The sequence below is a fragment of the Chlamydotis macqueenii genome, chromosome Z (genome assembly GCF_036417535.1).
Source record: "Chlamydotis macqueenii isolate bChlMac1 chromosome Z, bChlMac1.mat, whole genome shotgun sequence".
Classification (NCBI taxonomy): Eukaryota; Metazoa; Chordata; class Aves; order Otidiformes; family Otididae; genus Chlamydotis; species Chlamydotis macqueenii.
In genome coordinates, this window is record NC_141593.1 from 36,674,522 (window position 1) to 36,794,610 (window position 120,089).

The 120,089-nt window shown below is 39.9% G+C and overlaps 1 protein-coding gene across 1 annotated transcript; it reads left to right on the forward strand.

Annotated features, from left to right (window-relative positions):
* Positions 1-2,848: 2,848 nt before the first annotated feature.
* Positions 2,849-86,011, forward strand: TRPM6 (transient receptor potential cation channel subfamily M member 6). Its single transcript, XM_086769878.1, has 39 exons — positions 2,849-3,013; positions 16,998-17,077; positions 17,900-17,938; positions 22,054-22,234; positions 22,576-22,789; positions 23,513-23,637; positions 24,426-24,597; positions 25,895-26,069; positions 27,348-27,471; positions 29,887-29,959; positions 30,093-30,193; positions 36,586-36,720; positions 37,254-37,307; positions 39,395-39,535; positions 40,078-40,212; positions 41,261-41,541; positions 42,566-42,794; positions 43,382-43,537; positions 46,913-47,047; positions 48,087-48,215; positions 50,299-50,550; positions 51,514-51,688; positions 53,288-53,402; positions 55,243-55,442; positions 57,674-57,806; positions 59,550-60,694; positions 61,408-61,520; positions 62,462-62,588; positions 63,497-63,594; positions 65,895-65,953; positions 68,001-68,026; positions 69,750-69,800; positions 72,084-72,149; positions 74,492-74,778; positions 75,007-75,089; positions 75,635-75,840; positions 77,780-77,831; positions 85,350-85,456; positions 85,890-86,011. Exons 1-39 carry the CDS (start codon positions 2,849-2,851, stop codon positions 86,009-86,011), a joined length of 6,261 nt encoding a protein of 2,086 aa, XP_086626004.1.
* The last annotated feature ends 34,078 nt before the right edge of the window (positions 86,012-120,089 follow it).

A 120,089-nucleotide genomic window follows, 5' to 3' on the forward strand; every position in this document is an offset into this window, starting at 1 on the left:
ACAAAACAATGAAACTGGGAGTTCCCTCTAAAGCAGATTAGTGCATAAGATGTAGATTAGTTTTGGCTTTTTCATTCCCCAATCCAGACACTCCTTTAATAGATCCCGCCTGATTAAACACAGTCAATGGAAAAAAAAAAAGTTAATGTACTTGCTGGATAGGAGGTATGATCTGACAGAACATAGTGAACAGAGTGCGTATCTGGATGCATATGCCTTTACAGGCACCCCATGGAAACAACAGAAACAAAGCCATTCCTGTTTTGGTAAAAGTTTCTGTTAAGGGTATTATCCTCCTTTAAGATCGGGTTTTGGTAGGAGATTTTTGGACTTTGAAAACAATGGAAGGTTATGCATGAATTAATGCAGTCATACTTTTGACATGTCTGCATTTTACTCACTTAGGACATGAAAAACAGGAGGTGTGAAGAGTTGTTCCTAATGGGCATCCAAGAATTGAGCTGGCCGTGCTGCTGTTGAAGTGACAGCATAGACACTGGGAATATAGGACGTGTGAAAAAAAGACGCATAAAGAATGGACAAGCAAGATAGTGCTGATCTTAAGGTAAGTCTGTAGAAATAGGACTGATATTTTGCAGTAGGACTGCAGGAGAAAACATCTCAGCAGTTCTGATTTCTAGAGATAACAGGATAAAGAGTACATGATAGTTATGTGGACTTTGAACTACTAAAATGTCTGTTGTAAAACACACCACACGTGTTTTCATATCGGTGAAGTGCTGGGGAATTGGGTCTGAGCATTTGCAGGATAAAAATTGGTTTATATGGCTTGGCAGAACAGATTTTTAGATCTTTGTATGAGTCTCGACTCCAGGGAAGACTGAGAATTTCTCACATCTGAAAGAAGATGAGCAGAAATTGGGAATTAAGAAAATGCTCGCAGTCAGAGGAAAATCTACACCTAGCTATGTCCCAGGCAAAGTCCAGAGCACCTGCCATGCGCTGGGATACACGTGTTTCAAGTTTCTTACAGGGTTCAGATTCATAGGAAGAGTGGGCCTGGTAACAGTGACTGGTATGTCCTATTAAAAGAACATTTCTTTATTTAATTTATAAACATTGGTGAAACTAGCAAATTGAGCTGAAAGGTTCTGTGCTGACTTAGGATGACGTACCTGACAAAATCTAATTGAAAATAATTTAGTATCTTAAAAGGTGTAGCTAGGAAAAGAACGAACATGCTGTTCATCACCTGCTGAAATTTCTAGCAGTTCATTCTGTTATTGGAAGCTGTAATGCTTTTTTCAAGGCCTACTGCGTAAGAAGTGCAACCTAAAACATCTAAAAAACCAGTGTAAGAAGCAGAAACTTAGGTTAGGCAGGGGGCTGTCAGCAGTTTTCTTGTCTTGGAAAGAATAGTTTACGTGAAACCACTGCTAAGTTTAACAGCTAATGTTTCAAAGGGCCCTGAGGCGTGCCCCAGGGCTGAGCACGCTTTTCTGCTCTGGTTTTCAGGGTGCTGCTGAGTCTGGGTGCTTGACCTGACAATGGGAGTATCTTCTCCCTGGTGCTCTCGTTGGCTCTGCTCCCAGGCTGCTGTGCTGGGACAGTGTGGTGGGAAGGCAGGGAGGAGGGCGAGCTGGGCACTGTGGAGGTAGATGAGACTCGATCAGGAAAATTAGAAATGGAGAGACCAGAAAAATGGAAGAAACATCCAGAAAGAGTAAGTGGATGGGAAATAAAGATAAAATTCCAAGGCAGGTAGGCATTAGAGCTCTCAGTGGCACAACTGAAGCCAACAAAATAAAAGAAACATTAGGCAAAAAGCAGATGAGAGGGCAGGGCGAAGAAACCAAAGAACTGGAGGCTGGGATTAATTGTAGAAAGAGAGTACATTTAGGACAAAAGAAAATGGGAGATTGAAAGGTAAGTGAGGTTTGAGAGACAAGTTGGAGGGAATACAGAAGACTGGAAACACAATGAAACTCAGAATAAAGGAAGAATGGTGTGTCCCTGCTTTTAGTCCACACTGGGTGCAGCCGGCTGTAATTGCTGCCGGTGCTTGTTTTGGTCCGATGGCTGCGATCCTCGGCACCTTGAAGGGTTCCAGCCCTGCGGGAGGCAGTGACAACTGCTGAAGGAGTGTGGAGGTTTCTCCTTAGAGTTTTCTTTGTCAGTGTGGAAAAAGTGATACAAAAGGTATACGAAGAAGAATAGGAAGATCAAGAACCTGAGGATTCAGAAGTGTGGGTTTATATCCAAATTTCATCACTTTATGAAATTTAATTGTGACACACTTGTTTTCATGCATACTGGTCGAGTTGTTCATCGTCACAAGCTGTAATCCAGTTCCTGTTTCTTTTTCACCTTTTACTCTTCACTAATGTGTTTGTTCTGTACGATTCAGGTCTTCAAGAGAGAATTGTTGGTTTCCTCTTGGACCTTCCCATTATTTATGATGAATGCTACAACCTTAATTTACGCTATGAATTTATTTTCACAAGACCCTCAAATAAGGCCAGACCTTAGAGGGGGAGCCGAGAGCCAGACAAACTCGAGCCAAACCCCGTGTGCTGAGTGTGGGACCCATGCCACCCAGGTTCTCGACCTGATGGGAGAACCGGGCAGGGTGGAAAGGGGGGCCGGGAGGGGGCTGCCCGGGGATCCCTGGGAGGGAGCCGGTACGCGGCTGTCCCACGCAGGAAAACCTCGTCTGCTGCCGTGCGGCAGCTCGCACCTTCCGATACCGGGGAAAAACAAAACCAACCCGGCCAATAAGTAACTAAAAACCGGGCGGCAAAGGGACGGCGCCCCAGGAGCCGCCGCGCCCCGCCGAGGCGCCGCCCGCCCCGCAGCCGCCCCGCAGCCGCCCCGCAGACCGGCGGGCATGGCGGCCTGGCGGGACCTGCTCTTCGCGCAGCTGGGCTCCGTCTGCCGTGGCGGCCGGGACTGGCGGGGGAGGTGCTGGCGGCCCCCGCCCTGTGCGGCGGAGGGTGAGCGCCGAGCGCGGCCCCGACCCCGCCGGGGCGGCCGCGAACCCGCCGCCCCCAAGGTGAGGGCGGTGCGGGCGGGGAGGGGAGGGGAGGCGGCCGGGGGGGTCCCGGCACCCTCCGCCCTGCAAGGGAGGCTTAGGGCCGTTCCTCCTCGGCCTCCTGCGGGCCGAAGTCCCCGCGGCCCGAGGGGGAGAGAGGGGGCTGCGTGGGGGGCGGGGGGGGCGAGGCGGCCCCTCAGCGCAGCGCGGCGTCGAGGAAAGCGCTGCTCTTTCCGGTGGGAACGGGTTGCGCTCGCCCAGTGGCGAGTGGCCCCCGAGCAGATGTGTGGGGGGCGTCGGGCTTCGTCTGGAAGCCCAGGCGGTTCGGGGCGAGAACGGACCTGTTGGGCTTACAGGAGCAGACCTCAGGGCGCAGGGGGCTGTTTTGCCAATTATGTAATGTTGTGGTAGCGGTGCTGATCCAACCCCCGTCTTCCCCCCTCCGACTTGAGTGGTGTTACACATGCACCTCTGCTTGTGCTCCTTTTGCCATGAAAGGCTGGCCACCAAAACGATTGCCCACCCTATGGGCAGTGATTCTGTGCCACGAGGTTTACAGCGGTTATGTGTAACACCTAAGAAAAATGCTTCTGGCTCTACTAAATTTTCACCTCTTTTTACCATGATGCTGGCCGGAGCCTTTCTTTTTAAATTCCAAGATGAAGCGTCTGTGATTCAGATGCTGGGGTTTTAAGAACAGAGCTCTGCCACTGTTGATAAAATTGTGAGGCTGGGTGGTGTTTCACACAGATCGTGCTGTAGCAACATCTCTAATGTGTCCATTCCTGAGATTGTTGCTGATACATGAAATATGTTTACAGTGGGATATTCATTGTATTTCTGCTTGTTATTTTTCAAAATGCACAGCATCTGCTTGTCCACTAAGAAAAAAAAATGAGCTAGTGTTTTAAGTTGTGATCACCTGAGGTTAAACCACAAACTCCTTTTCTTGGTACCAAAACGGAGCAGCCAGTGTTTAGAGATGTAGGGTATTTTTCGGGGGGCTGGGGAATTCCCAGGGGAATTGCAGTGATACCTCTAAGAATAAGCTCATACTAGTATGAGACTAAAATGACTTTAAGGAACCATCATCATTGGTTTTTTTTTTTTTTTCCTATGAAAAATATGCTCTGAAGTTGTGAAATCAGCTTACAGACTTTTCTTTGATGAGTTTATATTCTACTATAACAACTTCATTTCAAGTAGTAACAGGCTTATATAGTATTATTAAAAAACATGATAAGAAGCAAACAGGTTACGTTATTTTTGAACCTAAGTTTCCTTAATCGTTTTGTGGCTTGATGAGGGACAAATGTTGAAGCCTTCTTGGCTTTTACAAGGTCAGAGGCACAGAAATTACCCAACAGTGAATGTGCTGAAGTATATTGTCCCTGAAAGTAACCAGTATCAGGGAGAAAACTTAAGAATTGTACAGAACCATACCAGAGAAAGACATTTCTCTCTGAGCTCCACCTTCAGGTTTTTTTTTTTTTAATGTTGTAGGTCAGGGAGAAGGTAAGATCATTGTTACCTTTTTTTTTTTCCTGCCCCTCAGTTGTGACCACCTAAGTGGAAGGCAAAAAGGCATGTGGTAGTTTTAAAAGATCAGAAAATTTCTACATCTCGAAAAGGAAAATAAGGTCTCAGTAAACATCTGTCTGTCTGTGCGTGCACGCAATTTTGCAGTGCGCAGGGTACTCCACTCTGGGCTGCTGGTAATGTTTTCGAAAACTTTATTTATGTGCCTAGGTTCCAGTTTTCAAAAATGTTGTTGGCACCTAAGAGTGTAGGTCCCTGTGGGACCAGTCTAACTTTGTGTAGCTTGTGGCTGCTTTATCTATGGAGAACCTCAGGGGCTGGGCAGCTGCAGCATGTCACTTTTCTGTCATGCCAAGGAGTTCTTGTTTGCCTCTGCATAACACAGTGGCAGATGCCCAGAGATAACAAAAAACAGATTTTAATGGTTGTGGGGCCAGAATCATCCATGATTTATAGCATTGTTTTAAAGTGGGGTTGTAGTGCAGGATAGCATGCCAGGGGAATGCTGCAGCAGTGAGAAGAGAAGGTCAGTCCCTTCATGTTGATACAAGCATAGCTCGGAACACGGCTGGTGTTACAAACACAATGGCAGAGACCGTGCTGGACTGCTGTATCCCATCTACAGTGTCTGCCAGTGTGTACCTAATCTGGTTACATCTGCCGATGCTGAACAAAACTTTCCCAGGAGGAAAGTCTATGTGGACTATGTGCAGTACTTTTTCTGCCTCTTTTCCTAAATAAGTCACTCCTTCATCCTACCTTTTCACAGCTCAGTTAATCTTTATTTTTCACTCAGTAGCACCGTGTCAGCTGAAGAGGTGGGTCCCCCCACATGTGACCCCTAACAAGCTGATCGGATGCTATCCAGGCAGCTGGTAGGTCCAAGCTGGGTAACCTCATTTTTTGAGAATTGTATTAATGAGTTTGAGACTCTTCAGGCAGTTCCTGGCACAACGGGAAGCTGAGATGGCCATGATTTATCAAGTTTTGATCTTCCCTCAGTGTTGTTTCCAGACTGGCTCTATCAGTTGTTGTGTTAAGTTTCCCTGATTCTTGTAATACATAAGCATATTTCTGTGTAACATGCTAGGTGAACCCTTGTGATCCACTCTCTATGCTTTGAATCACCAGTTCTTTTTCTTTATGTTCTCACCTTTAACATTTTAACTCAGGTTTTGAGAGCTGGTCATACCTTCTCCTTCCCATCCTGAAAGAAAAACAGCCCCTTTGAGGGAGCTGTGGCTCTTGGTAAAGTGCTTAACCCTCAAGAAAGGCAGGATTTATGGAGCACTTGTCTTCATCCTTTCCTTGGGGCTGATCTTGCTTTGTGTCTCTGCCATAGTGCAGTTACTGGTATGTGCTGTTCTGAGTTGTCCAGTTCCTTCTGTCTGCTGTATGGGAACAGAAGGAGGCGTCTAAAAACAGTTTTTGGGGTTTCTTGCTGTTCTTTTCACTGGGACAGAAGCTGAGTGCTGTTGTGCTGCACGTTGATAAATACAAGTCAGAAAAAGGGGTTTTTAAAACCCACTAGTGATGTGACATCTTGTTGTTGCTGTTTCTAAATCCAATGTGCTTGGGTTACTAATTAAATGAATGCTTCTGTTTTTCTCTGATTATTAAGTCTTCTTGATGAGAACTGAGTTTGGCCCTCTTCAGCGTTGTCAGTAATGATGAAGCTGCACAGGAACCATGATGGGGCAGACGCTCATCTCCCAGCCCTTGGTGGTTTCAGGTGTAATGGTCTGGAACTTGGTAAACGGCCACAGCTGCGCCTTGGTGCCAGCCCTATGGTGTCAAAAAATAACATGTTTTTATTATAAAAGTGGTTTCCTAGCTGCCGTGTTCTGCTAGGGCTTAGACAGAGGCGACAAGGGACTCAGTCATGTCCGTATCAGGTTGTGATTGTAGTGTCAGTTGGGTTAGGCTGCATTGCTGAGGTTGGACTGCAGATATAAATTTTTACCAGCCTGGCTGGGGTGGGACGATCCCAAGTTTGATCACAGCCCTACTGCTATAAACAAATGGATTTGTTTACATTTTATTGGTGCAATTTAATCCCCAAAGAGGGGTAGAGGAGCTTCTACTAGTCCATCCCAAGTGCTTTTGAAATATATCTGTCCCTCCGCCTGCCGGCTCACCAGCATTTTGGAAAGGCTGAGTGGTGGTGCTGTGCAGCCTCAGCCCTCTCTGCAGGCTCACCCTGTCCCTGCAGCTCCCTCCTTGCCCCAGCTCCGGCCCTTCCCTCACCCCTCATGCTGGCACAGCTCACGAGACCCTCCGAACACGGATGCAACTGGGCGGCTTGGTGAGCAGGAAGCACTCCCGGGAGGCTGGGTGGGCTTTGGGGTGAGAGGAGTCGGCAGCGGGATGGAGGAGAGACCGTTTCGGTTGCAGGGCAGCATTGCCTGGGGGCACAGCCTGGCGTGGTGGGGAACAGGAGTCGCAGCCCAGCTCGGTGCCAGAAGGGCAATGATGATGGCTGCCCAGTCGTCCCATTGTGCCCAGCATAAACAGCAACCAAAGCTGCTCCTTGCTTCCCGGCCCCGGGGGAACCCCAGCCTTTGGGAATCCTTTTGGCTGCTGTTTCAACCTCCAGTGCAACAAACGAGGTGATGAGGCTGGTGTCGCAGGATGCCTCTTCGGCACACGAGGCCGAAGGCGCAGAAAGGCCCAGTGAAGAGCCCGAGGCCCCGTGGCCAAGGGGCAGGAGAACGTTTCTGTTCCCGCAGTCCCTGGCGGCTGCTCCCAGGCTGTGGCTGGCTCCTCTTCCAGCTTGGTCAAGGCAGCTGTCTGTGGGTCTGTGGCATCTGGTGGGTTAATGATGTGACTTCACATTTAAAATCAAGACAGCATGGAAAAGGAAAGCTTTTTTTTTTTTTTTATGTGGTGGGCTGGGCAGAGCCAAGGAGAGTGGTAAGCCATGGCTGGGTGGGAGACGCAGAGGTGGGACCCTACCTTCAGCCTCCAGAAATCATCCGAGCTGTGCTCCCTCTCTCTTTGGAAAATGGGATTTCAGTCCTGTGTCAGTCTGCCTGCTTTGCAGAGCGTGCGAGGGCTGCTGTAGGCAGCTGTCAAGCCCATGAAGATTTTGTTGCTGTTGTGAAACAAGCAATGGAGCAAAAAGAGCAATACTGACAGGTGTGTCAGTGGACAGTCATGTGGCTGCAGAGTTGAGCTGTGTGGGCCGCTCATATCCTTTGAACGTCATAGTATTACAGTTTAATACAGATTGCTATCTTATTGGGGCCCTTCATGCTTCCTTCGACTGAATTTTGCAAGCTGCATTTGTTTTCCACTTTAGATACTTTTGATACATCTGGTCTTCAGAGAGTCACCTCTCTAGTCAATATTAATCCCTGTGCTGTGAAAATACAAAACAAAAGCAAGCCCTGAAATTTTCCAGCAGATGATTTCCTTGTCTTCCTCCTCCTGATTTAAACTGGGAAGAGCTTTGTCCCTTATAATTTTGAACCCTTTAATGGAGGAGTGCATTTGTAACAGCAGTGAGTGGTTGACCTCTGTGATTGCTCAGTGCAGGGTAGGTGAGACCCGGTTTCAAGAACAGCAAGTTGAGCACTTTGCTAACATCAAGAGCTGAAGAAAGAAGCAGCACTGACTTCCATTGATCCCAAAGTGGAAATCTGAGCAAGACTGAAAGCATTATATTGACTCGCTGAGTAACACACCTGAAGCATCACTTTCTTATGGTTGCTTGGATTTTCAGTTCTTTAAAATGACTTGCAATAAGGTCGTTTCAAAGGGGACATGTAACTTGCCTTGAAGTTGTGGGATTTTCTGTTTATATCACATTAGTTAATAAAAGACCAAATGCTTGATTTTCTTTGGGATATGAATGGTACTACTGACTACTGACTTCCAAAATATTGTCAGTGAGACAGGCAGGAGTGTCTATTAAGGAAACCCTGCAACCTTTGTCTCCCAAAGATATACAGTAAAATAAGGCCATTCTTATATTTAAGGATTTATCATAATTGGCAAATATAGTTTGGATTAATTTGCCATTTCTTTCTCTATTATTGGTGCCTGCTCTGGTTTGCCAAAAGTATTGTGTATCTTTTATAACTTATTCTGTGATTTGTACTGTTTTCTATCAATTAAAATTGTTAGATGATATCTTTCTGTATCTTTATGTATGACTAGCTTGTTGAATAATCCACATTTTATGCTGATCATTGAATTTACTTTATAAAAGGAGATGATATACAGTATTTTGTATTCTGGCAATGTAAGACAAATGTCAGCTTTTAGCAAGGTAGCCGCCCATCAGCTTTAAGCACAGATTTTTTTCTTTGCCTGTATGTGCCACAGTTCTGAAACAGCCCAATCCAAACTTTCTCAACAATCACCATGCTTCTAGAGCAGTGGGTTTTGGAGTATTTTAGACAGAAGGCCGAATTATGTTTCATGTCACAGAGACATTTTGTCATTTCCGGTTGGGAAATGGACAGAGGAAACCTGTTTTTAAGTAATTTGCAGGTGTTTAATGCCAATGTAGGATTTTTAGCAATGCTCTTACGACCTGTTTCAAGGATAGGGCTGAGAAAAATAAATTGTGATTTGAGATTTCTTATGTTTAGTTTGTTTACAAAAGCCTGGGCTGTTGTCAGGAATGTTAAGGTGAGGGCCTCTGTGGCCTTTCCCATCCAGTCCAGTGCCATGGGCTGGACAGGGGAACAGGACAGGAGGACAAGCGAGCCTGCTTGGACCTTCCAGCTGCAAACCAGGGGTCCCTCCACCCTGAGCTGGGCGTGCTGTTTGATGTCTTTTTCCAAAACACTACTTGTTCAGGGATAGCAGAAAGGCTTGATTGATTAGTTAATAAAAAACTAAATAATAATGAATTAATTAAAGACCTAGTCTTTTAGACTGGACTGAGCTTTCCATCAGTTGTCTAGCTCTGTGCTCCATGGGTCAAGCCAGAGCTGCTTTGACAGGGAGACAACTTTGTATTTAGTATTCCCTGCATTCTGTAGTCATGACCCTGCTGCTATTTGTGTTCAGAAATATTCTTCCAATTGTGTTGCGTGGTCTACTCTGAGATGAGAACCAGTATGTTGGAAAGCCCATTACAGTCAAAAGATTTTTCTTTTATTGGCTAAGTTTGGGATCAAAATATTGGAAACATTTTTACGAGCCTTTGATGTAGGGCTCCAATCCAGAACAGCACTTAGGCATACATATTTGGCTTTTGACTGCAGCTGATTAAATGTGAAAGAAAATGCCATAGGACTCTGCTGGTTGAAGGCTGAATTTATGTATTTCTGAGAAGCTGACATGCTCCATTTGTGCTAAGGAAAATAACCTAAAATCTCTCTTCAGTATGACTGAAGATTTTTTAAAAGTTCCATTATCCCTCTCTGGCTTAGGTCTGCATTTATCGTGCTAGCACAGGTGACTTCTCTTCTGTTAGTGTAAGTAGGGTATCTGTGAGTGTCTGAGAATACTTTACAGTGGGTGTGTTTGAATTAATCAGTAGGGAATAATCACAGAAATTCTGCGGTGACCTGGAATGGTATCTTGTCTTTAAAAGGGGAAACTAGAGAAACTTTTCAGTGCTTCTGAATCAGCAGTCTGGTGCAAAGGCAGTTTGAGATTAACTGATAATTGTCTTGTAGTTGGGCATGGTGAACTGGTGAACAACAATGGAAGCATTCAAATGAAATCATTTGCGCAATATGTTTGTAAGTCTTTTTGAAATGTAGTGATGAAAATTTTCTTGCCAATTCAGTTACTTACAGTGCAGTATTTCCACAGATGCGCAGAGTCCTGAACACTTGGGCAAAGGAGTAGGTCGGAAAGACTGGGAAAGCCAAAGATGCTAGTTAGTAACAGATGTACTGATAAACTGTAGTCATGGAGGTGAGGGGAACCACAGCATGTCTGTGTTACAAAGCCAGGCTGACAGCGTAGCCTGAACACAAGGAAATTCTAGAAGCCCTGAGAGTTTGTTTGAAAACTTGACATTGGGTTCATATTTTATTGCATATGACCCTGGAGTTTTACAATGCTCTTCTACCCTACGTGGATCCAGAGTGGTGTTCTGTGTTACAATCGCTTGTTATATTACTTCATACCATAAGCATGCATGTAATGGATGCTGAACCAGAAAGTTCCTGCCCTGAAAAGCTTGTACAAGACAGCCTGTTAAGTTGGAAATCTCTTTAATGCTGGCAGTAATTTACCAGTTGCCATGGGATGCAGAAATACTGCTGAAGTCCTGTTTATCACTTAAGAATTATTATGCATAAAATGATGATACCTGCAAGTCTACCTTAGCTTTTATAGCTCAGGAAGAATTCCCAGGGGTAAGAGTTCAGGAGATACCAATGTGCTTATAGGCTGAGCTCTTGTGAAATAGTCTTGAGTGTTAGCTTACAAGAGCTCTGGCTGCATTTCAGGTATCTAATGTTCTTGCAAGTGGCTTGCTCTATGTGTAGTTAATTTTTAAAAGGGTTTAAGATATTTTAGGACACTGTACTGAATGCAGAGGCTTGGTTCTTGCAGTGGCTGTAATAAGGGGAAGTTCTTCTTTTGCTCTCCTGACGGTGTATTTGAACAAGGGTTGGTCACACACTGCCCTACACTGACTTCTCACACATATGCTTTCACCTGAAAATGGTATCTCCCTCCTTTCCAGGCACTGAAAATTAGTTTTGGATCTTTTGGGTGTTTCTAATTCCTGCTATCGGCAGTAAAGGTTTTTTACAGGTACTGTATAACTATACTGGAGTCCTGAGGCAAATCCATTAGCCCCAGGGTTATCTATTGGTATTTGAAGAGTATTAGCTTTCATATAATAATTTTAGGGGTAACAAATAATTTCTTAACTGGAAAAAGAGTAATATGATGTGTAACTATACTTTTTCTTTTCCAAGGATTCTGCCAAACCTGCTCAGCAATGCAAAAATACTGACTCTGATGGTTAAGATCTTTAGGAAAACCAAAATTCTTGAGAAGTGACATAGAAAAGTGATTGTGGGTAGTGGATTCAGGACACTCAGTGTGTGCAGAGCTATGGTATGGTGCTTGGCCGCACTTTTCAGCTGATGAAGTAGTGTTTTGGCTAAGACACAAGATAGAAATTACTACTCTCTGTTACTGGTACAAATTTGTTGTGGTTTCAGTAAGCGACTTATAACTTGATTGTTCTGGCTAGTTTCCAGCACAACTGTACTTTGCCTAAATGAACTACCCTGCTATTTAAACTGACTAGTCATTATTTGATTTCTCATTATCTGCCCTTGTCTGGATCCACAATGTGTCATTAAAGACAGTGGCTGCTGTTTTGTCCAATAAATCGTTGTCGTTTCAGTAATGGATGAAATTACTCTGACACAGAGATGTGTGCCTTTTAATTTCCTTTTTCAGGGAATTGAACAGTGTCCGGAGCAGTGTGCTGTTTCATTAGAAGATGTGTGTATCTGTGCCTTTCACACCAAAGGGGACATAAGTACAGCTAATGGTACTAAAAATTTGTTGTTTAGTATTGGCAGTGTAACCTAGTTTTCCTGAGTTTGGTACTCAACCAATGAAAAGTGCTTATTGTCTGATCTTGAAGGGGCTGAATGTTTCTTGCAGATCTTGGTTTAGTAAAGCTAATTCCAGAGCAGGACAAATGCACATTAGCCTCTGCTTATCGGTGTTTAATTGGTGCAGTGCATCTAAAGGCTTTGACTCTGGCAAGTCCTTTACAAGGGGGTGGGGTGGGCTGGGGCAGAAGAAAGCAACAGCAAAAATTGAAGCATTCACCTGTTTGTGCTGGATGGGTGGGTGGTGAAACCAGTGTGGGCACCAGTACAGCAGGTGATTGCAGGGCTACGTTGCCCCATCCTCTGAGACAGGTGATCCAAACACTGTGTACCTGCTCGGTGACCCCGGCGGGACGGTGGCATGGTCACTCGCCTCACTGATGGCACCCCTGGACTCTGGAGGACAGATTACCTCTGTGCTAGGCTGCATTTTTAGGTTTTGTTGGCTGTCACTCCCCGTCAGCAAGGATTTGAAAAAAATTAGTGGTGCAGATATTTCTGTAAATTGTATGCTCTGATATCTTTCTTTACTTCTGGAAACATTAATTTTTTAACATTACTTATGTTTAACCAAATTTGACCTGACAGTGTCCCTTTAATACTGTATTATGCAAGGATCTCAGACATTAAAGATATTGGAGAAGTGATTAAAAGCAATTTTCTAAAAACTACTCATGTGCCTTAAATTTCAGAGCCAAACTCTTGCCACTCCATTGACTAAATCAGTCTAGAAATCTCCAAAGCCTCTTCTGTGGCAGGGAAGTACAAGCAGCAATCCTAATCCTCAAACTGGCGAGAAATGAGAAGGCAAAACTCCCAAACAAAGGTTTCAGCACTTTCTGGAAGGAAAATTGGAAGGAAAATTTCAATAGAAACTTGGCTTCAGGTCTTCTGTGTATCAGAACAGAAATTTTCCAGTCAGAAGGAGCACATAGGTGTATTTTTGTCTCCTTTAGGGTTTTGTGGTCGAAAGGATACAGGTTGATGCTGGCTGAGGTGTATGTTACTCACTGTAGTGATAGGAGAAATTTTAATTTGTTGTTGAAGTTTAATTAAATGATGACAGTTTTGAAATCTTAGCTAGAGTTTTATGGAAGGAGCTATACGTGTTACACAGGTCTTTTATAAAGCTAAGAACCAAGAGGAAACAAACGGCAGTTCAGAAGTCTCCTCTTTTTATTTTTACTTGCCCAGCCCTGAAGTCATGGATGACTGGAAAAAGCATGAAGGTTTAAGACCCTTTTCCTGATTATACAATTAGCTTGGAAACCTAAGTAACAGTTTAGATCAAGAAATGAATGTTATTGTTATGGTGTAAATTTTACAAACTAAGTGAAATTTTCCCTTTATATAGCATTAGGAATAATAGTAAATGTGTTGCATCTTGCAGCATTTCGGTTTTGAAATGTGTACGTCACAAGATGAAAACCAGTGATATAGTCTTTTTTTTTTTTTTTTTTTTTGCTGTGGCTGATTGGAATGTCAATATATGTATTTTTACATAGTACCATCTGTTCAGAAACTTCATTAAAGAAAAAAATGGTGGAATTTGCAAATGATATTTTTTTGCTATATTCACGTGCTTGTCATTTGAGATGAAAGTAAATGTTAAAGTTACAAACTTCGTCAGGGTCATATACTGTTGATACACTATCTAAGTACTGCTTTTTTAGGTGTAAAAATTACAGGAAGCAAGGAGGTGAAAGGGCACAGCATAGGCAATACTCCAGCAAAGGCCCTATGTAAATAAGCAAAGATTAATGTTGAAATATCTGTATGGGAAGGTATTATGTTTCTTTGCAGGGCAGGGTGAAAACTCCCAGTATTGTATCAATTGCAGTTTGAAATGTCGTTTTCAGTCCTATTTACTGAGAATCCTGAAGTGAAGTGAACTGAGATGAGTGTTGCGCTGGGGTCGTCTCTGTGCCACTGGTGAGGTGCATCCTTGGTGCTTCGCGATTCAAAGGCCAAATAAATATAATAGTGATCTTGTTCATCTGAAATAAATGGGAATTTTGTCAATGACTTCTATAGCAGCAAGGTTAGATGCAGGGCACATGAACTGAAGCTGTAGGGTTTTTTTCCATTGGCTTTGTTAGACCTTAAGCCCAACCCACTGTGACCAGAGAGGCATGATCAGCTGTGGCACGTGTTGGTTGCTGCCCATACTGCCTCAGTTGCAGAAAAACACAGGTGCTTTCAGACCAAGTTGAAAAAGGATTAGAAAAATATTCAGAATTCTAAGCTTTAATATTTTTGTCTTAATGCCCGGCTGCCCTCCAAAATCTAAAAAAAAAAGATAGTTTTTTAAAACAAGATATGTTTTTTAGGAGAGAGCTTAGATGTTCAAAAAGCTGATAGTAGAGAGGACACTTTTTCATGTCCCATATTAGGTGGTGTAACTTCAACTCACACAGTGTATTGCCATCCCTGAGTAGTGTAAGTTTCGTTTTGTTTTGTTTCGGAATAACCACACCAAAGAGCTATTGTGTGCCAGGTGACCTCTCCCCTCTATAAAATTATTGATTTGTGTTTTATCTTGTATTGTGTGGCTTTATGATAAGGAACACTGAGCTTTGGAGATAAAAACTTCTTTGACACCCCTTTTCAAGTGTATTCACACATGGAGGAGCAGAGTGCCAGTGCCTTGCTCAGCTGGCAGCGTGTTTTGCAGCTGGTGCCTAGGCTGCTGCAATGCTTCCCTGTTGCACTGGGCTGTGTCAGTGCTGGCCTTCACACCTGGAAAGATACCCAGGTAACGCTTGATCTCCAGAATATGTCATGCTGGAGGTAAAGTAGCTCAAGGGAAGCTACTTGAGACAGTGCAATGCCAACAACTTGCTCAAAATTACTTTGAACTACTAGTGCTCTTACTAAATTAAACTGACAGCAGCTGGATGTTGTTGTTCTCTGACAAGGCTGAGCATGTTGCCTCAGCAAATGCTGTGAGGCTTGTCAACCTCATGGCCACTCTGTCACACCCTTTCCTGTTAGTGACAAGTTTTAGTAAGGTTTATTCTTATCTAAGGCATCCCATAACATAAAAAGATTTTTTGTTCCCGAGTTCTGAGTGAAAACTAGTTACCATAATTAGTAACAGGTTTCAGAAAAATCAGGGTGCCAATGTATTGTAATATTAGAAACATTTCACTGTTTTGCTTGGTAGCTCAAACAACTAGAATAAAGTGGTTTAGGAAGCATGAAACAATACTTGATTGCTAATGAGAATACTACTGGAAGGTTTTCGAGAGCAGTGTGTAGCTGCCTTCAGGTAACTAAATTTATTTAACTGTTTCCAAGGTTCTTCTCTGGATTTAGTTTTTTGCACCTTGTCTTCAGTTGGTCTCTTTCTGAGAGAATGAATTTTCTTGCGTGCCCATGCTCCGTCCAGCCCTGAGGGTCTTCCATGCTGTTAGTCCTTCATTTGAAGCTCAACCAGACACAATTCAATTAGTTGCTCGCAGAAGAATATGCGTGCACACCAATACCAGCAAACTGCTTTTTAATGATCTCTTTCATCTTTGTCAGTGGGAGCCTGTTTCAGAGTACTGTAAAACCAAAGGTACAGCTCCCCATTAGTCTTGGTGGAAGCTTGGTCCCCGCCTGCAGAGGAGATGATAGTTCACTCAGGTAGCTCGTTGCCCTCCGTAACTGCGTGACTGGCTGGGAGATTATGCGGGAATGTTTCGGGATATGAAGCTGAAGTAAAAAAAACCTCTAGCAAGTCTGCTTTATTAATAATCATAATTCCATTCAGGAGATAAAAGAGAGGTATTCTCTTTTATAAGAATTATTACTGAACTCCATGCATAAAATGCTCCCAGCAGCACTCTTAATAAGTTGAATTACTGACATTCTCATGAATCGAATTCTTTTATTTTTTATTTTCTCCTTTTTTAAAAAAAAAAAACAGGACCCTACTGTGCCCTGTCCTAGAGAGCTTGCTGTCTCTTTTTAAGGTAGACAGAGAGTGAGATGAACATGAGAAACAACGAGACAATAATTTTTGGTATAATTGTATTTGCTCTTTATGATAAAATGTCTGTCCCTTGCATGTTTCATTGTGGGTGTAGTTCCCTTTCATCACAAGAAAAAATAATTTCCTTCCAGTATTTCCTAAATTCAGTCCTAGAGATTTCAAGGTTCAGCATCCAAAAGTTGAAATTCCTTTCAGGGAATTTGATCCTGATAGACCTGAAGAGAAAGAGATTCAAGGACTCCCAGTAAGATTCTTTGAAAAAAAAATCTGTGTACCACAATGACTGTTCAGTTTACTCAGCTGCAACAGGCTTTGCTGAGACAGTTTCCACTATCCCAGGAGGCTGGTGGAAAAAACTCACCTGACATACACTCCATATGCTAGGTCTAGGCTTTAGTCCTGGTTTTGCATTTCATTGTAGTCCTAGTTTAGCAAACATGCAACCAGGATCAATCTAGTCTTAACTTTTTTAAGTGTCATAGAAGAAGGAATCAACTGATTCTTTCAGGTAAAAATAAAATCTTGCCTTTTTTAACACTTACAGTTTTAGTAAGATTGCTATTTGCTGGTCTTCTGGCAGAAGGGAAGTGCAGTCCTTTGAGCAGTTCTGATTCATCCTTACCACTTCCTCTATTGTACATGTGTTTGACAGATCCTTTAAGTAATTTCCATGTTTTTTAGTGAAGGGTGGGAGTGAGTTTTAATATTGATCTTTCTGTGGAGGTGTGTAAATCCTGAGGGTGAGGGGCTAGTCCTAGGGCTAGGACTGTTCAGAGCTGTAGCTTCAGCTTACAGTGTTTGGGTTCAGCTGACATCATGATGTCAGTCATTCTGAGTTGTGTGTTATGTGTATACAGCCATGTAGACGTTATAGTGCAGTTCTTGGCATTATGTTCTTAAGTTCAGGAATACGATTACATTTGAAATGTCTTTTCAGTCCCCCAAATCTTGGATTGAAGAGGTCTTCAGTAAAAGAGAATGTGCACACATCATTCCCAGTTCAAAAGACCCTCACAGGTAAAACAATGAGTTTCACTTTCTTTCTGTAAGACATTTAGAAAGAATTAGAATATTTTTTTTTTATGGGCGTTGTGTGTAGTTTGGATGAAGTTCTTTGCAGTTTTGCAATGCCCCAGTTGGGGATTGCTGATGTTTATTGGTTTTCATAGATCCTGTCACCAGTACATTTTAAATGAGACTGTTCGTTTGAAATAGAAATTCTCAACAATTGACCTTCCTAGGTTTCTTGGATGTGTAGCTCTCAGTTCAGTAATCAACTGAGATTAAGTTACATGGAGTTATGGCTGCACAGGAATTCTTAATCCTGTATCACCATTTTCTCCCTTCCTCAGAATAATGCCTGCTGCTGATCACAGTCTTCTGAGACAGAGGTTTCTGCTCAGGCTGGTGTAGACTGTGAAAAGAGTAAGGAAAATATAAAATCCTCAACCTGTGTTTTAGGACATGAGAAAGCACACATAATTTGGCATTCCAGATTGCATATCTGGTGGATGATGTTGCCTAAATAAACTACATGAGATCACATTCTGAGGATGTAAGCTTGCAATTTTGATCATGTTGTTTTGAACACATGCATAGTGTAAAGCAGGTAAGACAGATAACTCATCCATGAAATGCAGATTCGACACACAGTCTGAGATGTAAAGTGCCAAACAAATCACTGAAGTTACCCGGTACATCTTCCAGGGGTGAGTGCAGAAGAGCATAGCTTTTAATGCTGTTGAGAATTTTTTCACAGGTGAATTAATGTTTTATGGATGCCATTGCTGATGTTTTCTTTTATACAACCATATGTTTATTATCTGTCTTCTATCACAGGTGTCCTGCAGGATGCCAGGTGTGCCAGAATTTAATCAGGTAGGAGTGCATGTATATCTATTATTTTTATAATCACCTAAAGTTAGTGATGGGCGTTCCTACTCAAGGAACTAATGACAACAAAAATAATCTTCCTCTTATAGTGTCAGAGCAGCATATTGTGGGGTTTTGCTGGAGAATGTTCAGCATAAATCTGGGTAAAATAAACTGGCTTTTAATTTGTTTTCAATAGAAAATTTTATCCAAATACTTTGTTTGGATGAGCTTGTCTTAATCTTCTCCTGAGGAATGAAAGGCAGAAATGTGCCTTTAAATGGGAGACAATTCCAGCTATATCCTGGGTGATGTGAAGGAGAGTGAGATGAAAGCAATGGACAACAGTAAGAATTATAGAAAGAGGGAGAACAAAATAAAAGGAGAAGAAAGAGGGTAATAGAAACATCCCTGATGATCTTAAGATTTTTTAATCTTCTTTACAGTGAGTGTGCTGATACTGTACATTTATGATAAAAAATTATCAGTTGTTGGAACAAAATTGTTAACTTTTCTTAGCATTTGTTTTGTGTTAAAGGCCTCTGAAGGCTGAAGCAACAGAAAAAAAAAGGAGTTTTGGATAATTAACAATTAGGAAGCTGGTGCTAACTAGTCCTGCCACCTGCATGAGCATGATTATTTGCTTTTTCATTATATTTCACATTTTATTTTGCTTCTAAGATTTAAGTGAAACAAGAGTCATGTTTTCCAAATCGCAAGTAAGTTACTCCTTGAAATCAGATCACTGTAAATGGCAGATACACAGAATGGTGTTGGCCTTGTAAGGCAAATGATCTGTGTGGTGTCTGTTCAAAAAGGGACAACTCCCTCAGAGGGAATGGTCTTGTGTTTCTTTTACTTTAGAGCAGAAGAATAGAGATTCAAAGATTTTTGCAGCTGTTCTGGAATTAGAAATGCAGGGAGGATTTTAATGCTTCCTGCTAACCTGTGGGTACCCAGGTGGGTATCTAAGCTGAAGTTAACTTGTGCCTCAAAATATGGTGGTTCAATCCCATCTAAATAGAGACTGCAGTGGTTCTGCAGTGTTCCCCTTTCCCCCTACAGAGTGACCATGTTGTTACTTGGTCTGGGAAGCTCATTGGTATGAAAATTGACCTGGAGGAGTGGAAAACCAACCAAGATTAGCTTTCTGCAATATCAGTCTCCTAATCAAACCCAGTTTAGCGGCATGCATGTGAATACTACAGTGGGAGAGGGAGGAAGAGAAACTGGAAATGTGAAACCCACAGAATGGGTTTGTTTTTTTCTTTCACCTTTCTCTGTAAAGACATCCTGTAACTTTGTGGATTTTTTATCTTGTAGTTGTTTCTTTCACTTTTCATTGAGCATTTTCATACTGTTTAAATTCATATGAATCCTATTTATTGGTCTGTCTATATATGCAGAATGTGTGTGGCTGTCTGATGTTCATTTCAGTCAACCATTATCTTGCAAGTACCTTTTCCCAAATGTTAACTGCTAAGGTGTACCCGGAGCTTTGTTCTAGGAGAATTTTTCTATTCCTAACACGGGGAAATAGTTTTCACATGAGTATTATGACTGGTTATATTGTATTTATTAGATCAGCGATTAAACATGTTTTGGGCCTCCTGAGATCTGTAATTTTCCACAGTAGTCCAAAAGTGATGTGAGTGTACTTGATGCCTGCTATAATTTGACCTAATATCGCAGGCAAATGAAATCTGTTAATGATTTCTTACTTGCAGAGAAATGCCAAAGTTTGCAAACAGTTTATGCATAGGTTATGCAACTATTTGCTAATACTAAGTGGAATAACTTCATTTAGTAGTTCCTAATCAAATTTTTTTTTTTCCTGACATTTACTCCTCTTAACCTGGAGTCCCCCCAAAAAGCAAGCAGAAAAAAACTGGAGCAAGGAGGCTGATAGCTCAGCTGTAGAGAAATGTGTCCTCTGAAGACAATAATAAAAGCAAAACTATTTCTTTCTTCTGGTCCTTCCTTTGAGGTGTGCAGGAAGAGTCTTAAAAAGTATAATCGTTGGTCTCATGCTCTTTGTGGGCAGATCTTATTCAAATCTGCTTCCCTTGTGCTTTCTGCTTTGCAGCTATGTTGCTCTGAAACACTTTAGTTTAGATATGTCTCTCTAGCAAGTCTAAATGTGGATTCCAAGTCCACATGTTATTTGACAACATGATGTCAGCAATGATCTTCCATTTGTGTTGATACCTCACAGTCTTCTGAAGCAGTCATGTAATTGTATCTCTGTAAGTGATTCAGGGTGACTGGCTTATTCTTCAAGTTGCAGCTTGAATACTTCTTGTTTAGTTCATGAGCCTTAACCTATCTTGGTTTGCCTATGAGGAGGTGAAATTATAACGGGTTTTGCTTCTGGGGTTATCAAAAAGAGGTCCCTAGATCAATAGTTTGTTTCAGCAGCTCCTGTGGCCCCTCTGCCAATCCCTGTTTTTTTTTTTTTTTTTCCTGCCACCACCACAGTGCAAATCGTTGTGGAGCCATGCAGTGAGCCAGGCCAGGCAATACTTCTGGTTAGAGTATAAAAACCCCTCTGTGAGGCTTTCCCCCCCCCAGGCTAGATCACTTCCTCATCATTTTTCCAGGATTCAGTTGTGAGCATGTCTGACTTCTTTCTGAGAAGTCACTGTATTTCTGTAATATCCTACTATTTGTCTCGGTTAGGGAACAGATATAGGTGGTCCAGGTTAGCTAATCCATGCTGAATTAGCATTACAAGAATTTGGGTATTTTCAGTAGTCCTTATTGCCTTCTGACTTCTGGCTAACCATCATTGTACATGTGACAATAGAGCTCAAGTCTTTTCTACAGTACTAGGCTTCTACAACTCTTTGGTTCTCCACTGAATAAGATTGTTTAATAGAGTTATTCATTCCTCAAGAGTGTGGGAGGCTTCCTTCTCCAGTCTGCTTTTGCAGAGCATTGAATCAGTCAAATGTAATTTGCCTGTGTTGAAAAACTGGAGTGCAAACATAATTTCGTGGTTTCTTGGTACCAAAAAGTGCCTTTCTAAAGCAGTTCACTTCCTTAATTTGCTTAGGGTTATTTTGGAGTTTATTTTTGTTTGTTTGGTTTTGTTTTTGTTATTTTTACTCTGTTTCTCTCACCAGTTAGTTCTCAGTTGCCTTCACAGAAAACTCTCTCCCTTTCTGAATGTACCTGGGTTTTGCAGATGTTATTTACATCTAACCTGCCCCTAGATCCACAGGTACGTCAGAGTCCCAAGGCAGTAATTGAGTTTGGGTTGTTGGAGGTTGTTTGGTATCTTAAGAGACTAAAAAGGAAGAATTTATCTCCATTTACCAGGATATATTAACTTCTGAAATGTCTAAACGAAAACTGGACTGTCAGGTGTCACTGTGAGTTAGGCTGAAGTTAATCCTGTAGAAGAGACTGGAGCCTGTCAGAGCCTGTATGACAGTACTACTGGTTGAGTTTGGAATCTGGGTTATTCGTGCAGTTGCAAACCTTTAATGCTAATTGAGCTTCTGCTAGATTTTCCTTAACATTGCATTTCAGTCCATTTATTTTGTATATTCACTTTGCTGGCATCCAAGGGTTAGTATAAAGATCACCCTGAAGTTCTATCTAGACTAAGGATTGCTCCTTTCCTCCTGATTAATGATAGAAAGATCCTCCTGATCTTTCTTCAGTACCTAGAATAACCTGGGGTAATAACCATAGCAAATTTTCGTGTCCGAAGATACTCCTCAGAAATTTCACATAGGAGACCAGTAAATCTGAGCTGCATTGCTTGGGTCAGAATTGCTCTATGGGACTCTGAAACTGTTACAGTCACTCAGAATCACAGCATGGCTGGTGTTGAAAGGGACCTTTGAAGATCATCTAGTCCAACCCCTCAGCTGGTATTAGTGTTCCTCAGGTAGAGAACAAACTCTGTATCCAACAAAATGTATTTTTGATTTAATTCAATGTCATTTTGTCATTTGGGAGTTTTTTTTTCAGATGACTTAATTTTTATTATATTCCTTGTCAGCAAGCTACGATATCCTTCTTTGTAGAAAAACTGGGCTATTCTGATGAACATTCTAGAATTACATGCAAGTGTGTTTGATATAAAATAATATTTTTATTTTTAATGTGAGATGTTGCTGTGGACGGCTGATCGGAGATCACCCAGGAGTAGACTGTAGCTGGTCTGTTTGTCAGGCTCCCCCACAGAGAGATGATGGAGAATGGTCTGTGCAAAACCACACAAAGACAAGTCCAACAGATGCATTTGGTACAATCAATTTTCAAGATGGAGATCACACTTACCATGCGAAGGTAATAGATACTGGCTTTATAATTTCGGCATAAGTAAGACAAAAAGTGGTTTTGGGTGAATATCGTTTGTCTTAAGAGAGCAAGGGAATCTAAAAGTAAGTCAGATTAGAGTGTGTGTATGATATTTTTATGTTGAACCTCACTGTGATTAAGCATAATCCCTCTTGCTGTCTGTATTTCTCATTGATTTATTTTTGTGCTGTTGTGTTAGCAGCATTGTGAAAGTTCTAATCCTACACAAAATCTTTAAGATATTAATGCTGAGAACTTTGTAAGATCTTACAGTTTCTTCTCTTGGAGTATGTAAAGGATGTTTATTTACCCAATATTATTTCTTCCAGTATATTAGACTCTCTTATGATAGCAGTTTGGATCAGCTGTTGCACCTGATGGTTAAAGAATGGCAGATGGAGTTGCCAAAGCTAGTGATCTCTGTTCATGGAGGCATTCAAAATTTCAAGCTTCCCTCAAAGGTCAAGCAGGTTTTCAGCAAAGGATTGGTGAAGGCTGCTGAGACTACAGGAGCATGGATAATTACAGAAGGCATCAACAGTGGTACTGCAATTATTTTTTCTTTCTTCAGTCTTCCTCTCGTGTTCTTCATTTAGGGCAAACACAATGAAATTGTTTGATAATTTCTAATATTTTAGCACAAAATGGAGCTTTTTTTTTTTTAAGAAACAATACACAATTCAAAGGGTGACATTACCTTCCTGAGCTGTTGACAGGCATTCTGAGTATTTTTAATATTTTTTTTAGTTAAAGAACAGAATATTCTGCATGTAGTAAGAAACATTTATAGCAGATAACCAGAACTTACTTAGTTAATTTTATCTGCTTCATTCAAATATATAGGTTCTGACTGTGACTGATGTTTTTGAAACAGTTTTTACATCTAAATTTAACTTGTGTTTTATAATTAAGAACATTTTGAATTATGATAATCCATTAATTAGCCTGTTTTGTCTGAAACACCCTGTAGACTATTCTCAAAAACTGAGATGGTCAGTAAGCCATGGAACTGAAACAGTTTTACCATTAGCAACATATATGAGTGTTATTACTTACAAATACATGTTGAGTTTGAAGCATTGGTGCATTGCGTCTGTACCTTACAATTCCTGCAGTGTACATCAAATATACAAGTAGAGTGAGATGATTTGTTTCTGGTTAAAACATAACCATAGAATACATTAAATGATGAGAAGCCCTTTAATTGGTGTCCTGAGGCAGGTCTCTGAATGTAGAAGAAAAATGATGATTTAATTATCTGTTTAGGAGTGTCCAGGCATGTGGGGGATGCACTGAAAGGCCGCACCTCACCGCACCTCAGAAAGATCTGTGCTGTTGGGATCCCTCCCTGGGGTATCATTGAGAACCAGAGGGATCTCATTGGAAAAGATGTGAGTTGGACACATTTTAATAATGAAAGCCTATATGTTTGGGGGATGTTATAGCTTTCTTGCATACTTTCTTTTCTACTTGCTTCATTTCACTAGTTTGATATTTTTTCTCAGTAATAGAGGCTTAGATTTTGCTCAGCAGTAGATTTGTGTGGCATGTTGAGGCATTGTATTTTGCTTTTTGTATGTAAATTAATAGTTTAAAACTATTTCTTTTCTTACAGGAAATTGCCATTCCTTTTTGAAATTTTGTAATTAATTAAGCAATTATTTTGTGATTGCAAATGATCTATTTCTATATTCATGTGATTCAGGATGAACAATCAGGTTAAATGGTATACACAAATAGGCTATTAATATGTGTAATTTTTATTCATAAACTAGAACTTTATGTGAGTGCCAGTGTGAGGGCACAATCTGCATAACTGTCTAAAAACACTTGACAAGTAAGGTAAAGCTGTTCCTGTTAAATGATAGCTCATGTATTTTTAATGGGAATACACCCAGGAAAAATACGCCATATTGTGTTTCAGCTGTTGCAAAGAAAGGCAGGCGATGACTCTGCCTAAGGACTGAAAGCCCAATCAGAAATGCTTTCTATGATAGTAATTGTGGTTTTATTGCTGTTAAGAATCAAATGAAACCCCATGTTTGAGTGGAGCAGCAAAAAGTGTGATGGAGACTTTCAGAGGATCATGATACATTGAAGAAATATATATAAGCGAAGCAACAGAAACGGTAATATTTTGTTGGTCTCTTTGAAGATCTTTTTGTTTTGGTTTTCTTAGGTAGTTTGCCTGTACCAGACTCTCGGTAATCCACTCAGCAAGCTAAGTACCCTCAACAGCATGCATTCTCATTTTCTAATGGCAGATGATGGGACAGTAGGCAAATATGGGAATGAAATGATGCTCAGGAGGAATTTGGAGAAATACCTATCACTTCAGAAAATACACACAAGTGAGTACTGCTGTGCTCAGCTTTATCTCAGAAAAAAAAACTGTCCTAAAAGTCATGGAGGTACTTGACGTTTCTTACTGCATGTTGTACATCTTCATTTGCCATAGATTTCACTGAGGTTGAAAGTTGTTAATTGCATGTGTCTTGAACTCTGATTATCATGAAAATGAAAAGGACAGCATTTTTATAAAGCATTATGCATTTGGGCTAACTCACATTTTGGTTTCTCAGTTGTAGAGACATCTAAATAACTCAGATTATTTAGTAAGTATTGAAAGTTTGATCACCTTGCAATTTTGCTTAGTCTCTATATCAGCACTAGACAGTTTCCCAGAATTTTGTTAGGTGGAAAAATTGTCAATCAGTGGAATTTGAATCCTTCTTCTCCTGTTCATTATGTTTATCATCTTTCTTCTATATTGCAAGCCTGTGACCTCCTCATGTGCAAAAACTAAGACTGGTTTACCTTCAGCCAATGTTTGTTTATCAGATTGCATAACTTCCATTGTTTGCCTATACAGTAACTGAGTCATGGTACAGAATTCATGAATGAAATATTTATTACATAGAAATGTTTGGTTTTTTTTTAATACACTAGAGTATCTAAATTATTTGTGGAAATTCACTCTTATCTAGTGATTTAAATCTTGATGTATGTTAAAAAGACATTAGCAGAGTTATGATGTTGTATCCTTGTTTCGTTTATCTGCTCACATTGTAGTATTTACAAACTTTGAAACTTACGCTATTTTTAATGTGTTCGTATTTAGAGATTATTACTCAGCCTCTTACATCTTTTCTTACCATGAGTTTTTGCAAGTCAGACATACTCTTGTTTATCCATTTCTATTGGATCTTATTTGAAATTTATTTCTGGTTGTTAAAAAAACCCTCCCTGCTACCGTAAGACTTGAGAAAGTCTGTAAAGACGTGCTGATTACTTTTCTATGTGTGTAGGTAAATAAATGGATATTCACAAAATTTCAAATGCTGTCAACGTCCTTCTCTGTGAGAGTTGTTGTAAAAGGCAGAGGGATATTCTGAAGGATGTTTTTTCTTTCCAATGCTAGGGCTGCTTACAATTATATCAGGAGTTTTTAATGGTCTTTTTGGTCTGATTGCAGTAGTTCTGTGAAAATCTTAAAAAGTGTAAGTCAAATTAGAGGTGATGAAGGCGTGATTTCTTCTCCATTGAGCAAAGCATCAGGCTCCTTCATGAGTATTTATTTACCAGGTGTTCTGATTTTTTTGTGTGACTGAGATCTGTTTGTAACTGGTTAGGTGTGTTTTGAAACAGGAATGGGCCAAGGTGTACCTGTAGTTGTGTTGGTGGTGGAAGGAGGCCCCAATGTGATCCTAATGGTGTGGGAGTACGTGAGGGCCAGCCCAGCTGTCCCTGTGGTGGTCTATGAGGGCACTGGCAGAGCTGCAGATATCCTGGCTTTTACCCACAAACACACGGGTGATACGGGGTGAGTATTGACATAATGCCCCTCCTGCTTGGTCTGTCATATTGGGAGGGACCTGAAAATGCCTGTCTCAAAACCGCTGAGATAATTTTTAATGCTTCTAGTAATTACCCTGCCATCGTCTTTTGCTGGCTTTTACTTCTGTGAATTGAGAGCAGTTTCTTACTTCCCTGCCTCAAACTAGTGCTGAAAGAATTACTTTGCCAAATTTACTAAGGCTTTTTGGAAGAGGAAAAAGGAACTACATCTATCTATTTTGAGTTACTATAATAGTAACTTTTGGTGAGGGACACTGCTGGATGACTTCAAAGTGCCTGCTGGGTGTTAAGTCAATCCTTTCTCCTTCCATCAGTATTCTGTAAGAGGGCTTGGATTTGGGTTGCACAAAGCTCTTGAGGCTATGGCTGGGGTTAGTTGGTGTAGGAGCCTCAGGCTAGGGTAGAAGGAGGAGTAAGATTCCTTGGCTTTGGCTTTGTTTTACCCAGTGCTAACCCAGATTTGTCATCCTCATCTAGCTGTAACTGCTTATGTTACCTCCAGTGCAGCCTCAGCTGCAGACTCTATTAAACCTACCTTGATGAAGATTTTATGTCTAAAATGGAAATAAATATATAATAAATATATAATTAATATTTTTCTGAAAGTTTTTCAAAGTCAAAAGAGCTTTTTAAACAAAAAAAAAATCAAATTTTAAAAAGGTGGATGATTACTCTGATTAAAAAAATGAACAATTTAATAAACTTTATATCCTAATTGTTTATTATATTTTCTAGATATTCTTTTGAGGAGTGGTGTTTTTCCCTAGTGTGTTGTATTGAGAACTTTAAAAAAAAATTCCTGCCATTTCAAAAGAAAAGGGAAATATGGATGGAAAGATTAACAGAAGGATAACTGAGGAAAAAAAATGGGAGAGTTATGAAGCCTAGTGAACAAATAATGAGGAACTGAATTTTATCCCTTTATGATTATTGAAAGGAAGAAAAAGTTTTCTGAACTTTTAGTGATTTTTAGCTCTGTATTCACAGACTGTCCTTTGAACATTGTTGACTTTTTCATTTGTCCTATTTTCAGTCATATATATATATGGTCAGAACTAATGCTTGTGTTAATAATTAATGTTTTGTTGAAAGAAGGCAGAAATAAGTCAATAGAGAAGTAGAAATAAGAAATTTCTCATATTTCTCTGCTTAGCACAAGTTTTGTCTTTTGCTCAGGTGCCATTTGAACTGGTAAGAAGTAGCTAAAAATATGCTTATTCTTGCCTGTATACCTGTTTTTCAGGGAGCTGCGCCCTCAAGTCAAGGAGGAGGTCGTAGTGATGATTCAAAACACTTTTTGCTTGGGACAGAAGCAGTCTAGTCATCTATTTCACATATTGATGGAATGCATGAAGCATAGAGAGTCCGTGAGTGAGGTTCACACTCTGAGTTTATGATGTTTTCATTTGCTGTTATCCTTTTTGCTCTTTCTGTGGTGGGTTGGTGTGGGCACAGCAGTTGTAGAAATAATAGTGTTTTCTCTAGTAAAAGATAACAGAAAGGTGTCTGTGCTAATTTATATATCGTTTAGCTTCACAGAACTTGTTTGTTTAACTCAGGCATCAGTGGTTGCTTATGAAATTACAGCCTTGCTGATTTTAGTGAAAGGCCAGACTTTTTTTTTTTGAGTAATTAAAATAATTCCTACTTTTTTTTTCTTCTCTAGTGGTGTCTTATTTGTAATTTAGAAATGTTTCCATTCATTCTTCTACTCATAACAAAATTGTGCTAGAAATTGTTTCTGAGTATTGAAATATATTTTCAAAATGTACTGGGCATGTTTAGTGCCTCAGGTGCTGGTTTATGCGTAGAATCATAGAGTGATTTGAGTTGGAAGAGACCTTAAAGATCATCCTTCCTGTCATTGTCTGGGATGCCTTCCAGCCTTCCAGTAGACCAAGTCACTCAAAACCCTGTCGAACCTGGACTTGAGTACTTCCAGGGATGGGGCTTCCACAACTTCTCTGCGCAACCTGTTCCAGTGCCTCACCACCCTCAGAGTAAAGAATTTCTTCCTTATATCTAATCTAAATCTACCCTCTTTCAGTTTGAAGCCCCTCATCCTGTCACTATGCTCCCTGTTAAAAGAGTCTGTCCCCATCTTTCCTATAGACCCCCTTTAAGTACTGGAAGACCGCTATAAGATCTTGCTGGAGCCTTCTTTGCTCCAGGCTAAACAACCTCAGGTCTCTCAGCCTGTCTTCACAGGGGAGGTGCTCCAGCCCCCTGATCATCCTCATGGCCCTCCTCTGGACACGCTTGAGCAGGTTCATGTTTTTGTTAGGCTGGGGGCCCCAGAGCTGGACACAGTACTCCAGATGAGGTCTTGTGAGAGTGGAGTAGATGGGGAGAATCACCTCCTTCAACCTTCTGGCCACACTTTGATGCAGCCCAAGATGTACTTGGATTTCTGGGCTGCAAGGGCACATTGCCAGCTTACGTCCATTTTTTCATCAGACAACACCCTCAAGTCGTTCTCCACAGGTCTGCTCTCAGTCCACTAATCACACAGCCCGTCTCTGTGTTTGGGATTGGCCTGACCCATGTGCAGGACCTTACACTTGGCCTTGTTGAACTTCATTAATTTTACATGACCCCATCTCTCCAGCTGGTCAAGGTCCCTCTGGATGGCATCCCTTCCCTCTAGAGTATTAGCCACGCTACTCGACTTGGTGTCATCTGCAGACTTCGTGAGGGTGCACTCAATCCCACTGTCCATGTCGCTAACAAAGATGTTAAATAATCCTGATCCCAATACTGACCCTTGAGGAATGCCACTCATCACCCATCTCCACCAGGCTGTTAAGCCATTGATCACAAGTCTCTGAGTGTGACCGTCCAACCAATTCCTTATCTAACAAGTGGTCCTGTCCTGGTTCTGACTAGCATAGAGTTAACATTCACCTCAGCTGGGAGGGGAGCTGGAGCTGGTGGTCCCTATGGCTTCCACCAGCCATACTTCCCCTTACTAAATAAAACCAGGACAGGTCCATTCCTCAAGTCCATGTCTCTCCATTTTAGAGACAAGGAGGTTTTGTGGGACAGAGTCAGATGCTTTGCATAAGTCCAGGTAGATGATGTCGATTGCTCTTCCCTTATCCACCGAAGATGCAACCCTGTCATAGAAGGCCACCAAATTTGTCAGGCACAATTTGTGCTTAGTGAAGCCATGTTGGTTGTCATCAGTCACCTCTCTGTTTTCCATGTGCCTTAGCATGGTTTCCAGGAGGATCTGCTCCATGATCTTGCCATGCACAGAGATGAGACTGGCTGGCCTGTAGTTCCCCAGGTCTCCCTTTTTAGACTTTTTAAAAATGAAGAGTATGTTTCTCCTTTTATAGTAAACGGGAACATCACCATTCTGCCACGACTTCTCAAGTATGATGGAGTAGCAAGTGTTTGTTATGGGGGTAATTATGATTGTAGCAATGACCACTAAAATGAAAACTACCTAATATGTTTTACTTTATTTGAGTGTCTGTTTTCAAGTTGAAAACTGAGTAGATATCAACCTTGTTGCATTTTTACATTTCTCAATTTTAAAGGCTAATCAAAAGGCAATAGATTATGTAGTAGGTTGATGTCAGTTTGCCTGAGATGCCTGTGCATTAAAAAGCTAAATGATACATTTTCTGTCTGAAAAGAAGGAAAGTGATGTCTGGGCTTTTGCCATTGTTTGTGTTGAAATGTGTATAATTTAATCTACACAGCCTTTAGCAAGAAGAAATAACTAGAGACTTCTTTACCTCACCTCAAATAGTGTACTTCTGCAATTCTAACAGATAACCATATTTGATGCGGAGTCAGAAGATCAGCAGGACATTGATTTGGCAATTCTGACTGCACTCTTGAAAGGTACTTGTCTAAAAATATGACCTATTTTCATCTGACGTATGATGTGACGTGCAAGTCCCAATGGCTTACCTTTTCAAAGCAAAGGAGTAACATCACTGTATGAGAACTGGTAGGTCCTTTGCTTTTTTTCTAGGTACAAATATGTCCGCTTCAGATCAACTAGATTTGGCGTTGGCCTGGAACCAGCTAGACATTGCCAAGAAACACATATTGGTTTATGGACAACACTGGAAGGTATTATCTTTTAATTTTCACAGTGTCTTCACACTTTAGTATGATGACTAATTTTCTGTGATTTGCATTTGTCAGGCTTTAATAAGGAATAGTTTGATGCTTGGAGTCAGTCTTCTGGACTTTGATTTTGGACTGACAGTCTTTGATTTTGCAGGGGCATTATTCTCAAAATTGTGGAGTATTCAACTACAGAGTGCATGAGATGAAAAATCAAACACATTTATTTCCCCAGAGAAGCGGTGGTATCTAAAATGCCTGTAGTTTTTGCTGCTAGCTTTTCCAAATAATATCAGTGATCCCCCTGGATATGTATACCTCAAGCCTGTGTTGACAGTCATTGTGATCAAGGATATGTCATTGTAGGCCAGAGTACTTTCTCCAAAGGAGTAAACTCCAGAGGAGTGTTGCCTCTATTTTCCTGGCTCTAGACAGAAACACAGAAATCATGGACCTTTATGATGTTATCAGGTAAAAAAAAAAAGGTAGAATTAACTATGCTAACATGGTATAATGACATTATTTCAGATACTGTTTCTTAGGAATAGCTGCAGTGAAGGCAAGCTGTGATTTAGACGTTACCTACCTGTGTGTGAAAGGACATACAGTAGCAACTGAATCAGTCATTTAAATTGTGTTTTTCAAATTTTCAGGTATTATCCAGTATTTAAGTATAACCCTCCTTAAGTGAGTATTTATATGCATAGTACAATTTTTATAGATGCTAAACATAAAATTGTATGTACCTCAACACATTCTATTCACATTTGTTATAAAAGTAAATATTTTATTCAAGAGTTGATATCTGATCCTTCCAGAAGTGCTTTTTAAGTTTTCCCTTCCATATATTAGAAGGTTGATTTTTCCAGTCAAGAGTGCCTTTTCTTCTTTACAACATAAATTTTGGAAAATTAACAGCGGGTATTTGTTTTTTGAGTTATGGTAGCTGGTTGTTTGACACAAGAGAGTTTAAGTTATATATCAAGAGTCTGTATTTTCCTGCGGTGTATAAGGCTGAGTACATGGAGGACTAAGCCTGAAATGTCTACAACTGGGAATCCATGAATGAAAGGATTTGTTGTTATTGTTGTTACCTCTTTGGGCTCAGTTCACTGTATGTGAAGTGGAGATGATCTTGTCATGTTCTTGCACAAAAATAAATGGTATCGAGTGCCCACTGAAGGGCAAAGAAGGAAATTGCTGGTTTCATTTTCAGGATTTGAATGGTGTGTGAATAATACGGGATGTGCCAAGCCTGGGACAATAAAGTTAGAAAAAAATGTTGAATAGCTCCCTGCTAAGAGAGCATCATTTACTGTGTGAGCTAAATAAGACTAAACCCTCTGGGAAAACACACTGTATGATTGAGCATTGAATAATTGTATCAATATTCACAAAGATTAATTTTCTGATAACTTTTGACTGCTTGACTGCCTAACCTTAACGGTTCTGTCCAACAGATTTCTGTTTTATGAAATATGGAAAAGGTTTGTGTATATACAATGACGTGTATATTTTTATCTTTATGATTTTTTTTTACAATACCTTGTTATGTTTTGACTCTATGAAGAAAATGTGTTGTCCCCAATGTCTTCTTTCATTTTTTATAGCACGTACGTTTTTAAACGTGTTTATTTATTTTTTTGCCTTCTGCAACTCTGCTATGAACTGTGGATAAGCTTTATTGAAGCATATTTGTGTAAGGTATTAAAGAAAGAGGAACATCATCAATCTTACTGCTTGAAGTTCTGTACTCTTGGAGTTAGAGAGAAGCATTATGCTTTTGCAGTTTTTATCACTGAAGATATATGTTGGCAAGGCCTCTGAGTCTGCATCATTCCTTTGTGTTTACATGACAATCGTGGCAGGTGAAACTTGCTTTGACTAGTGAATTAGTATAAATTATATAATAATGGGATAATAGAGCCACAGAATAGAATCATAGAATTGGTTAGGTTGGAAAAGACCTTTAAGATCGTCAAGTCCAACTGTAGACCTGACACTGACAAGTCCACCACTAAACCATGTCCACATCTGCACATCCTTTAACTACCTCCAGGGATGGTGACTCAACCAGTTCCCTGAGCAGCCTGTTCCAGTGCTTGATAACCTTTTCAGTGAATAAATTTTTCCTAATATCCAATCTAAACCTCATCTGGCACAACTTGAGGCTGTTTCCTCTTGTCCTATCTCTTGTTGCTTGGGAAAAGAGACTGACACCCACCTCATTACAATCTGCTTTCAGGTGGTTGTAGAGAGCGATAAGGTCTCCCTCGAGCCTCTTTTTTCTCCAGACTAAACAACCCCAGTTCCCTCAGCTGCTCTTCATCAGACTTGTTCTCTAGACCCTTCACCAGCTTTGTTGTTCTTCTTTGGATGCGCTCTTGTAGTGACGGGCCCGAAACTGAACACAGTATTCAAGGTGCAGTCTCACCAGTGCTGGGTACAGGAGGAGGATCACTTTCCTGCTGGCCACACTGTTTCTGATATAGGCCAGAATGCTGTTGGCCTTTTTGGCCACCTAGGCACACTGCCTGCTCGTAATCAGGAGACTGTCGACCAACACCCAGACAGGCAGCTTTCTAGCCACTCTTCCCCATGACTGTAGCGTTGTGTGGGGTTGTTGTGATCCAAGTGCAGGATGCGGCACTTAGCCTTCCTGAACATCATGCAATTGACCTCAGCCCATTGATCCAGCCTGCCCAGATCCCTTTATAGAGCCTTTCTACCCTTTAGCAGATCAACTCTCCTGTCCAACTTAGTGTCATCTGCAAACTTACTGAGGCAGCACTCGATCTCCTCATCCGGATCTGACCCCAATACTGAGCCCTGGGGAACACCACTTGTGAACAGCTGCCAACTGGATTTGACTCCATTAACCACTACTCTTTGGGCCCAGCCGTCTAGCCATTTTTTTACCCAGAGAAGACACCTGTCCAAACCACGAGCAGCAGGTTTTTCCAGGAGAATGGTGTGGGAAATGGAATCAAATACTTTACTAAATAAAGAGATCTTAAACTGAGAATGTTAAATTTTAGTGGCAGTTTACTGCCTGATATTTTCACTTGATGCCTTCTGTTTCTTGGTGAAAAGGAGGCTGAAAGGGAGACCTTATTGCTCTCTACAGCTAGCTGAAAGGAGGTTGTAGCAAGGTGCGTGCTGATTGCTTTTCCCAAGTAGCAAGAGACAGGAGGAGGGAAAACAGCCTCAAGTTGCAGCAAGGGAAATTTAGATGGGATATTAGGAAAAATTTATTCACTGAAAGGATTGCCAGGCATTGGAACAGGCTGCCGAAGGGAGTGATTGAGTCACCATCCCTGGAGGTATTGAAAAGATGTGCAGATGTGGCACTTAGGGACATGGTTTAGTTGCGGACTTGTCAGTGTTAGGTTAATGGTTGGACTTGACGATCTTAAAGGTCTTTTCTGACCTAACCGATTCTATAATTCTATGTGTATGGGAAATAACAAATAACATTTTACTAGTTCCCAGTGCTTTGACACAGAAGATTTTAGAGAACTATTGCATAGTCCCTCCTCTTATTTTCTGGCTGATTATCTATTCAGTTTTTCCATATTTCTGAACAAACTTTTCTGCTCTTCTGTGCACTTTTTTTCAGGTCTTAAAGTCTTCTTTTGGGATAGGCAGACCAGCACTGTACCCAGTATTCAAGATATGGGGTTCTTCATTGAGAGTAGTGAAAAACTAATATTTTATACAGTATTCTGTATTCATCTAAGTATAAATCCTAGTAGTCTGCATGCCTTTTTTACTTGTTTCCAACTTACATTCAGTTTACATTCATGCTTTCAGAAGATATGTCCACTAACATTTTTTCTGAGTTAATTTCAAGAGTGATGTGCAGGTAGGATTGTTTCCCAAATGCACATTATTTCACATTTACCAGTATTTAATGTCGCCTGGGTTTTTTTGCTGGTTAGCCTATGTTATAAGATTTTTCTGTACCTCTTCGCAACCAGTTTTACTATACTGAGTATTTTCATATCATCAGCAGTATTGTCAAGTCAGTATTCATTTGTGGCATTTTCTTGGTCTCACACCACTATTTATAATCTTTTTCCCTGCCGCTTGATCAGTTATTAAGCAATTGAAGGAAGTTTTGCCTTGTGACAGCTTAATGTGTTTAGAAGTCCTTCAAGAAAGCCATCATCTATAGCTTTTGTGGAGATACAGACATACTGTATCAATTGGACAGCCTTATCCTCATTGTCTCTGCCAAAATTCTTGTAGAGTTCTGATTTCATTCTACAAAATGACTACCTTGTTTCCTCTTACTCTGTTGCGTTTACCTATGTCGCTATTATTGCTGTTCCTTATTGTAGTTTAATTATACTTGTCCTTACAAAGTTCTAACTGTATTGATATGCCATATGTTGACAACTTTATACTCCTTTGTTTCTTTTAACAATTGGCATATTTTCTACTATCTTTCGTTACGCTGTTAGAGGGGCTGATTTCAGCTATACATCAGTTTCCTGGGAACTCTTAGGTGAATACCACCTGGTCCTGACAATTTGCTACCACTTTATGGATGGCTTCTATAATCTTTTCTACTGACACTTCTATTTGACACAGTTCCTCAGATTTGTCTGCCATAGACAAATTAGCTTTGATGTAGGACTTTTCCTAACATGTTCTGCAGTGAGCAGTGAGGCAATGAATTAATTTGCCATTTCTGCAATAGCCTTGTCTCCTTGTGTGTTTCTTTTATACCTTGATCATCCTCTGGCTTTGCAGATTCACTGGCAGTCCCCCTACTAATGCTCCTCTGCTCCTGATATGTTGTTCATATCCATTTCAGTGCAATTGTTCAGCATCATTTTGAATGAAAAGTCATTGTCAAATAATGAGTATGTTCTCCCCTTCAAGTAAGATGTGAAGAGCTCATAATAAACAAGCCTTACATCTCTTGCTGCCTTTCCAAGCAAAAATTAGAATTACATATATTCCTGAAAGTTTTTCTTTCGACTAAGCAGGAAAAAAAATCTTAAATAACAATATTTTCTTCATTCATTGTAAAGAAGAAAGAAAAAAGAAAATGCACAAGAATAGTTTTAAAGTTTTCTTTTGACTTAGTTGCTTTCTTAATTGAAGAGGTATACCTCTCTGACTGTCAGGGTCTACAGTTTTTGCATGGTTATTGTGGTTATGTGTTCAAATTTTGAATTCAATGTTTAAGCAACAATTTTTAGGTGATTGTCCATGCAGTCTTAGTATTTTTCTGTCTATTTAAGTGTTTTAAGGAAACATGCACAATTATGCACAGATTGTGACCATTTCCTTTTAAAACGGTGGTTCTAAAAGTTCAGAAGGTAAAGATTGTAACCAGCTGTAACTATGTTTCTGCATAAATGTCAGCTCAGTCTCAAATGGACTTTAAAACAAAGAATGTCATTCTAATAGTTACCAGACGACTGTCTAAACCTCTTTAGACACACTGCCAGCACAAGGAATGACTGCTCTAGGAAATTTAGTACAAGAATGGTTACTTTGAGATATTTCCACAAGAAACACCAATAACTCGGGAACAGTGCACAAATTTTCTTTTTACATGTGACAATTTTGAAAAATAAATTGGTCATGCTTTAGTATCACTTCTGCGAAACGTAAATACGTATGTGGAAAGGACTAATTCCACTTGCCAGGTTAGCAATAGCACCTGCCGCACTTGTGTGCCAGCGCCTTCATTCTGCTCACCCCACTGCGTTTTCTGTGCATACGTGTTCTGTAGAAATTCTTTATATGGATTTATATGAACCTCATATGTCCAACTCCTTTGCTATTTTACATGTAGAAATCCTACTGAGCTCTGTGCAAGTGCCATGAGTAGAGCGCTTTCACCATTTGGACACTGTTGTAGGTAGAGCTCTGCTTTGTAGTTTCTTTGAGAAAGTTTATCCTAACACACATTGTCTCTCATATTTGAAAAGAAGTCTACTTTAAAGAACCTCAAGTTCTATAGAGAGATCTTGAAATACAGTACCTTGAAGTGGCTTTTGTTATATGTCAAAAAAGAAAGTCTTCCCTCCACCCCCTGTATTATCATACATTAGCTTCTGAAGTGAATTAAAGACTAAGGAATGTATCAGAGTCTGGTTGTAAAGTTAGATTTAGTTACAATGTATCAGAGTCTGGTTGTAAAGTTAGATCTGTAGAAGTCTCTACAGAGTTTGAGTTTATGGAGACTCTGTTTTAGAGCCCCTCTCTGTTGGATTTTTTTATGCAGATGCTTCCTCCAGCATATTTTTCTTTTGTGCTGTGCTCTTCAAATATACATAAAGACAAATCATTGTGATAAAGAGATCCCTAGCTGTTCAGGAATGTTTTAGGACAGAAATTTTCTAAGCTTTTCCTTCACCTCTGTCCTTCTGGAGGTTGGTGCCTTGGAGCAGGCAATGCTGGATGCTTTAGTGATGGACCGTGTGGATTTTGTGAAGCTGTTAATAGAGCATGGAGTTAACATGCACCGTTTTCTTACCATATCTCGTTTGGAAGAACTCTACAATACAGTGAGTATTTGAAGTCCAAGTGTACAACTTTAGGTAAGAATGCCTAGAAAGAATACTGTTTTGCTTAAGAGATTTGATAATCAGGCAATGTTTTTAGGAAGGATTTCTGAAAATAATTGGAAATTAATGGATTATTATAGCTTTTGATTGTAATGTTGGAGTAGTGTCCCAGCTTTTTATTTTTGATTCATTTGACATGAACTAGATGTTCATGTGAGTACACCACCTGAAGCTCATGAGAAATATTTTCTGATTTTAATCTAGTATGCTTATATTTCTGAAAAGTTGTTTATATGTTGTTTAACCAAAGTGATACCAACTTCTTTCTAGAATATGTAAAGATTTAAGATAGTAGAGGTGTTGCGGATTCATACTGAAATGTTTTTGAAGAGTTTTGTGGGGAGAGTTTCAGTGAGGAGAGTTTGAATTGCAGTAGCTTATCCCAAAGGTCTTTTAGCTGCTTTCTTTTATTGTATTGATTTTCTGATGTAAAGTGACATGTTTGTTTACTGTATTTTCTTTTTACACCACAGAAGCAAGGACCATCAAATCTACTGTTGCAGCACTTAATTCGAGATGTGAAACAGGTAATAGACACAGGAAAAGATGCAGAGCAAAAATGGTAGCTTAGAACTTCAGTGTCCACTGGCACAATGCTATTAGGTAATACAGGGGAATTTTAGGAATAGAAGTGATGGGTTCATTACTGCGCTCCTATATCTACTTAATGGTTTTATCTTCATCCCACTGTTCCCCCTAAGCAATTAACTAGCATTCTACTACTGGATGCTCCCAAAAGTCCCGTACCTTAATTTCAAAGCTAAGCAGTTCGTGTGGATCAGACTCTCTTTCTCAAGTTACCAAAGTGACATTATGAAGTGATTGTACAAAAGACCTAGACAATTAGTGCAGTAATTATGCTCGTTGCTTTAAGGTTTTCTTTTTTTTTCTCTCAAAGCTAAGAAGGTCTTTCGTTGTTGAGCAGTAACAAAAAGATACTGTGACAAGATATAGTATTATTTTAATATGCTGCATTGCCTAGGAGAACAGAAGGTGGCAGTAGATGACTACTGCATGGAGCACTGGCTCTGTTAGTAGTTTAGCGGCAGCCTTGCTATTTAGCTGCGCGGTTAATTTGTGTTTCTGTTATCTATTGTACCTCACAGCACTGCTTAGCCAGGAAGGGATGAGCTGATCTTTCTGTATCTAGTCTCCACTGCAGGAGATGCTTAGATCCAAAACTAGTTTAATTGGTTAATTCTTTCCAGGATGTGAATACTAAGATAAAATAAAATACTAAGTCTAGCTGTTTGCAGAGCTCTGTGGTCTCAAATAGTGCTTTTGGCACTGCAAATGGAATAGTGGAATTTAGATGGAAAATGGGTGCACAGTTTCAAAACTTTCTGTGCTGTTGGGTAAGCTAAACTCACTTGGGACCTGCAAACAGGTCTAAGCACTGAAAAGCCTTTTTCACCTGAGTTTTTGTAAGTATATGTAAGTGCTCTGTGAATGTGTTGTGCAGCTGCAGTCTTATTAGATATGGTAACATAGGAGCTGTGACAGTCACCAGAGTGATGTGACCATGGATTTCAGAATATTTTCTCGATTAGTATAACCAGCTTTACTGCTGCTATATTTGAATGCAGATGCATTGCCGTCTGTCTTGATCTCATAAAATGTGCTTTTTAGTGCAGAAAAGTACCTACAAGTATAGATAGTAAAAAATACTTGCCTAACTGTCAATGACAGAGCTGGGAAGCTCTGTCTTGTGAGAGCTGCTTTTGCCCCAGAGGCCTCAGCATGTTGATGCCTTGTGTTCCCCAGGGCTGAGTGGCCTTAGCTGGCTGTACGGAGTCTTGTCACTAAAGTCCATTGAAAAAAACCCTCAGTCTAGTTAAGAAAATTACTTTTCACAGTCTGAAGGGCATACACCGCTAGGAATACATAATGCCTCTGATGCCATCTATGTGCAGGCCCATTTTTTACCTCCAAGAGTTGTGTTTAAAGGTTCTACTAGTAATTTTTAAAATCTGCATGGAAGATAATCTGTTCTTCAGATAATTTGTCACAAACCCTGTGTCTTGGAAGGACAGTGGAGGTAAACTGGGAAGCAGTGGTGCTTTAAAGAGAAGTGGTGAGAGATTCAGAAGGTACAGCTAATGCATGTGCAGCTGCTGTCCTAGTTGTCGTGACAGTCTTGAGCCTCTACAAGAGATTACCTGTCTCCAGGAATTACTCTACAATGTTAAATACATGCTTCATCCACTTCTTCATTTTTAATTAATGATCTAGTTCAGTGAGAAAATCGTACCATGCTAGTTTTCTCTTGTTATGAGACTAAGCAGATTTTTATCAGTCTCTCTGGCTATTGGTGATTAACCTGAAGAGCCGTTACCCTCACTGTTGAATGCAGCTGGTCTTGCGAACATTGCAATATATGTGCCTATGCAATGTGGGTACAGTGGACTGTAGATGTCACACTTTTCAGGCTGAAAATGTGGATGTGCCTGCATTCTCCCTCCTAGGGGAGTTTCATATACCTAATGAATGTGTACACTTCTGACAGATGCAGGAGCTCTCAGTTGGACCTTCTTCCAGACTCCCCTCATAGTAGTAGGATTCTGACATAGTTGAATGTTGCATCATGAAATGCTTGTGACATTTGGTGTTTCAGAACACCCTTTCCTTGGATTACAAGATATCACTGATTGATATTGGGCTGGTGATAGAGTACCTCCTTGGTGGAGCTTATCGGAGCAGCTACACAAGGAAGCATTTCCGAATTCTCTACAATGATCTCTACAGAAAACACAAGGTAACTTCTATGAAATGGCTACCACTGGTCACCAAGAAAAGCCAAAATGTGACACCTGAAAATAGCTCACGTTATCATTTTGCTTTGGCTGAAAAGCATCAGCTAAATGTATACTGTGCTTGTCTGTTTTACGAATCTCTTCACCAACTGTGGAGTTCAAAATCCCTCCCCAAACCATTCTCTGCCCAACAAGACTACCAGTGATTGTTAGATTAACTGTTAGTTCAGTAAATTTACGTTTGTGTCTGGTAGCCAGGTTGTGTTCTTTGTCTGTCATCCATCAATAAAGATGCTATTGGGGATATCAGTATTTTGAATTTGGAGATTCAGAAAAAAATGTATTTTAAAAATCAGATATGAAACAGACTCTTTTTTCCTTGATGGTGTTGGCTCCAGTGGTAGTTATAGTGATTGCTGACTCAGTAGTCTTTGAATAACATCAGTTTCTGCAGGCACCATTGCAATCAGAGATAAGTACAGCCAAACTTAATCTCTAATTTGCATTTCTCTGCTTATGTTTTATGGTATGCCTTTGGACCTAGAGAGTGCTCTCCAGCTTTTCTCAGAGCCTGTCTCATTCCCTTCATCAGAGTAATCAGACCAGTAGCAGAATGGGTTCTGCTGAAAGTACTTTGCATTCTCAGTTCTTCAGAACAGCACAGCCTTACAAATACAAGGTAATATAATTGCTTATTCTAGACATTGCTTAGGACATATTAGGCTGCTAATTATTTTATTGAGAGATTTTAGATGTATGTTGGTAAGGCCGTTGTCATAATTCTACTTAAATTCCAATGGAAGCATTTTACTGCTCACTATTCATGAAGTGCAGGTCTTGCAGTTTTAATACTGAAATCAAGCTCAGGCGACTCCTGTGATGCTTTTTAACTGACATCCATTTGTTGCCAAGGGCTTTCGTTCACTGAAATGCAGCATCACCCAATTTCTGAACATCAAGCATGGGTGAAAACTCTTCTTATTTGGACACAACAGTAGGAATTCACTGATTTTCCTGATGTTTTCTTGTGATTGCTTATTAAAATCGCTACAGTAAGCCTGCTAGGAAGAGATACAGTTCTGTTGTCTGGAAAATGATGATAGAGTATTTTCTTTCAAAGAAAGAATGAGAAAGAGCAAAGATTGCCACATACTTATATCTGACAGATGAGACATAAAGTACAATGGATTTAATGGCTTTATTGGAATTAGTCTAAGCCAAAATGAACCTATTATAGAACTGAGACAACCTCACTTATACCAGTAAGACTTTTTCTTTGCCTTTAATGGAGAAATATCCAGACATGAAAGTATAGCAAGTTTTCATTACAAGTGTGACAGACAGTTAAAATCTTTGTTAAGTATCACAGGTCAATAGTGTGTTTTTCAGTCTACTGATTGCTTTTTCTTCTATCATGTCATAAGTACAAGAAAAGAGTGAAAGTAGGATCTTGGTGTCGTGGGGTTTGTAGACTGCCCAACACTGTGGAGAGGGAGGCTATAAATGGCATGAGTACAGAGCAAGGATTGTTTTTCCTCCACTGATGTTACCAGCTTTTAGCATTGGAAATCTCAATGTGATCCTAGCTGTTGTTTATGACTTAAATGTATATAAAGATCAAATAGTTTGCTACTTGCAGTTTTGTGTGCAGTTTGATTTACATTAATCTGGACCTCAGCTGTTTATTGAGATTTTCTTTTTTTTTTTTTTGAAAAACAATTTTATAGGAAAGATCTACTGCTTTTCATAAGTCTAAGAAGAAATCAAAAGAGGATATAAACTTTGCAGAGAACTATGAGTCATCTGGCTTTATCTACCCCTATAACGACCTCCTGGTTTGGGCAGTACTAATGAAAAGGCAGAAGATGGCAATGTTCTTCTGGCAGCATGGAGAGGAAGCCATGGTCAAAGCTGTTGTGGCTTGTAAACTCTACAGGGCAATGGCACATGAAGCTAAACAGAGCAACATGGTGGATGACACTTCAGAAGAACTCAAGAAGTACTCAAAGTATGAGTTCTCCCTTCACTTTTGTTAATAAAGTTCTGCAGTCCTTAGAATGGTTAGGTATTTCCCTAATTCACTAAGAGCTGTTAAGGTTAGCGATGCCGTGGACTACAGAGTATAAAAGAAATACTTTCAGCTGCCTACTTTTCATATGATATAATGGAGCTATGTATTGGGTGCAGTCTGGTCGAGAGTTAAAGGAAAGCTATTAGCATGTTATCTACCTGCATAGTTGAAAATTAAAATAGAGGAGAGTAATGCGTGGCTCACTGTCTGCTAAACGGTCATGTGGAAGATTGAAATTTCCCTTACAGCTTCCCTTCCAGTTCGACCTCTTAAAAAGCTGAAGGCGTGTATGTGTGGAACTTTTCAAATCTGTAACGTGTGGTAATGAACAAACTAAAATCAGTACTTAAATCCTGCTCTGTGTAAGACCTAAAGAAAAATATATGCTGAAATAACTGAATAAAAAGTGAAATAGACCAAGAATTTTCTTCAGGTTTGTAGTTTCGTGTTAGTGTTTTCTGGCAGTTTTTCTTGTTAATGACATATTGTATGCTTCGTAGACATCATGCCTCAGATTCAGTATAATAAAATGTCCTGTCTTGTTTTGCATGCATCTCGAAAGCTTAATTTAAAGGAAAGTGTATCTTTCTTGAGGAGTCTTCCCTACAAAGAGGTTTAAGAGCCAGTGTAAAAGAATAGATTTTTGCAGCTGTCTGCAATGCTTACCCACCGTGGTGAGTCTGTTGTTGATGGAAATACACAGACCTTTGTAGGGTCCATTTTGATCGCTCAGTGAGATTAAAAACAAAACACATAAAAAAAAATAGAAAACAAGGTGACCCTAAACCTTGTGATTAGGACTAAAATTAGGACTCCAAATTATTTTGCACTAGATATATTGATAAAGCAACTGCAAAAAAAAAAAGGTATACTTACAGAGATTGTTAGCTGAATTTTAGTTAATAGAGTTTTCAAACCAACCTCCCTTGTTACATTAACTGTTAATTCCTTTGTGCTCTAGGGAATTTGGGCAGCTTGCCTTAGATGTGCTGGAGAAAGCATTTAAACAAAATGAGCAGATGGCCATGAAGTTGCTGACCTATGAACTGAAAAACTGGAGCAACTCAACTTGCTTAAAACTAGCAGTGTCTGTGGGGCTGCGGCCCTTTGTATCCCATACTTGCACGCAGATGCTGCTGACTGATATGTGGATGGGACGCCTGAAGATGCGGAAGAACTCCTGGTTTAAGGTAATGTCACTTTAGCTTTTTCTGAGCATTTAGATGCTGTTTAGATGCTTTATACATGTCTTTGTGATTATGAATGTGTCTAATGCAGATTCAGACAGATGTACTTAAGCATGGATTGGAATGTGCACATCTGGGAGAGGAAAAGCGGGAGGGAAGACAACACTTGCTTCTGTTTTATGTCTTTGCAAAAGCAACTGAAGGATGACGTTAGGAGAATGCATTTTGTGAGGTTTTTTTGCTGTTCCCATTCTCTCAGCACCCTTCAGTCTCTCTCCACCTGCTCTTGCTGCTCTGTATTGCTGGTTCTCCGACAGAGCTGATGGTGTGAGGAATGCCCTCCAGACATAGGGAGCAGTATCTAAAGTATCCACAGATACCATGACACTCTTCAAAGCCACTAAACAGTCAAGAGCAGTAACTTTGGAGGCTATAGGAGTATGATACAGAGATTCCCTGCACCAGTGGCTCCCTCCCACGCCGGTGGAATTGCACTGGGTTTGTGCTGGCACCATGCATGGCTGACTATGACCTCAGGGCTATGCTGTCACTGCTGAGTTTATTTCCTTAATTTTGTGTCTCTCTTTTAGGTCATTATGAGTATTCTTCTGCCTCCCACCATCTTGATGCTGGAGTTCAAAAGCAAGGCAGAAATGTCTCATGTGCCTCAGTCACAAGACTTCCACCAGTTCACGTGGTATCATGGGGATCAGTGCCCAACCAGCTCTAGAGATGCCTTGTCTTTGGTTAGTCTGTAATGATCAGTCATTTACGTGTCAAGGTCTATCTGTATACCACAGTATAATCCTGAGAAGTGAAGAGAAGGTGGTCAGGTGGAAGTGTTGGGGCTCAGTTGTAAAGAAGTAGGGGTTTGATCCTTGGTTTTGATACAGACTGAAGTGACCTTCAGTCAAGTCACTTCATCTGTCCTGGGTATCACTTCTGTTCTGGTCATAATGAGAAAATCCTTCTGAACCTCACAGAAGTGTAATGAAATTATAAGTATCTGTCAGTTAGAGAGGTATTTTAGAGCACATCAAGCTGCAGATAAATACCTTAGTAATCTTATATACCAGATAATCTAAGAATGGTTTCATATCATAGACAAAATCACATGTGTAAAACTCAATTCTGGTTGCCCAGTCGAGCTGTTTAAAGCAGGGAAGCAGCAGAACTGAGGCAGTCTAGGTCCCGTCCTCTCCCACTCACTCCTTCCTCGCACTGTCCCTGGCGAGCAGCCTCTGCCCCACGTCTCAGCTGCAGCCTCTACCTCAGTCCATGGCCATCCTTTGCTTAGTGTCTCCTTGTGATTTTGTTTCCTGAATTACATCATAGCCCTTCCAGAGACCTAGCTCCTGCCCTCCTTCTTGAAAAACAGGGTATCTCTACTTCTGCATCGCTTGAGCCTAGCACAGATGCCATTTAAAGCACAAGAGAAGCACTGTACTTTTGGTTTAGTCACCTGAACTGAGTCCTGAAACACTCTGAATGGACCTGTAGTTGCATAAAAGTCCTTATTCAGCCTGTCTGTGGAGAGCCTCCAGTACAGGTGAAGTTTTGCCTTTTAATTTCTGAATTCCCCCAGACTTCTGCTAAGCAGAATTGCTTGTCCTTTCTTTTTCTCATTCTCCACAAAGATTCCTTGGACTGAAGAGTTCCAAAAGTTTTCAGACTGAGGTAGACAGGAGACATGGCGAATTTCTATGCAACAGGATAAAGGTTGGTGAGGTGTTAACCAATGACAACAGAATTGTCAAGTGAGAGCTGTCAGGCAATCTTTTTTTACTCTGTTCTGCTTATCATACAGCAGATAAACATTGTAGATTGTGTGGGACCTTCTCAGGTAACTTTCAATTTGTGTAAAATAAAAGAGAGTGGATTGTTGTTGAGGGCTTTTGCAGCAGCATGGTAGGCCTGTCAATACCATGCTTGTGTTTTCTCTCTCTGATGCAGAAAAATCATAGAATCATAGAATGGTTTGGGTTGGAAGGGACCTTTAAAGGTCATCTAGTCCAACCCCCCTGCAAGGAGCAGGGAGATCTTCAACTACATCAGGTTGCTCAGAGCTTCATCCAGCCTGGCCTTGAAAGTTTCCAGGGATGGGGCATCTACCACCTCTCTGGGCAACCTGCTCCACTCACTCCATCACCCTCATTGTAAAAAATTTCTTCTGTATATCCAGTCTGCATCTACCTCCATTTAGTTTAAAACCATTACCCCTTGTCCTATCACAACAGGCTCTGCTGAAGATCTTCTCCCTGTCTTTGCTGTAAGCCTCCTTTAGGTATTCGTAGGCTGCAATAAGGTCTTCCCAGAGCCTCCCTTCTCCAGGCTGAACAGCCCTAACTCTCTCAGCCTGTCCTCACAGGAGAGGTGCTCCAGCCCTCTCATCATCTTTGTGGCCCTCTTCTGGACCTGCTCAAGCAGGTCCACATCGTTCTTATGTTGAGGGCTCCAGAGCTGGACGCAATACTGCAGGTAGGGTCTTACAAGAGTGGAATGGAGGGGCAAAATCACCTCCCTTGACCTGCTTGCCATGCTTTGAAAATACTCAAAGCCGTTATCTCCCGCAGTGTCTGTCTAATATAGTCAGTTTAAAAGTGTTTTTTTGTGGAGCTAGGTAACAGATACGATACAGAGGACAGGCCAATTGTAGTCATTTGCAGCAGGACCACCCCTGCAGTCTGGTAAAAGGCAACACAGCAATATGCATAAGCACTTTTCTGACCTACAGACCAGGGCTGCCTCCTTACTGCGTTAGTAGTAAGCTTAAGTTCTTAGTTTTTCTAATATAGAGGGATGTTTAAAACAAAAGGTCAAGTTAACACTTTTTCTTAAATACTCTGATATGAAATATTATAGAAAAATTTACAGAAAATTTCAGCAGTGTACGTGTACCATATAAAGCATCTTTCTCACACAGTCATAAATTCCAGTGACCTGCTGCAGCTGGAAATTGCAATCTTTCATGGGACAAATTCTCTTCTTCACCTTGGAGGAGATGACGTTAAGAGATTGGGATGATTCTGTTCATCAGATTCGCTGGTTTTGCACTTTTCTGAGTCTAATGTGATGGAAAAAAAAAAATCAGTTTTCCCCCGATAATCCAAGGAAATGTTGTGTAGTAGGGACAAATATATCACACAAAAAGTGCTATACTGCAGATGTCTAGTAGTAGTAAGTTTTATCATTGATATTAGCCAATTGGCCAGCATTGAAACAAAACTGAACAAGGTAGTTTGATTCCCTCAGCCTTGTCCAGCTGTTAGCTATTTATAGTTCCTTCAGGCCTCTCTCTTTCATCTCTGAAAACCCCTTTCAGCACCTTCTGGTTTTGTCAGTTGCCCATTGCTGTGTGTCTGCAGCTTTTCTTAGGCTTCAGCAGCAATCAGGTATTTGTACTTTCAGAGGGGTACTCAGACAAGTGTCAAATTTTGGATATAGAATCAAATGTGTTAGCTTTTTTTTGTGGTTTTGTTTTGTTTTGTTTTTATTTTACTGAAGATAAAGAAAGAAGTGGGTTTTTTTGTAGGTAGATCTTTGTAAGAGAGTACTTATGTCATCCTCATTTTCTAATCAGATGTACAGTACATCAAAAACGGCAATTAGATTCTGTATTTAGCATTTCACTGTCTTGACATTTTCTGTGTAACTGTATATATGAGCAGAAATGTAATGCTTATTTCCTTATTTCAGAATGTGCCACAGTTGTCAGTGGAGTTCTAGCTAACAGTTAGGTCATATTGGGAGTTTTTATTTATCTGTATTTCACAGATGGAGAAAGGGAGGCATAGAGTGATTAAGTGACTTTGCTTAAAGACTTAAAGAAATGTGTGGTAGAAACAGGAGTAGATTCAGGTCTGCTCGTGTCCAGTCCACTGCCTGAGGTCATAAGAGCAAATGCTAAGTGAGTATTTCCGGTAGAAAAATGTGCATGTTAATAATTGCAAATGAGATCATTGTAACCAGACAAAATCAAGCTACAGTAATGGTTTGACAGAACAAAAAGCCATTACAGAACAAAGCTTAAACATCTGTGCCTGTCTCCTCTCAAACATGACACATCCTTTGCAATCATAGACCATGGTTTCTTACTTTTAAAATACTCTTTCCTTTCAAAGAAGGATTGTGATGTGGAGAAGGTTGCTCAGAAGTCTGATGAAAGCCAAGTAGACGGTGGACAAGGAAACCTGCCGAGCACTAGAAAAATCTATGAGTTCTACAATGCACCAATTGTCAAGTTCTGGTTTCACACGGTTGGTCATCACTCTAGAACTTGGTTTGCTAAAACCCTCCTTTGATCCTTCAAATACCACTTGGTGCTGCTTTTACTTTGCCTAGTGTGGATTTTCAGCCACTTAGTGGTGGGGGTGTATGGGAAGACATTTGAATATTTCTCTCACAATTAAGTGAAAAGTGTTGCTATTACAATCATGCAGCTATATTGAAAAAAAATAACACAAAACAAACAAAAAACCAATTATAAGAAACTAAAAAAACCCCAAGCACAGCCTTTTTGCAGTGGTTAATTGCACATGTAGAGATAGTTTTGAAGATGGCCTGAAATACCTCCCAGATATTCATATCCCTTTTTTTAGAAACTGTTTCTGAAGGAGTTAATATTAATCTGTAGGAGATCATTTGGTACAGAGAAATATACATTTATTAAGTAAATTTTAGTAACTAGCCTTCTGTCAGTATAGCTTAGGATGTTTAAGATCAGGCTCCCTGTTGGGTCAAACCACCATATACATAAACTGTTAGTCCTTTAACAGGGTGTGGTTAACATCTTTTTAGGTTGTTAATCTATTATCTCATATACATTTATAATGTATTCTGGTACCTTTAAAAATATGTGCTTTCCACCTGATGTTGTTCTTCATGTGTTTTGGAAGGCAGTGATTAAGCAGCAGTGATTCACGTAGCTTTGAGAATGGTTACTTGCTTCTACAGGAGGTGAGGATAAAAGCACAGCACTGCCTTTACATTCAGGTAACAGTGTGCAGATGAAATAATCTGCCTCATATATGAGTTCTGGGCCTGGGTGAACATACACTGCAGTAGTTCGTCTTCTGCTCCCATTTTTCAACACTAAAGCACTAATTTCCAAATTATATTTATAGATATTCCTGTAAAAAATACTTTGGAGAACTGGAGGAAAGGTTTTGGGCTCAAAAATCTGACAGTGCCCCAGTAGTTTGAATACATATAGTCAAGATAATAATCTATTTATATACTTGTGGAAATTTTTTGGAGATTTTTGTGTGTATGGATCATATACCCTGTGTTTTGTAGATGGCGTACATGGCATTTCTCATGCTCTTCACTTACACGGTGTTGGTGAAGATGGAACCAAGACCAAGTGTGCAAGAGTGGCTTGTTATCATTTATATTTTCAGCACTGCTATTGAAAAAGTGAGGGAGGTAAGCTTTTCCATTCACACTTCTCATCTATAGAAGATATATTGTAAGCAAGAGAATACTGTAAATTGCAGAATGCCAAATCCTACATTATTTTTGTAGAGAATTTAGCAGAGGAAGGAATCATACAAGGCATTTGTTTCTGAGTAGTCTTTTGTTTGAAGACCAGTACTTGAGCTTTGAAACTGCATCTTAAAGTTTTTCCTTAAATCTCTGTTTTTCTGGGTAAAGCTAGTAGTAACTGCAGGTTACTTGAGAGTAATTGTGCTGAATTGAGATTTGGAACCCTGATGTAGGCACCTGTTTCTTAATTTTTTGAGTGGACCATTAGATTTCTTATGACAAACATGGAATTTGTCTTTATATATTTACCTTGGATGTGGACATTGTTATCAATTAGTAGGTGTTATGTGTAGAATAATCTATGTCTCTCCATCAAGTCTAACTGACCCTCTATAAAAGATACTGGAAAAAAAACACCATCAACTTTTAATGCTGGATTCATTGAGCATGGCAAAATTATATTCCATTCAAAATTAATTGCAATTATTTGCAGTTGATGAGATCTGAGCTTCTGAACATGACTTGACCTCCAAACTTGAGGCTGAGAGCAAATGCAGCTATGGATTTCCCAGGTTATCGTATCTGATTGGACGTATCTTCACTGTAGAATCTGCACATAGTGAACAGCAGTAGTGTGAATTGTCATTTATTTGACATTCAAAATGCTGTACTTTTAGAGGAATGAAACTGCAAAAAAGCAGTGACAGTTCTGAGTCAAGGATGCTGTTACAACAGGTCACTCAGAAGAGTGTGACATCAGTACAAGAGAGGTGAAGGACTTCAAGGGGCAGCAGAAATGCTGGGAATATATTGAAACTTGGATTAACATAGAAGTTATGTGGCTGCATGAGATAAAATTGAAAAAGAAAAAACTACACAAGGATTGTCTAATTGAGAAAAAAAAAGAATGTGAAATAGCAAGCACTTTGGAAATCACTGTTGTTGCTATTGCGTCGTATTGATGGTGGGACAGTAGAAACATCAGCTCTTCTTTCTAGCATTAACATTAATTGGAGACTTTGAAATGTATGTCTTCTACTTGATTTTGTTTGTTCATGTGCTAGTTCTGGTCTGCTGGAAAAGACTTTGTAGGACACTGTGTCTTACAAGTGCAGCTAATTAACTGCTGAGGGCCTTGTTATACATAACGGCAAACCTCTATTTCTCTAGATTGTATCAACTAATGGTTAAAGCCTTAGGCTCTGATCCTGCAGCTAGTTCCTCATGTGAGTTAGTCCAGCTGAATTGAGTAGGATCACTTGTTTACACTAATGTGTTCGTATGCCTAAATTCTTACAGGATGAGGGCGTAACATTTCAAAGTCTCTCCTTTGCTTGGTACTTATCAGTGTGATCTTACACAGCTTGGCGTAATTGGCCTCACTTGCACAATATGCAAAGGTTTTATTTATGGCCTCCCAAACATTCCAGTTCACACATTTGCTCAGTGAAGCTTAAAATCCCTTTGGGGCACCTCACAGTTCAAGGAGTGAACATTTCATTCTTTACCTTACTCCTTTTTTTAGCATGTCCTTGGTGGAATACAAGGATCTTTCTTTATTTTTTCAATCTGAAATAAAAGGCGTTAGTTATTTTTCCACCAGCAAGGTTAGATTGGTACTTTCCATGACTTAGGGGCTTTTGAAAGGGCTGTTGCAGGACATGACCATTCCTCTAGAAAATGCTTGTTAATTTATAATGATACATATGCATAACAGTTCTGTACTGGATGCTCTTTTCTGCTGAGGAATGTGCTCTTCAATGAATGTGTTCAGGCTCAGAAGTTGTTTTTCCTTAAGAAGAGCCATCCTGTTTGGTGTGGCGTATTTGAGCAAAACGATACTGTAAAGTACAAACCTCAGTTAATGGTGAATGGCAATATGCAGTACATAGGCCTAAAAAAAAAAAAAAAGATACATTCACAAATATCATGAAACAGTTCACACAGAAAAGGTTAAAGAATGTGTCTGGACTTTTAATGGAGTTTTATTGTTGATTTTTTTTTTTTTCCATATTCTACTCAGGTATTTATCTCAGAACCGGGAAAATTCCGCCAAAAAGTGAAAGTATGGATTTATGAATACTGGAATTTTACTGATTCAATAGCTATCATCCTGTTTATAATTGGTTTTGGCTTGCGCTGGTCTGACCCCCCTGTTCAAACTGCAGGGAGGCTACTTTACTGCTTGGATATAATATTTTGGTATACTCGGCTCCTTGATCTTTTTGCTGTGAATCAGCATGCTGGCCCATACCTGACAATGATTGGGAAAATGGTAAGTATTATGCTTTGGAGAAATATTTTTGTAGTTAAGGTGTGTACAGAGAAATGTGTAAGAGTCAGAAGTGACAGAAAAGAATGATGGTCAAATGGGAGGTCACCTAATAATTCACAGTGAATGTATTACCTGAAAATACCATGTCTTTTTCTGTTTGGGAGTTGACCATAATCAGATTTCAGTTCTCTCTAATTTGTTCATTATTTGAATTTATTCACAAAAGCCATTTTTGCTTCATTCCTTAGAGAAGGGTTGCATTTGAGTTGAGTTTCTGATCCAGCTTGATAATAGCAGAAAGGAAAATCACTGTCTCTTGCAGACGGGCTCAGTACTATAGATAATTCCCCTAGCTCTTGGAAACTGTCTCATTATTATTTTACATTTTGATTCAAATAATTATATCCCATTTTAGCAGGCAAAATTTCTCTGAGATCAAAGTTAATTTTTTTTTCTCTTTTGGTATAAGAACTGCTGCTGAACTTCTGCCTAGTCTTGAGGGACATCTGCAGATTCCCACTGTAATTTTCCTCAGTTATTGGGAACTATCTTATTAATACTTTTATATTCTGTCTTGCATGGTAATTCCAATTCAGTGTTAGAAGGCAAAGTCATTTTCACTGCTATTTCTTGCTCTCAGTTTGGAAGAAATAACCACTGAGGAAAAGTGACATCATAAGGTCTCTACATTTTTCAAATCTGGCTTAAGATCTTAAGAGGGATTAGAGAAGCAAGTAGGACTTGTGGCCTTTTTGGTCTAGGATGACTTTAACCTCTATAAAATACTTGGGTAGTCCAGATCATAGAAATAAAATATTTTTATTTCCTCCAGCTTATTAGATTACTAGCCGCGTTTTTATATTCTGATTTGTAAAAGCAGTGATTGATATTCTTCCCTAAAATGTACGTCTCCTTTACATACAATTAACACAGCTAATTCTTTCATGAAAACCTGTCTTCCAGACAGCAAACATGTTCTATATTGTGGTCATGATGGCCATAGTCCTGTTGAGTTTTGGAGTGTCACGAAAAGCAATCCTTTCACCAGAGGAGCCTCCATCTTGGACTCTGGCACGAGATATTGTATTTCAACCCTACTGGATGATGTTTGGTGAGGTCTATGCTGGAGAAATAGATGGTAGGTAGTTTTCACAGTACAGCTCAACTGTTTAGATTTAATATGTGCAGAAACATGTCCACTTTGAGCTACTAGAGTTTTGACCACATATTGAGTCTATTCTTTCTCAAACAGTTTTGATTCCAGTATATATATGTCCCAAATGAGTCATACAGTGAATAAAGGTGAGAATATTCGTTTATTTGTAAAAAATAAAGATTAAGCTTTAAAGCCTTCATGTTTAGCTTTTCAGATGAAATATACCACAAAGCTCAGAGCAAAACACATAGGAACTACTAAGCTAGTTCATGGTCAGGGGATCTGGCAGTGAAATGAATTTCCAATTAGATGAATCCAAAACTGCTGATCTCTTGGAGAAAAAACAACTTAAAGGAAGAAAGAATAAAGAGAAAACAAAAAAGGAAAAATAAGAAAGAAAAAAATATTTTTCACCCTGGTGAGAGTTACTTGTCTTCATTCTTAAACAGATAAAACAGTTGTATGTAGGAAAAATAGAACCAATCAATGTAAATAGGAAAAATGTTATATATTGATACTGGCTTTGACCTTGTCTCAGTAAGAGAGAAGAACCAGGCACTCCAGGAACTATTTCAGCATTACAGGTGGAAGGCGCTCTCATGCTGCTAAGTGATGGGTACAAGTAAAACAGTTCCTAAAATAGAAAAGTAGGTGTGCAAAAGGTATGATATTTAAGGTACATAGTTCAGCATAGACCTGATTCATTAAAATAATTTAAGATGTTACACCCTTTATTATAGCTGAAACAGTCACATGATGGCCATGTATTTTGGTTAAATAAGCCAAAATTCTTTTAATGAAGCACACTGTTAAGTTTCACAGTTTAATCCATTGCATCACTTATTAATGCTAAACCTTTAGAAATTTGACACTTCCCAAATAAAGCTATGATTCCTGTAATGACTTTTTATGCTGCACAATATGTCCTGAATTTAGGGTTGCTGCCTTATAAATATGTTTCAAAATGTCCTCAAAGGTGTAAAATTTTATTAAAAATTATAACAACTGAAAAATATTTATTCTGATGATTTAAAAACATTGAAAGGGATCCCTTAATTTCTATGACTTGTTGCTTTATCTCACAAATATTCGTAGCCATATATCCTTTGCACATGAGTTAGTATGATCTTACTGAAGCTCTAAACGAATAACACTCCCATACTGATAAAACAGCCTTTGCACTGTATCCTTCCCACAGTGGAGTCGGTGAAAGCTTTGCTTTAAGGATCAAAGATTTGGATTTCAGTTTACTTGGGTGTGTGCCATCTCCCAAATACATTTCAGCTGCATAATTTTTCCCCTTAACAAAACGTCAAGATGACTGGCATAAGAACTGATATGTATGAAATAGTGTCTACAGCTTCTGAGTTGCAATTGAAACTATGGGAGTAGTATCATGAAGAGGTCTCACATCTCCTTTACACAGAGGTAGACTTTTTAGTTGGAAATTTAGTAATGTATCTCTGTCAAAGTAGTGAAGACTATTCTGAGTCTTGCTGGGGCAAATGAGGAGCCTGTGCCATTGCTGTGCTCTGCTCTGGTTTCCGTGCTAACCATGCGCTGTATGTCCTTCACTTTCAGTCTGTGAAACCAAAGAAGACTGTCCTCCGGGATCCTTCCTCACACCGTTCCTCCAAGCTGTCTACCTCTTTGTGCAGTACATCATCATGGTCAACTTGCTTATTGCTTTCTTTAAGTAGGTTCCATAGTATATTGCTGCAAATGACACTACTAGATATTCTGCCAACACTTCCACAAAAGCCTTTCACCAAAAATGCCCCAGCTCAGGCTCTGAGCAACCTGCTTTAGTCGAAGATGTCCCTGCTCCTTGCAGGGGTGTTGGACTAGATGACCTTTGAAGGCCTTTTCCAACCCTAACCATTCTATGATTCTGTGTTGTTACCCCATGTTCTGTGGAGGTCTAGTGAATAAAAAAAGAACAGTGGAAGCAAGAGCATGGGAGGAAGGGGATTGCGAGCAGACATGTAAACTGTTTTGCCATTTAAACAGAATCTGATTCTGTGAAAGTGGACAACTCTAACTGGCAAACAAGCAACGTTAATTCAACTCTGAAGTAATTTTTCCTTTTTTCCCTAAAAGTTGTATTTGTTGTGCTGAAAGCTCATATAATGTTCATCATAGGGCAGCCCAAGATTTAGATTGGCAGGTAAGTGGAGAAGATATTCAAGGGAAGAGGATAGGAAGAGGATAATTACTTTGTAGGAGCATATTCTTCCTTTAGGAAATAATTTGAAAATTCATGTTGTTTGGTGCAATTTGATATATTCTAGACTGAAATCTAACTGTAGTGGTTTTAACTATCTGCTTTTTAATGTCTGCTACCACAGTAGGGAGGATCTTTAAAATAACTCTATAGTAATTAATAATAATTCTATAGTGATGCATAGTAATTCTATCCTGATTAATCAATGTCTTTATAGTAATTTTAACCTTTCAAGTTTTAACAGAGAAACCATTGTAGTGGATCAAGTTCTGTAAAATATTTGTAAAGAGTTCTAACTCAAGTAGTTAATTATTTTTTTCCTAGAGTTCTAGTATTTCTGGGGAAGAAGAAGTCAGCTGTAGGTTAAAAAAAAATTCAGATAAAAAAATGTAGTGATTAATATTCAAGAAAACTGAATGATCAAAACTCATTCTATTCCCACTTCCAATTAGAAATCCCTTTCCTGAAATTGTGGCAAGGCATAATTTTTTTTTTTTTTAATACACAGCTGTGAAATTGTAATTTGAATTATTTCTAGATTTAAACCTTCAGCAATGATGATATGTTACATTTTCTGCCTAGTGATTTGATTGTTCCAGAAGTGGGACCAAAAATGGGTATGAGCAACGTATTTCATTATGCTCCCAGAAGCAAAGCTGATGTTTTTGTGATTATATGCTGCATCTGTAGTATGATGGTGCAACTGAAGTTACAGAGACAGAAAACACAAAGTTACTTTCCTATACTTGGGTCTATGATAGTAGATACCGGAAGTTATTCAGTACAACAACAGTCATATTTAGTAACATCACGGCTCCAAAGAATATCCTGCAGAGAAATCACTCATGTTGCTGCCTCTTGCAGCTACTATTTTGTTTAGAGGGAGTGCGCTGAAGAGCAACAGAACCGTTTTGTTACAGCTCTTCCCTTAGCCTGGCTCCTACATTTAATCCAGTCCAAAGAGGCAGACAATGTTGAATTCTCAGTTAGGCTATGTATTAAAGTTTAAATAATCTGGCTGAGATTTCAAAGCCACTTCAGGGATATTTTTTGCCCAGTTCCCATTAATGTGAATGTGAATGGGAATTGGATCTCCAAATCCGTTAGGCAGCTTTGAAGATCTCATTCTCAGTGCACTAGCTGCAGGCACATGCTGCTGCTTTGTTAAATTAAAGTTGCTAAGCTGATTTACCTCACTGGAGGGATGGGACTTTTCTTCAGTGTCAAATTAGATCTGTAGACAAGCATCTTGTGCTATACTGGGAGTATTCCTCACAGGAGTGTTTTACTCTCCTTCCCCCTCTCTTCTCAGTAATGTTTATTATGATTTGAAATCCATATCAAACAAGCTCTGGAAGTACAACCGGTACCGCTACATTATGACCTACCATGAGAAGCCATGGTTGCCTCCACCTTTCATCCTTCTGAGCCACATTGGACTTCTGATAAACTGCATCTTCCGCCGTCAGCCCCCAAATGAGCTGGATCAAGAGGAAGGTGACGTTGGATTAAGTAAGCAGAGCTAGGCTGGAGACCAAAAGAAATAGTTGATGAGGAATGCTTTGCCAGCCTCTCATCACTTTGTAGCTCAGTTCCTCTGGAAAAAAAATAAGAGATTCTCTGAGTAGGAAACTGTTTTTATTTGCAAAACTGAATTTAACCCACCTGTCTGAGAACTCTTGTAGGAAAAAGTGACTAAGGGAAAGCTTTGCTTTGTATTTGGCTTTTTCTTTGCTACATACTGTGGATCAGTCAAGATACGTCACAACTCTGAGCTGAAATAATGTGGCAACTTTTCTGTAGGATAGAATAGCCTTATTTTGAGAGAAAGTAAACTATACTGGAGGTATACATTTTTGTACATCTGTCCTGAAAAGACCAACAATTCCTTTTTAATTGCCCAGAAAAAGTAGCAGCAGAGCCTGAGGACAGATGGCAGATGCAGAGTGAGAGCATGGGGCCTTTCACCTCCTCACTGCATCCCTCCCTTTGTGCACTGGCTCATCACTGCACCTTGACCCCACCTCCTTCACCTTCCCAGCCTGGACTTCTCCATCCCAGGATCCTTCCTAATGCCTCTTCAAGACCTTGTCAGTTTCTTGTCCCACTGTTGCCAGCTCCTGCAGCTCTACCAGGAGCAGCCCTAGCCATTGCAGGGAGGGGAACACAAGATGTTGGGATGGGAATGAACACTCAATAGTGGGGCTTGGTAATTGGTGGAGTGAGGCAGGGGAGTGGGGAGGCTGGTGGCTGTAACTTTATCTAAGAAAACAATGGGGAGAGTAACAGAGGTGAGCAGACCCTGCTATGCTTCGCGTAGGATTTTCCCTGCAGAACATGAATCCTCGAAGATAACGCGGCACACTTACAAGTGGTTACAGAGTTAAAAATGGGGTTAACTAATCAATGCTGAGCAGCTTTAGTGCTGCTCCCAGGCTCAGCTCCTCCATCATGACTGGATACCTTAGCCTGGCTTTGAGGTATTACTGCTTTTTATATGCATGCGTAGTGAAAGTCACTGGCGTAGCATAGAGGATGTCTTACCTGTAAGGTGCATTAGGCACAAGAAAACTGAAATACTGCTTAGGACATCTAAAAGTCCTTGGACAGAAGAATGCTCGTGCCTTGCCTATGCTTCTCTCAGCAAAAGACTTTTTTTTTTCCTGTTTATGTACCTTTGTGTCCCTTTTCTCTATGCCTATAGAGTGCTTGGTAAGTCTCTTAAATTCCGGTGTGGTTGTAATCAACTGGTTTTAGCAATGAGGATCCAGTGCCACCCTGTGGAAAATCCGTGAAAACAACAAGATACAGAGAGTAAAATCTTTGAGGCAGGAACACAGATGGGTTAAGGGGAAGAAGAGCCTGGAAGGTGATCAGGTCTCATTCGGAGTGAGAGGTGACCCCGAAGCACTGTGAGGGGCTTCCCTGCTGAGCTGTGTGCTGCAGCCGAGCACAGCGTGCCTGTAGCAGACACTGCCATGTCGCTTGGCACAGATGTGGCCCTAGCAAGTAGAGTGAGGACACTGGCATGTAAGAAAGGAAAAAAAAAAGGAGATTGGAAGATGTGAGGTGTTGGGGGTATGGATCGGAGAAGCAGCTTTCTGCTGTATACATGTCTTATAATCGATCTGTTCTCTCAGTAGTCTCAGTGTCCTAGAAGAATAGCATCATGAGCAGCCCAAGCTGTGGTGTTTTAAACTTTTGAGTGTATTCTTTTTGCTCAGTTAATGTTATATACATATGAACATGTGAAGCAATTAGGTGAAAAAGAAAGCTTTGTAGTTTTCAGTAGTTGGGACTGTAGTTGCTACAGGTGACTAGTGTAAATGAATGCCTGGACCAAATTATAGTGACATCTTTGTAAGTCTTACGTACTTATGTCTAAGTCTTGTGAGTCACACATGTATAACAAAATACAGGAAAAAATTCATGAGAAAATACATCTTTGTGAGCAGCCATTTGGGTATGTACTTTTGAGGCTTTAAAAGGGCCTGCACTGGAATTCTTGTCAGTGTGGTTTTGCTCCCGGTATAAGGAAGGATGAGAAACAGATTTACATCTATTTAGCATGTTGAGCCTTTGTACATAAGCCCAAATTCATGGAGTTAGGTCTGATTAATTCTTGTCAAGGGTGGAGGAGGTAACCTGTTCTGACGGTATTCTTTTTTTTTTTTCTCATGGATGCTTAAAAACAATTGCATTTGTCAGCATGCTTCATACCAACTCCTACCTCCTTTGTTCAGAGCTGTACCTGAGTGATGAGGAGTTAAAGAAACTCCATGACTTCGAAGAGCAGTGTGTGGAGAAATATTTTCATGAGAAGAACGAAAGCCTGAGTTCCAGTGACAGTGAAAGGATCCGTCTGACAACAGAAAGGTGTGTTTGTGCTCTTTGTATATGTCTGTCATATAAAAAGACTTTGATAAGCTAATGCTTTTGGAGCAGGTTATGGCCACTGTGAACATGAGGAGCAATAACATGCATAGGCCTTGCTAATTGGATGGAAGTGTATCTGAACTGCCTGGCAGGCCTGGCTGGGAAGCCTTGCTGGCAGCATTGCATCTCCAGCTGTGTGCAGTGTGTAGCTGGTTAAAGGGTTACCATAAGGTGTTGCTCAGTTTCACTTTTGCAAACCAGGTAGCACCATGAAATTATACCCGAGTACTGCATATGATACATATTTTCTTATTTAAAAGCTTAGCAGTATAGGAACACTGTGAGAGTACTGCTTCTGAGTGAGTATAACTGCTGTTTACAGAGATAACCATATAACCATTGTAGCGTTGTCTGCAAAGTAGTGTCTTGGTTTGCAAAATGTCAATACACAACTGTTAACAGGGTTTTAAAACTCTCAGTATATTGGTCTAATTTAGCTTTCTATTGAAATAAATGGCAAAGCTGCCATTAAGTTTAATGGGAAGAGTTAAAGAAAGTGAGCACTATAAAAAGTCTTGCTGAATGCCAATACTGATTTCTTCTAATAAATTTGTTTTGCCTAGAGAAAGATAGACTCTTAATCTTTGCTTGTTCAAAATCTTATTTTCTGCATACTAAAACAAAACAGACAAGCAAAATGAATGTCCCCTGTAAAATAAAGAAAATAAGGAGCTTTGTTTAAAAGGTGCAGAATCGATTACAACAAGATTTCTTTATTTAGCGGATAAATACAAATCTGGAAAGGAACCTTTTTATGAGCACAAAGGTAAAACAACTTCACATCATTGCATAACATTAATACAAGAAATTAATTTAGATGAATAAAATATTTTTAAACACTGCTCTTTGATTTTATTCAGCTATTGGTTAAATACTATATCTTTTAGTTACTCAGTGACAAAGGAAAGGAGAACCTTTTGCATATTGCCTGCACCTAGTTTATCATTGTCTTAGTGATACAGCACCAGAGACAGTCTCTTTAGGAAATGTGAAGATAGTGATTTGGTTAAAATTATATAATTCTAGCCCAAAAAGTCCTTGCATTGTTCACTGGGGATTTGAAGACCATAAAAAAAGGCTTTGCTTTTTGGGCAGTTCATTTTACCTGAAGATAACTGATGGTATCAGACATATAGAATCTATTCCTGGAGGCCACATAGGTTGTTGGGAAGACCCTTTTCCCAGTGTCTCCAGTATTTAAGAAATGCAAGAGTATCTGTAGGTTTGTGTGAGCCTTGTGCTTCTCATGCTTGCACAAGAAATGTAGAAATGCAGGATGACTGGCTGACAAGAAGTATAGTTCACAGCATTTTACATTTACAACAACAGCCAATACAGCATTTCCAAAGCTGTGTCCTGCTGTCCATTGTTTAATAGTTCTATGGCAAGGAATGGCCATTAGTAGGAAAATAGCAGTTTTTAAAGTAGATACTCCTTGAGCAAAAAGCCTGTTTCCTTAAAAGTCACTGGCTGTTGGCCCAGTAATCTGAATGACATGCTGTAAGTCTGGATGGGTTTTGTCAAATACAGATATTAGTGGGAATGGAAGTCACTATTAAAAAAAAAAATCCTGTTTGAAACATTGACTTTTTGAAATGTATTAGTGCCTTCCTTCATCATCTGCCAAACAGAAATAAAAGATCTGTGTTTTGGTATTTTAATTTATTTTTTTTTCCCGCCTAGAGTAGAGGAGATGTTTCTGCAGCTTAAAGAAGTGCATGAGAAGGTATTTTATATCAAGGAGTCTTTACTTTCCCTGGACAGCCAGCTAGGACATTTGCAAGACCTGTCTGCCTTGACAGTGGATATCCTGAAAGTGCTTTCAGCTGTAGACACCTTGCAAGTGGAAGAAGCCTTACTGTCTGACACAAAACATCGAACGTGTAGGAAGCTGCCCCATAGCTGGAGCAATGCACTCTATTCCAAGACCTTGAGCAGCCTGGAATGTTTATATGACAAGAAGTACCACTACTACAGTGTACCACCCTCCCTCTTGCGGAGCTTGGTGAGGAGTCAGTGGCCATCAGAGTGCAAAGACCACATACTGAGGACTGAGAGTAACAAGGTGGTAGAAGACAGCTCTCGAAAGATAGAAATAGAAAGTGACACACTCACTTCGGGAGTATCCTCTGAGACTAAGTCAACCCCTAGATATGGACAGTTTTTGCTGGTGCCCCCTGACCACCAGGGAGGGTCTTTCTCTGAGGATGTCACCTTAAACTTGTCCTTTTTGAGCACTCCTGCCAAATACAGGGACAGTGCATTCAGAGATGAACTGCAAAGTAGCATTGTGGTGCAGCAAAACTTGCGGAGTGTCAGCCTCATTGGAAAAGAGCCAGAAGATTATCAATGGAGCCAGAGAGACTTTGTTATTCATTTACCATCAGAAAAGACTAATGTTATAGAGGCTCGTCATCCTCTTAGTCTCCAACCATCGCTGGATATTGGAGAGAGTGTAGCATCCGCCTGTGGTGACAGGGAAGAAACTGAAGGTGGTTATGTGAACTGGGGATTCTCTGAAGGTGATGAAAAAGGAGTTTTCAGCTCAGCAAAGAAACAAAAGAAGGCCCTGTGCATACACTCCACCTATAACAGTGACTGCAATTGCACGGATAGTCCTCCCAGGCATGTCCAGATAAGAGAATCGAAGTCCTTCTCCTATAACTCCAACAGGTCACGTCACAGCAGCATCATCTCTCAAAAGAAGCTAAAACACAGCAACTCCCTCTGGATCAGCCCACTCTGGAGGGACTGGAGTTTCTGCAGGAGCAACAGCTTACAGTGCTCTAAGAAAGAGAAAAGAGGGAAAACCTGCAAGGCCATAGGTGGTAATTATAGAACACTACACCTGTGCGGTATCTTTTACTGGGGAACCCAAGACGTTATTAAAATGTTTCCTTTGAACCCAGAAGGTACAATTGAGGGTGGTAGCAGAGAGTCCAGGGTTACTCCTTCACTTTCTTTGTGCTAGATCTGACCGCTTTAGGGAATTTCTCAAGTGTGCCTGGTATCCAAGCTGCACCACACCTCTGTGTCAGACACCCTGATTCTCCCCATCTCCTGGGATCCCTATGGCTGTGGCTACACAGCTGGGGTAACAGAGGGACTGTGCACATTCTAGGAAAGTCTCCTGCCCTGGAGATGGAATGCAAGAGTTGCAGGAGCCAAAATAAATAACACAATCCCTAAGAGAGACATTAGCAGTATTATGGGTCAGATATATGTTTGGAGAATGAAGAAGTATACATTTTTACAGCCAGTTCAAAACCGTGCCTATCCACCACCAAATTTACTTACCGACCGCTAAAGTACAGCAGATTCCAGTTCTAAACATGAATAGTATAAGATGATGTATAACATTTGTTGGTTTATATCTTGTGATGGTGCACACTTTGCACTGAACTGCGTGAGTACAAGCTTTGGGTGTCACAAGTCTTTCTCAGCTTGCCTTGGAGATCTGCCCGCTCTCCGTCTTACCAGATCTTCCCTTAGTAAACAAAAGCTCTGTAGCTTAATGGTGTTTTTTGACTCTTTCCCACAGAGTCTTTACAATCCAGTGAGCTATACCGTAGTGAGACAACAAAAGCAAAACAACAGGACAGAGACAGAAGGTCTGAGAGAGGAAAGAAGAATCAAAAACCCCTTCAGGTGCCGGTATGTGCAGATGCAAGAGAATCACATATCCCACAGCTGTCTTTTTCATTCGTTAAGAGCAATTCTGCAATGTGACTTAGTTGAAAATGTATACGTTTAAAATGCTGGACACAACTTGGGCCATCTTTTTTTGTGTATCTGGCTTTCGTTTAATTTCCTTTTTGTTTGAATGTGTGGGTTTTCAGTTTTGAATGTCTTGAAATCTATGGACTTTACTATATAGTAGACTAGGAGTGTTATTGATTTTGCACTGATGGGCATCAGTCCTTGCACTTTAGCTGGCAGGAGGACGTGGGGATGCTTCATATGATCTCGGATAGGCTGAAGGAGTGGTGAGCCACATCCAGGCAGTCTACAACCATAAGCAAGCAAGCCAGGTGTCATAATGTTGTCTCCTGCCTGCAGGAGTCCCACAGCATTTTTTGTAAGTCTATCAAACATTGAGCACAATGCAGATAGCATATTGATTGTGTCATGTGTATGGGGCAACTCTCATAACTGTATGTATGTTTACATAAGTAAAAGTCTGTTTATAAACTTACAAAGAGGTTCTCAGGATCTTTGTCAGCTGGAAAGGGTTATCTCTGTTTAATGAGGTGAAAGCTGAAGAGTGATTTGTTTACATAAGATGCTCAGGTTAGCAACAGGTCTTAGACTTGAACTTGCAGACCGCACATCTCTGAAGGCATTCTGAGCGACTTAAAACTTTGTTTTGAAAAGCTGTAGTGCTAGATCTTTCATCACTAGTATTTACTAGACAAAAGCAATCTGTCTTCTGCAACTCATAACAAAAATGGGAAAATCTGTTTCTCAGCTGGAAGCAAGTTCAGTCATTGGCATTTCAGTGATTCTCTGAAAGGCCATGTCATAGGCTGTCAGAGGAATTGTAGAGGTGCTAGTCATCCTATAAATCACATGTTGTTTTGTCTGTGTCTTGCCAGGTGATTAGAGTGGATGATTGTCCCCAGAACACCCAAGTGAGCTCAGAGCCTGCAGATATCAATGTCTGGGATGAGCAAGAGAAACACAGCAAGAACTGGCTCACTGTGTCTAATTTCAGTCAGCTAAGTATGTGATATTTTCCAAACAATGACATTGAGAACAGCTTTTAAAAAGAAGAAGTAAATAAAAATTCAAAAATTCAGTGTCATCCACCACTTTCACCTAATGGCATAATTTTTACAGAATTAGAATTAGGTTGCAGGCACACAGGACTTGGTTGTTTGCTGTGTCCTTGCAGAGGCAAAAGGAGCATAGGTTGGATGGAAGGTCAGTTAAATCTTTCCAGGAGTGCTGCCTGCCTCCTGTGGGAGATAGTAAAGTACTAATCCTCAGGAATAAATGGGAAGAAAGGAGGATGATATCCTTGTCTCCTCTCTTGAGGTGTCTTCTAAAGTGGCATCCTGGCTAATTGCAAAAATAAACTCTCTCGTGAATTTCTCAGTGCATTTACACTCACAGGCAGTGCTGGATACTGTATCTGCTGGCAGATCCTCTGCATGCATTATTCATTACTCATTGCTCAGAAACACATCCTCCAAAGGGAAGAAATGAATTCTGTGTTGGCTCTGTTGGAATGAAAAGGGAATGGCATTCTTACTCTTCTTTTAGTAATTCTTCAGCTCTTTCATTCTCAGAAAACTTTTGCATAATTCATCTTATCTTTCATCTTTGCTGTGATGCGGCTCACTGGCTTCATCCTGCGAGCTGCTTGGAGAAGCACCAGGGAATGCTGTGACTCAGCACAGCCTGGTCTGAGAAGGGTTGCACTCCTCTGAAATCTGCTGACGGAGAACGGAAACAGTCTGTTTTAACCCTATGAAATTATGGTATTGCTTTTACAGCCCACTACACGTTTGCTGGGGCAATATGGTATACACGTGTTTATTTTATAGCACTGCATAGATGTTTAGTTTGTAGCAGTTGAGCTGCTCATTTGCACTCTGGAAATAGTTGACACTTCCTCTTTTGGCTAGGTTTGGAACGTCTCTGTTACATGCACCAGAAAATGAAAAATCAAGACATCAATAGGCATACCATACCATTCTGTGATTACCTGAGGCATTCTCAAGAGGTAAGACCTAATATTATACATCCTAGTCCATAGTTTTGACTGGAATGAGCCCAGGATCACTCTGCTGATATCCCTGGGCTTGCTATTATAGGTTCTGTGTTCTGAAATACCTCTTGAGAGATGAGAAGGTTTGTTGTCTGCTGGCAGACTTTGTGTGTGAGTAAATAAATAATTTAACAGCTGTTAACACTCCATTAAGATTATTGAAGTGAAATATTAAATTATTGACTCATGGAGTGGCTCGAGTATGAAGAAGCTGGTCAGAAAGGATGTGTGTGTTGATGTTTCATCAGGCAATGAGTGAACAAACAGAGTGGTCTTGAACCTGTGGGCAGAGTTGGTTAGCAGAGTGAAGTAAATTTTGGAAGGTTAGCAACATAGCTAATCTGTCACACAGAGATAATTATTTCTTGCAAAGTGGGAGTTAAATATTGATAATAATTGCAAAGCTTAGATTTCTTAACCACTGGATTATAAACAACATATCTTATTATTTCAGAATTAATTTGCAGCTCCATAATGTAAAGGTCCTCTGCCTAGGTAAATCAGCATAAGTTAATTGACTTTAGTGGAGCTAGACCAATTTATCTTTCCTGAAGACTAGGGGCACCAGTCTGGACTATAGAAACTTCTATATGTTTTCCAGTGGTGTAGCTAATGGAAGAAAATGTATCTTTCACTGTATTGCGTAGGGGTATCTCAGAGGTATGAAAGGAAATTAACAAAGAATAAATTAAGAAAAGGAACTGTGAAATAATACTTTCCTCTTCCTTTTTCAACAGCTCTCTTCCTTGCCTGTTTTACTTATAGCACTTGATTATTTAAACGGTGATCTCTAAAAGCCTAGCTTATTTTTTTCACTGTAAATGCTATGAGTTGTCTTTTTTTTTTCTTTTAAGGAATAAAAATTAACTAGGTAGTTTCAGATCTGCTGTTCTGAGTGCTATAGAATTTGAATCCCAAATACGAAGGAAGAGAGCTTGAAGTGAAAGTTTTAAAACGGCAGGTTTTTATATGAAAGAGTGGTGAGAGAGAGATAAATAGAAATAAATTTGCTAATTTTGTATTCTGTAAAACCTGAGCTTGGAATCTGAATCAATAAATCTTTGAAATGTGAAACACAAGGTCAGACAAGCAAAATAAAGGTACAGTCAGGGAAACTGTGTGAAGGGACCAAGTAATCTGGTGCTTCAAAACTAATATCAATATATCTTGGGTAAAACTCAAGGGTGAGATTTTTGAAGTTCTCAGAAGAATTCCACTGATTACAGCAGGATTTGAGTTAGGCTGAAACTAGTCACTTCCAGAACATCAACTTCAAATTATTTATTCTTTCAAGGTACAGCCTCCAATCCTGACTGAGTTGCTATGCCTCTCCTTAGGTCCTGCCTGGGTTATGAGAGTTTATGTAAGTTGCTGAGATGTAACAATGTTGCTGCATCCAACCTTTCCACTTGGTGTATGACATGTTTAAAAGAAATCTGTTTTTCCTAAAGTGGTGCTTCTCAGATTTACCCATTGAACATCAGTGGTTCAGAAATCTCTGCTGATGGGTAGCAATTCAAGGGTGTACATAGGAAGGTTTTGGTTTTGATAAAGATTTTTTCATGTGCAAAGCAAGCTACAAGGTGAAAATAGAGTGAAATTTAAAAATTGTGAGTTAAGTTTAAAAACTGATAACTTTGTTATCTTTGAACTTTTTTTGGAGGGCTGTATTTATTTTGAGGATTAAAATCTTCCTGACTACTACTCAGAAGAGTAATCCCATTTCTGACTAGCGCATTAGGAGGACTTGGCTGGCTGAAATTTCCCTAATATGTTTAGAAGTTTAAAAGACTATTTGAGCAACTATAAGACTTGGAAAATACGTGATCTAAATATCACTGGGAAGCTACTCAATCTATTACCTTCTTCTGTTATAGAGGTTTAGGGTACAATTATTTTCAGCAACTACAAAGCCTGCCTCTAAATTGGAATTTTCGAATATAGAGTTCTCTAATACTGTCCGTATTACAAGACCTTTACTAGGCTTTTATGAGTGTTTTGCGATATAGGTGGGTAGCTGAGTATTTTATTTGAATGTGTGGAGACAGCATGTAAAACTGTAATGTGAGCAAATGAGTTCCATTTTAGTGTAGGTGTGGCAATGCTGTGATTCACCTACCTGTCAGTGCCATTATTCATGCTAACAATAAGCATGACAATAAGTACTTTTAAGATTGTACCTTTTTGAGTTCCACAATGTGTCTATAACAGTGATGTGCAGGTTTTACCAGTGAAAGTATCTCTCTTATTTACAGGATTTGAGTAACAACATCTTTGGAACCACCAAGAAAAGTAATCTGAACAGGAACTCCTCGTACGTATTATTAATATATTAAGATATTGATCACATGCTTTTAGAAAGAGATGTCTATTTTTTCTGCAGGTTTCCACTTCAGTTCTGCAATATACTTAGGATGAGAAGTTTGTCTGAAATGAAGAGTTAAGGCAATTCAGTGCATTTATGTTTCTTTAAATGAAGCCTTATTAATGGAGATAAAGGAGATCCATTTAAACATAGTGTATCATTTTAGGTGGAATAGACACCCCTTTTTATTCTAACAATAATCCAATTTTCAATTTCAATCACTAAGATCACCATAGCATTTTTAACTAGTCATTATTCCAATCTAGTAAGCATGAAAAGTTGCATTTGCTTTTGCTGTGCAAATTGCATGTTTCCTTTCTGAATAATTAAAATGCTAGCAGCTCCTGAAAGCTTTTCTCACTCTCTCATTAATCTCTTTCGTACTGAGTCTGCACATTTGCAAAATATTTAGCTTGGTTTTCTTAATAGGTTTTCAGTAGTTATTAAACTGTGATTATACTTAGTGAAAGTATACTGATTTCAAGTGTGTTTTCAATTTTATTGTTGGGTTATTGATTTTTTTTTCCAGCTTGATTGATCATTATCTTAACACTGTATATGTAATAAATAAAAGACACTAGAAAGCTGTCATATCTTGTGTGATTTCACCATGGGAAGAGGAAAAAAAGATACTGTGTGTTGTTTTGTGTTTTTTTTTTCACCCAGTCACTTATAGGCAGTAGGTAAACTGTAAAGGCCATTGAGTGGCCTGATTTTGTCACTTAGTCTGTTGTCTTCAGTGGGATCTTCCTGGTCGGTGAGGTGAATCATAGCCACTGTCTTCTGTAACAAAGACTGTTTTAAAGTTAATGCCAGTGATGTAGTCTTTCTGGAGTCTTGATAATCCAAAGGACCATCAGTTAAAAAGTCCATTTTTGTGCAAGCAATGTTAATGGTGTGTGTAGCTCTGAATACATCTCAGTATTGACTGAAAAATGAACAATTGCATATGTGATTGAAGTGGTCTTTAACGATACTGTTATTGCAGTGTAAACAATATGAACAGTGGTACAGCATTGTAAGAACAGCTCAACATAAAGCAGAGAATCATAGAATCATAGAATCATAGAATGGTTAGGGTTGGAAGGGACCTTCAAAGGTCATCTAGTCCAACCCCCCTGCAAGGAGCAGGGACATCCCTGACTAGGTCAGGTTGCTCAGAGCCTCATCCAGCCTGGCCTTGAACATTTCCAGAGATGGGGCCTCCACCCCCTTTCTGGGCAACCTGTTCCAGTGTTCTATAACTCGCATAGTAAAAAATTTTTTCCTGATTTCTAATCTAAATCTACCCCCCTCTATTTTAAAACCATTACCTCTCGTCCTGTCGCAACAGGCCCTACTAAACAGCCTTTCCCCATCTTTCTTGTAGGCCCCCTTGAGGTATTGGAAGACCGCTATCAGGTCTCCCCGGAGCCTCCTCTTCTGCAGGCTGAACAGCCCCAACTCTCTCAGCCTGTCCTCATAAGAGAGGTGCTCCAGCCCTTTTATCATCTTTGTGGCCCTCCTCTGGACCTTCTCCAACTGGTCCATGTCCTTCTTGTGCTGGGGGCTCCAGAACTGGACCCAGTACTCCAGGTGGGGTCTCACCAGGGCAGAGTAGAGGGGGAGAATCACCTCCCTCGACCTGCTGGCCACACTTCTCTTGATGCAGCCCAGGATGCGGTTGGCCTTCTGGGCCGCAAGGGCACATTGCCTGCTCATGTTAAGCTTCTCATCCACCAGCACTCCCAAGTCCTTCTCCTCAGGGCTGCTCTCAATCCATTCCCCGCCCAGAGAAAGAAACATGCAGAAAAATGTGGCTGTTTTTCGGTAACTGAAGATTACTTGCTGATGGTTGCAATGAACAAAGTTGCACTGAGAGTTGTTTTATTTTGTGATTGCTGATCAAACCTGTGTGAATTTTACCTTCACATAGATAATATCGCTTTATATATACCAGTGTTATCTTAATGACAGATATTCTGGAATAAAATATCAAATATTTGCTTTTAAACAGGTTGAGAACTTCAGAGGAAACTGACAGTAAGTTTTTGGTTGCTTGTCACTCATTTTAATTTCTCTCTGCAAATCTCACTCTGACAAGTCTGAAGCACAAACCAAAAAAAATTAACTTTCTATAATTGGAGGGTTACAGGAAAATTCTCAAGTATTGTTTCATATCTTAGTTATTAATTTATACTTTATAACTGTTGTAGTTCAGCCCTGATCAGGATTTTTTTAATGAGGACGTGTTTTTCTCATGATAAATGCAAAATCTTAAAAGAAAAAAAAAAATCTAATTTTACTTTAATCTGCCCAGTAATGTTGTCCTTTTCATCAGGAAGAAACTCTTTAAGATGATGGTGCTGCTTTCATCCCTGGCACTCTAAGATACCTCCTGAGTTAAAGCAGGGTGTATACCTGGGGATAGATTGAGATATCAACTTTTTTATGTATACTTGGTTTTTCAAGTTGCAGTTTGGTGTAATTAATCTGTTTGCGTGGTTTCACGGAAATTATTAAATCAGTGAAGGACTGAATTTATTATGAAATGGCCAGTGAAGAAATTCAAGGTTATAATGAGGAATGACTTTGTTCCACACACAGAGAGTGCTAGTTAACTTCACTTTTATTTGTTGTCTTTTAGTTGGTCTTCCAGTTTTCCTGACATGCCGCTTAGCTGTAAGAGGCTGAGCAGCTGGGCATCTGTCTCTTTTTGAGGCTAGCTGTGATGCAGAAACGAGTCACTTTGAGACTTACCTCCCCTTCAAGCGCTGCTCTTTCTGCATCTGGCTGTGCACAAAACGCTGTGGTACTGAAGCACGCTACTGCAAGCATAGTGAGCTGTCGGGCTGCTCTCTCGAGCCAAAACTAGTTGGGTCCAGCAAGAAAGAGAGAAAAAGGGACCATGAATCACCAAGGGCACTCAGTGGAAATGCTGTCCCTTCCCCCAACATCTATTTGTATTTTCTATTTAAGATCTCTTTCACTAGAAAAGGGAATGTAAGCAAATAATATACACCAAGAAGAAAAGTATAATATTCAAATATTTTGATGAAGATTCAGTTTTGATTATCTAATTTTTCAGAATTAAAGGTAGTACACTATATGTATTTTCTGAAATCTGGCATTTTGAAGGATTGTTTTACAATAGAACAAAGTGATTTCATCTAATTAATGGAAACATGCTCATTAATCTTGGTTTTATTAAAAAGACTTTTTATAAAACAAATATTTTTGTACCAATTTTGATCTGGCTGTGCCTGTTAAATATGTTACCACAGAAACTGTTTGTCTCTTTATGTTTTAACAGCATTTTAGATGTTGTGAGTTAATGGGACAGTATTATTATAACTTTGGTGTAATAGTATAGTTAATGGAATGCTTAATGACTGAGGATGGAGTTGGAAAAATCATGCCTTTGGGACTCTGTGAAGCATGATGGACAGCAAAGTGCTTTTAATATCCCAGAGGTGTAATTGGCTTAGAGAAGCTACATGTCCTTGAGGTTAATATCACAAGTTTCTCACCATTTCCCTGAATAAAAAAGTCATCTGGCTATATTACACTGATGAGTGAAATCTGCCAATATACTGTACATTATAATGTAGTTAAAGCTTATTAGTAATTCTCCTCTTTGGAGTGCTGAGACAGTAATTCTGATTAATCTGTTTCATGACAAACTCTGGGATACCAGGAATTCAAAAATCATGCATTTATCTCTGCTATAATAATTAATGTAACGATCCTTTAAACATTATTTCAGGTATCTTCGCCTGCTTGAAAACATCTCAAGATCTGCATCATCACTACTCAGGTAAGCAGGAGGCACCAGAATGGTAGCAGAGTAATTTAACAAATTAAAAAGAACATTGGTTCTTCCCTTGTCATTCTCTGTGATTTTCACTTTGAAGAGCTGCACAATTGCCCAGTGCTAAGAAGATTCTGTATTAATTCATGCCTAACACTCCAATGAGGAAATTATGAATTATTTTCTTGTTGCTAATTGCTCCATTCTGAGTATTTCTGGCAAATCCAGAGCAGAATGTAGGTAATCGCTTTCAAAATATCACTGGAAACAATGAATAGAGCTCCGATTCCTTGGGGGGCAGAAGAGGCACTCATTTGTTTATAGCTGTCACTTCCCCTCACACCTCCTACGTCCTCCTTTGTACTTTCTGAAATTGGTTTCTTCAGTTAATTGGTCCTCTACTGCTTAATCTGTGTTTATATACCTATGAACTCCTGGAAATCTGGCAGGGAATAAATCATTTGGATGCTAATTGCCTGCAGTCTTGTCTTTTCCTGAACTGAGTGTGCACAGATTTTCCCACAAGGCTTGGATTTCAGTTTTTCTCGGGGAAGAACTGTGGAGAGCTTGCCAGTAGATGTCTCTGTTGCCTGCAGGACTTGGCCTCCTTCAAGGGGAAGCCTAGGGTAAACCAGAAGCATTAGCAGCCTGCTGAAGTTCAAAAAACTACACGATTTTCACTGGGAATAACACCTCCTGGTTTGTAATCAGTGTACAGAAGTAATTCCTCTGGCATCCTGGTATCGTGGCAGTGATTAATTTGGCTCTTGTCAGGCATATGATTTGAGATTAGGTAGGACTTTTTAGCACAGCTGAGAGTGATTTCCATTATGAGTTGACAAACGTCTGGAGGGGTTTCCAGAGTAGATTTTCTTTCCTCGGGAATATTGGGATAGAATTCAGCCAGCTAAGCCTAGAAGTTTGATACTAAAATCCTGCACCACATACTACTTATGCATTATTTTTTGCTATTGTGTTGTGCAGACAAATACAGTTCTGCCTCTCTATACACCCAAAAGAATTGGAGTTTTGACCCAACTTCAGCAGCTGGTACAAGTCCACTTCACATTGCTTCTGGAGGCTCTAGAGTGAGTGCTGTCAGGGTCTGACAGATGACACAGGTCTGGCAGATCCTCTGTTCACATCCTTGTCCCTGGCATGCACACATTTCATGACCAGAGCATGTTCCTAGTGAGTCATCACGGGGGGACCTTAATTTTCAGTCCATGCTCCCAAACTATGCAGGCATGTTAACCAATGCTTATTGAATTTGGAATGTGTGAACAAGCCTTGAAGTGGAGTCTGAAATGCAGATCTTCTCAAATGAGGACCTTAATTCTTGGGTTGGTGTGTCATGGGTGCCCTTTACTCTGTCCTTCTGCGCTAAATAATTAATTTCTGCTCAAAGAAGTAATCTTAAAAAGAAGGACAGACAGTGTCCAAGCCCTGGAACAGTCTGCCATCAGGGCTTTTTGGTTACTCTGCAGAGAAACACAGCTCTGCTGTGGTTCACTCTCTGCTTTGGACGCTAGTTTTGTCTTCAGCCATTGAATAGGGAAATTAGGCAGTCAGCACTGTAGCATCCGAGTTGCCTCCTTGTTCTAGTCTTACTCTCTTTGCAGCTTACTTCATATCTCTCTTCCCTTTCCTGATAACTGAATAATTGTGAGGACAAATCCATAAATATTTAGTTGGTGCTCTGAAGTTTTGAAGGTGTCTGACTGAGAAATAAGCCACCAGTTAGGGAGATACAATAATGTTACTGATGTTGTTTGGCGAGGAGCCCAGATGAAGAAACAGTGCTCTGTGCAGGGCAAGCTTGGATTTTCCTACGATGCCTTGCTAAATCCCCAGGTGCTTCTGAGCCTGACAGAGACAAGCAGTGAGGGCAGCTGGGGCCAATGCATCTCGTTGACACAGCGTGAATGTTGCTGCACTGGAGCTGGCAGGAGGAGAAAGTAGCAGTAGCCCTTGGTGGAAGGAGGAGGATGAGTAGTTAGCAGAAGCCGTTCTTCTAGGCAGGGTGCAAGGGGCTTATCCCAGAGAGCCTGTTTCCTCGGAAGAAGGGAATCAACAAACAGGGGAAAGAGTGGCAGCTGATGCTTGTGAGATACCATGGGTGTGCCAAGGGGTGTTGATAGCTGGGTAGAACGGTGATCACATCTGACACAGATTCACACTGCACCCTCCTTGGCTTTGTACACTACAGTAAAGCACTGCCAGATCTACTTGAAACTCAGCCATCTTGTTGTTTATCCAGTATAGCAGTGAAATCTATGTTGTTTGCAGCTGTTGAAAGAAATAACTTAATGAGGCTTGCTCAGACCATACCATTTACACCAGTCCAGCTCTTTGGTGAGTACCAACTTCCTGGTTATGCTTTTTTTTTGCTTTATAAATAGTTCATATATTATAATTTTTAAAAATCTGTTTGAGAAATTTCCTTGGATTAACTTCAGCAATTCTTCTTTTCTAAAAGAGATGAACCAGCATAGAATTGTACTCGTGCAGTAATTTAGGGACTTTTGGAGGTCGTGTGGCCCTGCTCCTTCTTCAGGCAAGTCAGATCAGGTTGCTGAGGGCCTATCCAATAGCATTTTGAGTATGTCTATAAATGGAGATTCCTCAGCTTCACTGGACAACCTCTTCAGTGTTTGACTGACTTCATTGTGAACCTAGTGTTTTTCCCAGTATTTGTTGGGGTTTCCCTTGCTGTAGCATGTGTCTGTTGCAATTCAGGATTACTGTCAGCCTCAGAGGTTAATCTAACTTGCTGAAGACAGCAAAAAGATTCCCTTTAACCATGTGTCCTAGTTTCAGCTGGGGTGGAGGTAACTTTCCTCTTTGTGCTCAACATGGGGCTCGAACTCACGACCCTGAGGATAAGAATCTAATGGAAACCTGTGTTCTCTCTCTGTTTCTCTCTCCGTTCCTCACACATGTGTATACATGTAGATATATGTATAGGATATTCCATCAAGAAGAAAACCACCTATTGACTGACAGGACAGTACTCCTGTACCTGGTACAGAAGACTAGTAGTGTACCAAGAAAAAAAGAACTGTGCTGTAACGGAAGAGTGGTAGAGAATAAGATATAACTAATTTGGAAGAGTTCTGAAATTAGTGTGCAGTATTGGCTTACAGCAGCAGAAGCTCTTCCTCAAGGCACTTGAGATCTAGGTGCCTTCTTTTCAACGGGTAGAATATTTTGTCTCTCAGCAGCTAATTGCTTATTCTTGCAGCATCAGAGGATTTCTTGGGACCAGATTGCTGTAGATAATTAATATAGCTATGAGCATATTGAACATTCTAATCTTTGAAGCTCCCAGGAGACACCTTTCTAGGTATTAAATTGTCAAAAGATAATAAAGTGAAGAATTAATGTAAGATTAAAAAATTCTGTTCAAGTGTCTGTCTTTTATGTAAGACACTGGCTTTTCTGTTGCTTTATTTCAAAATAAGTGTGCGTAAATTGTGGCATTCAACAGTGTTCTACATTTGTGCTAACTGGTGAAGGTAGGCTTGGGAGCAGGAGGAAATCTACTAAACTAAATTAGTAGATTTCCAGTTTATCCTTCCTTATGCCATTCTTTGCCATTTTGCTGATGTAGTTACCTCATCACATTTGCCAATGAAAACCTTTTTCTTACGAATTAACATTGCAAATAATGTGACATGCAAGAAGGAAAGCCAGGTTTAAAAAAATCAGTCCACTTTTCTGTTAGTTTAGAAATGGTGGCAACAGAAAGGTGTCTCACGCTGCAAGAGAGGACTACTGTACAAGGAAACAGAACGGAACTGAGTTAAAGCTCACCATTTTTTCCTTTCAGAAAAATATTAGCAGGAGCAGACCATCTGAAATTTTGTACAGTACAAATAACATTGGAATTTCTTGAAAAAAGACAAATCTTAGTTTAAAACACCAAAACAGTAAACTTCCTGTTAATTTGCTTTAGCTTGTTCTCTGAGGAAAGTCATGTCCTTTTCAATCTAATTTCCCTGGCTCATTGTGGCCAAGTCACCACTTTTGAAATAACTCAGCTGTCTCTTTGTGTCAAAAGGTGGCACTCTCCAGCCCTTTTATTTTGTGGTTGATAACTATAACAAGCTGTATGTGTTTGTTTACCTTGTTTGGTTTTTAATTTTTTTTTTTTTTTTTTGTTAAGCACAATTACAAGGAAAATACTGTGAGTGTTCCACGGATCTCAATTAGCATAAAACAAGTCTCACTAAAACTTCCTCTTCCGCGTAATTGCATAAGCAGAGGGAGTCACACTCAGGGTGTTTAAAGTTCTTACACTGGAGATAAAATGGTAACCCTTTAAAAATACATACTTTTAAAGCTCAACCATCTTTAAGTACTTAAAAAGCTGTGACAAATGAGATTGATTTGTTTGTGTAGAAGTGTGCAGGAGGTCTTAAATTTATCTCTGTTTAGATGTTTAATACAAGCTCCTTGGACCACTAATGTTGTCACAGTAGATTTTAAGTGGAACATATGTAGTAAGTAGTGTAAATTTAAGCTGGGGAAGTTTTCACAGAGATGAACAGTAATGATAAAAAAGCTCTCTTTAAAAGTGTAGCTTACAAAGGTACGTAAAGTGGTATGTTATTTTAAGAAACCAAATCAAAATGCAGTTCTCTCTTGTTTCTGCAATGTGTGACTTCTGCTAACAAAACTTCCTTTTATTTAAGCTGGAGAGGAAGTGACGGTCTATCGGCTAGAAGAAAGTTCACCTATGAACCTTGATAAAAGCATGTCTTCCTGGTCCCAGCGTGGTATGGCTGCAATGATCCAAGTCCTGTCACAGGAGGAGATGGATGGGGGTCTGCGGAGGGCCATGAAGGTCATTTGTACTTGGTCTGAGAATGATATATTAAAGTTGGGACAAGTGTTTATTGTGAAGTCTTTTCTGCCAGAGGTGGTTCAGAGTTGGCAAAAGATCTTTCATGATGGCACAGTGTTACATCTCTGCCTGAGGGTGAGTTCAGACTTGAAGGCACACTGGCTGGTCTAGCCTGATGTGCCTTAAATGTTGTACTGCTTACATGTGAATGTCTTCAGCATGGTTGACATGTGGTTTGACATTATCTTTTGGAAAAGAAAAAGGTTTTGAGGAAGATATATCTCCCATTTTTAAACAGTATACAATCAGATATTTGTTTCTTCATGAAAATGAAAGTAATGTTTATAACATTGTTTTCTTCAGGAGATCCAACAGCAAAGGGCTGCCCAGAAGTTAATCTATACCTTCAATCAAGTGAAGCCTCATACTATTCCCTATACTCCAAGGTAAAACCACTATCTTTAAGGTACCTTTTTAGGTGTCTTTTTAGGTACCAAAAGTTTCTGTTCTCAGCTGTTTCCCAGCTCTAGTGCAGCCTTCTTTTCTGTAGTGGGTTGAAATAGCTACTGCTTAGACAGTTTAATGGTAGTTAATCAACTTTTTAAGAGGAAAGGTAGGCAGCTTTGAACTTTATAGCTACATGTGATGGCAAAATAAGCTTCTTCATAATACTATTCCTTAGACTTAAGCAAAAACTGCCTTTTATACAGTAAGCATGAGGCGATTTGATACAGCTCATTTACAGTGGGCTGGAGTAAGTCAGATTGTTGTTGGTCCATAAACTATACTTTCTGATCTTTGTTTTGAGAGTTTACCAACTGAGAAAGCCTTTGTGCTGTCTACCATTTGCTACTTCCAGCTGTTCAAAATGCTCCAGCTAGGGAAGACATGTCCTCCTTTTTGGTATATTTGCTTTGCGTCATGCTTTGTGCTGACTGTGAGGGTGTTCATTACCCTGCCAGCTCCTGAGAGACAGCATTTATATTTACAGGTTCCTGGAAGTTTTCCTCATCTACTGCCATTCAGCAAACCAGTGGCTGACCATTGAAAAGTACATGACTGGTGAGTTTCGGAAATACAACAACAACAACGGAGACGAGATTACTCCCAGCAGCTTACTGGAAGAGCTGATGCTGGCCTTCTCTCACTGGACCTATGTGTACACCCGTGGGGAGCTCCTTGTCCTGGATTTGCAAGGTGACTGCTAGCATGGGAGTGCTATTTGAAACCCAGTGGAAAGCAATTCTATCAAAAGGGAATTTAATACTGGGGAATGGACCAAATTCTACTGTTATTTACATACTGAAAAAGCTCAAGAAACTCCTGCATATCTGTTGTGCAGCACTGACAAATAAGTATCCATACAAACACTCTGCATTAATGTAGGGGTAATGGGAAAATAATTTGGCTTCAAATACATCTAGGCTGAATGAGCAGGTAGATAAAGTGTGCAGGAACATTTCAGCCAGCTCCAAAAAAACCCTCCACAGTTAAAATATTTTTGTTTTTATTAAGATATATAAATAATACACACATTAAGGCATACCTATGTATATATGCACACTTAATGCATGGGTATATCTATCAGAAAAATGTGAACTGCTATCTGCATTTTTTTATTTTTCATATTAATAAATCTGTAAGCAGTTTACATAAGCTGCAAGCCTGAATACTGTTCACAAAGTCTGGTGACTCCTTCAAAGAGCATGTGATCACTTTACTGTATGTGTGTAAGTGGGAACATGGCATATTTTAAAGAGATAAAACAGTTGACAATGTTCAAAAGATGAACAGCACCCATCAAACAGTATAAACACTATTGTTTGTCATTTCTGTCAAGGGAAATGTGTATGAGTAGACGGAGACTTAACATATTTACATTTTACAGCATCCAGAAGCTGTGAATTACAAAAAGACATGCTTATTATGCAAAGTAAAACTCTAATTCCATCCTTGCCTTCATTTGATTTTAGTTGCACATGAAAAAATGTACAGAAAGAGTAAGTGCCTCTTCACCATAGCCTACTAGAATTTGTCTGAAGTTTGCTTGGGTTTATTATACAACTCTTGACAGTTCCAGACCAACTGTGTTGGCTCAAACATGGAGAATTTAAACATCTATGTAAATCTCATGAAGACTGGAGCTTCAGTTTCCATCTCAAACAAACTGAAATCTGCTTTAGTTTTGGCCTCATGTTTATCTTGTCATTCTCTAATCCAGAGTTTACGAAAAGTGCAAGGGCTGCTCCTTCTGGAGTTCTAATAGGATTAATCTCTATTACCATTTACTGTGTAATACCAGGGCCATCTCTGCATACATATACACCACATTTTGTCTAATTTACATCAACTGAAATGACCCTTATTGAAGAGTATTGCAATTTAGGGGTATTTCAATCGCAATATGCTATTTCTGTAATCTTTACTGGCATTCACTGCAGAATATAAAATTACCATCAGTGGCCTTTTGAAATAAAAATAATTACATATCATATGATCATGGATTTTTTTCATTAATGTAAAAGCACAATGATTTCCTGAGATACAAGAGAAGAGCTTTTTAGTAAAATGGTTTTATGTCATCAGTTTGGGGAAAACTGCAACGCATGTACCAGCATTCAGGTATCATAATAAAATTATTTATTTAATACAGTTTCATGGCCACCCAGAAGAAAAAAAAAGGTATAATAGACTCAAGCATTTGCAGATCATGAAGTTGTAGCTTGTTGGGTTTGTTACCTTGAAGAGAACATGTACCTGAGAGTAGATCTATTGGTATCAGTAAGATCCACATCCAATTAATACCTTTACTCCAACTTAAATAGCAGTCTTACAATTGATTACATTTTGCTTAGGTGAGCTTCAGCATAATATATAGTGCATTTGCATAAGCCTTCCGTCTACATATAAATAAAGCTCAAAGCAGCTAAAGTCAGGACTGTAATAAGATCTCTGTATGCTTGCCAATACTTAACAAATTTTTATACTCATAACATTTTCTTTTTAACTCATAGTCACTTTAACTATGACATTTTATGATCTACAAAACAAATGGATAATTAAATTTTTGTTAAGTACCAGATTATGGAATTGTGACTACCTTCCTTTGTAACATACACTGTTGATTTTGTTATAGGTGTTGGAGAAAACCTTACAGATCCATCTGTGATTAAACCTGAAGACAAAAAGTAGGTTTCTTTCTGATGAAAATATCACTCACTTCAGATGTTCTGCCAACAGTCTGTATATTTAAGATGTTTTTTATGTTTTATGTGAGAGATTTTTTTTTTTTGTCATGATATTTGGGTTAAATGAAGATATGATGGCAGTGGACTTGGGGGCCTATAAGTGTCCCAGCTCCCAGTGGTGAGCAGTGTATGAAAGGTGAGCAGAGTCTGTATTGCTGTACTGGGAGCACAGGAGTTTTCCAGGGCTGTGCAGGAGGAGCATGAATGGGTAACACAAGACCCTATGAGCTTGTTCACAGATTTGCACCACAGGAGGTCACTGGCAACTTAAATGTGGTTGTTGGGGCACTGTTTCCTGGAGTATATGGGGCCACAGTGGCTTAAAAGGATGAGGAGAGTGCCTCTGGATCTCTGATCTTTCCAAAGGTCCTAGCGGTGCATTTAAGGATACAGCGCGTTACAATCTCAGAGCAATGATATGGAGATGGTAAATCTCATGTAGAAAGTTACAAAAGCTGGAGAGTATACACAGAAGTAGCAATCTGCCTTCATGCATCAAATCTCAGAATTGGAACTATGGCCATTCTCCCACCCTGCAACCTTGCTCCTCACTGGTATTTGCAGTAGAGAGAGGAGAAGCAGTGATGTTGGTGGTTGCTGTCCTGCCGAGTCCTCTTCTCTGGGGAGTCTCCCTAAACCCATACCCCTCTTGGCTCCCTCTTGCTCAGCTCATATCTGATTGAAGGCATGTCTCATGTTTGGAAGGAAGGAAGATATAAATATGAGTAGTCTGATTTAATACAATGGACAATTATCTATAGAAATATCAGATGACTTGCCTAGAACTCAGAACAAGTTAATTTTGGAAGTAGGTTCTTAGTTCTGAGACCATTGTTAATATTTCATTAATAAGATTAGTAATAAATGACTGTATTAATGTTGTATGAATGTTTAATTTTGAATGTAGGTGTATTGGCCATATAATATTTATTTTGGGACCAACATAAAAAATATGCTGAGGACCTCAGAGTGACAAAGTCTTTGCCCTAAGTAGGTCATAGGACCATGACAAAAGCACAAAGATAGCTTTAGATAGAAAGGCAGAGAAGTCAATAATGTAGACGTTCACTAGATTTTAGCAAATGTTTTTAAGGTATTGCTACAGATGAATCAAAGTCTAGTTTGCTGCTGTTCAAGTGGATTTTTTTATGTTAGTGGTAGCATAAACTGTGATAGTTATTACTGAAGACTGTTGCCAGTCATTGACCACAGTAGTTCAGGTGGTAACTCAGCTTGTCCTCTTTAAAATGGGGATAATATTTATTTACATTGTCTTGAAGCTTATGTTTATTAGTGTCCTTCTGGATTATTTTTGTCATTAAATAATTTTGTCATGCTTACTAATATTTGATCACACAGCTCTTATTTTCAGAACTTTTTGTTGTTTTGTTTTTTTATTATCTGCAAAACTGTCAAATCCTAGTTAAAGAGCACATGTTGATTAATTAATCAAAACCAGCTTGATTTCTTATGTTCAGGGAAGTCCTCAGAACAGCAAGTTGTGAAACTATATTCTTTTGATTCAGGGATCTAAAGGAATATGACAGTGAAACTGTGGATGGATGCTGTAAGCAGCTAGAGGATACTCAGTTCTAATAAACACTTTCTAAAATAATAACAACAATAACAATGTAAAAGCACTGCCTTTGCTCTAAACTTCACTTGCTTACAGAAGAAACAGTAGCAAGATCTGTTTTAAGTTTTCAATTGTAGGTAAGATACTTAATCAAAACCTGTGCACTGCCTCAAAAGTTGCTTTGACCTCACATGTGCTTAAGCCTGGGAGAAAATAGATGTCATCTGACTGACCGGGCTGATTCGAATTTTAGCACTACTCATAGTTAAATTATTTATGTTTTGCTTCTTTAATTCCATGGATTTAGTGGCTGTCATAGTTTAGCCCCACTCGGGACCAGACTATGCAGTCTCTCACTGCCCGCACCCTCCGAGAGAATAGGGAGAGATAATATAACAAAAAAGGCTCGAGGTTTGAGATAAGGACAGGGAGAGATCCTTTAAAAGTTACTGTTACAGGCAAAACAGACTCGACTTGGGGAAAACTATTTATTTATTATTAAAAGCAAAGCAGGATAATGAGAAAGAGAACAAGACAACTTCCCCTCAACCCCTTCCTCTTCCCAGGTGCAGCATTATCTCTACCTCCTCCCTCCCTCCCTGAGTGGCACAGGAGGGAAGAGGGAATGGGGGTTACGGTCAGTTCATCACTTGTCGCTTTACACTGCTCCTTCCTCATCAGTGAAGAACTCCTCACATTCCTCCCCTGCTCCGTTGTGGGGTCCCACCTATGGGCTACAGTCCTTCATGGACTGCTCCAGCGTGCGTTGTTTTTCCCACAGGGTGCAGTCCCTCCAGAATGGCTGCCCCAGCACAGGCCCTCCATGGGCCACAGCCTCCTCCAGGCATCCACTTGCCCTGGTGTGGGGTCCTCCCCAGGCTGCAGGTGGATCTCTGCTCCTCCGTGGGCCTCCATGGGCTGCAGGGGCACAGCCGGCCTCACCATGGGCTGCACCACGGGCTGTGGGGGAATCTCTGCTGGGAGCAGCATTGCTCCTCCCCCTGCTTCTTCACTGACCTTGGTGTCTGCAGCCGTTCCTGTCACCAGAAATTCTTTGCAATCATGCTTAGGCAGATGCCTCTCGGGTTCTCTTCACATCTCATTCACATCTCTTCTCCTCTCTACTTCTTGCAGCCGGGTTGGGCTGAGCCGGGCCCAGGTGGCATCCTGGCAGGAGGCCAGAGGGTGACGGCCGCAAGGGCTCGTGCCTCCCCCTCTCTGCTCCCGCTCAGCATCTTCACATCTTCACTTCTTTTTTTTTTTTTTTTTCTGGTTTCTTTTTTTTTTCCTGTTTTTCCGCTTCTTAAATAGGTTATCACAGAGGTGTTACCACAGAACATTCTGCTACCAATTGGCTCAGCCCTGGCCAGCAGTGGATCCACCCTAGGCCCAGCCAAGTCCACTGAACAAAGGGGAAACTTCTGGAAGCTTCTTACGGAAACTGCCACCATAGCCCCCTCACTAAACAAAACCAATACAGTGGCTCATGTCATTATGTTATAATTAATCTTTTCTTTCATGCATCCTGTAATGCTGTCTTGAAATGGACATTGTAATGGCAGAGTGTGACCTCTAGCTCTCTGGTAGAGTATTGTGTCTTGATTTTATATGCAGTACCAAGACAAAAATAACAGATCTGTTTGGAAAGTATGTCTGATACTGTGGTATTTCCTGATATAAATCAATGTAAGTTCATGGTTATTTAACATCGACTGAAGATTTGGCCATGTGCACTGCATTGCATAGGATGTATGAAGTGATAAAATTATGCAGGTATAATATTCACAAAAAGATTTTATTTAAAAGCAGAAGTAATTGAGGCACCACAGCAAGGTCGTGGCACAGTGCATTTCCTGCAGGCTCCTGTACCGCCCAAACATTGGGAAGAATTGCACTTCTGGGTGCTCTTTTTAGCATGTACTGCTTGCCAGATCCACAACAAAATCCACGTGGGTAAAGCTTTCACAGACACTAGGTGCAGAGTGTCTGTAGAGCAGATTCAGAGATGAGGAAAATAATGGACTGAGTTTCAAATTGGAAAGAGCTAATGTATTAGGCGTGCTGGGAGAGGTGAGAAAAAGGGCGCTGAGAGTCAAAAATCTCATTACAAACATGTAAAAAGAGGGAGTCAGAGGTGCTAGGTCTCTTGCTCTCCTTTTTGAAAGCTCTCAAGCAGATATGATGAGCTGAAGGGTTTAGTAACGAGTGGAGACCATCTTCTCTGAGGCTACTCGTTAGCGTGTGTTTTGAAGAACAAAACTATTGAATATTTACCGAGGTGTTATTCTGGTTTTATTTAGTGAGGGGGGGCTATGGTGGCAGCTTCTCTAAGAAGCTGCTAGAAGTTGCTCCCCTTTGTTCAGTGAACTCGGCCGGGCCTAGGGTGGACCCGCTGCTGGCCAGGGCCGAGCCAATTGGTAGCACAGTGTTCCGAGATAATGCCTCTGCGATAACATATTTAAGAAGGAGGGAAAAAAAAAAAAAAAAAGAAAGGAGAGAAGAAGATGTGAAGAAGCTGAAGCCTTGCCCTCTGGCCTCCTGCTGTGTGGCCATCTGGGCCTGACGTGGCCCAGCTGCAAGAAGTGGAGAGGAGATGAGATGTGAAGAGAACCTGAGAGGCGTCTGCCTGCCTGTTGTGAAGAATTTCTTGTGAGAGGAACGGCTGCAGACACCAAGGTCAGTGAAGAAGGAGGGGGAGGAGTAATGCTGCTCCTGGCCAGAATTCCCCTGCAGCCCATGGTGCAGCCCATGGTGAGGCCAGCTGTGCCCCTGCAGCCCATGGAGGTCCACAGAGGAGCAGAGATCCACCTGCAGCCTGGGGAGGACCCCACACCAGGGCAAGTGGATGCCTGAAGGAGGCTGTGGCCCATGGAGGGCCTGCTGGGGCAGCTATTCTGGAGGGACTGCACCCTGTGGAAAAAACAACGCACGCTGGAGCAGTTCATGAAGGACTGTAGCCTGTGGGTGGGACTCCATGCTGGAGCAGGGGAGGAATGTGAGTTCTCCACCTGAGGATGAAGCAGCAGCGTAAAACAATGTATGATGAACTGACCGGAACCTCAGTTCCCTTTTCCTCCCTGTGCCGCTCAGTGGGGGAAGGTGGTAGAGGTAATGTGAAGCCCGGGAAGAGGAAGGGGTTGAGGGGAAGTTATCTTGTTCTCTGTCTCATTGTCCTGCTTTGTTTTCAGTAATAAATGAGTAGTTTTCCCCAAGTCGAGTCTATTTTGCCCATAACGGTAACTTTTTAAGGATCTCTCCCTGTCCTTATCTCAAATATCGAGCCTTTTTTCGTATATTATTTCTCCCTATTCTCTTGGAGGGTGGCGGGAGTGAGAGAGACTGCATAGTCTGGTCCCAGTTGGGGCTAAACTATGACAGGTCCAGCCAAACAATTTACAGTTGAATTTCTGTCAGTAAACAAACTATCTATATGAACTGAACCTCTACTGTAGAAACCTGCACAACTGAAACAGGTAGACTGGAAGCTGAATCTATGAAAACGTACCAAATACATACAAAAACTACTGAATAAATGACTTGGGCATCTCCCTGGAAAGATGATACTTGCCATGAAGCTTTCCACAGTCCTTTACCTTCCCTCAGTATAAGCCCTGTGAATGTCTTATTGTTTGCTTTGAGCATTTGTAGCTCTGGACTATAAGGAACACTATTTGCATCAGCACAGTCTGTCTTACCTGCCTGCTGGCCAGGACTGGTCTGGTACAATCTAGTAGGTATTTGTGGAGCATAACTATTAGGTAAGGTTCTGCACAAATGGAGGAACGTGTTTTGTTGTTCTAAGCCCATTAGCTCACATTAATGTTCCTGCTTGGGAAGTAAGAAGGCTAGGCTCAGTGTTTTTCTCCTGTTGGAGACAAAATCAGACCTTGAGTAACTGGAAGAGTTACCTTGTTTATAAAACATTTGTAGAGTTAGAGGGGACCCAAAGAGTTCAGCTGGTTCTTCTTCTGCACCAGGTCATTCCTCGCTTTACAGGTCTTGTACAGACAAGTCTTAAGGTCTTCCAAGGATGACGTTAAAAACTTCCAAGAGCATCTGTTTTCAATAGTTTGCTGTCTTTACTGTCTGAAAGATTTTCCCTGATTTCCTTCTTGCAACGTTTCTTTCTGGTTCGGTCTACTGTAGGCATAGAGAAAAAGATTTCAACGAGTTTGAAGACAGTCACCATCTTCTTCAATGTTTTTTTTCCCCTTTTAAGCTATTCCCTAATCTTTTCTTGTGTGTCATGATTTCTAGACTTCTGGTAATTCTTGTTATTTTCGCAATTTATCCCTGTATTTCTTGAAACAGTTTTCCAAATTTAATGCAATATTCCTCTTGAATCATTGCCAGTGCTGGGTAGAGAGGAAAGATTACTTCACATACGTTGCAGACAGTATCGCTGTTTATCTCACAACAGTGTGAGAAAATTATCAGTCTGTCTTGTGCTGTTTGCTGCACTTTGTATGGAGTAACAGTTAGATCAGAGGAAGTATCAGAGTGATTCTGTAGCCGTGGAGTTAGTGAAGTCTTCTCAATTTCCTAACCTGCCCAAGCAAATACTTAAGTATGTTCTATTCTTACTGGCATTTTACCAGATTATACCAAGGGTTAGAAATGGCTATATAGCATCATGTCATTTAAAGTGTATATATAGCACCTAAATAATATTTCATTTCTTACCTTGTTTGATGTACTAATTTGCAGTAAAGGCTGATTAGATACGTCCTTCAGATGGTCCAGAAGACAGATAGTCTTTAGCGTCTGCCAGAAATTAGGGAGATACTAAGCTTTCTGTAGTAGTTTTGGCTAATCATTGCTTTTCTCCTGTGTGAAAGGGGAGAGTGTCATATTTGAAAACTACTTCCTTTAGAGAGAATGTATTTTGTGAGTGTGGATTACAGACAGATTTGAGAGAGTTAAAATCTTTTTCTATAGCTTCTCAGAGCCATAATTGATTTAAGATTTTAAAATGTGTTTTTTCCACTCTGCATATCATTAAAATAAAATAGTAGCATTCATAAAGTTTCTTTGGAAGTGTTTCTTGTGTGCTGTGTTCTGTGATGTCTAGAATGTCAATTAAATTCTTGAGAATAATGGTGGAGCAATATTAAAATTAATGAACAGTGATCTTTCAGACTACATTAAGAATATGTTATAATTATGTGGTATTTCTAATACATGTGTGGATATAGCTTCCTTCTGTTTGTAATTGTGTCAGCTTTATTCAGCATATGCAATATACTTCCACAAATGGATCTCGTAGTAACGTTGCTGAATTGGCCTGAGTGTAGACACATGGAAATGAGCATAGGAAGAAGCCAATAAATTTTAAAGCCTTACTTGTCAGCAGTGTACTGTGTGGTTTTTTTTTTTTTTCTTTACTGCATATTGATCTGACTAGAGCTATGCTTGCTTTTGTCTTTCAGTTCTTAGGTAAGGTAAAAGTAAATCCTTCCTAGCTCTGGTTTGTTCCTGGGTGCCTACCCTCAAAACCAGAACGAAACTGTTGGCTTGATGAGAATGAATGGTGGCTGCAACAGTCACTTAGATTCTGACATATGTTGTGTCAATGTCACTGTGCCTAGATTTTCTTTAAGCCTTTTAGCAGGAACTGCTAGGTCTGTCCTGTCTCCCTTTAGAGCATCTTTGAGATGCAGCAGGAGGGAAAAGTAGTATGGGGTATACATAGGATAATACTTTACCAGAATTGGCAGTTTTCTTGTCCCAGAGCTAAGAAACTTGTGATATATGCTAACCTTTGATTGTCTTTAAACAAAGGGGTAATACCTCTGGTTTAAAAAGTAGAAAATATCATCATCTTCCTCCCCTGCAGTTGCTTTATTTTGAGTTCATTGATTGTTTAATGATATTTCTTTTAGGTCTGGAAAGATGGTATTTGGACCGGCAAACCTAGGAGAAGGTGCAATGAGAAACTTCATCACAAAGCATCGTTGTAACTCTTGCTGCAGGAGGCTGAAACTTCCTGGTATGCAAAATAAAGAAAAAAGTTCTACCCCCTTGGTTTTTTTTTGTTTTTTTGTTTTTTTTTTTTTTTTTGTTCTGGGGGAAAGCTCCTTCCTTTCAGCACCTACTTGGAGTAGTAGTTGCTGTTTGATTCTGAAACAGAAATTGCAGTGTTACTGTTTTTAATTCTTTTTGTTTGTGGCAGCTAGAGGTAATAGAGGGGAAAATCAGCTGAACAAATACAGTCAGGGAAGATTCATTCATATCAGCCCATGCCATTTTAGGTCCCCCCAGGGCTCTCATCCCCCTGGCTCTGATTTGCCCTACTGCAGATTTTCTTCCTCCTGGAAACACCTAACAGGCTGTCACCAGTCACTGGTTGGACACTGCCTGGGGTGTACATACCTTTCAGACATTTACTTGGCTGCATCATTGAATTTATTTTCTTGCCATAGATTTGAGAAGAAGTGACTACACACTGGAAAGGGTCAGTCCAGCCTTCCAAACAGAAGTGGAGACAAGCACCAGAGGAGCTGATGATGCAGATGAGCCTTTGGAGTATGATACGCGGCTGTGAAGCAGTGGCTGTGAGCAGAGCCCATGTGTTTGCGTGCTGAGAAACCTGCCCCTTATCACTGCCATGGGTCAGTCCAAAAGAACAAAATGCAGGTGTCTGAGTGCAGCATCTGTCTGCCCTCAACAGACCCTGTAGGCAAGGAATAAAAAAAAAAAAAATTACTCCCCTTCTGTGCTCTTGTGCTGGGCTTTCTCGTATGGTTCAGTGAATTGCCAGGAGTGGGTCACCCCTTAGCTGAATGAACTGTCTCATCAGTGCCTTTTTTTTTTTTTTTTTTTTTTTTTTAATGTGGATTATGATTCCAAACTGTTCTTTCTTAGGAAAATGACTGTGACAAGCATATTTCCAAGTCAGAATGATTTGATGTTTCTCTCTCTGCTCTTCAGTAAATAAGTAATTGTATACCCACGTGCAAATGCTTCATTTTCAGAGGCAGAGCCCACTCAGCCCCATGCTCACTTTTCCCTGGGCATAGGAGGCTCTCCAGGAAGTTGCAGAAATATTACTCTCTTTATTGTTGATTTTGATGCAGATACAAACCAAGAATGTGTGAATTAGTGATTTAAACAATAGTCACTGATATAGCAGGTAGACTGAAAAATTTTGGGGGGCTTCATCTTGAAATCTTTTCATATATCAAGAACAAGTTCAACAACGAAGGGTTAGATTATTGGACACACATTTTGAATTGGTGAAGTTGATACACCTGTGATCTTTAATACAAACATAAAGAATAACCTTGAACGTGAATGGACTTTTAATTAGGATCTGCCTTTCTTTATAATATTTTAGCTTCAGAATGTTTTAAAGTTGTAATTGGCAACAAAGATTTTAGAAGTCATAAATGATAATATGTTCCATTTGGTATCTAACTTCTTGTTGTCAATATGAAGCTATATGTGACCTTTTTTTTAACGGTGGAGTGATTACATGTATGCTTTTGCACCATCTGCATCTGTTTCTGTTGGTGTCATCTGGTTTCAGTAGATGTTCACAAAACACAAAAATCAATTATGTGCAATATGATTTTTCTACAATAAAGATTGAAATGAAATGCTCAGCAGAAATATCTCTAATGCAACTAGTGTTGTATTGCAGATCACACCTGTCATTAGAGCAGCTGTGTACTTTTGTGTTGAGTAGAAATACCTAATGTTGCAATGTAAGTCAACAGAAAACCTTATACTTGAATAAGAAACAAAATCATATTTCCACCACAACTGATAGTAGATTTTAATGCATAAGGGGGCTATTTGTTATGATCTATCATTCATTTGGTATATTTGGAAAATGTCTATGTACACATAGGAATTAGAAGTTATATGTTCCCAGTTTTTGTATTATGGTATTGATGATGGCATTGAAGCAGTCACCTACACTATGTTCAGCTGAGATGCCTTCGGTTCCTGAGAGTATCCTGAAGAGATTCTGCATGCTTTTTATCTTTTTAAAAATAGTTTTATAAGATTATTTTTGTGGAAAGCCCCCACCTTTGTCCCTATTAGACTATTGTGCAAAAATAATCTATTCATTTTGCAAAAGAAGTACTTCCATTGGGTTTTTTTTTTGGAAGCAATTCAATGTATGAAAAGGCTTAACTTGTCTGTGAAAGAGATTGTTTAATTACATCTCTACAGAATGATGGTGAGTTTTGATCCATTTGCTGGTAAGGCACTAGTTTTACTTCCACTGATTATCATCTTAAAATCTGGCTTTAGGGAGCTATGTGCTTGGCTGCATACATATATACTTTTAAAGACAGAACTTTCTTTAAAGGATTTCTAACTGTCAGTATGCCTTTAAACTCCGTTAAGTTAAATGGCACATAAACAGGTCTTTAAAGCCAAGGACAATTTCAGTCCTGCCCTGATAGTGTTGTTTTCCTCAATTGTTGCCATAAATTCTGAACACATACATATTAGATGTAAAAATTAAAGTGTACATTAGGCTGGGCCTGAGTACATTTGTTTCTTTTTAAGTTTTGAAGATATGCACAAATCATACTTCAGATAGTTTTTCTTGACAACCCTCCTGTTGCCTTCAAGAGTGAGTGGCTTCTGCTTTCATGGCAGTACTTGTGAGAATTCTTACAGTATATAGCTCAATATAGATTTGTCTTACTCCTCCTTATTATGTACTCATCAGGGTACATACTACCTTCACTTCAGATTCAGACTGGGGATCCTGGCAAGATAATTGTGTTAAAATATAGTTGATATAAACACATCTGATATTTAATTTTGCTCAGTGTGAAGTATTAATGTGATGAAACAAGCAAAGGAGGCATTTTAAATTGTTCCATTATATACTTGTGTCCTAGCACTAGTTTTTTCCATGCGTGGAGAGACTCTAAGTTGAAAAATTCCAGTGATTCTGCTGGTTAATTAATTTTGCATCATTTTTCTTTTTTGCACTTTTTTGGGAGGGCTGATTCATATTTCACTAAACTGTAAATTTGGGTATTTGGGTAAAGACCTTCTCCCCCACCCCCCAACTTTGTCGTAGTTCAGTAATAAATTATAATGAAAATAATTTGAAAAATATAATTTTATTTCTTTTGAGTCCTTGGTGTCTTTCTTACTACAAATGCTGTACATTCTTTAAATTGCCTTTTGAGGTCTAAATTCTGACCTCAGATTGAAGCTCATGCCCGCTGAAAACATGAAAAAAGCCCAGCAGTCTTTAACAGGAACAGCAGTAGCCCCATACTAAAACTATGGTGCATGTGGAATGAAAGATACGCAGGACGAGGTTCTTTCTCTAGCTGCTTGACAACTAGTGTGGAAGAGGAGATCTTGCATGTCAAACTGCAGGGTTTTCTGATTATTAGTTTCAATGTTTGTTTTTGCTTAAAAGCACGTTCAGGAATTTTTCTATGGCTTCACGAAGCAAAGTCCTGCTTACTTCGCTCAAATAAGTCAGGCAGTAAAGTTCTGAAAAAAAAATTGAAACCAAAGTGTTTATAAACTCACATTTTAATATGAGCTTAAAATAAGCTTATTTAGGAATTCAGTTGAGATTACTCAAAGCTAAATGTATTTCTGGCAGCTACTGCATGGGAGATGTGGCTAAAACATATGAAAAATATTAAGAAATTGCAGACCTCATTCTCAGGAAGGCTTTTTTTTCATTTTTTTTTTATTCATAGTTGTGGTGTATTTGGGGTTATTCAGTTATTGTTAGTGCAATAAAGACAGAAGGGATATTACATCTATATTTTCTAGAAATTGACTTGTTTTTGTTGTGATTTTGTCAATCTATTTCATACTGTTTCAAAAGAATAAAAACACATTTTCAAAATGTTTCTGTTCTTCGTGGGTGTAGAAAGAAATAGTATGTTTCCAAGCACTAATGGAAACAGGTGAAAGTAACATACAGAAAATAAAGCAGTTATTTTTATTTGTAATCTCAAGGTAGTAAACAGGCATTGAGTCTATATTTATTAGATTTCCAGATTTCCTTTATTTTAATGGTATAGTAGCATTAGTTTCTATTCTTGAAGTCAATATGCTTGCAGCAAGAATTTCTACACCTGTCCCATAAGTAAAAATTATTTTTACAGAAGCAGAAAGTAGATATTTTATTAGATGTTCTGTTGATTTATTAGATTATAATTTATCAGATGTTAAATAAACTTCGAGGGTTTTTTGAGTTGAGAGGCATGCCCATTTCTTAGAAAACTTGGTAAATGAAATCACTGTCACAGATTTAAGAAAAATAAATATAATCACTTTAATGTGACAGTCCTGTTTTTTACTGTAATGCTAGGTCTGTGATGTAAAAAGCCTGTACAGCCACTAATATAAACAAGGAGCTGATACAAATGAATGGTGTTCCCCTGGCTTGTCAAACGTGTTATTTTATATCAGCTACCTTTACATCTACTCTCCGTTCCTAGGATGTTGATACCAGTCCTGCAAATAAAGAAAGCCTATCTGGAGTGACCCAGGCCTTCGTATCAACTGTTATCACAGCAGAGTTGTCAGCCCTTTCCTTGTTGCTAGATCTTCTGCAAGATCTGTTACTGCTTTTCAGCTTTTATTTACTGTATTTGTTATATCTTGAATTATTCTGGAAAACAGTTTGATCTCCTAATTTGTAGTAACTATTGCTAGGGAAGAAAAATTTCAAACTAAAACCAAACAAAAGCTGTTTTCCTCTCTGATATTGAAGAACGTGTAAACAGCTGCAGTGCTCTGTTCATTTGCCTATCTGGCATTAGTTCTGTTTGAGAGAGAACAAATTAACTAGTGTTTTAAAATAACTTGTGTCCATTTAAATGTTGGTGTTCAATTGTGAGAAAGTGCTGAAGATTAAAGAAGAAAAATCAGAGAAAAGTCTGTGACTTTGTTGCCTAAAGAAAGCCTGGCTGTGTTCTTTGTGTCAGGGATTTAAGTAGATGGCTAAGACCTTCCATTTCTTGGGTTGTCATTGAACAAACGTGAATTGGGTTTTGACACCGTGTGGGCAGTCCAGCATACCCACGGCTGGCAGAATGAAGCAGGAGGCGAAAGAGGAGGAGGAGGGAGAGGAGGAAGAGGAGAGGAGGTTGAGGCACAAAGAGCAGTTTCTGACTTCTGAGCCTGTTTCCTGTTGTTTTTCCTGACTGAGCTCTCATCCCGCAGTGATCCTGCCAATGTCACCTTGTTTCTGTGGTCTGTAGTGTGAGGCAGGCTCTTCTAAAACACAGAGGGTTTGTGTGTACCATGCATCCCAGGTGGCTTGGATTCACAAGGAACGTGTCTCACCTGATGATGAAAAAAAAAAGAGATGTTTCTCCTCAGTTGACCTCTGCTATGAAATTTGAAGTATTGCCTGACCTCTGAAAACGTCTGAGCAGCAAACTGTCGTGCCAGATGAACTTAGACAAACTGCTCCATTAAATCAACACTGAGCTTTAACCTCTCAGGTTAGTCAGACTCTGAGATCCTGGAAAATGAGAAGAATATACAATTTCAGATAACCTCTGCAGAGCAGCTCAGATTGGTAGCTAGCCTTGTATAACCATCTTCCACAATACAGGGGATGGATTTCAGCTGAGGTGACCAGTAAGCAGCATATAAATGCTGAGATTAAACTCAAACTATATACGTTGCCTCAAATCAAACCAGGAGCTGACCTCATCTGAACTTGCAGCAAAGTAAAAGTGTTGGATCTGACTGAGCTCAGCTGACTGTTGGACAAAATGAAGGTAGAATTAGATTATCCCAGCCTGCACCCACCTAGGGAAGGAAATTTGAACTCTTGTGGCAACTCTCTTAAATTAGGCCTGTAGCTGAGATTAAATAGCCGTAACACACAGAAGAAGAAGAATTGACTGTGACAAGTCTCAATCTTTGAGAAGCACAAAAGGGCTGGGGTTGATCTGTGAGGAACCTTAGCAGAGTATAAAGCCAGAATATGGCCACAAAATAGTGAAGAGAAAAGAGGCGTAAGATGGATCTCAGATATCTTCTGTGCATCAAATTAAGGGATTAGGGACAGGGGACATAAGCTTAGAGGTTCCCATTGTAGAGCAACAGACCAAGGAGAGCAAGGGAGGTCCAGGGTGGTCTTAAAAGCTGGTGATGGCCACAAATTACCCCTGTGCTACTAGGTGGATTTAAAGTTGGCCTCAAGTGACCCTATGGAAATGTGATCTGGATTAACTTCAGATGACCTCTAGGCACAAAAGAAGGCCAAACTGACCTCCAATCATCATTTGAGGTAACTAATAGGGATTAAGTTTGCTCACAGATGACTCCCATGCAGGTTAATTTGTTCTGAATTTGACTTCAGATAACCTGTGTAATGAAAAAATGGGTCAGGGTGACCCTGGGCAACTTATTGGGTTTTAAGCTGACCTTCAATAACCCCAGGCATCAAATGAGAGCAGCATTGACCTCAGATGACCCTCAATCAGATCATTGGATATAATTTTGTCCTCAGGCGACTCCTTTTAGCTCATGTGCTAGCCATGTTGATCTCAGTTGAGCCTTGGGGTGCAAGCAAGGTCCAACTGGACCTCAAGTGACCCCGATAAGTCATTAGAACTCATGTTTACTTGAACTGACCTGTGCCACAACCATGAGTGTTGACCTCATATGACCCTGCAGTGAGAGTTTAATCTCAGCTTGAACTCAGATGACCTCAGACAGGAAACAAAGACTGTGATTGACATCTAATGACCCCTTGGCACAAAATAAGGGCCAGGTTGACCTCAGATGACAAACCAAGCAATTAATTGGGCCTCAGGTTTACCTTACATGACCTCTAGGCACTGAACAAAGGGTGCCCTGACTTCACATGAACCCTAACATGCTCTCTTGTTGACCTCAAATGAACTCTAGCTGCTTAATTGGATCTCAAGCTGACCTCAAATAATTGCCCCTCCTCCAAATGAGAACAGTGTTGACCTTAAAGGACCTCTGTGGAGATAACTAGATGTTAAGGTGACCTTATGTGATCCTGGGCTCCAAACAAGAGCCTAGTTGACCTCAAACAACACCTTGAGTATACCTGGATCTCATGATGATGTCAGATGACCCCCACCACACACAGGTTATTTTGCCCTCAAGTTGACCTCAGATGACCTTCCTGAGTAGCTATGGTGACCTCCAGTGATCACTGTTAGGTTAACTGACTCTCATGTTAACCTCAAAAGACCCCAAGCAGGTGCTAGGATCTTGTGTTCACGTCAGATAACACTTAGAGCCTCTAACTATATCTCAGGTTGATTTCAAATGACCTCTAAGAAGCAAATGCAGGCTGATGATTGACCTTAAGTGACCCCCAAATAGGAAAGTGGATCTTACTTGATGTCAAATGATTCCAGGTTGCAAAAAGCAGGCCCATTTGGCCTGAAATTACTTCTAGGCAGCTAAACGGATCTCAGGTTTACTTCAAATGACTCCTAGGCAGCACACAAGGACTTGATCCCCTTGTCAACAGGTTGCATCTCAAGTTAACCTCAGATGACCCCTGGACAAAATATAAGGGCTGTTTTCACCTTGAGTTGATACTAAGGTAGACGTCAGATTACTCCTGTGATATCCACTGGATTTAAATTAGACTTTAAATGACCTGCTAAGCAGGAAATAAGGGCTGTGATTGACCTCACATGACTCCTTGCCTAGATAATTGGCTCTGAGGTTGACTTGACATGACCTCAGGTCAGGCAATGAGAGCTGATTGACCTTCAGTGACCTCTGTGCAGCTAATTGCATCTCGCACTGACCTCAGATAATCTCTGTACAGCAAATGGCAGTCAGGACTGTCCTCAACTCGTATAAATGTAGGTTAGCTCGGTTTGTAAGTATCCTCTGAAGTTCATCTAGTCCAATTCTCTGCACAAAGCAGTTACAATTAGTTGTAATCATGTTGTTCATGCCCTTTCCCAAGTGACTTTTGGGTTTTTTCCAACAAAGTAGATTCCAGAACTTTTCTTGGCTACCTGTTCCAGTTTCGATTTCTCTTGCTTTTTCCTTTAAAAAGGTTTCCATGTATCTAATTGCAATTTCCTTTGTTTCAACCTGTGTTCAGTGCACCTCTTGCACTGAACCACTGAACTTGCACATCTTGCTCCTAGAAAACTGGCTGGCTTCACTCTTGTCTGTTAATGTGTTTCTTGCTGCCAATAACTCTAATTGCCAGGCAATGCTGCAGTGATGAGGCAAATCTGACATCAAGCCATGAAGCAGAAGCTGCAGGTCTAGGTCTATCCAGGCACGGAGCAGGTGCAGGCAAAAAGCAAGCCTCAGGGCCTCAGCTCCCAGGAGAGACGAGATAAGGTCCTCTACAAGGCCCTTTGTCACATAGCTCTTTTCACCGTGATTGGACCCCAGGTTACAGCTGCACTGAGCAGATGTGGATTAATGACTACCAGCAGGGGGATGAGGCCACAGAGCCTGCTGGTGCACTGAGGAACCCAACATCCTTTCTACTGCAAAGGCATTCTGTTAACTCCTGTTAGCTTTTTTGTTCATTAAAGATGTAGAATCATAGATCCTTCTTTTTTAGCTAAAAACTTCAGGTCCTTTTCTGCAAAGCTGCTTCTCATCCAGCTGGCCTCCAGCTGATACAGCTGTATGGAGTTACTCCATCGCGTGCGCAGGACTCTGCATTTGCTTTTGTCAGACTTCACCACGCTCCTGGTGTCCCACTTGTTTGCCAGCCTGTCCGTGTCTGTCCAATAGCTGATGGATCAACTACTTATCTCAATCTGTTATCCTACATTCACTTGCTAAGACCACACTCTGTCCAATTGTGCTGGTTGTCTATCTGTTATTTTACTTAATTTCTGACAGACTTCCTAATAGCTCCTGGTCCCACCATACCTCGGCAATGTGAGCTGAGGCTGTGTGCCTGGGCCTAGGACTTGTGCATGTGAGGCAAACTGGAGCTATGGCTCCAAACAACCTCTAAGTGGCAAAATAGGAGAGTCATTTTCTGCAAAGGACCACGGTGTGTCAAACTGAGGGTGGTAGTTTACTTCAGGTGCAAAACATGGGCAGCGCTGAAACGAAAGGAATCTCTGACTGATAAAGTGGTGTAATATTTGAGCTTCTCTGTGTATTGCATTTAAGAGGAGAGCAGCAAGAGAGAGCTCATGCTGGGCATGAATCCCAGGCTGCGCTCAATCTCAGGTAACCGCTTCACACAAAAAAGACAAAGTCTTTCTATTTCCATGGTCCTTGTTCAAGATAGTCCAGTTGTGCTTGACTGCAGCTAACTGCTCTGTATACAGATGTAGCAGGAACTGATCTCTGTTAATCCCAAACAGCAAAATATATCTCAGAGTAGCTTCCCTTTACTGGTAGCTGTGTGGAGAGCTGTATCGGTCTGTAACTTCAGAGAACGTCAGGTCACAGGATTTGTCAGTGTTTGATCTCCACCAAACTCCTCAGCAGAAGACTGAGGTAGTATTTGGCTTGAATATACCTTTAAGCATGAACATTTTCATTTGCTTAACTTTATTTACCTCCACTACCAAACTGTGGCTCAATTGTTGACCTCAAATAATCCCTGAGCAGCATATGTATTAGATAAATTGATGTCTGTTGTGTCTGACCAGCAGCCTGGAGCAATAGTTAAATTATGCGGACCTAATTATAAAGTTTTGGGCAGGTGGGTTTAACAGTATGTCTACATGTGAAAATAGAGCAGCAATTTTCCCTGTTTGGGCCCTACACTATTTCTTGGGTATCGTGAACATTTGGACGTCCTGATTCAATGAATTGCTATCAGCAATTGATATCCATTGACCTCTGAGCTGTAAACTAGGGCAGGCATTGACCTCCAGCTACTCAGCTCTGGCCACGAATGGCCTCAGAAGGTCCAGTGTGAAAAGTCTGTGGGACTTTATGTTATCACTGTAAAGATGGTAAGTGATAGTTCATTTCAGCTAAACTGAATGTAACTATTAATTTTTACCAGTGTTTCTTGAGTAACGAATTGGGACAGCTTTGGACTCATGACCCCTGAGCCCAATGTGAGATGTAGAATAGTATTTAATTTCACATTGACCCTGAATAAATAACTAAGGGAGTAATTGAACTCATATGGGTCCTTTGTATTGGAGAAGTAAATGACCCTGTTTTAGCCTAAGCAGCAAAACTGTGCAGTGACCCAGCTGTAGTCTGCATCCATAGTTAACCTCACTTGACTCCATTACAAGAGGTGGTGGCAGGATGTGGTGGCAGTATATGATGTCAATTAATGCCTCCTTTCTCACATCTGAATTTTGAGGTATAAATTATGCCAACATATTGAAAGTCAGTGACATTTGAAAAGCAAACAGACGCTGACAGCTACTTCAGGAGAATTTGAGCACCAAAGCATCTTGGAGATTAACATCAAATTTCTACCAACTTAGGACAGATGGTCTTCAAGTGAATTCTTATGAACATGAATAGGAAGCTGGACCAGGCAGCTGCAACTCTTGAGGTCACCCACTACCAGCTCTGTGATGGCTGTCTGATAAACTGGCATGCGGAATCCCTGTCCTATTCTAGTTCTCACTGCAGCTGCAAACTCAACATTTCAATCTTCTGAGCTGAGGACTCTCAAAATGTCATTCATAGGTCTACATTACCCTTTAAAGACATCAATTTTACAAAATTCTTGGTGAAAACCAGGCCTAAAGGAAGACCACAACTTTGCCATTGACTTCAGTGGAGCCAGGATTTAAACCCAGACTCCAGTGTCCAAGTAAAATGTCTGTCTACCTAGCCATCTAACCCTTTCTCTCAACCTCTCCTGCTGTTTTCCTCTCCCCTAAGACCCACTTGGGTCCGTAGCTTTTGAGTACTATCAGAACTTCCAAAATGCAAAATGCCATTCTTTTGAAGAATTAATTCCCAGTGAAAATGCAGTAATATCTGAACTAGCATGTCTTATTCCATCCATCCTACACTGTAAGAGTATCAGAATTATTTAGGTATTTAAAATCCCTCTAATAGTTTGTGTCTAACACACCCTTCAGAATCCAGGCTAAATCTTAATGTATTAATTCATATTAGGTCTCCTACCAAGCCAGATATGAAATTAACTTAATATTTGAATGACGGACGCATTTGATGTGAAGTTCAGCGCCTTCTGCTTAGAGCACTGAATTACTTTCCATCAGGTCGATTCCTCTTAGGTAAATACAGCTTTAGTATTTGTGGTAGGATCACTGAAGTTGCCTACTTCTTGGTCCCTTAACTACACAGCAGACCTCATCTCTGGGATTCAGCCTGCACAGATGCCAGAGGCTGACTTTTGTCAGCTGAAACTGACCCTCTTGGCTTGTGTTGATTCTCCAGATTGTTTTGATTTCAAGATTAACAAACCTAGCTTAACTTTCCTTGCCTCTGCATATTCTGCATGAGTAAAAATGGCGTTACAGTAATAGACCCGAGCCACAGAATATCTCAGCTAGCATCAAGCCAAGATATTGTCCTTTTCTGCTTCTTCACCTTTAGTCTAAGGAAGCTGTACACATTCCAGCTACAAGTATGACAGGTGATACCACCCAGAAAGGACATCAACAGTACAATCACAATATACAAAATTATTAAGTATTCTATATTTCTAAGAACACCAGCCCCAGCTTCATGCTAATTTATATTTGTTACCTTACTTTGTATCAGAAATGGAAATGCTTTTGTCTCCTGCATTCCACAATATGCCAAATACTTTGCCAGATGTCTTGCATTGTGTAATATGTTTTCAGCCTAATAGAAATAAGTTTCTTCTTCAAGACCCATTGGAAAGTCAAACACTCATATGTGTTATGTACTTGGTTAATTTCTCCTTGGATATTTAATGTTTCCTTTGCTTTAATTAACATTGAGCATATGGAATACCAACCATGTTTCCTAGGTGATTCAAGTGCATTCTGATAAAGTACAAATGTGTAGCCACTGGAAAAGACTTAAGGTCAAAACTGGACTAACTCTCCCCAAGTTAGACAATTATCCCTCCTCACACACATCGTCAACTCTTGTAGCTACTTCACTCCTACAAGAATATTACCATCACAGGGCATAGATCAAATTACTGTCACTGGAAATGTGCCTGTACAGACAGGTCTACTACCATGCACTACCATGTGTGGCAGTGTGTGAAGGTGAGAGTTTGGTAAGGGTTGGGATAGAAGCTGGTATTCCCTTGGTGGGCAGAGCTAAGGTGATAGAGTCTGACTGGAAGTACGCCAGGCTTGCTTTCTTCATTTAGTGAAATTCTAGCATGAAACAGATATTGATCTAAAATTAATAGACTTTCTGGAGAGCTACAGAGAGGTTTGATGTTCAAATTAAATTTCTGTAGACACATCTATATTGCTATCCTTTAAGTACATAATAGATCATTATGAAACAAATTGGATAGGCTAAGTATCAGCACAGAATGGATTTGCTGTCTTTTTCTTCTGCACGAACGTGTACACTAATTGGAAACCTTAGGGATCCCAAGAGAGAAGTCAGACAGCTGGCTGTTTACCCTCTGTGTGCCAGCAAATTTTAGATAATTCCTATCACTTACCTACGTTCTTGCTCCCATTTAATTAGTGTAACACAATTATTCATGTGAGTAAGGATGAAATTATGCTTTTTATGGCCTTTGAATGTAACAGTGTTGGTCCAGATCCATGGAAGCACTGAAGACGCTAGCACAAGAATAGTTTTAAGTTTTGTACTTTCCTCCATCAATTGTGTTTGATTGCTAGAAGGAAGAACTGGAAACCAGCACATAAGGGATGCACAGTTTTAATTACTGGACAGCCAATAAAGATTTTGATTTACCACTATTTACTGCCAATAAGTGGGCATCAGGTCTTAATTTTCTTAAGGCATGGCAACTTGTAACAAAAGACTTGCTTTTGCATTACTTCATAGTTAATGGGATATATTTTTCAAGCCTCGTCTAGTCTCTAATCCTATAGCCTCCTTTATCAAGCATAGAAATTCAACACCAAACTCCTTCACTTCAGTATCAGACTATTACTCTTACCCACAATCTTCTTTTTACATGGTTCATACTACCATTCTTCACCTTGTGCTCTCTACCACACACTATTATCTTGGTCTTCTGGAGCATTATCTAACTGAATGCCTCCTTTTAGTAATCTTTCCATGCCTCGCTCTTCTTTTACATACTTCAGCAACTGTGGCCTCACTCCTCTACTTCTGCCCATAAGCTTTCATTCTCTTATCTATCTCATCACTTCCCTGCCACAAGATCCAGTCCTGGATCCTAACTGTATGTCTGAGTCTTGGCCTCAGTTATGATTCTTTGGGTCAGCCACAAAGTGGAGCAACAGCAGGGAATTTCTGCCTTAGCTTGGGAACATGTACTCCAAAAAAAACAAATACATGAGCAAGCTGCTACTGTGTTTGCTGCTCTGTGGGATTTGCTTGAATGTAAACACAAAATTATTTGCTCTTCCTTCATAGAATTCTAAACAACTTCACTTTTATCCATGGGCTGAAAACTCTATGGTCCTTTTAGGAAGCAAGCTGAAATTTTTTAACACTGTAATAACATTTTAGTTCTTCTCTCAATAGCTCATTTTTCTAGAAAGCCAACTGAAAGGTTTTGTATCCAGAAATGGGCCACTGTGTTGTACAGGACTGGAAAAAAAAAGCAGTGGAAATCTTAGCAGGCAGCATGATTTCCTTTGTCTCTTCCCGGCCCTCCCCTGAGATTTTTCCCTTCTCAGCTGTTTCACTGGGATTGCTATCTTCCAGTCAATACCTGCTGTAAGTCCTATAACTCTCATTGCAACAAGCTCATTACTATGTTCTTGAGCAAACTGAACCTTAACTCTCTCTCAGGGGTGGTGGCAGAATGACTCACTGGCTCCTGTGAAACAGAGAATCATTTAATAGAGGAAAAAAACCCTCTGTTAATGCTGAAAGTGTGACCAAAATATTAACTAATACACGTATGTGTTAGTTTGGCAAGTATCAAGCATCCTCTCTGTGTCCTTCATGGCACGGTGTATCTCGAATAGAGTTCTCACCACAGGTAGAGCTACTTACCTGACCTTCTCTTTGCTGAACCCCTTAAACCTGAAAGAAGCAGCACACACAGTTCCTTCCAGGGCATGAGGGCAACCTTCACTCCCCAGAAAACCTACTTTAATTAATTAAGCCAATACCCTAGTAATACACAGTGGAGCACCTACACATCAATCTTTTCATGAACATCTCACATGATTGTTTGACACATCTCATTGCTTCTTTCTTTGTAATCTTTCTTACTCCAAAATTGTTGTAAATAAGACTTAAGGACCAAGCGAGGCTCTTCATGCATCTAAAGCAGAAGTAATACATAGTGTTCTTTGTTTCCTGCTGAAAACTAGTAAAAAATCTGATGTGCTCTTCACCACAGGTTGCATTTCAATGCTGAGGGAAGCAATTCCTACACTCAGACATTTATAATATTATAAAATGAATAAATTGTCTTCTGTTGGTATCTCTCTTTAAAGGGTTGGCAAACTAAGCAACCACCTGTTTGTTGAAATAATACATAGAGGAAAAAAAGCACATTTGCAACAGAAAGATGTACTAATATCTGGAAATGAGGGACTTTTTGGTTTGCTCTGTGTTTATTTGGGTGCTAAAACCTTTCATTCTGTTTCTTAGGGTCAGGCACACAATTTGCTCTTTATGTGAGTTTGGGCTTGAACTATGAGAAACTTGCATTACTTTTTTGCAAAGCTGGTATCCAGTAGCTTCTTGGGACAATGTCTACATAGCACTGTTTGCATAACCAATTACTTCAATAGCATGAGTTCGGTTTTTTGTTGTTCCTCTTTTCTTATAAATAAGCAGACTCAACGGCACACATACCCCGGGGTGGGGGGTTTGGGGGGGAAGGATAAAAAGAAAAAAGAAAAAAAATAAACAACAACAAAAAAAATCCTGTCACAAGAGTTTTTAGACATTGTCATGCCAATTTTAGGAAGTCAGATTGTAAACTACAAAATCTGCACCTGCGTTTTGCAGCATTCACTTTTGGGTACAAATCCCTTCCTCACAGATCAATCCACCTAGTCGCCTGAGCACAGCAAGGGAATCTGTGGCCTGAGGGCTTGTAGCACAACTGTGGAAAGTGAAATATGGGCTTACAAAGAGATTCCTTCCCTCTTCTCCTCAGAAAACTGAAATCAAGGGTACAGCAAAGACGTCTAATAGCAGCATGCAGGGTCTACAATGTGGAAGAAATTATAACTGTGCTGGTGCCAGCTCACCAATTAAAATTTGACAGATCTTGTAAAATTACCATTTCCTTTAGCAAGCATCTGTGTTACTAAAAAAAAAAAAACAAACAAAGAGGCCAACAGCACCACCCCTTCCCAAGCCTCAAAACCACTGCAAAAGTAAAAGTGCTTGTGGATGTTTACTATCCAATTCAGGAAAAGACAAAAGTTTATGGAAATAAAATAATAAACAAGAAAAAGCAAAGTGAATGGGAGGGAGAAAGGATAAGAGCTTTTATTTCCAGCCTTACAATGTTAGGAAGTGTAGCCTTGCAGTTAGCTACCTCCACCTGAACCCAAACCCTTCTTGTTCCATAAGCATGCTCTTTCATTTCATTAGGAGCACGCAAAGATAAGACTTCTGAAGCGGTGATGTAATTACTGTAATGATGTAAGAAATCAGGTACTTGTATCTTCAGATGAATTTACTGTAGCAACTTCCAAGCCGGGACTACAGGTTTTTTTTTAGCAGCTGAAGCTTATTGCTTCGCTAATAAGCTCTGAAATGTGATACATAATACACAAAGTAAAGAAATGACTTATAAAGAGCAGTGTGAAAAGCCTTTTTTTCTGTTTTTTTGACCTGCATCTTGTACTGGAGCACACCTGAAGCTGAGCATTCAGACACAGTAGTTCAGGCAAGTTTAGATGCCCATGAGGACAGAGCTGTAACTTGAATCCAGCCTGAGGTCCCAGGTGGACAGAGCTTTTGACAGGCAGCTTGATTTTAGTAGCATCTCCAGGGCCCTCTGACTGTCATAGCTTAGCAGCTGCCTCCCAGTAATTCTCAGTATCTGGAATAATTGCATCCCCTTCCTCTCCTTGGAACAGCAGAACTGGTGTTCCCTTCACCCACAGCTTGCGAAATGGTTTATAGAGCTGCAGGAAGCCTGTTCTAAATATCGTCAGTCACTTCAATTTTCCAAGCTCAAGCTTATGCAAAAATGTTTTCTGTGCATGATGCTCTCTGTACCAGTCTAATGAGTACAGAGAGAGCTCTATATGCTCACTTCTTGCTATAAATATCCACTATGTATTAGATACTGTGTGCTGTTTAGTTTTCTCTCTTGAATTTGCAATTGCATGCATTTTACTTCATTACTTAGTGGAAAGTCCAAAAATGCAGTCATTAACTGGTTATTTCTGGCAGTGTGCCCTCCGTTCAAATAAAAAGGCACAAGAAATAACAACGTTTCATCTCCTTTTGCTGTTCTAGGCCACGCTGAACTGGAATATGCCAGTAAAGAGAAAGACTACTTCTCCTCCATCTCAATCCTGAATTCCAGTCCCCACCTAGATGCTGAACTCAGGTTAGTAAAATGGATGGATTAAAGCACCAAGCTCCCATGCTGACTCCATGAAAGCTTTTCTTTGAACTTCTCCATTATCTGAACAGCTCTGTTAACCAAACCTATTATCCTTCCCCCTTGGTTGTCAAGTAGAGAAAGGAAAAGCAACTTCTTTAATGGCCCACAGATTGATGATTAACATTTTACATGTCCCTGCTGGTAAGCAGAAGAACTGCTTTGTGGACAGTGAAAATGCCAGAGAGAAGGAAGAGGGAAGTCAACTTGTGTTATTAAGTTGTACTGCTTCATTAATCACAATCTTTTTTTATTGCATTGCTCAAAGCCAAATCCATCCTACTTCTCGAGAATGGCTTAGATCAAAACCAAGTGCTCTTAATGCACCTTTGACATCTGGCCTAGCAGCTGGCTATCTGCTAATATTGCTCTTAAGAAATGTCAGGAGCCACATTTACTGTGACCATTCTAGCCCTTCTGATTTAAGCTACTGTAGAGGGCAATGAATTACCTTAAAGGAGCTCCTCTGGAAATCCCTAAGTTTTATTCTGGACCCCTGCCAGCCTCACTACTTCATGAGTATGAACAATCAGACAATTGAACTGATTTGACTTTGCCACTCCTGGAGTTTCATTGCCTTTAACCTTGGGATGTAATGATGGTAATGCCATGCTAAGTGCCTCTCCTGCCAGGGGGAATAGGGTTTGTCGGCTCAAGTAGGGCACCCATTCTTGTTAGCTGAAAACTGCACTGATTTGCAGTGAGAGGGGAAATAGATCGAGCATGATTAACACCACTTTGAATGCAGCTTCTTTTCTTTCAAGACTTTTGAAAGTGGGAAGAGCCCAGATGTATTTATTTCTCTTTTAATTGTAAGCTCATTACTACACAAGGCTGAGGTTAGCTTTTTTTTTCTTTTTTTTTTCTTTTTTTTCCCCTTGAGACATTCTTTGATGTCTACTAAATACTCAATAACATCAGCCTAAAAACCTTGTACCCTCCTACCTCCAGGCAAAGCAATGATGACTTGGTTTGATTATGAGCTGCATTAAATATGGAGGCAATTGTTCATCTCTGATGAAGGTGCTGTGAGAGAAGAGTTTTCTTTTCCTGTCGGTGGAAGGTACAGAAATAAGAGCTGGTCAGTGAAACTTTCCATTCTACATCAAGGAGGACATAGTATGGAGTCCTCAGCTTTCCAGATGATATGTTGTCTACTTTATTTCCTAGTTATTTTCTAGTGTCCTCTCTGACTCTCCATCCAGTGGTGATAGTGCAAGGGTTAATGGTTTTAAACTAGAGGGAGGAAAAAATTATTTACAACGAGGGTGGTAGAACACTGGAACATGTTACCCAGAGAGGTGGTAGATGCCCCATCCCTGGAAACATTCAAGGTCAGGTTGGACAGGGCTCTGAGACAACCTGATCTAGTTGGACATGTCTCTGCTGCTTGCAGGGGGATTGGACTAGATGACTTTCAACCCTAACAATTCTATGACTCTATGACTTGGAAAGAAGCTGGGAGACAGAATGAAGACACAGCTTTACAATAATTTGACCCTTCTCAGACTGAAGACTTTTGACAGTCCTCTTGTGTTCTGATCAACAGGAACAACAACAGGAACAAGACTTCTGTCCGGCATTGCTCAGGTTATAGAGCAGGAACTACTGCGCTCACTGGGGCCCCTACAGGGACCCTGGATGCTAGGAGGAGCCTTGTTATTTTGCAGCCTAAAAGCTCTGGCTCTCTGACTGGTATTTCCTAGCAAATATCAGTGTGAGAGATGATGGGGGCTTTGATTAATGCACCAGCCTATGACCCATATGATGTAGGGACCAGCATGCATTCAGTACTGCCATTCTCACAATCAATAACAGGCAGTGAAGCGTCAGAGTGGATGCTGGTGACCTGTGAGACCTTAAACGCTTGACGTTGTCTTCACCAGAAGGTGAGGACCAGAGAAGTAATTCTTACATTGCAGTTAGAGAGAAGAATGAGACATCCTTTGGGACATACTGGTCCAAAAAGCGGGGTCCATCTTTGCCCACTGAGAGAGCAGGGAATGCAGGGGAACATCTCTGAGGGCTGGGTCTTACCAGGGGAAGGGAGAGAGATGCTACTCTCTCTGTGAGATGGATGCAAGTCCAGAAGCTGAGTAGCACAGTGATGTGCTCTAGTTAGAAGTCCTGCACAGCGGTAGGAGGTACTGTGGCACAGAGTCATAGTGTGTCAATGGGCAATAGGTGACTCTTGTGGAGAAGGAGGGAGAAACTTCCACAGAAAATTTGCACCTCTCAGGCCTCTCTCTGTTGCAGGAATACACATATAACACCACTTAAGAGCCTACCGTCTCTTATCAAACAGCAACACTTGTTTCAGGCCACTTCAGAATACAAGTGAGACCTCAAGTCTGCAAAGACTCATCTGTATCTACTCCCACTTGGCAGCTACTCAGATGAATCCTAGTCACTCACAGAAGGAGCCTCAGGGCATCTGGAGATGGGATGGGAGTATGATGAGGACTCCATAGAGGACTTGTCACTTATAGGCAGAACTCATTGTTTCAGGGAGGTTCAGATTGAAACTGAAGTGAAGAAGAACCCCAGAGAGTTAAACTAGATTTCACTGAGAGGGGAAACTGGGGGACCTTTCTGGAGTATTTGCACTGCTGTAGCACAGTCTGGAATGTTGCACAGTCACCCAGTGGCATCGATGAGCCAAGCTTGGACCTGACTGAGTTACACGGCACACTCGAATTGCTGGGCTCTGAGAGCAAAGTGTTCATTTTTGAACTTACCCAGGTGTTTCCACAGGGATCCACCCATCCTACCCGGCTGCTGGGGCTGCAGCATGTGCATGAACGTATTCAAGCCAGAGTGTTTCTTCTAATGTTTCTTTTAATTTCAGGTGAGTGGTGCTGTACAACCCTATCTTCATGGGCTGTCAAGGCTGCCATTAGAAGTAGGTGACTATGGAAATTACTTAATGATGCCATCTAAATTTCATAAGCAGTAGGATTTAACCCAGCTTCAGCGGATGCTGTTTCAAAGCCTTCTGTTTCTGGCTCCCTTCCAAGGTTAAAACGCGCTGCCACAGGGGCAACAACACAGACCAACACACCCCACAGCTTGTGTTTGACCTACGGGCTGGACATTCCTGCTTCAGCTAGAGTTCTCAATACCTAGACCCAGTGACAAAGGACCAGCATATGTGACGATGAAAGATGAGAGAAAAACTTTCCTCCCTGCTCTGAATGTTTCCTTGGCATCATACAAACCTGCAAGCTGTTTGGGCAAAGGCAGATAAGAAACAAAATTCAGCAAATAACCTTCATAAGACAGAGATGTTATTTTGTTCACTCTGTGGGTTGGTGCAGCCAGTGTCTGGGGTCTGGACCTCAGTAGCAGTTTTTAGTTCAAACAGGCTGAATTTATGCAGAAAATCTAGAGTGGTTGGTAGCAGCTATAAACATTTCTAGCCTGCCATTATTTTATTTTACACTTAAAAATATGTAGTTTCTGTATGCTTTTATTCATGTAAGTCTTATTCTTGTACAATGATTTTCTGCCCTCATTTCCATCACTGTCAAGTAATGCTGCTGATTTCAGGGTAACTATGGGTTAATACTCTGATAAAAGCAGTGCCCTTCACTGTTATATATGTCAGCCTTCCTTGTTTTGTGTGCTCCTATTTTTCTTCATATTTCTTACAAATGTTTCTAAGGGAACCTCTGTGACCGGTATAATAAAAAACTCTGTTTAAAAATAACACAATGGTGGCATTTGAAGCATATGATTGCATGGGTACTTTGTCTACTTAATACTGGAAAAAGACAATTTCTAATGGAACAAAACAAATTGGCCCAATGAGAAGCACTCCTGCCTCCACCTCTTTGCTGCAGACAGGATGAAATAAATGTTTGTACTATAAGTTGGCAGATAATGTGTCAGTGACTCTTTATGTTGCAACACTGCTCCATATTGGAAAGAACATTACAGGAGCTCAAACAGAGGTCCAAGTTCAACACAGTATTGGAAAGATAAGCTCTTGGGAAACAGCCTAAAAAGATACTGGCAAAAGCTTTTAGTGCCCCAAACTCAGCTAACAGAGACCAGCCATTAGCTTGAGTGGATTGAGTCTGTAAATTCAAAATAGAAAAGTTGGAGTTATTATCTGTTTCTGATGCAGACACTAGGTGGACACATTTTAAATCACATTTAATGATAAATAAAAAGTGGTATACAGCCATTAAGTGACTGAAGAAGTTTAAATGGAACTTCAGTAGTCAATCTTGTGTGGTGTGTGTTCTGATTCCTAGTCTTTATACGGAATACCGTAAAAAGACATACTCTTTTATTTCAAATTTAACAAAAAAATGCATCAGGTTTATACAATTTTCTATGATCTTTCAATGCAGTATTCCTCATAGGAAAACTGTACCCACAGGATAGTTTTATTTTTCACTGAAAGAACATTAGATCTAATATTAATTACTTTTTTTTTTTACTCTTTTGACTGTGTATGCCGTTGTTAGCATCAGTCACAAATGCCCTCAAACAGTTTTTTTTTCTGGATAACTGGGGGCTAAAAGTTCAACACCTTTGAAAGCACAAAGCATGTTCTGATTGTACTCACAGAATGTTTTCAAACTGAAAGAAAAATAACAAATTTGGATTTTTATTCATGCAAAGATTTTGAAGACTATTGTTTTGGTTCACTGATGCGAAAAAGGCATGATACCTATAATTTGCTCATGTTTGGAGAAGGTGTAAATGGTGCACAGTTTAGCAGAGCTGGCTATCCTTTAGCACGCAGCATTGAAGGTTGGGAGCCATAACTTTAAATCCCAATTTGCAACAGCCACAGCCTCTCAGCATGCTGTTGCAGTGATATGACAGGCTTGCAGGATTTTCCCTTGAGGATGAAAATGTTGTTACAGTTCAGACTAACTTGCACTGAACGAGTCACTCTGAGACACTGGAACAGTAACTCACCTTGGAGAGAGGCAGAGTGGATTTCATTACTAACCCAGATGGCAGCAAGACAACGAGGTACTAAATGCCAAGAGAGTATGGGTTTATCTGATAACATCTGGAAACCTTACAGTAAAGATGAAGACAGTGCTTATACTTTAAAAGTGCCAAGAAATAGAAAAATAGATACACAGGTGCCAAATAATCTTTATTACCGTTTAGTTTGTGGACAGAAAATATTAATTTCTCAAAGCAGCATTTTTCTGCAGAGCTTTTGTCTGGTAAAATGCTCTGCACTTCCTGAAGCTGCATGGATAGCTACATTCAGACAGTTATTTAAGCACGTCTAGCTTTAAGCTCATGGAGGAGGTATTGATTTTTTGGATAGGGTACGAGCTTAAAAAGCACACAAAAACTAATGCCACTGACCCTCCTGGGACTCCTCAAAAGCACGGCCTTCAACCTCTCTTCTGCTATAAGGCAGAGAGGGTGGAGAAGAAAATGAATATGGTGGTAAAGGACCTTGAGAGAGACAGAAATAGGGGAGTGCCCCTGAAATGTACTTCCCTTTTAAAGTTAGCCTGAAGTGCAAGCCATGGCAGTTCATAGCAGGCAAATATACGGGCTCAGGAACAAAAGGGAGAAATCTTCTATTCCCCTCCACATCTGCGGGAAGTGTCTCCACAAACACCTAGTACGAAGCACTGGGCAGAAAATGATTTTGCAACCTGTAAAAAGAAAATTAATTTTCCTCTTCCTTTTGTAGCGATAAGATGAACATGTTGATTAAGGCAGTGTGGCCTTTTAAAGAAGACGAAGGTAGGGTGAGCTGTCTCCTAACATTGTCACCTCCCGTTTGATATCACAGTGCTCTTGAGTGCACTGCCTCAAGAAAAAATTGAGGGGGCCAATTACAAGCTAGTAAATGAAAAAATGAGATAAGACAAGAGGAAATGGCAGGGGAGGTTTAGGTTGGATATTAGGAAACACTTCTTTACTGGAAGAGTGCTCAGGCACTGGAGCAGGCTGCCCTAGGAAGTGGTGGAGTCACCATCCCTGAAGGTGTTCAAAGAACACTGGCACTTCAGGACATAGTTTAGTAGGCAGGGTGGTGTTAGGTTGATGGTTGGACTTGATGATCTTGGAGGTCTCTTCCAACCTTAAAGATTCTATGATCTAAGTCAACAGGATTTTTTTAATTGGTAAGAGATTAATACTAACATATATTTGCTAAAACTTCACAGTATTTGTTCATCAGCTGTCACAAGGAAGCACAGGATATGCTAAACCTTGCCTATGCTGGTCACTGAGTCATTTAGAGGGGCACTGGAAAGCTTACCAACCACTACTGCGATTTTAGTGATGCAGTTTTTGTAACTGCACTTTTGGATGCCAAAATGCAACAAAAACAAGGGGAAAGGGGATGCAATTTTTAAAGCCCTCTCATAAAAGCTTTTATTAATCTGAAGAAATTCCAGGCAAACTCGGGGTTTGCTCAAAATTGCTATTAGTTAATTAGAATCATAGAATCATAGAATGGTTAGGGTTGGAAGGGACCTTCAAAGGTCATCTAGTCCAACCCCCCTGCAAGGAGCAGGGACATCCCCAACTAGATAAGGTTGCTCAGAGCCTCATCCAGCCTGGCCTTGAACGTTTCCAGGGATGGGGCTTCCACTGCCTTTCTGGGCAACCTGTTCCAGTGTTCAATAACTCGCATCGTAATTTTTTTTTCCTAATTTCCAATCTAAATCTACCCCCCTCTATTTTAAAACCATTACCCCTTGTCCTATCACAACAGGCCCTACTAAACAGCCTTTCCCCATCTTTCTTGTAGGCCCCCTTGAGGTACTGGAAGATCGCTATTAGGTCTCCCTGGAGCCTCCTCTTCTCCAGGCTGAACAGCCCCAACTGTCTTAGTTGAAATGGAAGCATCTTACACATCACCTTTATTAGGACTGGGCTGAATCTGCTGATCATGGAAGTAGTCTCTTAAGTTCTTCTGTTGTGGAGATTTTGAAGGGAAATTACAACAATTATTTCTAAATCACTGATGGTGCCTAATCTTCTAACTTTAATACATGCAAAATTCCAGGCCTTTGTATACAGTATGTATGTTACATGCTTAAACTCCATATGGACACCTGAAAACCATAGTTACACTGGAGTTGCTCTAGGTTATCCAAAATATCCATATACTGGAGAAAGCCGTGAAAGACCTGAGACCTTGAGGAGCAGCAGGCAGAGGTCAGGCAAGGTACACAAAAGCAATGCAAACAGGACCAACACACCTCTCTGGCCAGCTGAATGGAGCCCTCCCTTACAGGTAGAACACCCAGATGAAAGATTTGCTCAGATTTTTTAAGAATCATAGCTACACACAGAGTTTTAATACGTCTGTAGGGGGAGAGAATATTTTTATTAGCCTGTTCAATACAACTGGAATAAAACCCTTTTGGGATCAGAGTCCCTTCATCAGGACTAACTGAAGCTCTTAAGTCTTCCAAAATCTCACTTCTCTCCTATACACAGAACCTTAAAGCCACAACAAAAGTCCTGCACAAATCGGAAGGTAAGCAAACATTTTCCAAGAACAGAAGCACGGCGTGTAACATCAAAACTACAGCTGCCTTCCCTAATGAAGAGGCATTTTACACCTGCAGCAGAACAAATCAGTCTTCGTCTTCCCAAAGCAAGCTGCAATCCAGTTTTCAAAGGAATTTCTGGAAGATTCCTCTTAGGGATGGGGGTGGGAAGTGAGGTGAACAGTGGAGGAGCACAAGAAGGTAGAGAGGCAGAAAAACTGCTTAGCCAGATCTGGATTTATCCAGTACAAATGCTGGAATATTTTTAGGTTGTGGATCACATTTCATGAGACAGTTCCTCTAACAAAGATGTTACTCAGAGTGCATGGTAAGCTACAGTTGAATACATGCACACTACATCATGATCCAGACAGCTGCATTTGCATTGGCTTGTAATTAAGTGAACACCTGTAAGTATATAATCCTTCCGGGACTGACAGCTATTGTTATTTCATGTTGTTTTGTCTAATGCAGTTCACCACTGTCTTTCTTGAAAGCTTATAGTAATCCATCCATCTTTGAGAAACTGTAATGTCCAACACGTACACAATAGTTCATACACATTTGGGTATATCTACTGTGGGCCTGGGCACACTGACATTCATGCTGACATTTAACTGGCACAACAGAGGAGTAAGTGGTGCCTTCTAAGACTTTCAGATAACTGTGTTTCAAAATAATGTTCTACTTGTCTTCTTATAAGGTGTTGATCACTGTGTTACCTGCCAGTCAGAATCTAGAAAAGTAAAGTTTGTTTCTGGCTTTCAGGAAAAGTGGATATTTTACTAAGACTTTTTTTCCTTGGCAGACTAGAAGGATAAAGCAGTCTTAAAGTATCAAAGACTATAAACCAGTAAGGAAATATGAACTACACAAAGTCTGTGGATATTGTTTTAAAAATTACTGCTTCTGATTTTCTACCTGAAAATAATACAGGTTAGTATAAAATGAGTACCTCTGACCCTGTGACACTACAAATTTAAATACTAACAGCATATTTGCAGTGTTTTGCAACATGTAAATACAACAGTCCGTTTATTTAATATGCCTAGTAAACTATTCAGCTTCATGATATCTGAAATATAAATGTTTAAATATGAACTCCCTATTACATTTGTCTGAAGTTATTTCAGATGGATGTGAAATCTCCAAACGAGTCTTAAATATTTAGGATTGGAAAATCTAATCATACTAAGCTGCACTTACTGCATCTCAGAATCCAACTTGCTTGCTTGCATTGTGATGCAAGAAACATTTAAACATACAGCTGGCTTTAAGTGCATGTATTAATCCTGCTGAAGTCAGTAACACTATAAACACGTGCTTAATGGTTTGCAAAATGAGGCCTTTAGATATTAACTTTTAAAATTTACTCCTGCTTTAAATTTAGCATCCTAAAAAGAAGAAGGTAGTATCTCTGAAAGGTACCATCTTCAGCTTCAATAGCTAGCATTTTCAGTATTAATTATTACTAAACATATAAAAACTTAAGACATTTTTATTTATAATTTATTCTAAATACAGTATCTTCTTTTAAATAAGATAACCTTCTGTTACATTACTGTGCAGTTTGCTTTCATGTAACTGTTTCTTGTGGGTTTTTTTTCTCTTCTACTGGCTGAGGCTTTCCCTAAAATATATAGCGAAATAAATTAATAAATCTAACGATTTGCATATTCAAATGTTGCAGCTCTAATTTAAATTGCAAAACAGAGCCACTTTTGGTGCACTGATGGAGCATCATGCTGTACTTAATTCAATAGGTTAAGAGAAAACCTGAAAATAAGTATAGACAGTTTTTGTTTTTACCCTTCTCATTTGCAAACGCACACACTGTACCTTTTCCTGATAGATCCAGGTAATTTAAAGGGATGGAGAAAAAAAGTCACACAACAGAATTTATTTTCTTATACTTTTTTTTTTTAATTTTGCATTAAAGAAAGGAACTTCATCAACATTGATTGTCATTTACAGAAAACATTCAAAAATCATGTGTGCATTATTATGGAATGCTAACAGTATTCAACTAATAATTTACAGGACATAAAATAAGATGAAAATCTATTACATTCTAAAGTAATATAGAACCTTTTCATTTGACAGGGATGCTGGTCCTACAAAATTCATGATAAAAAAAAAAAAACAAACCCTCAACGGTCACTTTCTAAATGAATCAGGCTGTATTTTTACTCACATACACATAAATTAGGTCAGTTATATTAAACAAGGGAGAAAGATCAGAAGAATATTGCAGGTGTAAAAATGCTGGATGAACTCCTGGCTCCATGGAAATCAGTGAGGGGTTTTGCCTTTGGTTTCAATGGAGACAGACTTTTACCCAGTATGCCATGGTTCATTTGCGGTTTTGCTTTTTGCATGTACAAGCCAGTCAATATACATCATACTTATTATACAATTAAGCTTAAAAAAAAATCACTGTTGACTTTATGAGACATTTGATTTTAGAACAGAATTTTTATTCAGCTTTTGAGAGTGACTCACTTTGAGTATTATTCATATATTATTTGATTGTTTGTTCTCACACTTCTTGACAGGCAATGCAAGTCTTGTGTGTTACCAACAGTGGTAAGCATGCTTATCAAGTACCAAACAACACACCCCCAAAATTCAAATCAAATTGATTTATCATAATATAGCTACAGCCAAGCACCAAAGAGCTCAGAGCTTGGAGATCTGGGTCTTAACATCTTACTTCACTCTAATAAAATGGAAACTGGAAATAGGATAAAAACATTAGATATTTGAAAGTGGGAAGTATATGAAAAATCAATTTCTCTCATAATCCTAAAAGCAAGGAAGCATTTTCAGGGATATTTAAAAAATATTAGAAAGTCTCATTTAAATCTAAATATCTATTTTAATTATGTTTTTCTTTTTTATAAATTGGTAATCATAAAATACTAGCCATTAAAGTCATACTGGGATGCTGGAAAAGCATCCAAATACTTTGCGCGTTATTTATGCTCCTGCCTTTGTTATCATAGCTGTTGACAAACTGGACATAATTTCTTTTTTTATTATGATTTTTAAAACATGTATTTGGTGAAGGTCAGTTATGGCTTCGGATTACAGCTAATGAGTGACCTCAAATTTGAATAAGAAATTAAAGGCATACAAAAATATTTTGCTCATTGGAAAGAAAGAAACATTTCTATTAATATAATTCATGCCAGAAGGATTCTTAAAAGCCATATGCTGTACAGAAACATTATTTGCTTGAGCAACCTTTCTTCAAATTATATCAGTCAAATGTGGTCTGCAGGTATTAATACAATACTCACTGTACAGACTCACTGGGATCATGTTTCATTGACAGTCTCACCTTTTTTTTTTTTCCCCATTACAAACAGAAGTATACACTAAACATCAACGGCTGGTCAAAGGCTTTATCTATTACAATCAGTTTCCATAAAAACTGAAAAGTACATTACACTTACAGGAAGCAAGTACATAATTTGCTCTTTGATGTTTTTCCTCTTTAAAAAAAATCGTTACAAAGTCTTATGCTTAAACAGAGACATAGAAAAAAATCAGTGTATTCACTGTCCCAAGTTATTTACAGCAAAAATTACAGAGACAGCATACATAGTATCAGACCTTCCACAAGCATATATTAAAAGTAATTACATTTGAAAAAATATTTTATTTGTCTTCTACATTTCTACAATACATACTCAGGTTTCTTTCTTCTTGTTTTGTCTGTTTAGTTTTTAAGTAACTTTCTTTAGTGTTAATCAGATGAGGCAGAGAGTGCAGCTGTAAAATAAGGGATTTTGTTGCTATTCTGATTTCTATTTTACTTATACCGTCCATTCATTACAACCAGAGTAATTAGTTTAACATGGGAATTATCTCACAGCGATTAGCATAAATCTCAACATATCCCATGCGTTTGACTTAGCTGGGTGTTTGCAACAGCTCAGACTTCGGTTGTGCTTTATTTGTGGCCACAAGTACAATCACAGAGCCGCTCCCTGTAGTCTCCCAGAGGTCACATTGCAGTCATGCAGGAGGCAAAGACTATGATGGCTAGCTCGCTCGCTATGCTACTCAGTGGCTTTGTAGGAGTAAGTGCACGAATAAATCCCCATCTACTGCACGAGAATGTGTGGTCCACCCTCTGAAGGGTTAAATGATTATTAGCACTTCTTACTAACAACAAAACAACGTTTTTTTTTTTTGCCTGATACTGACATTGAAGTGACACATTAAAAAAACACAAATGTAGTGCATCTGAATCTGAATCCCCAAAGTCAACAGCCTAATGTAGTTACTCTGACTTATTAAGCTGTGTGTCTAATCAAGACAAGTATAAGTGCTTTTTTTTTTATTTTTAATTTTTTTTTTATAAGCTGGTTTTATCTGGAACAGTCTTCAAGGTAAAGCCTGTTCTTTCCTGTTCGTTATGGTTGACCATCTGGCCCTGCTCGTTTTCCAATGCAGTTGTGTTGTTGTTGCCCGAATACGGGACCAATGTGATCATAATATTGAAAACTAGGAGACTTTTTAAAAAATTCTGTCCAGACAGAGTTTTATATTGAACATACTTTACTGCTGCCAATGTATAGCCATAAACAAGGAACTTGGCCTTTTCTTGAAGCACATACATTTTTCTCAACAGCAGTATCTTCAATCACAAATTAGCAGCTCCATCCAACAAATCCAACAAGTATGCAAAAACACTGTGATATCTACATTAGATGAAGTTTTCTCTTTATGGTATTGTACCGAAGACCACGTGCAAAGCAAACAATTTCTGCAAGTACAGTTACAAAGAAACACTCATAATTTATTTATTGCTGCTATATCCAATGATGTTTTCTTTCACTCTCCCTGCGTGCTGTGCTTGAATTGTGAGGGTGACAAAATTATGTAAGTGCAGTACATCATGTTACTGAACTCACTGTGAGCAGTATGATCCTCGCTGCCTGCAGTAACACCCAGGAAATTTCTCTCCTTTCCCAGAGCATTCTGTGCATTGTCTTACTCCCTCAGCACAAAAGAAATGCAAGGACTGGGGGACACTGACACATCCATCATGTCATGGGACATTCAGGCTGCCTGTCTAGGAAAGTTACTGATCTGTGAGCTACCACTGTAGAAATTTCTCACCTCTTCTTTTCACAATGGCTTTTGTCTGCAGACCGCATACACAAGTGACTTTTACAGTTAAGTGATCTCCTGCAAACCACTTCTGGGATGATAATTACTGGAGTGTTGGGCTCATTGTCACACAGCCTGATTTGCAGGGACAACACCTGCAGCGACAATACACCTAAGTGAGGACACGGAGGCTGGGAGGAGAAGGAGGAAGGAGCCTGCTTCCTACCTCCTGGGTGGAGCCTCCCTTGCAGGCTGCAGGTAAGGACCAGCTTTGAGAAAGAGCAAAGATGAATCATTTATCACTCCAGGCCTCACTTATTAGGAGCCAGGAGGAAAACGAAAAGGAGAGGCAAAGCAAAGTCCTCTGGGCAGAAGACTGTTTTATTGAATGGCCAGGTATCATGCCAACAAGGTATCATGCCGACATCACTCCCAGCAACCTGAAAGATTAGAATTCAAATTGCAATGGGACAGCTGGTGAAACCTTGATGCACAGGGCTGCTGGCCTCGCCTTTCTACCTCTGGAAGTTGTCCACCCATCTTCTAGGTGCAGGGAATTCAGAAGGTGTAGGGAGTCAAAACCCCCACATAGTCACTGTGAGAATAGGAGCAATGAACATACTCAGAGCTGAGGAAAACCTCTTGGTTGGAGACTTGGAATTAACTCCATGACTGGCAATGTAATACATTGCAATTTGTCTTTCTGTTTGTATTCTTGTAATGATAGGTCTTTAGAAAACACCTGGTGTAAAGCTAGGGATAAGCAGAAACGCATTTAAAATTTTAGAAAATGGGAGTATTTTTCACTAGCACAGTACAAAATGGGGCCATGTTTGCTTGAGGTGAGAAAAGGACTGGTCATACTATGGAGAAGCATTGCTACAGAGGCCTGGGGGTAGCTACAATTTTGTGCATCTCTGAAAGGAAAGGATAGCTGTTAGCCACTTTATACTACTTGCTCTTTAGAGTCATTGGGGGGTTGGACTAGATGACCTTTAAAGGTCCCTTCCAACCCTAACCATTCTATGATTCTGTGATTCTATGATTTCTCCATGTGGTAGCTCAGCATAACATAATGTTGCTGTCTCTGCTGACATACTATTGTTTATTCCACGTCTTAACCTTTCTTCTTACATGCCTGCAGCAATTCTGGATATGAGCTCACAGAAATGGTACCTAAACTCAGTACCTTTAAACTGCACTTCCTTTTGTCAGTTGTCTAAATTCCGTAACTCGTACAAAGCTCGCTTGCATTTTGTTTCCAAAAGGACTTTAATATCACAAACTGATGGGTCAGTAGGGCTCCACTGAGACACAACGGGTGAAGTGAGTCCTGCATCAAGCTGAGGAAATGCTGACAGTGAATTCAGTCTATACCAATGTTACTTCTCATCACTGGCTTGAAAGCCTTGTCTGGGTCGCGTTCATTTGGGCAGCTCAACCCGTGCCCTTCAAAGCCTCTACAATTCTCTTCCTTGTTATCACCGTTATAGTCATATAGCTATTTTTAGTAATGAAACATCCCTGAGTGGCATACAGTGCAACATCTGCGTCAAGCAGTGATTGTCATTTACAAAGTGTGAAACTTAAAAAGAAAAGAAAAGGACTGGGTCTCCAACACACTGTTCCTGATGGATATCAGAGACAGGAGTCAGTTTCTAGAGTGGAGGCAGAAAGTGCTGGGACAGGTTGGTAGGTGTAAATACACTATTTTGTTATTGTCAGGGAAAAGCAAGCTGTTCCGTCTCAGTTTTCCATTTCATATGTGCTTAGGTATAATGTATTTAGAACAAAACCTCTTTCATGCTTCAGTTTGATCTTATTGCCCAGTGACAATATATATTCCTGGGATGTCCAGCAGACAATGACTCTGACAATATATATTCCTGGGATGTCCAGCAGACAATGACTCTGAAAGTAGGAACCACATTCCAGGCTGGACCTTGGCTCTTCTGGAAACAGCACAATCAACGCGTAGTCAGCAGGAAGGAGGATGGGGGGGAGCCTGAACATCTTTCAAATGTGCTTTGTTACACAGCGTTAGAGGGTGTGAAAAAGACAACAGGGAAAGGAGCCATTAGCTACGCATCTTTAACTGTGCTGCCTGACCAATTTGTGAGACCGCTGGAGCCTTGGAGCAGCTCCCACAGCCCGGTGGTGGGAGGCTGAGAGGCCAGTGCACAAGAGCAGCTTTGCACTCTCTTTGTGTAGAAGTTGTTATGTCAGAAATCCCTGAAAACTATCCCAAAGGGAAACATACACCTGTGGAAGCTGCCACCATGAAAACGAACAAAGAAAATCACCTAATAAATCTCATCTTCATGGACAAGTCTGGTAGCTGCTCCAGCTGGAGCACCGCAACCTGGCACAAGCATCGAGAAAGCACTGGTGTCCAAGGCGCAACAGGAGGAATAAACTGAAATGGAGCTGAAATGAACAATGGGAAGCGTGAAGTAAAAATATTAAAATGCAAGTAGGAGAAGAATATCTGACTTGTGCTCTGCAAAGCTCAAAGGCGACCTCTTAACACCAAGGGCCTCCGACTTTATGAGGAGTTGAGCATCTTCTGTGTGGTGCTGAGATACCTTCATTTTTAGTGTCTCTAGTTAGATGTAGCAAAACCTGACAACGTGCAGAATCAATTCCTACATGCTGCCTATCACAGACCAATCAAAAAAATATACACTGCTTTTGGAAACAAGTTGGCTCAACTGAGTGCCTTCTATTACCCTGGTTTTTTCCTACCAATCACTGAAGCAATCTTTCCATTAGAAGGAAATATGACTCTTGGAATTAATTCTTTATACAAAGAGCTGGCAAGAGTGACATTTACACCAAAATGAAGTCTCTGTGGTAGTGTAACGAACAGCCTACATCTGCTTCCTTGATGCCAAAGATAATTTAGATCAATGTGGCTGAATTATCTGAGAGCAATGCTAGAAGTAGATGATTCAATACACGCTTTAAGTATCCTTTTGTTAAAGATCCAAGGTTAATAAATCATTAAAAAATGTGTCCCATTTGAAAAGCCTGTCACTAAAAAAGTCAACAAACATAACCAATTGCTACAGAGAGCAGATGTGACAAATCCTAGTTTTAGAGATTTAGTTGATGTTCCTACTACTGTGGACTAATGAAAGCCAAGATAAATTAAAGGGCAGCACTAATATTTTCTGAAATGCATTTTTGTGAGTGGACTATGCAGTTATTTACTCAAATAAATGCTTTTTTATTATTTAAAGTCTATTGGTAACTTGAACATATGAAATCCAATATCGAGAATTTGAAATTTTGAATATAAATGGCTATGTATCAAAACCAATGACAAACATCCAGCTGGTAGCATGTGATCATTATTTGTTGTTCTAAACACAGTCAATGAAGGGCAAAAGAGGTACTAGATTACCTGTCTGGCCAAGCTCAAATCACAGAAAATTAAATAAAATTTATCAGCCTTAGTTACAACAAATAAATAACATATGAGAATGAATTTTTATTTTCCAAATAAACAACAAAGTTATTGGCTCAAATTCTGTAAAAGTAGTAACAAATATAGAGCAAGCTGTTGATAATTAACCTTACTGGAAGATAAAAACTTGTTTGGCAATATTTATAATTCTTTCTACAGCCTACAATGGCAACGAAGATTTTGTATACCAGCATCTTAATATTTTTAGGACAAAAGGCAAGAATCCGTCATTATTCTAGGACTGGATACTGCTACCTCTCTGGTATTGGGCAAGTTATTTAACTTATTTTCCTTCATTTCTGCATCTTTAAAAAGTGGCAGTAATCCTTACTGATTGAAAAAGGTCACGAGGTTGCAGTGATTTAAGAATAGTGCTTTAAGGATTAAAAGCCCTGCAGATAATGATTAAATAACGTCTTTTTTTCACTGGTGATCTCCATTCATTTATCTTGCCTAAGACATAAGTCAAAACTCCCGAGGACTGATTAGCTTATTTGAAAAGAAGAAAACATTTTCAAGATGTAACATGTAATTGTGAAGGACTATTTATAAACATGACAAACCTCTTTATTTATCAGCACTAAGAACAGTACTATTTATCACACATTCTGTATTTCTGTGGTTTGGCTAAATATGTTACTTTTGACATACTGAAAACAAGTTTAAAAGGATTTCAAACAAATATATATGTATGTGTTCTTGTGTTGGAAAAGACAAGGAAAATATGAATCCTCTGCAGTTAAAACTGAGCACCTCTAGGGTTCAGTGTGACTTGAATTTTTTCCCAAATAAATTCACACAAACAGTACATAAATATAGTTAATTAATTTTTTTTTATATTATAAAGAGCTGGAGTTTGGGCTCCTTTTCATGGATTTGCCATGTAAAAGGGGGTGCAAACAGATAAATCACCTTATAAGGGAATGCCAGTCTTAGGGTTTAAGTGGTATAAAGAAGCACCAAAAGCAATGTATTATTATGTTAATTGAAGACATTGTAACGTAATCAGTAGACATCAGAAAATGTGCTCTAAATTGGGAGTAAAAAAAGTATTTTAGAAATTGCTGTTCCATAGGACTAAGTAATTTTGAAATTTATGTCATGTCATGTTTGCAACAAAATTCTCAGTACACCTAACTTTGCTGTGCAGATTTTTTTTGGTTTTGAAGTTGTAATGGACCCACAGAAAAACATTTATCAGCTGACAGTTTTTGACTGCTCTAGTATCTGGACTAACATTGTAAAAAATGATCAAACAAATGTTGATGTTGTCTAGACTGGATTCTATCATGAAGCATGTATGTAAACTTGCAAACCGGCTGATGGAGGGCAAGGGAAAACTCCACAAAGTACTTGGAATTATTTTGTCATGAAGAAAAGGGAACAGAAGATTAAGACCAGAGCTGTGTGAGTCTGCTGGAAAAGCTGAAGGGATTAAGTTATCACTGCAACAAACCCAGTTTTTGCACCCACCCTGGGGCCCAGCTGCATCCCTATGGGCTCCTGGTGATGCTGCTCTGCAGTGCAGCCTGGCAGGTGGCAGGTCCTTCAGCCTCCCTAACGGCATGCTCCTCCTCGCCCTTGCCTCAGACTGCACTGACTTCTATGTGGTTTGAAATAAAGAAATGTATCTGCTCGTGATCTTGCCCTCACTTCACTTCTTCTTGACTGCCTGCTTTCTCTTATTTCTGCTCTACTCCCTCCACTTGTGTTCCCGGAGGACACTTCTATGAAAAAGCTCACAATGCTTAAAGTGATGGTAAGGACAGAGCTGTAGTGGAAACTGAATTCCTCTTCCACAGCTAAAAAGTCTATCTTTCACATCTCTGGCAGAATCCAAATACATTAATCATGACTGCTAATTAAACTTCGTTAATCCGCAAGATTAAGTCCATGACAG

Bases quoted from the DNA above. Each gene is read 5' to 3' on its own strand.
- TRPM6 (XM_086769878.1), top strand. From the start codon at position 2,849: ATGGCGGCCTGGCGGGACCTGCTCTTCGCGCAGCTGGGCTCCGTCTGC. The intron at 22,790-23,512 runs GTACTGCAATTA...TTATCTGTTTAG, and splicing joins TACAGAAGGCATCAACAGTG to GAGTGTCCAGGCATGTGGGG. The intron at 41,542-42,565 runs GTATGAGTTCTC...TTTGTGCTCTAG, and splicing joins GAACTCAAGAAGTACTCAAA to GGAATTTGGGCAGCTTGCCT.